The following is a 141,572-nucleotide window of genomic DNA, read 5'->3' on the forward strand; positions in this document are numbered from 1 at the left end:
GGGGATGGAGCCGCGTGGCCAATGGAGGACGGAGCCACGCAGGCCGTGTCTGGGAGCCGACTCTACGCTCCCGGCTGGGCTGGCCCACTTTTCGGGGGGCGGGGGGGGGGGGCAGAACAGGACCCGGCAGCACGTCCACGTCCGCGGGGACCGGTCAGCGCATGCTCGTGGGGGTCCTGCTGCCCCACCGAGACCACGGGCCTGGCACCACAGGTGGCTGGGCGGACGCAGACGTGGCGGGCGGGACCTCTGACCTTTCGCGTTCTGGGAGCCGGCCCGCCCTGAGCGCACTGCCGCCCCCTGCCGCGTGCAGCCCAGCCCCACGCCTCCCTGATGGTGGGCGCCGCCCTCCCGCCCCCCCCCACCGGCCTCTGAGTAGACCCTCTCCCTGTCCCTCCCGACGCTCCACCAAAGCGGTGGCCCGGCCCTGGCCGGTGTGGCTCGGTGGAGAGAGCGCCGGCCTGTGGACTGAAGGGTCCTGGGTTCAACTCCGGCCTAGGGCACGTACCTCGGTGGCAGGCTCCTCCCCGGCGGGGCGCAGGCGGGAGGCAACGATCAATGTGTCTACGTCACATGGGTGTTTCTCTCTCCGCCTCTCCCCCTCCCTCCCGCTCTCTCAAAGTCAGCTAACCCTCGGCTGAGGGTTAACGGAACAGTGTGAAGCGGTGGCGTGACCCCGGAGCTCGGTCTCTGTGGGGATAAATGAGCGGGACCGACCAGCAAGTATTCTAAACGGTTTTATTTCTCTTTACATGTAAGTACGTAAACATGGCTTCTCTCTGCATTCATGAGGGACTGTCACGGGGAGAACGGGATCTGTGGCACTTGGTCGGGCCACGGGAGCGGTGGACGTTCCGTGGGCCCGGCGTCCGCTCCGCTGCCCCACAACCGTCTTTGGGACTCGGGGGGCAAACAGGTCCCTCCAGGTTCCCCACTGCGAGGCAGTGCCTCGCCGCATTCGGGGGTCGGTTAAGGTGTTCACCTCGGAGCGGTTTAGGCCAACACTGTGTGTGTGTGTGTGTGTGTGTGGGGGGGGGGGGGCGGGGAGGGGTGGTTTTAGGATAAAAATGAGTCTACAAAACATAAAAAAAAGAAACTAAATCCAGTGAATACGTTCGTTCGAGTCAGGATCAGAGAGTCTGGGATCCAAAATAAATACGTATTCTCTAATTTCAGAATCTGTCGTTGTACGCTTTGCACAAGGTCGAGGACGGGAGAGAAGGCCCCGGGGCTGCCGGCGGGCACGCGTGTGCGGCTGGTGGGCACGCGTGTGCGGCTGGCGGGCCCGGAGTCCCGGCTCCCCGTGGGGCCTTCGCGGCCGGGCTCCCCGAGAGCAGCCCCCCGCCAGCCCCTGCGGTGGCCCCGACGCCGGCCCTGCGGGTGCTCCCGCTGTGACTCCCACGGGGCACAGACAAGGCCTCGGGACGGCACACGCTCGTGTAGGTGTTTATTTAGGTAGAAAAACGCTCTGAACACTCTGGGGAAACAGGGCTCATGATAGAAGAATATTCCAGGGAAATATTATTATTATTTTTTTGCATTTTCAAGGATATACATTCGTACTGATTTTTGCTTCCAAATATATTTTAAGGCTGTTTGGTAAACTATATACCGGATATGAGGTTCAATTTACAGGGTGCTGTTCTTACAGGGAGTTCTTAACGACTCAGCTTTAAAAAAGTAAAACGGAAGCGAGACAGACATGCGTGAGTGTCCACTGCGCTCCGAGGCGCCCATGCTCGGTGCGGTGGGGGGGGGGGGGGCCTGCAGGCTGCGGGGGGGGGGGGCACCCCTCACTGCGCCCGGGCAGGCGCCAGGGGCAGAGAGCTGGGCGCGGCCTAAAGTGCGAGTCACAGGGCGGGACAAAGTGCTACGTGGGGACGAGGCTCTGCGAGGGGCGCCCTGCCCGGAGCGGCGGGCGGAAGACGGGTGTGGGGCGCGGACACCTGTCCTCGGGGAGCGCCTGCCTTCCCCTGGGGGCGGGGAGCCGATGGGGTGGGGGGTTCCATTTCTCCTCTGCACAGCGGCCCGCCCGTCCTTCTGGCATGACGGTCGCCGTGGCGACGTTGACGCAAAGCGGAGTCCTTCCTGCTGCTCGGAGCGCCCGTCGGAGCCGCGGAGCCCTCAGCGTCCCGGCTGAGGTGGCCACGCGGGACCTTCCTCAGCGCGACGACGGCAGGCGGCCCGGGCCGGGTCTGCATCTCTCCTCATCGCGCACGTGAGCCGGGCCCCTTCCTAGTCCTTAACCTTTCCCCTCACCACGGTCCTTCACTCTCTGTTGGTTTGTTTTCCTTGGGGCGCCCTGCGGGGTCCCCCGACAGCTGGGGCCACACACATATCTATGTCTGAACCCCACGCTGCGTGAGGGGGAAGCTGACCGACAGGCCGTGTCTGGACGGCGTCTGCTCCCCGCCCGCCCGCCCGCCACGGGAGCGCCCGCCGCCGGGACACCCATCTTGACCGATGCCTCACACCGCACCCCCCCCCGCCCCGCCCGCCCCCATGGAGGGAACTCCTCACGTGTCGATGGTGCTGGGCCTTCCCGGGTCAGACCGGGCCTCCGGGTCGTGGAGACACATGTGGGGAGGGTGGTGGCTGTGGGGTGCCTTCTCGCTCGTCACCACACACTTGGCACACGGAACATGGGGCTGGTGGGCGGGGGCAGGAGCAGCGCCCGGGGGGGGGGGGGCTCCCTGCACGCCGGGGGGAGTGCCTGCAGGGGGGGGGGCAGTGCCTCCAGGGAGTGGGGAGATGCACCCGTTTGAACGTGTTTGTTGTTCTTGCCTCTGATTATCTCACGATTTATAAAAATAGAAATAACAAAATGTGAGCCGGTCCCTCTCCGGAGGCGTGTCCTGCTCTCCCGAGAGGCCCCCGCGCCTGCCCGTCACGGCCACCTGGGAGCCAGGCCGTCCCGTCCGTCCGGGAGATAGAAAAGCCGCGTCTGTGGGCGGGGCCCTGTGCGGTCCGCGGCGGGAGCCCGGCGGAGACGGTGGCCTGTCGCCGTCCTAGAGCCGCGTCTGGGCCTCGGGGATGTAGATCTCGATGCTGTCGGCGCGCTCGCCGGCCGAGTTCTGGCGGAAGGACGCCGCCCGCTTGGCGGCCAGCAGGCGCCTCCGGGCCTCTTGCCGCTGTCTGTCCGGCAGGTCCAGGGACTTCTCCCTCGTGATGGGGAGCTTCCCTTTGGGGGGCTTCTTTGGTATCGGAGGGGGGACCTTCCGCTCTTCCTGAAAAGCATCACACAGTCGAGGGCGTCAGGGATCCCCTGGCCGCACGCGACAGCACCGCCCCGCCCCGCCCCGCCTCCCCGCGGCCGGCCCCGTGCACGCCGTGCCCCCCTCACATGCTTCGGGCCGGCACGGGGGGGGGGGGGGTGCTGGCAGAGGGCTTGCAGATAAAGAATCCAATTCTGCACACCGGCAGCCGGCGTCTCCTTGGTCCTCGTCTATTTCATTCCTGCCTAAGCTCGGGCCGTGGCCGCCACCCCCTCTTCTTCTGCGGTTGCCTCTGGGACACGGGACCGCGGGAACACACGGGCCGGTCCTGTGAGGGTGTCCCTCGCACGGGGTCTCCTGGGCCTCGGGGCAGAGACTGCCCCTTTCTGGGTGCTGTGTCCTCAGGCGGGGCCCGCTCCAGGCGGGGCGGGGTTCCCTCCCGTCAGGTCAGTCCCCGAGGACGGAAAGCCGGGCGGGGCTCCGCTGCCTTCAGACCCGCCGAGCAGGCCCCGCACTCAGCGCTTCATTTTAACCCCTTCCTCAGCCTTCACACGACCGGCACGGCGGGACCAGCCCCAGGCGCTGGACGCCGAGGTCCACTGTGGCTTCTGTCCAACCTGTGCGTCTGCACCCCGTCCCCTGGGAGAGGAGCTGTGGTCTCTGGGGGGGCCTGTGTCCAGCCCGGAGGCCACGAGGCAGCAGGGCCCCTGGGGCAGCGGGCGGCGATGACTGTGCCTTTCACTCTAATTACCTGGCTGTGCACCCCAGCTCTGCCCCCCAGCTCTGTACCCCAGCTCTGCACCCCAGCTCTACACCCCCCAGCTGTGCACCCCAGCTCTGCACCCCAGCTCTGCACCCAGCTGTGCACCCCAGCTCTGCACCCAGCTGTGTACCCCAGCTCTACACCCCCCAGCTCTGCCCCCAGCTCTGCACCCAGCTCTGTACCCCAGCTCTACACCCCCCAGCTGTGCACCCCAGCTCTGCACCCAGCTCTGTACCCCAGCTCTACACCCCCCAGCTGTGCACCCCAGCTCTACACCCCCCAGCTGTACACCCCAGCTCTGCACCCAGCTGTGTACCCCAGCTGTGCACCCCAGCTCTGCCCCCAGCTCTGCCCCCAGCTCTGCACCCCAGCTCTGCCCCCAGCTCTGCCCCCAGCTCTGCCCCCAGCTCTGCACCCCAGCTCTGCCCCCAGCTCTCTACCCCAGCTCTGCCCCCAGCTCTGCCCCCAGCTGTGCACCCCAGCTCTGCACCCAGCTCTGCCCCCCAGCTCTGCCCCCAGCTCTGCCCCCAGCTCTGCCCCCCAGCTCTGCCCCCAGCTCTGCACCCAGCTCTGCCCCCAGCTGTGCCCCCCAGCTCTGCCCCCAGCTCTGCACCCAGCTCTGCACCCCAGCTCTGCCCCCCAGCTCTGCACCCAGCTCTGCCCCCAGCTCTGCACCTCAGCTCTGCACCCCAGCTCTGTACCCCAGCTCTGCACCCCAGCTCTGCACCCAGCTCTGCACCCCAGCTCTGCCCCCAGCTCTGCCCCCAGCTCTGCCCCCAGCTCTGCCCCCCAGCTCTGCACCCAGCACTGCACCCCAGCTCTGCCCCCCAGCTCTGCCCCCAGCTCTGCCCCCAGCTCTGCACCTCAGCTCTGCACCCCAGCTCTGTACCCCAGCTCTGCACCCCAGCTCTATACCCCAGCTCTGCCCCCATCTCTGCCCCCCAGCTCTGCCCCCCAGCTCTGCCCCCCAGCTCTGTACCCCAGCTCTGCATTCCAGCTCTGCCCCCAGCTCTGCCCCCCAGCTCTGCCCCCAGCTCTGCCCCCAGCTCTGCACCCCAGCTCTGCCCCCCAGCTCTGCACCCCAGCTCTGCCCCCAGCTCTGCCCCCCAGCTCTGCATTAATCACACTGCCCCGGGTCTGCTGCACTGACTGGCCCTGTCATCGCATTTGAATCATGTTGGTCTAGAAAATCCGGTTCTGATTACTCAGAACTTCTCTGGAATGTGCTGGGGACCCTGCGCTTGTTGCTAAGTCACGCCCACTCGGGAGCCCTAGGACAGACGGCTCTCAGGGAAGAAATCACTGCCAGGCTCAGGTGTACCGGGAACGCCGGCCTCTCCCGGCCACGCTGCCGGCTGCCAGGACGTTCCCATCGCCCAGCTGTCAGTCAGGTTCACAGGCCTTGTCTGGAAGTGCAGCCGTGCCACCAGGAGGCTCATCTGGGAGGAGACGGCCTGGCAGCCCGTGGGGGCCTCTCAGCGTGGCCCCCAGGGAGGGGGATGAAAAGAACTCCGAGGACAGACCGTGTAGGGAGCGGGCGAGACGGACATGGGAGCTTTGGTTAGCGACTTCTCTGAACTGTTCCTGACCGAGAGATTCCTGCCACTACACACGGGCAGTGATTTGAATTGCATCCCAGCGTATATGTGCACATGCACATGTGAACACGCGTGCACCTACGCACACATGTATACACACACGTGCACACACTTGATCATGCATGACCAACCAAACACCCGGTGCAATGCCGTGTGTGGGCAGCCGCTTCTGCGCGGGCTCAGGGGGCCTGCGGGGCGGCGTGGGCCCCGCTCACTCACCTTCCTCTCCGGAGACGCCGTCAGCTTCCAGTCGCCGAGCTTCAGCTGCTGCAGCTCATCGAACTTCATGCTCACGTCCTCCACCGAGAGCTGCAGCATGTCCCAGTAGCCCGCCAGGTCCTGCGAGGTGGGCCTGGGCATGGCGCCGGGGTCCTGGAACACACAGCGGGGTTAGAGCCAGGACGGCGGGAGCCGGCAGAGGGCTGGGGCCTTCCCGGGGGCGGATTAGGGAGCAGCCAAGTCCCAATTCGGATGCAAACATTCACCAGGGCCCGGTTTGCACACCGTTTAAAACAGGAAAAGGCTCTCGAAGGGGGCACCCGGATTCGAACCGGGGACCTCTTGATCTGCAGTCAAATGCTCTACCCCTGAGCTATACCCCCTCCTGCTGACCATGGCATGTGGCTAATAAAGCCCTTAACGCGTCCACTCACACGCGGGCTGTCGGTTCTGACTCAGCAGAGCCGCTCGGCCTGCTCAGCTGCACTTGCAACTCTGACACCGTGACCGCTCTCCCTTCCCCAAACGGCAGCGCGCCCGGTCGCACCGGCTCGGCAGGCCCTGCCGGTCCCACCTGCGCACGGAGGCCGCACATGGGGCGGGGAGGAAGGCGAGGGCCGGCCGGCGCTTCGGAGCGGGACCAGCCCGGCCTCTCCGCTCTGCCTCCCAGGGCAGCGACCTGACAATGTGCCATTCGCTCCTCTGCAGGGAGGGCCAGCGGCTAGATCCCCGAGAACAAGCCGGCGCTGGCTGGGCGCTCGCTCAGGAGGGCCGGTGGGGTGGGCCCGGTGCCGCTTCCTCTCCCAGGCCTGCTGGACGGGCAGGCGGGCGGGCGGGCGGGGAGCTGTGCTCTGCATTAACGCTGGCCCTTCCCTCCCCAGAGGGCTGGCCGCCGGGCCACTCCGCCCGCACAGGCCTGGCCCCTAGCCCGCAGCTTCCTCCCGCACTCGGCCTGCCGGAGGCGCCTGAGTCTGCAGCCCCAGGCGAAGGGTTCGGGGCGATTCGCACACGGTTCCGATTCGGCGAGGGCCCCTCTCGTTACACAGCAGGACTTTCTGTGGGTCAACATGCGTCTGAGCTGGCTTAAACCATGCGGTCTTCGGCCTCCTCTCCATCGCCGCCGGAAGCACGAAGGACCTTCGGTCTGGTTTGGTTTGAGCTGCCTCTAACCAGCTCTGGGTCCGTGTGGGCGGCTGGGACAGAAGCAGCAGGGCCAGGCCCACGGGCCACAGACCACGGGCCACAGACCACGGGCCACAGACGGATTCTCCCTGGAGGCCGAGCCCGAGGGCAAGGTGCCGGCGGCATCCCGTCCGCGAGCTCTCTCTTCCCGTTCACACACGGCGCTCCCCCTTCCTGCCGGCCTCACGTGGGGGAGGGGAGGGAGCTCGGGGGTCCATTTAATGAAGACACTGACCCCGTCCCTGGGCTCCCCCCTCACGACCTGATGACCCCCAAAGCCCCGCCTCATGACCCCATCCCATTGGGGTCGGGATTCCCACGGTGAGTTTGGGGACATTCGGTCTATATCCATGTCAAAGTGATCAACAAAAACTTTGTTGTTGTTTGTTTTTAGAGAGAGAAAGGGAGAGAGGGAGAAGCATCAATGACGAGAGAATCACTGATCAGCTGCCTCCTGCACGCCCCCTACAAGGGATCAAGCTCACAATCCAGGCATGTGCCCTGACCGGGAATTGAACCCTGACCTCCTGGTTCATAGGTCGGTGCCCAACCACTCAGCCACACTAGCCAGGCAAAAAAAGATCACTTTTTAAAAAATATATATATTTTTATTGATTTCAGAGAGGAAGGGAGAGGGAGAGAGAGATAGAAACATCAAAGAGAGCGAATCATTGATCAGCTGCCTCCTGCACGCCCCTCACTGCGGACCAAACCCGCAACCCGGGCCTGTGCTCTGACCGGAATCGAACCTGGGACCCTTCAGTCCGCAGGCCGGCGCTCTATCCACTGAACCACACCAGCCAGGGCTGCTCAACTTTTTTTGTTGTTAATCCTCACCAGAGGACATTTTTCTATTGCTTTTCAGGGAGAGTAGGAGGAAGGGAGGGAGGGAGGGAGGGAGAGAAACACTGATGTGAGAGACATCGATTGGTTGCCTCTTGCATGTGCCCCGACTGAGGGTGGGGAGTGATCCCACAACTCAAGTACGTGCCCGTGACTGGGAATCGAACCCGTGACTCTTTGGTGCGTGGGCTGACGCTTTAACTACCGAGCAACACTGGCCACGGTCAAAATGATCACGTGTGACCCCAGCCCCTTTCGGTGGGAAGCAGCCAGGTGGCAGCTGCCGAGGGACCTGCCCACCGCCCTCCCCCTCTCTTGCCAGGCCGGTTGTGTCTTGTTTTCCGCGTGAGGCGGTTCTTGTCCTGCGCCACCAGGGGGCGCCCGCGCCCTTCGAAGCCCTGACCACAGGCTGCAGCAGCAGCAGCTGGCACCGGGCCCTCACTCCGGTGTGTCCGCTCAGCCTCCGCTCACGGACGGACACAGCAGCCCTGGCCGTCTCCGCGGTGGCCGTGTGGCCACCTGGTCCCAGGGAGGCTCAGGCCTCGGACACGCTCGGGCCTCATCGGAGTCCCCGGGGGCTTGCTGCGTCCCCCTCTGACTTCGGGGCGCGGGCGGTCCTCTTCTGAAGGTCTGGCAAGTCCCGGCATCCACGGCTGTGCTCCGGTCCCGGTGCCCGCGGTCCAGGTGCCCATCCCCCGAGGGCAGACACCGTCCTCATCGTCGCTGCTCTGGGCCCCGGGAGCAGAGGCGGGGCTGTGTGGTCACCGGCACAGCCAGGCCCAGGCCCCGGGGGGGGGGGGGGGGCGGTGCACATTCGGGTCCCCGTGTGCTTACGGATTTTTATAAACGTCACGGGGCCAGGCCAGGCCCTGCCCCGGCAAAGCCCACCCCGCCGAGCATCCCCGTGGCACTGCAGCCACGCAGGACCCCACGCTGCCTCGCTCCGACGGTGGAGGTCCCTGCGATGGGGACGCCGCTGCCTGGCTCCCTCATCTCTCTGTGCCGGCGTGCGGAGAGGGGCTGGCCGCCGGGGCACACACAGGCCTGCGGCAGCTCCGGACGCAGCGTCAGATCCTTGGGGCTGAGGCACTTCCCGTCTCTTCCAAGCGAGCCGGGCCCGACGCCGCGGGTCCGAGCACACGGTGGCCCGCGGGTCGCCCGCAGGGTGAGCCTCCCTGGGTGAGCCGCACTGGCGGGCGCAAGCACGACCGTTCTCTAAGCGAGAGCAGTTTACCCTGAGACGGGAGGGACCCAGGCGTGCCCGCGGGGGCAGGGCCACAGGCCCCCGGCTCTCTCACCGACGCCACTCCTTTACGAAGGGTCACTGAGGAGCTCTGGCAGGGAGGCGAGAACACGCCTGTAAACATGGTGAGTACACGCTCCCACCGCTTCACGCGTCTTCCCATCGCCACCTCGTGTCACAGCAAGGCGGTGGCGTTTCACGGTGAACTCTCACGGGGTTAATTGGAAAATATTAGAGAAAACATACTTTCAACGATCCCAATTAGAAGGGCTGGATCCCCGACGCGGCGCTCTGCTCGCTGAGATGCCTCAGAACGCCCTGTACAATCACCGTCTCCGTGCAAATGACAGCGAAACCCATCACACCGCCCCGCCCCCGCGGCAGGAGGCCTCCGAGAGCGATTTGCATGTTAATGGGAATGTCTGGTCTGAGACATCAATGTCTGGATCCTGAGATGGCCACACGCTAACGTGAAGCCCGTCAGCTCTTCCTCCAGCTGCGCTCAGCGAGCTGCACTCAGCGAGCACATCTTCGGTCGGATAGGAAACGTGCGCAGGTGCCCAGACGCACTCGCATGCACTCATACATGGATGTGTAAACATTTATGTGTGTATGTGTAACACGCTTAGACATAGAAATATTTACATGAAAGTAAGCATATGTAAATACTAGAGGCCCGGTGCACAAAATTTGTGCACGGCGGGAGAGGGGGGGGGTGTCCCTCAGCCCAGCCTGCTCCCTCGCCAATCTGGGACCCCTACCGGGATCGGGCCTAAATGGGCAGTCGGACATCCCTCTCAAAATCCAGGACTGCTGGCTCCCAACGGCTCGCCTGCCTGCCTTACTGATTGCCCCTAACCACTTCTGCCTGCCAGCCTGATCACCCCCTAACCACTCTCCTACCAGCCTGATTGATGCCTAACTGCTCCCCTGCCACCTGTTTGCCCCTAACTGCCCTCCCCTGCAGGCCTGGTCACCCCTAACTGCCCTCCCCTGCTGGCCTGGTCCCCCCCAACTGCCCTCCCCTGCAGGCCTGGGTCCCCCCCAACTGCCCTTCCCTGCAGGCCCAGTCGCCCCCAACTTCTCTCCTCTGCCAGCCTGGTCACCCCTAACTGCCCTCCCCTGCAGGCTTGATTGCCCTCAACTACCCTCCCTTGCAGGCCTGGTCCCTCCCAACTGCCCTTCCCTGCTGGCCGGATAGCCCACAACTGCCCTCCCTTGCAGGCCTGGTCCCTCCCAACTGCCCTCCCCTGCTGGCCATCTTGTGGCAGCCATCTTGTGTCCACATGGGGGCAGCATGTTAGAGTGATGGTCAATTTGCATATTACTCTTTTATTAGATAGGATATAAATAACTAAGTATACATAAACATATCCTATATAATAAAAGCGTAATAGGCAAATCGACCGAAGGGCAGACCGACTAGTCGCTATGATGCGCACTGACCACCAGGGGGCAGACACTCAGCACAGGAGCTGCCCCCTGGTGGTCCGTGGGCTCCCACAGGGGGAGCGCCGCTCAGCCAGACGGCTGGCTAGCCCAGCGACGGTGGTGGGACCCTCTCCTGTCTCCGCTGCAGGCGGGCAGTAAGGAGCGAGGGGTCCCGGACTGCGAGAGGGATGTCTGCCTGCCAGCTTAGGGGGCTTAGGGATCGGGCCCAAGCTGGCAGGCAGACATCCCCTGAGGGGTCCTGGACTGTGAGAAGGTGCAGGCCGGGCTGAGCCCCCCCCCCCCCCCCCAGTGCACGAATCTCGTGCACCGGGCCTCTAGGATATTAATATGCATATACAGGGTGTCCCAAAAAATGTATACACACTTTAACAGCTGATAGCTGCATTTTGAAAATGAAATGTGTATTATTTTATTTTTTAAAAATCCATTATTATTGATTTCAGAGAGGAAGGGAGAGGGAGAGAAAGATAGAAACATCAACGATGAGAGAGAATCATTGATCAGCTGCCTCCTGCACGCCCCCTACTGGGGATCAAGCCCAAAACCTGGGCATGTGCCCTGACTGGGAATCAAACTGTGACCTCCTGGCTCATAGGTTAATACCCAACCACTGTGCCACACTGGTCACGTATTTTAATGAACATTCCCTACAATTATTCATAGTGTGTGTATACGGTTTGGGGGACACTATACATAAATATATGGCTTTTCTTTCCTTCTGATTTTCAGGAAGATCAGAACCAAGTTTAGTGCCAACCATATTAATTATCAAGTTCAATGCTATATTCATTTCACTCCTGACTATCTATAATAATAAAAGCATAATATGCTAATTAGACCGGGCGTCCTTCCGGACAACCTTCGGGACGAAGCCGGGGCTGCGAGGGAAGCCCGGGTCGAGGGTGCCAGAGGGAAGCCGGTGCCGGCAGCCGGGGGAAGGAAGGCCTACTCTTGCATGAATTTCGTGCATCGGGCCTCTAGTAAAATATAAAGCCCAAGTTATTTCTAAAACCTCTTCTTAGTCTCTTTAAAGGAGGTTGTGTGTTTTCTTTGAAGCCACCTTCTACCCTTGTCTGTGCCCGTGACAGTCTCCGTAGCAGCCGTCCAGGCCCCTCTCCTCCCCCAGGGCCCGGGGGACAGCCGGGGGCAAAGGCCCCACCTCACACCCTCCAGGCGCACCATCTCCTGCAGGCCCCGCCCCTCCCACCCACGCCCAGTCTCCCAGCCTCTGGGCCTGGGGTGCCCATCAGAACTCTCCAAAGCTGGGCAGTGCCCTCTCTTCGCTCAGTCTGCGAAGTGACGGCGTCTTTAACGAGCCAGACCCAGGGAGCGTGGGAAGGAGCCCGCAGCCGGTGCCCGCGGGGCGGGCGGCTACTCACCAGGTTCTGTTGGCAGAGCCAGTAAAACTGCTGGAACTTCTGGGACATCAGGAGCTGGGCGCTGCCGACGGCACTCCGGATCTTGCCGAGGACTGCGGGGCACAAACAGACAGCGCTGAGAAGCCGCGGCCGGGACACGAGGCGAGAGCGGCACCCGGGGAGCAGTGCCCCTCGGCCACGGGGTGGAAACGCCGCGTTTACCGCCCGGAGGCCGCCCGCCCGCCCGCTGGGTGCTTTTCATTCCCAATGCGCACGCGAGGGAGACTCACAGGCGACCACGTGTCAGCCGTCCCGATACCGTTCGTCGGCGTCGGGAGGAGCGCGGTTTACGAAGGTGGTGCAGCCTGGCTGGTGTGGCTCAGTGGATAGAGCGTTGGACCGGGGACTGAAGGGTCCCGGGTTCGATTCCCGGTCAGGGACAGGCCCGGGTTGCGGCTCCATCCCCAGTGCGGGGCGTGCAGGAGGCAGCCGATCCCTGATTCTCTCTCATCAGGGGTGTTTCTCTCTCCCTCTCCCTTCCTCTCTGGAATCAATAACGACATGATGTGACATCAACACGTGTGTAAAAGGGGAGGGTACGCAGGAAGCCTTCCTTCTCCCGGGCCCGGGGGCCGTGCTCGGAGCCGGGAGAGGCGGGTGTGCACACCGGACCGGAGCATGCTTCCCTCCCGGCCTCCGTGCCCGCCGCGAGCTCACGGTGAGGGTGCGAACCGGGGGAAGCCGCTCGTATATCTATCTCCACCCACGTGACTACGTCGCCTCCATGAGCCACGGGCAAGCGGTCAGAGCCAGGCTGTGAGGTCCAGCCCGTCGAGCTCCTCCGTGGAGACGGAGCCACGAGGAAGGTCACGTGGGGGGATCGTGACACGGAGGCCACGCCGGCTCTCGGCTTTTCCCACGGCGCAGTCCCCCCACAGCGAACACACTTTGGGGGCCCACGAGTCACCAGTGACCGCCACACGCTACCCTACAGGGCTCACCAATGCCCTCACCGGGAACGGGCACGACCTCCCGCCCCCTCCCTGCGCCATCTGCGGGACCGTGGGCGCCCGGGCAGCCGTGCATAGGGAAGGACGCAGGGCCCGGCACGGATGGGGTGAGGGAGGTGCTCGGTCGGTCGGTCAGGATGCAGGTGCAGGAGGGGGGGGGCTGCAGGGATCCCGGGAGGGGCTGCGTCCTGCCTCCCGGGCCTGTGCCTGACTGGGAATCGACCTCCTGGTTCACAGGTCGACGCACAACCACTGAGCCACGCCGGCCGGGCTGGGATCACACATTGACCCCCGACGGAACAGCCTGTGCGCTCCGGCCCCCCAACCCCCCCGGCGGCGCGGGGCCTCACTGTGGTGTAAGAAGACTGACCCCCCATCAGCCCCCCGCCTGCCCAGCTGTGAGAACACGGCGAGGAGAGCGGCCTGCTTCCATCCCGTGTCGCTGCGGGAACAGAGGAGCCGCCGTCAACGCGCCCCATCGAGTGCGGCTTCCTCAGCGGCAGCCAGAACGTCAGTCAGTGTTACCATTGGACGTCTCCATCCCTGACAGTCACAGTCACAGCCTCCTCAAAGGTAACTCCGCAGAGGGTTCCTGCGCAGAGGGGTTCCCGCATCATTGCCAGCTCCACACGGGCAGGTGGCCGGCGTGTTGGAGCTGTGTCGGGGGTGCAGTGGTCGTGGGGAGCAGCCGGCGTGTTGGAGCTGTGTCGGGGGGTGCAGTGGTCGTGGGGAGCAGCCGGCGTGTTGGAGCTGTGTCAGGGGGTGCAGTGGTCGTGGGGAGCAGCCGGCGGCGTTGAGCTGTGTCGGGGGGTGCAGTGGTCATGGGGAGCAGCCAGCGGCATTGAGCTGTGTCGGGGGGTGCAGTGGTCGTGGGGAGCAGCCGGCGGTGTTGAGCTGTGTCGGGGGGTGCAGTGGTTGTGGGGAGCAGCCAGCGGCATTGAGCTGTGTCGGGGGGTGCAGTGGTCGTGGGGAGCAGCCGGCGGTGTGGGAGCTGTGTCGGGGGGTGCAGTGGTCGTGGGGAGCAGCCGGCGGTGTGGGAGCTGTGTCGGGGGGTGCAGAAGTTGTGGGGAGCAGCCAGCGGCGTTGAGCTGTGTCGGGGGGTGCAGTGGTCGTGGGGAGCAGCCGGCGGCGTTGAGCTGTGTCGGGGGGTGCAGTGGTCGTGGGGAGCAGCCGGCGGCGTTGAGCTGTGTCGGGGGGTGCAGTGGTCGTGGGGAGCAGCCGGCGTGTTGGAGCTGCGTCAGGGGGTGCAGTGGTCGTGGGGAGCAGCCGGCGGTGTGGGAGCTGTGTCGGGGGTGCAGTGGTCGTGGGGAGCAGCCGAGGCTGCTGGGGACGTGGTGGCCTCCAGGAGGGTGGCCAGGCCGGGCAGCGCACGGCGGGAACGACGCTCTGAACCTATGTCCTGGCTCTGTAATCGCCGAGAACTTGCAGCGAGAATCCTATTGATTCTTCCCACGATGCTCCCCATGTTGTCGGCAAAGCGGAGACGTTCCGTTTGGAGCCCGGACGAGCCCGGACACTCGTTAGATGCGAACGTGCGGACCCGGTCCAGCCTGGCCTGGGGCGTGTCGGAAGTGCTGGCTCCTTCAGGTGACTTCTCACGCGGCTCACCCCCCCCCACTTCTGTCTAAATGCGCCCTGACACCATAGCCGGCGTGGCGCAGTGGGTAGAGCGCCGGCCTGCGGACTCAAGGGTCCCGGGTTCGATTCCGGCCAAGGGCACGAACCTCAGTTGCAGGCTCCTCCCTGGCCCGGGCCCTGGTCGGGCGTGTGCAGGAGGCAGCCCATCGGTGTGTTTCTCTCACGTCGATGCTTCTCTCTGTCTTCCCTCTCCCTCCTCTCTCCCTGAAAACCAGGGTACAAACAGCCTCCGGTGAGGAGGAAAGAATGAAAGTAAATAAATAAACGCGCCTGAGGTTCAGGACAACGTTCACATGCCTTTCCCTCCGATTTGGAGTGGGTTTTGCAGACTCTGCAGTTGGTGTGACGGGAGCGTTTGAATGTTTATGGCCCGTCTGCTCGGGGATCTGGGTGCGGACATCACAGAGCAGGTGTGGGGCCCTGCCTCCCCGAATCTCCTCCGAGGCTCGAGCTGACGCGCACCCTGGTGCTCATGCTCGGCCTCCCCATGGCGCTGGGAAGCGGTGCGTCCCCGTCAGGAGCTGGAGCCGGTGGCTGAGCCCCGGCTGCAGTGGCCACTGTGCACACGGCCCTGACCAGCTCCATCCGCCGTCACTGTTACCTTCGCTGCTGCTCTGGGACGTCGGGCCAACTTCCTGTCCATGTGCCAACCTACGGTCCCCGACGGGGCCAGCCCTGCTCGCACCCACACTTAGCACACGGCCCACGCATTCAGCTGCGTGTCCTCCGCTCTCCCGATGGCCAAGGCACAGCCTGAGAGCGGGCCCTGCCCCCCACAGAGCTGTCCACGCCCCCATTCAGAGCTGGCCCCACACCCATGCAGAGATGCCCTGCCCCCCACAAAGATGGCCCTGCCCACAAAGAGCTGTCCACGCCCCATACAGAGATGGCCATGCCCCCACACAGAGCTGCCCCGCCTCCACAGAGCTGGCCCCACACTCATGCAGTGCTGCCCTGCCCCCTACAAAGATGGCCCTGCCCACAAAGATGGCCCTGCCCACACAGAGCTGGCCACGCCCCCATTCAGAGCTGGCCATGCCCCACACAGAGCTGGCCATGCCCCCACACAGAGCTGGCTACGCCCCCACACAGAGATGGCCCCGCCCTCACGCAGAGGTCATGCTACTCCACAAGGGGGTAGAGACCCCAGCCCCTGTGAGTGTGACCAGGGAGCCCCGTGGCGACAACATCACTGCAGCCCTCAGCTCTGGAGTCCGAGGTCACTGAGGTCATTGACTCCTTGGGGCAAGAGAACTTCCAACGCCTTTGGTGAGATCCCGCCGTAGAGCTCCTTGGGGGAGCTCTCTCTTCATGGACCTCAAATAAGATCTGTGGCTCTGCCCTGGACGGCGTGGCTCAGGGGTTACAGCGTCGGCCCGAGCACCCAAGGGTCATGGGTTCGATTCCTGGTCAAGGGCACATACCTGGGTTGTGGGTTTGCTCCCCGCCTTTGGTCAGGGTGAGTGCGGGAGGCAACCAGTCTTGCTCGCTTCGATGCCTCTCTCTCTCTCTCTCTCTCTCTCTCTCTCTCTCTCTCTCTCTCTCTCTCTCTCTCTCCCCCCCTCCCCCTCCCTGAAAAGCAATGGGGAAAAAATATCCTCAAATGGGGATTAACAACAAAAAGATCACTGTCGCTTTGGAACAAATTCTTTTATCCCAGGAAACATCCTATTTGGGGGGCGGTCACTATGTCCTTCACCCACTGGGTTTACCATAATTAACACGAAGGGCCCCACACACTGTGCAGTGACGTTTGCTCGGTAGTGTGCCCGCCTTTGCACGCACACGGGAGCCTGCGGCGCCACACCACCCCCAGCACCAGCATTCGTCCGGGCACCGCCGTCCGTTAACCACCGAGGACGAGTGGGTCTAAACGCACTCATCAGTCCAGGGAGCCCTGATTATAAAACTTCGTTTGGGAAAACTGTCCCATGGAATGCAGATTTCAATAGCCAGGCCTGGAGTTCGGTTTCACAAGGCATTTCGTTTCATCTCCACTTTCTAAATGTTCCATGACCAATAATCGTGTATCCGGTCTTAAAATTAAGAGGAGAATCCAAGGTTATCTCACCTCTTAAAGATCACTCGGGAAATATCTGAGCTGGACGACTAAGCATGCGGAAGAGGTGCCTAATACGAGGAGATCCAGAGAGCGGGGCAACTTCAGAAATTCAGGAAACCCTGCCCGGCGGGCGTGGCTCAGGGGCTGAGCATCGACCTATGAACCAGGAGGTCACGGCTGGATTCCCTGTCAGGGCACATGCGTGGGTGCAGGCTCGATCCCCAGTGTGGGGCGTGCAGGAGGCAGCCGGTCAAGGATTCTCTCTCATCATGGATGTTTCTATATATCTCTCTCCCTTCCTTTCTGAAATGAGTAAAAACATATTTTTAAAAATCATTCTTAAAAAAAATAAGAAATTATGGAAATCCCCAAAGCTGGCAAAGCTGGCAAGCAGTCTCTCCTCTGTCCCGTGTGTCCAGGGTAAGAGCCACACCCCCCACGTAGTTACTGACCAGCGGTGGGGAGACCCATCAACATGGAAATTGTCCAGCAGGTGTCTGCGTTCCAGGACACAGGCCACGTCAGCCCCAGCGGAGGGCAGGAGGGCGCGGGGGCGCAGGGGCGACGCCTCAGGAGGCGTGAGTAGCCGGGGATGCCCTCCCCCCTCACTGCTCGTAGGATCCCCCACTCGCTGTGAACAACTGTGCCCTGGCCGACACCATCCAGGTTACTGCGGCCACTTCCTGTCCACGTGCCGACCTATGATCCCCCCCCCCCCCGTCACTGTCTCGTGCCACGCACTCCGCGCGTCTCTGTGGGAGGTTTACGTTAACACCAGGGTCCGGAAGATCCCGGAGGCTCAGGGATGGCGTTACACGTCTCGTCCAGGGGCTACAGCCGCGGGGCCGCGGGAACTCACTTCCCGCCTCTTCCCGAAGGAGAACAAGTCCTCCCACGCCCGTACCCAGGCCGTGCAGCTCCCTCCCTCACTGATCTTGTCAGTCCTCACCCAGGGCATTCCCGGGGGTTTTTAGGGAGAGGGGAAAAGACAGAGAGAAACATCCATGTGAGAGAGACACATCGACTGGTTGCTTCCCGCGTGCGCCCAGACTGGGGCGGGGATCCAGCCTGCAGCCGAGGTGCGTGCCCTTGACCAGAATCGAACCCGCGCTGCGACACTTTGGGGCCTGGGCGGATGCAGTGGCCGATAAACTCATTAGTCCACAGAGCCAAATATCAACAGACAACGATTGAAATTCCTTTGGAGAGCCAAATTTTTTAAACTTAGACCTCTTCTAACGCCACTTCTTCAAAATAGACTCGCCCAGGCCGTGGTATTTTGTGGAAGAGCCACACTCAAGGGGCCAAAGAGACGCATGTGGCTCGCGAGCTGCAGTTTGCCGACCATTACTCTAACCCAGTGATGGCGAACCTATGACACGCGTGTCAGCACTGACACGCGTAGCCATTTCTGATGACACGCGGCCGCTGAGGCGGCCGCATGCCGAGGATGAAACATTTGCTGCTCCTGAGGATAAAACATTTGCGAAATAATGTTTTTTCCTCAAAGTGACACACTACCCGAGTTATGCTCAGTTTTTTGGCGAAGTTTGACACACCAAGCTCAAAAGGTTGCCTATCACTGCTCTAACCCCTGAGCCAACCCGGCCAGGCTCAGCTCTGACTTCGCCTGACATGAAGCCAAAGATATTTCTCATCAACCCAGGACAGCAACGAACCAGAGAACCGTGGTGAGGCCCCTGCTGCCCGGACTCGGGGGCAGGCCCGTGGCTGTGGGACCGAGGACGCACCACTGGCCGTGGCACCTGACCACGCAGGACTCGGGCCTTCGACGTTTCAGCCACATTTCCCTGTCCACTGACCAGCCGCGTCCCGGGGACCGGTTCCCCCTGGTTACACACATCAGGGCACGCCCCTCCCGTCTGGCCCGGCTCCCCGAGGAGCCCGCCCGCAGGGGCCCGCCCGCCGCCCGAGCGCTTACTTTCCTCGGCCAGGTCGTTGTCCTCGGCCTCCCGCTCCATCTCCTTGCACCAGCCCTCCATCCGCTGCGTCTCCGTGTGCAGCAGCTTCAGGAACCAGGAGCCGTCCCGGCGGCAGGGCGACACGCGCCCGCTCTCGGCCGAGTCCAGGGCCGGCTCCAGCCAGGGCTCGGGCGGGGGCAGGGGCGCGGTGTCCGCGGGCGCCCGGTAGTCCTCCCGGTAGCTGAAGAGGCCCTGCGTGCGCACGGTCCGCAGGGCGCCGTACTGCGTGGGCGTGCTGGGCTCCGAGTGCCGCTGGAACGAGTTGCCGAACTGCAGGCCCTTGTCCTCCGTGGCCACCTGCCCCGGGAAGCCCTCCAGCTCCAGGTCCGCCTGCACGGCCGCCGTCACGCTGTTGGACCGCTTGAAGCGCCCGTGCCTGCGTGGGAGGGGGGAGGGGAGAGGAGGGGGGAGAGAGGGGAGGCCTCTGAGACGGGCCCGAGCACACCCTGGCCCTTGGCGCCGGGGCCTCAGGGGACCCTGTGTTCCCTGGTGTCTGCTCCTCCATCCAGGACCCTGGACTCTGCTGACTGTCCTCCGACACCTCCCTGCGTCCCAGTGTCCGCTCCACAGGGGGGGACGCCCGGCCCGCGGGCTGTGGAAGACCCACAGATCCTTCGGTCTGGCCCAGCCGTGAGCTGGTTCAATGTTCGCCCGGACGGAGCAGGCCCGTCTTTAAGTGGATAATTGTGTGTGACCTGCGAGTGACGTTATATAAACATCCACGCGGCCCTCGCAGAACAAAGGTTCCCGCCCCCCCAGGCAATGCCCCAGGAATGTGAGTCCCTCCGGCACCAGGAGGGCCCTGCACGGGGAGCCGCCCTCTGGGCCCGGTGTGCACCAGCCCGCACAACCCGCAGCGGCGTATCTCGTGTGGGGAAACCCGTGGCCACGCCCGGTCTCGCCCTGTCACGCGTCAGGGCACAGGCGTCTTCTCCCGCCCGACAGCCAAGCGCCCTGCCCTCCGAGTCCATCACACACAGTCCCGCAGGCGGGCTCGGGCCTCAGCTGGGGCGTCACCATCTCCACATCTCGGGTTGTGGGCTCCATCCCCAGTTGGGGGGGCGTGCAGGAGGCAGCCGATCCATGATTCTCTCTCATCATGGATGTTTCTACCTCCCTCCCTTTCTCTCTCTCTCTCTGTTTCTCTTCCTCTCTCTCTGAAATCAATGAAAACAGACTTTTAAAAATTGGTTTAAAAGGTAGTAACAGCCGCGTGAGAGACGCTCTGTCCTCTGCTGTGGAGGCAGCCCCTCGGAGAGGACGCGTCCCGCGTGTCGGCCCGTCTGCGCGCACAGCTGCCGATGGCTCCGGAGAGCCATTCCCTGCCTCCTGCACAAACAAGACCCGGGCGGACGCCGGCGCACGCTCGGACGGCGGGAACGGACAGGTACGGATGGGTGACCCGGTTTCCACCAACGGCATGAAGTACTGGCGGTCGGCCTGACCGAGAAGCTGGCCACCAGGCTCCTGACCCGCAGCCCGGGCTCGGCCACGCCGCGGTTCGCGAGGGGCTGTTACCTCTTCTCGTCCTCCACCTGCACGCCGACCGAGTGGTACTCCCGCAGGCCGCGGCTCTCTGTGTCCGAGTCCGTGGCGGTTTCCACCTAATTCAACACAGAACGTGGCGCTTCAGAACAGGGACGCGGGGCCTGGGCCGGGACTGTCCCTGTGCGTGCTCACGGGCTGCGATTAACTCGCGTTTGTTCAGTGAACGCAGAGCTGCACGCGGCCGGGAGAACCACAGAGAGGGCCACGCGCTCATTGGCGACTGTGCTGCCGCCGAGTGTCACCGGATGCCACACCCCCGCTCACACCTGGGCTCTGCTGGGCTGCGCCACCACCACCAGCACCGCCACCATCACCAGCACCGGGCCTCGCGGCGGCTGCACCGCCACCACCAGCACCAGCACCACCGCCGGGCCTCGCGGCTCGCCCACAGCCTCCGGGAGGAAGCAGCACAGCGCGGACCAGAGAGCCAACGACAGAAAGCGGCTCCCTGGAGCCGGACGGGCGTCGCATCCACACCGCACACACGGAGGGGTCGGGCCGGTGCAGGGGGCGGGCAGGCGCCGTCTCCGACACGCAGCCGCCACGGGCGCCAGGAGGGCCGCGCCCGCAGGGTGACGCCAGCACAGGGCAGAGACCTGACCCACGCGGGCTCCTCCTGGCGGCCGCCTTGGCGGGAAGTCTCCCCCGACCCACACAGCGCCGTCAGCAGGGGACACCGCACGGGGACTCCCGTGAAAACAAACAGCCGCCGCACGCGGCCGGAGCGGGCTGCGGAGCCAAAGGCTCGTTTATCTGAGCATCAGCCCCTTCGCACAAGGAATGGGACCAGGCGGACCGAGGCACTTTGACCTCCACCCAACATGGGAGCACGAAGCTGTAAACTCGTCTTTTCCTAAACACACCGCAATGCTGCCCTGCGCACAGAGCGGCGACGCGCTCCCACGCTCCTGTGAGCCACGAGGGCAACCAGCCTGAGCGTGACCTGTGGCTGTTCGCAGGGGGGCCGTGGCCTCGGCCGGGTCGGGGGCTGCTCAACGGGCGGCTCACAGAGGTGACAGCACTAGCAGCGGGCACTGACTTCACGCTCGCTCAGACGGCCGGGGGCAATGACGTGGGCTGAGCGCGTATCGAACACGCGGTCCACACGGCACCTGCCTTCGTGTCTCGCCGCACTGACGGCTGGGGCATCAGGGACGGTGAGTACCCTGCCCAGCGGTGCCCAGCTCGCGGGGGCGGCGGGAGGGCTCACACCGGACCTCTCCGATCGCAATGCCGCTCTGCACGCACCTGCTCCTGCCAGACTCAACCCCGGGCACCCGCCGGCGCCTGGGCATCCCCTGGGGGACGGCCGGGCACGCCCCGTGTTTGTTGGTGTGATTCTGAAGAGGCCTGGGAGTCACGCCTGGCCAGCGGCGTGCCCCGAGGGCTGGGAGAGGAAGCGGCTGGGAGGAGGGGGGTCCCGGGGGAACCCCACCTGCTGTTGGTACCCTTGCTCCCCCGTGTCAGGCGGGCCGTGGCTTTGAGGCTTTCTGTCCTCACTCTGCTGGCTGTGGAGATTGTGTCTGATGTGGCTCAACACGAGGGGATCGCGGGGAAAGCCGGGGCACGTGGGATGCGGCCCCGGCCCCGTGGGAACATCCCGTGGGAACGTGGCTGCGTGGGACGGCGTTTCGTGACCAGAGCCCATTGGCTCACTCCTCTTCGCGCAGGGATGACGGTGACCTCTGGTTACACCGATGCCGCTGTGAGCACGCGCCTCCGCGTGGCGGGCACGCAACTCCCGTGAGTACAGTCCTGGCCTGCGGGGCCGGTCAGAGGCCTAACACGGCGCAATGTGGGTGGCTGTCGTCCAGCTGGGTCGCAGCAAGGGGACTCAGGCCACGGGGGTGCACGCGGAGGTTTCTGTACGGGGGGACACGGGGGGCAGGGGGGCGCTCTGACTGCCCTCCGACCAGTAAGTGCCGGCAGCGCGCCTCCCTTGTCCACGTGCAGGGCTCTGTCTAATGGCATGCGTCCTGCATGTGGGAGGCCGTCACCGCGGCACATTTACACGGGCAGGCCGGGGACGACCGGGGGCAGCAGGGGGCACGCGGGGTGACATGTGGGACGTGACGGTGACTCATGGCGCAGCATGTGCCTCCGAAGTGGCCGTGGCCACAGCTGGACCACCCGTGGTGCTCAGGACACGACGTGGATGGACACTGAGCCACAGACACACACTCAGAGGCTCACACACGCTGTAAACGCAGCCACACACACCACAGGCTTTTCTTCTCGTCCGGTCGGCACGGCTCTCCCTGCGGGTTCCATCGTTTTTACAGAGAAAAGGGTCGCTCTCGGGGCCGTCGGGTCCTGGACGGTCGGGGGACCCAGGCTCGGGTTCAGTGCCGTCGGGCCGTTCCTCTGATCTCAGACACGAGGGCCTGGACCGGCTCGTGGAGTGGCGTGAGGCCCTGCCCGCGGAGCCAGCCCGCGTGTCCACAGAGACGGTCCCCTGGCCTCTGGCCTCGGGGACTCCGACGGCCGGCGGCCGGCGGCAACGCCGTGGGCGTTGGGTCAGGGAGGACAGCTCGGAAGAGGAAGGAAGGGGTGTGAGGGGGTGTGATGACCCCGCACGGGCCCGGGGAGCTCACTGTCTCCCCATTTCAGAGCCCCGGAGCCGCAGCTTCCCGCAGACGGAAACACGGGCGTCGGGGAGAGGAGCTTCCTTCACGCGGGAAGGAAACCGGGATCTTTTCCGGGAGGAAACGCCGGGGGCGATGCTCACGCATTTCAGTTTCAAGAAACACACGCGTGTCTTCCCTTCTACTGGACCCACGTGTCCGGGACCCAGAGGGGGAAGGGGAGTCAGTGAACCCCCACGTGCTGAGCGAGCGCCACGTGGCTGAGCGCGCGGCTCCCTGATGCGTGGGGGCCGTCCCCCAGGGGAGCGGCGGGCGCCTTCGCAGAGGCTGTGCAGGCCCCTCGGACCCCGAGCATCACCCCCCGCCCCGCCCGGCCATGGTCAGAGCGGCTCTTGAGTGAGTGCCGGTTGCAGGTGGGAGGGAGGACATCCCCGAACCTGACCTGTTTAAGAAACAGGAGTTTGGGGGGCCCCGAGTGTGTGCATGTGCATGTGTGTACATGTGCATGCATGCAAGTGTGTGCACGCATATACACAAGTGCATATGTGTGGGCATGGTTGTGCATGTATGTGTGCACGAATGTGCACTCATGTGTATGTGTGTGCATGTTAGGGCAGGCCCGTGTGCCTGGGCCCCGTCTCGTGTGTAGCCTGGATCTGCAGGACGTCAGGGCTGGTGAGCTGTCCTCTGAGCCCCCAGTCTCCGAGGTGCTGGGGGGCGGGCCCAGCAGCTCCCCGAGCTCGGCCGCCGCTCCGTGCTCTCAGCCCTGCTCAGTCTCACTCCGCGTCCCCAGCCTGCACGCAGACAGGCAGGCGTGGCTCTGACACAGTTCCCGTCCGTTCCTCAGGGACCCATCCCACGTCCCCGTGGCCACGAGGTGCTCCCCACTCCGCACTGCACTGCGGGGGGCTCAGCTCTGGTTGACGGGCCAACTGGGACCCTGGGGGAACCAGGTCTTGGGGGGTCTCCAACGTGGAGTGTGCACAGGCTTCCCGGGGCTCCCACCTGCGGAGAGCACAGGGAGTCGGTCCCACCTTAGAGATGGGCCCGAGGCAGGTGCCTGGAGGTCCCTGAATTTAGCCCCATTTTGGGACCTGAGCACCGTCAACCCTTGTCTCTCTCTCTCTCTCTCTCTCTCACACACACACACACACACACACGGAAAGTAAAGCCTCTGCAACAACAAAGTTGCACATAAAAACAAACACAAAGAAAATAGTTGATGTCCCGACTGTCACGAGGAGAGTGAGGGGGGCGGGCAGGGGCTCAGGACGCCGGCAGACACTGACCCGGCTGCACCTGGGAAAGGGCCCGGCAGCCACGGCCCATCTTCCACGGCCCGGCAGCCACACGCCAGCTGCCACAGCCCATCCGCCACGGTCCGGCAGTCATGGCCCGGCAGCCACACGCCAGCTGCTATGGCCCGGCAGCCACGGCCCAGACGCCACGGCTCGGCAGTCATGGCCCGGCAGCCACACACCAGCCTCTCTGGCCCTGCAGCCACGGCCCAGACGCCACGCCCAGCCCTGCAGACGGAGCAGGAGGGCCCGCGATGAATGGCACGGAGGCTGCCAGAGCCACCCGCAGCCTCGCTCGGGGCCTGGGCTCCTGCAGGGTGTGGCCCTGCTCAGGGGAGGCACACTGACCGCCCCCTGAGCCTCCGCTGTGTGTGTGCGTGGGGACCCCGCTCCCCGAGCTCCTGGCCACCTGCTCAGGGGTGAGGCTGTGGTCGGGGGCACCGCCCACCCAGTGAGGCCAAGCGCCCCGCATGCCCGCCGTCTACCAGCTGCGGGATAGAGCGCCCCCTCCCGGAGCGCGGCCCCGGGGACACGGCCATCGCCTCCTCCCGGGGACGCAGAGGGCCCATGGGTGACGAGACCCGACCCTCCTGGCTTCAGCGAGGCCTGGACACCGCTGGCCACGAGCCCTGAGGCGAGTCACTCACCCGAGCCCCGGTTTCCCCACGATAGCCCCTGCGCACGGGGTTATGGGAGGGGGCCTGTGGTGGGCGGGCACGTGGAGCGGCGGCCCGGTCATTGCTGTGCCTCGGCCTGAGGACAGGACGCCGCGGCCGTGCCAGCGCCTCCGAAGCCCCACGGAGCCCGTCACGGAGGCCGCCCGTGTTCTCTGCTCCCCGATGGCCCCCCCCCATCCATCTCATCTCGGGAACGCCCAGGGCTGTGGCAATGCGTTTCCGGGCTGGGAATGCCCCGCAGCCTGCCTGTCGCTGCTCCGCCAGCTCACACGGACCGCGCACTTTCCTTAGAGTCCCTGACACACGTGCATCCTGTGTTCACACTCATCGTCACCGGCCACGCCCCCGCCACTCACCGACACTGACCGGGCACGCGCTACGTGCCACGCACTGTGCTAGGCGCCGGGTGGCCAAGAGGCGGGAGGGACCAGCCGGCCATCATGGCACACACAGTCGGGGGGACGGCGTCAGAAAGGCGTCAGGGGAGCGGGCCATGTGCCTGCGTGTTCGCGGGCGGGGCCGGCGGCGGTGGGATGGGCGAGAGGAGGCGCCAGAGGCTCCTGGGGAGATACGGGGGCGGGGGGTGGGGGCCGGATAATCTGATGTTACGGGGACCTCACAAGTCTTCTCTTGGGACGTGACCCACAACCCCAAGGGCCCCGTGGGCTGTGCTGTGGCCGCAGGAAGTTACCGGATCACACACGGGGCGGGGGTGGGGGTGGGGTGGGGAGGGGTCCCCGCAGGGCTGGGCCCTCAGCGTCAGGACCGGGTGACGGAGCAGGCGGTGCGTCTGGGAAGGAGGCGAGTGAGGTCATGCGGACGGGGCTGTGAGCGCTGGTACTTACATCCGACCTTGGGTATGGCTGACGCTCTGGGAACTCAGAGTCCTAAACAAAACAACGAACCACAGTGTGGGACCCGGCCGCGGGCTCCCCGCCGCTCCCGTCCCGGACGCCCGCGCCCCTCGCTCTCTGGGCCACGGCCCCGTGCCCTCGGCCCGCAGGGGAGCCCCGACCTTTAAACCGTCTGCTGGGCTCAGGCCGAGCAGGGGGAGGCGAGGTCCGCGAGCCTGTCTGCGCCGGAGCAGCTCCTCCCACGTCCGGTGAGCGAGGGGCGGTCACGGGGACAAACCAGGGGAGGCTCCTGGGCAGCCACGACCCGCAGCCCCCGGGCTGGGACCCGGGCTTAGGAGTGTGCCCCGCGCCCGCCCCTCCCACGCCCGGGAAGGGCCGCCCCGGACAGAGTCGGGCAGGTGGGCCGCCTGCTCCGAGGGCTGCGTCCTGGGCGGGCGCCGGGCCCTCTGTGGTCTGACACCACGGGACGTGGCACCTGTCGTGGCCACACAAAAGCCAGGAGCGTCCTGTCTGGCACAGGAGCCTGGGCGGCCCACGTGGGAGTGGCCGTGGGCGCCAGCCTGGGTCAGCCAAGGCCTCCTCTCTCTGTCTGGGGCTCCCAACGCGCCCCCCCCACCCCGCCCCACGCGCTGGCTGCAAGGCTAGCAAGCTTAGCAAAAACAGGACAAGAAATTCCTCTTCAGCAAGAAGTAACCCAATTCCTCGCTCTCTCAGCAGCTGGTGGCCCCGACCATGCCCTGGGTAGGGAAGGGGAGGGACAGGGAGGGACGGGGAGGGGAGGTGGGATGGGGAGAGGTGGGAAGGGGAGGGGAGGGGACCTTTGGGCAGCAGGGTGGGCTGGGTCAGGGATGGAGCCTGGGGGTGGGGGAGGGGGGCATATCCATGCATCTGGGGCTGCCAATGGGGACGAGACCCGCCAGGCGTCCCAGCCCTGAGGCCGCGGCCCCACCAGTCTGGCCCAGCTGTGTCCGCCTCTACGCGACCCGCGTTCCCGTGGCGGCGGCGCGCGGCTACCTGGACCCCGATGGAGGAGAGCCGGCCCCGGAGGAACTCCTCGGCCTTGGACGCCAGCATGGCCTTGTCGGCGCGGCCCGGGCCGTCGGCGGCGTGGCGCTGGGCGGCCGTCTCCAGGGCCAGGCTCAGGGCCTTGGTGCTGTCCAGGCTGTCGGTGGAGGTGTAGAGGCCGCGGCCGTCCTGGGCCCACGGGGAGCCCCGCTGGGCGCGGCCGTCCTGGTAGGCGTCCTGCGTGGACTCGGTGCTGCTCTGGGCCGTCACCGAGATGAGGGGCTTGGAGGTGGTGCGGGGCGGCACGGGCGGCGGCGTCTTCTTGTAGTTGGCGTAGGAGATGGCGGCTGCAAGACACGAGAGGCCACGTCAGCAGAGGCGCGCCCCGCCTCCCCCGCGGAGGTCAGCCCACGGCGGCCGCGTGTTCCCTGCCCGCGACCCGGCGAGCGAGTCCCTCCCAGCGCCCGGCCCGCGAACTTGACGTCATTGCAGGAAACGCCCCTCAGAGACGGTACGCGAGTGCTTTCCACAGCGAGTTACACGCACGCCGAGGACCCACCACGGCCCACGCTCAGTGGCGCGGGCAGCGGGACAAAGGCCGTCACGCTCCCATTTTCACGCAGGTCACAGCGTCACGGGGAAATGCTCACTTTCTGAGGCCCCTGGAAAGCAGGAAAATTCTGCCCGAGCCGGTGTGGCTCAGTGGGTAGAGCGTTGGACCGTGGACCGAAGGGTCGCAGGTTCGATTCCGGTCAAGGGCACATGCCTTGGTTACAGGCTCCTCCCCAGCCCGGGCCCTGGTCAGGGCTCATGCAGGAGGCAACCCATCGATGTGTTTCTCTCACATCGATGTTTCTGTCTTCCCCTCTCTCTTCCACTCTCTCCCTAAAAGTCAATGGGAAACATATCTATATACATACTTTTAGAGAAAAGCAGGAAACACTACGTTACATAGAGACCAAGACAGAATAGATTTGTGAGAAAGGCGAGTTATCTGCACCCGCCAGGCTGGTCCAGGGTGACTGTTTTCCAGTTCCCGTGTCGCCTGGAAATGCTTACGGTGGGTGAGCATTTTAATAATGGAGAGCCCGGCCGGTGCGGCTCAGTGGTTGAGCATCGACCTATGAACCAGGAGGTCAGGGTTCAATTCCCGGTCAGGGCCCGGGCCCGGGTGCAGGCTCAGTCCCCAGTAGGGGGTGTGTGTGCAGGAGGCAGCTGATCCATGATTCTCTCTCCTCATTGATGTTTCTCTCTCTCTCTCTCTCCTTCTCCCTTCTTCTCTGAATGAAAAAATATGTATTAAAACAACAACAACACTTTCCCCCTGACGTGGATCCGCCGCCACAGGAGAACGGCTGGACACGGGCCGCAGTCAAGGCTTTACTCTCAGGGTTCGAGAAGCAAGGGCTGTTTTTGTGCCGTGGCCGCCGCGTCACTGCCCTCCTCGGCTCTCTGGCCGCCTGTGGGCAGAGAGGGGAGGCGGAGAGGGCCACTCAGCTGTGACCGCGGTGCCCGGCTGGGAGGGGCCGGGCCCGGAGCCAGGGGTCGGGCTCCCCGTGCTGGACGGTGAGGGGGAAATTCTCGATGGACCTGAAAAGTGTTTCTATTTACCCCAGGGCGCCTCAGGGACCGCCAGCGCTGAGGAGCCTCTAAGCGCCCATCGCTGCGTTCCAGCTCCCACAGTCCCGCGCGAGGGACCAGGGAGGAGGCGGTTTGTCTGTCCCGTGACAGTGACCAGCGGCCCGGCCCAAGTGCGCACGACGGGTGTGGTTCCGCTGGGGCCTGTGGCCTGTGAGGAAACCGAGTCGCTGCGTCTCGTTGCAGGAACTGGGTGCCTGGAGGGACGGGCCTGTTAAATCCCTACACACGTGTCCCCCCGTCCCTGTGACTCTGTGAGGGCCCACGGATACACCGACACACGGATTTAGTAGAAATAAATAACCGATCCCTAATGCTTGAGAAGAAGCTTGATACAAATTAAAGGAAGAAACGGATTTAGAAACACACGTGACGTCCGGGCGCCAGCCCCCAGCCCCCCTCTTCCCTGTGAGGCGGAAGCCGAGAGGGGTTTGTGTGTGAAGGCGTCAGATGGGCATGTCACACGCACCCTGCATGTTCCCATGTCACCCACAGGGGCCCGTGCGCATGTGACACGGTCCCTCCCGTGCCCTGGAACGGGCCTGTTGACAGCACAGCCATAAATCGCTTTTCCATTCCGGGTTAACGGACTGTTTTTGAATTTTCTTAATTTAAAGACGAAGTTGCAGGTGTCAGTCCCGAGTAAATAATCGCAGTACGCAAACTATTTCAGGGACAGGAAACCACCGGGGACGGGATCGTTAAAAGCGAACAGGAACCCGTGGCTTCCTACGTTCACTCACTACTCAGCCATCCCCTCTTCTGACAAACGCGTGGGGGGCCTCGACCCCGGGGGACCGCTCTTCCTAAAAGGCTCATTAGGGAGAGGACTGGGGGCGGGGAAGACGGTAGAGAAAGGATAAAAAATGATCGTCTGATCCCGTTAATTTGCCGCCGTGGACTCAAATGAACAATTTAAAAAATCATTTCCCACATTCAAGAAAAACATTCAATTATTCAGTTGAGCAGTTTGGGCAAAAGTAATTGTCTCCGTTCTGTGCTTGTGAGCACAGAGCGAGAATACATCATCAAAGCCAGCAGCATCCGTCACCGCTGGGCCACCACCATTTTCTCCACGTACGCCAGGCAGACATTAGACACAACGGAGATTCAAATTAATTCAGCAGCAGAACTCTACTGGGGTTCGAGCGTCTTCAGGGAGCAGACGAATCAACAGAGACAGGGATTCCTAAACATCACATCAGGTTAATTTAACTATGAGTGATCAAATGATTTTGAAGTAAAAGTTTAAATGATTACTTAAGATCTTAAAGTAGCTGAAGACCTGACTACTCCATTTTTTTTAACATTTTACTTTTTTAAATATATTTATATACATATACTAGAGGCCCAGTGCACAGAATTCGTGCGGGGGGGGGGGGGGGTCCCTCAGCCAAGCCTGCACCCTCTCCAATCCAGGACCCCTTGGGGGATGTTCAACTGCCGGTTATGGGATCAGACCTAAACCGGCAGTCGGACATCCCTCTCACAACCTGGGACCACTGGCTCCTAACCACTCGCCTGCCTGCCAACCTGATAGCCCCTAACCGCCTCTGCCTGCTGGCCTGATCACCCCCCTAACTGCCCTCCCCTGCCGGCCTGATTGCCCCTAACTGCCTCTGCCTGCCAGCCTGATCACCCTTAACTGCCCTCCCCTGCCAACTTGATCACCCCTAACTGCTCCCCCCTGCCAGCCTGATCACCCCTAACCTCCTCTGCCTTGGCCCTTGCCACGGGAATATGTCCTGTCTAATTAGCATATTACCCTTTTATTAGTATAGATTTTATTGATTTCAGAGAAGAAGGGAGAGGGAGAGGTAGAAACATTAATGATGAGAGAGAATTATTGAGGGGCTGCCTCCTGCAAGTCCCACACTGGGGATCGAGCCTGCAACCCAGGCATGTGCCCTGACTGGGCATGGAACCCTGACCTCCTGGGTTATAGGTCAACGCCCAACCACTGAGCACACCAGCTGGGTTTTTGTTGTTGCTGTTAATCCCACTGGAGGATATGTTTTCCATTGATTTTTAGAGAGAGTAGAAGGGAGGGGGGAGAGGGGGAGAGAGAGAAACATCGAGGTGGGAGAGACACATCGATGGGTTGCCTCCCACAAGCATGGGTTTGAACCTGCAACCCAGGTATGTGCCCTTGATGGGGAATCGAACCCTCAACCCTGAGGTCCGCAGGCAGATGCTCTAACCACTGAGAAAACTGGCCAGGGCTCCCGGCATAAACGAACGTCCTCCTGGCTTGAATGCCTGTCCTGACTTCCTCGCCGCGTGGACGATGCCATGCACCCCCCTGGGGGTTTTCCCAGCGGCTGCCGCCTTGGGGGGCGGAGGGAGAGCGCACGGCTGCCAACCCCACGTCCGGGCCAGCCTGGACTTGGCTTACATCTCGGAGACCAGGCCCGTTGGAGAGAGTCGCCCTGGAGTGAGGGGTGCGGGGGCGCAGCTCATTCGGGGCCTCCTCTGAGCAATCGGCCGGTGAGCCTGTCCCCCAGGAAAGGTCAGCTCCCTGCTCACCACGAAGGAGCGTGACGCCCCCCTCAGGCCGTTTCCGGGAAGCGGGTGAAGGGAAGGGGAGATGCGGAAGGGACACGGTGCTCAGCGGCTAGTCCTGCCGTCAGCAGACGGAGGCCTGGACCAGGCACAGTGCCCCTCCCGGCGTCTGTGGGGTGAAGGGGTGCCAGGGGACCCCTCTGAGGGACTCTCCAAGCCCCGCCCAGGGCACTGCCAGGTGGGAAGGCTGAGGCTGCAGCTGCAACACTGTCGGGGGACGGTGTCGGGGGGACGCTGTCAGGGGGACGCTGTCGGGGGACGCTGTGGGGGACACTGTCGGGGGACGGTGTCGGGGGATGCTGTGGGGGGGTGCTATGGGGGACACTGTCGGGGGGATGGTGTCAGGGGGACGCTGTCGGGGGGACGGTGTCCGGGGGACGGTGTCGGGGGGACACTGTCGGGGGACGGTGTCGGGGGGATGGTGTCGGGGGACGGTGTCGGGGGGACGCTGTCGGGGGACGCTGTCGGGGACACTGTCAGGGGGACACTGTCGGGGGGACGCTGTGGGGGGACGCTGTGGGGGACGCTGTGGGGGGATGCTGTGGGGGGACACTGTCAGGGGGACGCTGTCGGAGGGATGCTGCGCCCAAACTCGCAGATTTATCTCCATCGCGTGCACAAGGCCGCATCCTGCGCTGCCCCAACAGCACAGCCACAGCCACACCCCAACCAGCCCGGCGTCTAAGTGACGGTTGCAGCCCAGTCTTCCAGACGCTCAGGGGGACTCGAGCTGCAAAGCGGATGCCAGCACCTCCTCCCGTCCGTCCCACCCAGACCTGGAGCCAGTGACCTGGGCCCTCAGGGTGTCCCTCTAGGGCTGCGAGGGGCTGGCCTGGCCCGGCTCCTGCAGGAGAACTTGGGGCCCGTGGAGACCAGCTAACTGTCCAGACGCAGCTGAGGCTGCCGGCCCGCATTCCCCGCGACTGGGCGACCTCGTGGTGAACACATCGTCACGCCAACCACACGCCTCATTACCGCCCGCACCTGGGAGGCGGAAAGCGCCGGCTCAGTCCTCGGCAGTCATTAGCACGCCAAGAAGGAAACCCAGAGATTAGCCTCGGACGCAGGAGGCCAGATCCGCAATCAAGACAAAGCGCCGTTGGAACGGCAGGCGTGGAGCCCCGTGTGAGTGCCGCGCCCGCGCCCCCGCTGCGCTCCCCACTAGGACCTGGAAGCCAGCGGCGTGAGCGGATTACAGCCACCAGCCCCCCGCCTGGCCAGAGCCTGCGGCCGGGACCCCACGACGAGGACACAGCTCCCCAGGAGGATGGCTGTGCTGACTCGTTAATGAGTGTCGGCTCCACAGAGTGAGAAGGGACGGGACATAGAACCCTGCCCACGGGCCGCGCCGCCCTTTCCCGGAAGATACGGGAATCACGCGGGCCGCCCGGCGGGGAGCACTCGGACGTGGTGCAAATGTGTGAACGAGCCCCCGGCTGTTCACGCCCCACAGACGGAGCACAGCGACCTCAGCTGGTCACGGCGCAGGACACTTCCTGTCTTCACCTCCAACATTAAAGAGATCACGTGACACGACGAGCACTTAGACTTTCCCAGGCCCGTCCTGAGGACCCGAGTGAATCCACGCTGAGAGCCGCGCAGCCGTGAGGCCGCCTCGGTGCAGGGCGTCCAGGCCAGGCAGGAGCGGGGACAGCAGCGGAGGCGCGCCGGCCGCCACGCCCGCTCTGGAGGGCCCGATGGCGACAGGAATGCGGGGTGTGGCTCCCCCCCCCCGCCCGCCGGGCAGTAACTTCTCAGTGGGACACACGTGGACTGTCCAGTCTCCGGGAACGGGACGCTCTAAACTTAGCTGAGCCCGGCCCGCGTGGCTCAGTGGCTGAGCGTCGACCTATGAACCAGGAGGTCACGGCTCCACGCCCGGTCTGGGCAGTGGGGGTCCTGCAGGAGGCAGCCAATCAGTGATTCCCTCTCATCATTGATGTTTCTATCTCTCTCTCCCATCGCCCTCTGCTCTCTCTAAAATCAATAAAAACGTAAAAAAAACCCCAATATTCAGGGTTACTACTGTCTCTTTATTCCAGGAAAAGAAAGCGACCTTCCGTTGCAACAACCAGTGAAATAGCAAAGCAAGGCTGAGACAGGTCCCAGGCCGGAGGGAGGGACGCTGAGGCAGGAAAGAAAGTGAAGCGAGGCCGTCCAGTGTGGGCAGTGAGCAGCCAGCCTGGAGCCCACAGCCCAGCACAGGGCACAGGGTTAAAGCCTCCTGAGGAGGGAATGCGGGGGGGGAGGGGGGGGGTGGAGGGGAGAGAAAAAGGGCCGGTTCCTCCCTTAACAGGAAAGCCAGAAGGCTCGGGCTTGGTAAGATAAGGCTGCAGGTGCTTCTCAGGAATTCTGGGAAGGCCGCCACCAAGTCAACAGGGACCCGGGAATTAATCTGCAGCAAAACAGCAATCAGGGGATTCTGGACCCTGTAGACAGGAGGGTGTGTAACACGCAGACCCCCACCAACTCGCTCTTCAGATTAGCTGAGCCCCCAACACTAACCCTAACCCTAACCCTAACCCTACCCTAACCCTAACCCTATCCTAACCCTAACCCTACCCTAAACCTAACCCTAACCCTAATCCTAATCCTACCCTAACCCTAATCCTACCCTAACCCTACCCTAACCCTTCCCTAACCCTAACCCTACCCTAACCCTAACCCTTCCCTAACCCTATCCTAACCCTAACTCTAACCCTAACCCTAACCCTAACCCTTCCCTAACCCTAACCGCCACCACTCCCGTGCCCTCTGCAGCTCGGGGAGTCACATCCTGAGGCACGGGCACCAGAGGCCAGGCGGGGAGTCCAGCGCTCATCCCGCAGCACGGCCTGAGCTGAGAACACGGAGAGAAGGCAGCGCAGGCCAGAGGCGTGACCTTGGCGTGTGCCTACTACTGAGAGAGGGCAGAGGAGAACCCCCACCTTGTCCCAGGGGCCCCGACCCGGCCACAGACGGGGGCCCCGACCCAGCCACAAGCAGGGGGCCCGACCCGGCCACAAACGGGGGGCCCCGATGCAGCCACAGGCAGGGGCCCCGACCCGGCCACAGGCGGGGGGCTCCCCATGAAACTCTCGCCTGGCAGCCGCACCTGCATTGGTGTCACGTCATGAACGTGAATTCGTGACGAGGCTTAGCTTCCAGGGCCTCGGAGCAGTGGGTCTGGCCCAGGCTCTGTCTGTCTGAGTGCATCCGTGCTTGCACTGGGCGGGTCCCAGAGACCCCATCCCCTCATCCCTCCGTTTGCTGTGCCCTTAAACGGCAGCATTTACTGTAATCCCATTAGAATGCAATGCCCCGCCCCCAAGTTCATGTCCAATCCCTGTCCCCGGGACTCTCACCCACGAGGCAAAGGCCTCTGAAGGTGATGAACATTCAGGACTCTAGGGGTGGGGGATGCTCTGAATCCCATGCATGGCCCCATGCACCCCCAGACCCTGCACGTGGCAGGTGGAGGGTCGGCGGGGGGTCCGGGGGAGGGGTCCGGGGAGAGGCCTGCACCCGGAGCTGAGGAGGACGGCCTCCCGGGGCCCAGGGTACCCCGGAGACTGGGGTTGTCCTGTCCCTGGAGAGACAGGCTGCTCCCGACACAGGAACAGCACTGGGAGGAGCTCTGGCTGTTTGCTCGCCGCCCGTGTGCAGGTTCCCTTTGTGTCAATGACTTCGCGGTCCGCGGTGACAGATGCTGAGACAGTGTCTGACCCGGAGCAAAGCCATTATAACCCAGCTCCCTGGCATTTCCCCCCCGCATCAGCACCGCTCCCCCTTGAACAATCGGGTGAGGTGCCCATTTCAACAAGTCCGTCTGCCCGGTAAATCCCCGTGGGTGAGGGAGCCGCCACGTGTGGAATGAGGGTTAGGTGTGTTCAGAACCCCTCCGTCTAAGGAAGGACACGCGTCAATGCGTAGGGGTGTCCATGGTGCAAGGAGAGGGGGGCGTGCTGCTGAGCAGCGGGTTCTGGACCCGGCGGGCTGCAGATTAGATTAAAAAACAGGCCGAGCCCTGACCGGTGTGGCTCAGTGGATAGAGCATCGGCCTGCGGACTGAGGGTCCCAGGTTCGATTCCGGTCAAGGGCATGTACCTTGGTTGCGGGCACATCCCCAGTAGGAGGTGTGCAGGAGGCAGCTGATCGATGTTTCTCTCTCATCAATGTTACTAACTCTCTATCCCTCTCCCTTCCTCTCTGTAAAAAATTAATAAAAATATAAAAAAAACAAACAGGCCGGTTCGGCCGAGTCTCCAGGGGCCCCGAGGGCTGAGTGACCCCAGGCCAGCGAACGTCCACCTGCAGCCGCTGCCTGTGGGCGCTCCCGATACAGGGGTCCCCCCAAAGTGTACACACTCGAGCAGCTGAGAGCTCAACTGTGAAAATGAAATGTATTTTTCTTATTTTTAAAATCTATTTTATTGATTTCAGAGAGGAAGGGGGAGACAGAAACATCCATGATGAGGGAGAATCATGGATCAGCTGCCTCCTGCTCGCCCCACACTGGGGATGGAGCCCACAACCCGGGCATGTGCCCTGACGGGGAATCGGACCCGCGTTCATAGGTCCACGCTCAACCACTGAGCCACACAGGCCGGGCAGAAAAGAAAATGTATTTCAGTAAATGCTGCCTTTATAATTATTCAAATTATATTCAAATGTGTACACATTTTTGGGGGGACATCCTGGAGATGTTTATCACATATTCCTGAATCCTTAACTAAAAATCTCCCATGCATATATTTTACCATTTAACTAGTAACACCCACTTATTTTTCAGGCATGCATGAGGAATCATTTCAATAAATCCTATTTTTCAAAGTCACCCTTGTGAATGTTTCTGAAAACAACTCTGGTTAGGGAGTTATTTTCAAGAGATAGTTTTAGAGCCATAAGGAACATCAATTTGTCAGGATAACCTTCCTCTCTCCACACACGCACACCGACAGAGAGCGGCCCTGACCTGTCAGGCTAGAATCCCGTCTCCCAGGGATGTTAACAAAACCCCAGACGCCCCGCCTCGCCCGAGACAGGGCGCTGAATCCCATCGGGAGCGGGATGCCGTCCCTGTACCGTCTTTCTGCCTTTTTCAGATAGCGACCTGTCATTTCTTTGGTATTTTCCAGACTCTTATTAAACAGACTACGGTTGCACGCCGTCTCGATTCCACTTAGGAAAGCGGTGTTGTAAATATTTAACAGCCCGGCCAGCGAGACTCAGCGGCTGAGCATCCACCTAGGACCCGGGAGGTCACGGTTCCATCCCCGGTCAGGGCACAGGCCCGGGTTGTGGGCTCCATCCCCAGTGTGGGGCGTGCAGGAGGCAGCGGATCCGTGATTCTCTCTCAACATTCATGTTTCTTTCTCTCTCTCCCTTCCTCTCTGAAATCAATAAAAATATATTCTAAAATGTTTAACAGACGGCGCTCAGAGTGAAACAGGGGCAGGGAGGGTCATGGTTCGCCTGCTCTTACGTTTCCCCCAACTGGCGGCTTGTCCGCCAGCGCCGCCGACGCCCCATTTCTTCTCGTGTTCGACGCTCAGACCCTCCCCGACCTCGGGAACCCCCGACTCAGTAAGGAGCCCAGGACCCCGTGGAAGCTTCGAAGAGAAGCGTCCTTTTTAATTTATTCGGGCGCACGCGTTGGGGGTGCAAACAGGCGCGTGGTGAATACATCAGAGTTCCGGTCTCGGTGCCGCACGGCTGTGGTGCCGCCTCGCGGACCCGCTTCCTCTTTCTGCTCCGGTGACAGCGGCTCTCATGCCCCCGCCCTGCTCCGCCAGGCAGACTCAGGACTCAGCTGTCCCTCGCTCATGAGAGACGCTCAGCAGTACGGGTGCCTGTACCAGTGACGACCTCCTAACGGGCTCTTCTTCTCAAACCCGATGGCTGGAAAGCGCGTCCCTCCCCTGCGTCCCTAACCTGCTCATCCTCCGCGTTCCTTTTCCGCGGGGGCAGAGGCGGCCCGTGCCTTCGCCAGGAGCCGGGAAACAGGCCGGGTCAGAGGACTCAGCGGCCCGGCCGCCAGCACCCCCACGACAGCATCTGCAGCCCTGCAGACACCCCCCCCCCGCCCCACCCCACCCCGACAGTCCCAGCCCTGCCCTCTGCGCCCCACCAGCCACACTTCCGGCAGAGACGCTGCCTTCCAGGCCCAGGCCGGGCCGTCACATCACAGAACCTCCCCTCGGTGCCAGCAGGGGCAGGAAGAGATCCCCGGGGCCCGGCCGGCGCGGCTCCGTGGCTGAGCATCGACCTCTGACCCAGGAGGTCACGGTTTGATTCCCGGTCAGGGCACACGCCCGGGTTTCGGGCTTGATCCCCAGTGTGGGGTGTGCAGGAGGCAGCCCATCCATGATGATCCTCCCTAATCATTGATGCTTCTCTCTCTCTGCCTCTCCCTCCCCTCTCCCTAAAAATCAATAAAAACATTTTAAAAAGGGGGCCAGTTAGTGCAGGCTTCCCAGTGGCACACGTTCTGCAATTTTAATTCCACGTGACCTCCCACGTCTTGCTGAAGCCTTTTCCGTGCAAACAAGAGGCTCTGTTTCTGGGCCGTTGACACCCCTTCCTGGGCCCCGCCCTGTCCCCCGGCCCGCTCTGCCCTTGTCCCCGCCCTGCCCCTGTCCCTGTCCCTGTCCCTGTCCCTGTCCCTGTCCCCGCCCTGTCCCTGTCCCCGCCCTGTCCCTGTCCCCGCCCTGTCCCTGTCCCCGCCCTGTCCCTGTCCCCGCTCTGCCCCTGTCCCCGCCCTGTCCCTGCCCCTGTCCCCGCCCTGTCCCTGCCCCTGTCCCCGCTCTGTCCTTCCCTGTCCCTGTCCCCGCCCTGTCCCTGTCCCCGCCCTGCCCCTGTCCCTGTCCCTGTCCCTGCCCTTGTCCCCGCCCTGCCCCTATCCCCGCCCTGTCCCTGTCCCTGTCCCTGCCCTGTCCCTGTCCCCGCCCTTGTCCCTGCCCCTGGCCCTGCTCTGTCCCTGTCCCTGTCCCTGTCCCTGTCCCCGCTCTGCCCCTGTCCCCGCTCTGGCTCCCAGCGCTGAGATCTCGAGCGCCTGGCGTCCCAGGCTTCTGAGAACGCCCTTGGTCTGTCTGACCGGTCGCCGTGTCCCAAGCCTCATGTATTCCAGTCACCTCGCTCCTCAGCGCGGCAGCTCCTGAGCGGGCGGCCCGTGGGATTTTATCGCCTGCTCCGGGCATGGCTATTCATCTGCTACAGAAATATGACGGCGCGGGGAAATATTAGCCGCGCGGTGCGGCTCAGGCGGTAAATTTCCCGGGGGTGGACGTGGCTGCCACAGAACGGAAGGAACCGGTGACATTGGCTCCGCGGAGCCCGACGGCGGCCGGAGGATTTACGCCGAGGCCCGGTCTGCTGGCAGCAATGAATCACGTTTATGGGCGCCTTACTGAGCGCCGGGACGCGGGCTGGCCGCCGCCGCCCCCCGGTCGCCCCCATCCCTGTGCCTCCGCGGGCGTGGCTGCCGTCAAGCGAACGCTGACATTTAAAGAGCAATCACCTTCTAATTAGCAGTGCTTACACCTTTTCCTTTTTTAAAATACGTTTTTATGGATTTCAGAGAGGGGACGGGAGAGGGAGAGAGAGAGAAACAGCAATGGTGAGAGAGAACCATGGACCGGCTGCCTCCTGCACGCCCCCCACTGGGGATCGAGCCCGCACCCCGGGCCTGTGCCCTGACCGGGAATCGAACCGTGACCTCCCGTGTGCGCAAACATGTATTCCAACGGAGCCCCACGGGCCGGGCAGACTTGATTATTTTTTAAAAACCTTGAAACTGTGGATTTCATTCTCAGAAGAAAGAAGTTACCTATGAAAGAAACGTTTCAACACGCCATCGCAGTCAGGACAACGTCACGCGTGCGGGCGAGCAGTTCCCGGCCTGAGTCAGCCGGCCCTGCCGCGAGGCGCCCCTTTCCGGGGAGAAGACGCCCCCGAGCGGCCCACCCGGGCGCCGAGCGCGTCCTTACCTGCGGTGGAGCGGACGGTGGAGGAGACGTGGGCGGGCGTCAGCGCGGGGAGGCACTCGTCGTCCTGGGCGTAGCCGGCCTGGATGGCGCGCAGGTAGCTGTGGCTGCGCGTCCGGAAGCAGCCGGGCAGGTCCAGGGCGTCCATGGCCTGCGACTCCACCTCGCCGAAGACGGACTCGCACACCGACTCGAACTGCCCGTTGACCTCCGCCTCGCTCATCTGCAACGGGCAAGGGCGCGGTCGGTGGCGAGGCCGCCACGCACACCCGGACCCGCGGACACGAAACCCACCGGCTTCAGGAGCGTCTCCCATGCCCAGCACGGTGAGTGTGACGTCAGCACGGTGAGTGTGACGTCAGCACGGTGAGTGCGACGTCAGCACGGTGAGTGCGACATCAGCACGGTGAGTGTGACATCAGCACAGTGAGTGTGACATCAGCACCGGATCGCTCAGCTCAGGAGAGAGCTTGTTGGGTTATCTCAGTGGTCGGCAAACCGCGGCTCGCGAGCCACATGCGGCTCTTTGGCCCCTTGAGTGTGGCTCTTCCACAAAATACCACGGCCTGGGCGAGTCTATTTTGAAGAAGTGGCGTTAGAAGAAGTTTAAGTTTAAAAAATGTGGCTCTCAAAAGAAATTTCAATCGTTGTCCTGTTGATGTTTGGCTCTGTTGACGGATGAGTTTGCCGACCACTGGGCTCTCTCTTTATTGCTGTTGTCAGTCCTCACCTGAGGGTATTTCTCCACTGACTTTTAGAGAGAGCGGAAGGGAGGGGGGACACAGAGCAACATCGAGGTGGGAGAGACATGCTGATTGGCTGCTTCCCACACAAGGCCCGACCAGGGCCAGGAGTGAGGCCTGCAACCCGGGCATGTGCCCTTGACCAGAATCAAACCCGGAGTCCTTCAGTCCACAGGCCGGCGTTCTAGCCCCTGAGCCCAACCCGCGAGGGTAGGTTACTTCTTACTAAACCCAAAGGCAAACGGCCATTCCGAGCTGGCCGCGGCGTCCTGGGACCCCCAGCCAAGGCTTCAGGGGTGGCCGGCAGGTCTGCCTGCGCTCGAGAGAGGCTGCGTGGAAGAGCGAGCACAGTACCTGGTGCAAAGGACGTGTCCCACCTACAAGCTTCTCCCCCTGCCTCTCCTCGTCGTCATGGAGACCAAGCCCACGTTCGTCAGGAAGCTGGTCCTGTCTTCGGCAGCAGCAGAAACCCGACGGCTGGGCGGGTCGCCGTCTGCCCTCCACCAGGGCCACCACCTCATTCTGCCTCCCCCACCCTTTCTTCCTCGGCCTGTGGCATGAGCACCCTCACTTCTTTGGAGTTTAGCAGGTGATGATTTTTAAGTCTGTGATTTACCGTCCTGGCGTGGAGTCCCCTGGGACTCTAAAAGTCCCAACTGCATTTTATTATTTTAAATATATTCTTATTGACTTCAGAGAGGAAGGGGGAGGGAGAGAGAGATGGGAACATCCATGATGAGAGAGAATCTTTGATCGGCTGCCTCCTGCACGCCCCCCACCGGGGTTCAAGCCCGCAGCCCGGGCCTGTGCCCTGATAGGGAATCGAACTGTGACCTCCTGGTTCAGAGGTTGACGCTCAGCCACTGAGGCAGCCTGGCTGAGCCCAGTTGCATTTTAAGAAATGATCGGGGCTGGGACAGTGGGGGGTCCTGGGGCAGAGACAGGCTGGGCCGGGGACCTCGTGGAGGGTCGTGACCCTGGGCAGGTGACACGGTCCCAGGTCTCTAGGGGGTGACACGCTCATATTCCCCATGAGTCCCATCGGGAGGCTTTCCCTGGAAATCTAACCGAGGGAACCGCGGGGCCGAGACCCGGTGGACGAGGCGGGGGTGGGAGGAAGGCCGGAACTTAGGAGTGAAGCGTGGGAACCCCCGCCCGCCCAGCGGGTCCGGCGCTCTCCTTTGCGAGGGGGTTAGACGTGCACCTGCGTCCTACAAGCAAAGGGCGCGGTTCAGGAGAGGGCCGTCTGGCGGGTGTTCCGGCCACAGCGTCTCAGCGAGCTTCTCGCGTGAACGTGACTTCCCCGGGCAAACGAGAGGTGGGGAGAAGGGTCTCGAATTGGCCGGGAAAGCATAGAAGTGGCCTGCCCTCTGCGAGCCGACTGTCCCCGAGCTCGAGGGAGCGTCGGAACGTGGAAAGGGCTCCCCTCGGGCAGTCAGACCGCGGCTCGGTCCCGGGGGCGTCCCTGGAGGGCGTCAGGCCTGGGAGAGGTCAGTGTGGTCTGCAGTGTCCCACACCTCCTCTGTGACCCGCCAGCTCGGGAACGCAACTCCAAGTGCTGCTGGGGAAGGAGCCGAGGCCAGGAGCACGGGGAGATGGGAGGGTGCAGGTGAGGAAGGGGAGGGCCTGTTTGTGGAGCCAACGGTGGGCTCCCCGGAGGTCACCACACGTGACCTTTACAGAGAGGTGTGCTGTGGGGAGGGTGTGGCACCATCAGGAGCACCCCCGGCCCATTTTACTGGGAAAAGGAAGACAGTCTGAGCTAACTCAGCAGCAAGGGGCTGAGATGGCCCGCTGGTCCGTCCTTCCTTCCTCGGAAGAGATCAATGTAAGCATCACAGTCATAAATGTCGGGACAACTGCACCTCAGGAAGGCCCCAGATTGGTAATCTGTGGAAGGTCTTCTCCTGGCCTCCCCCTAGACCTGGGGCTGGGGGGGGGGGAGGGCTGTCACCCTGGCAGGAAGACCCCTGGGGACAACACAGCTTTAGAGATGGGGCCTGGGGGACGAGGGGTGGCAAGGGGTCCCCACCTGGCTCACACAGCTGGCCTGGCTCAGCATGCTGACCGCCCTCATGTAGCTCTGGTTCCTGGAGCGAAACTTCGGGGAGTTGTAGTTGGCAGAGGGGTCCAGGCTGTGGCCGGCCGGCCCGTCGCTGGCGGCTTGCAGGTAGCTCTGGCTACAAGGGAAGGAGCGAGAGAAAAGGGATTGCGTGAACAGCAGGGGAGGGGCAGGGGGCGCGATGGAACCAGGGCCGAGCACAACCCACACCGCCATGTTGACGGATGCCTCTGCCGCATGCAAACCCTCGCACGGTTCACATTTGCAAATACGAATTGCACCCAGCGTGAGAGCGAGGCTATTTGCAAAACGGCTCTGCCTCCTGACACTTTATGGCCGGGCAGAAATGAGCACCACCCCACGTGTTTAAGGACGTGCTGCAGGAAAAGGAGCTGAGCCGGAGCCAAACACCCGGGAAAGCTCATAAACACCGCGCTGGCTCTCGGCGTCGTTACCGACCGGAGGACGAAAGGACGAGAAAAGGCTTGCCTTCGGTCTTCACTTACGCAAAGTTGCCCAGACTCTGCGACACGGGCGGAGAGAAGGAGCAGGCCGAGAAATTAAGTCCACTCCATCGTCATTATGACCCGTGTCTCTCCCGGACTCCCCGGGAAACCGATTCTCCCCGCCTCCCTTTCTGCTCTTTGCTAAACGTCGGAAGCGTACGGCAAGGGGAGGGCGCCTGAGCGTCAGCTGAGCTTAACCTGCCAGCACGCGGAACGCCCTTCAGGCTCTGCTGACGCTCTCTCCACCACGGGAGCGCTAAGGAGGGCCCCAGCACAGCCGCTGTAGGGAACGTGGCTGGTTCTGGCTCCGCCGTCGGCCGGTTAGCAGGTGCCTTGCTGTTCAAGGCGAACTCTTTTTGTTGTTGCTGACCCTCCCCCGAGAACAGATTTCCACGGACTTTTGAAGAGAGTGGAAGGGAGCGGGAGAGACAGAGAGTGCCGTGGACGTGACAGACACACCCACTGGCTGCCTCCTGCTCACGCCCAACCAGGGCTGGGATCGAGCCTGCAACCAAGGTGCATGCCCTCGACCGGAATCGAGCCTGCCACCCCTCAGTCCGAGGGCGGACGCTCTAACCACTGGGCAGCACTGGGCTGAGGGCAGGAAGACGCCCCCCACACGCGGCCAGCTGGCTGTCCCCACACGGAACCGGCCAGAGCCCGGGGAAGCAGCAAAATGCCCTCCGCTCCCCGGGACACGGCCACGTGTGGGGGCTCCTGTGGACCGTGTGGGTCACAGCCCGCCTCGTGTGTGCGAGTGTGTGTCTCTGTGTGTGTGCATGTGTCTGTGTGCGTGCATGTTTGTGTGCATGTGTGTGTCTCTCTGTGTGTGCATATGTCTGTGTCTGCGTGCATGTGTGTGTCTCTCTGTGTGTGCATGTGTCTGTGCGTGTGTCTGTGCGTGCGTGCATGTTTGTGTGCATGCGTCTCTCTCTGTGTGTGCATGTGTATGTGTGTGTGTGTGTGTGTGCGTGTGTCGGTGCAGGGGCTCAGGGGGCTGTGCTGGCGCGTAGGCTCTTGGCTCACTTCTGCTTTCAGAAGACGCAAACTTCCCTGCCTCTCGCATCGCCGCCTGCGTGTCCTTGAAGTCGCTGCTCCCAGACCTTGCGTTTCTACGGGTTAGCACCGAGCCCTTATTTCCTTCCACTGGAATAGCGCGCACGTCTGGTAATGGCACCACCCATCATGTTAACAGCCTCGGTGACGGGTGCTTCCCAGCCCGAGAGCCCCCGGCGCGCCTCCTGGGTGGGGCCGCGGCGTGCAGCCCGAGCCGGGCGCCGTGGCTGGGGGACGGCACTCACGTGCGACTCAGCAGGATTGGGGGCCTATGTTTAGGGTATCTGCTCTCACCCCAATGACTCCCTTTATCCCCAAATGGGGCAATGCCACCTCCAGGAAATAGCCGCTGCAGAGAGCGAGTCACTTTTCCTCTTACACGCAGACGGCAGCTGCGCTCGGCACACGCCGTGCCCTGGCCGCCTGGTGGGCATTTCACACGGTCCTGACCGTTCTGTCTCCACAGGAACCCCGTCGGGGAGGGCTGTTCATATTTTATTTATTTATTTACCATACTTTCCGGCGTATAAGACGACTGGGCGTATAGAAGATTTTCCTGGGTTAAAAAGTCGTCTTATATGCCGGAAAATACGGTATTTATTTAAAATATATTTTTATTGATTTTAGAGAGGAAGGGAGAGAGAGAAACATCCATGATGAGAGAGAATCATGGGTCAGCTGCCTCGTGCACGCCCCACATTGGGGATCGAGTCCACAACCTGGGCCTGTGCCCTGACTGGGAACTGAACCGTGACCTCCTGGGTCATAGGTTGTTGCCCAACCATTGAGCCACGTTGGTCGGGCAGGCTAGGGCCATTCATACCTATCACGGTGCCAACGGGGACACTGAGGCACGGCGGCCGTGAGCGCCCGCCCTGGCGCACCCAGAGCCAAGGCAGAGCTGGATGCGGCGTCCGCTCCGGACTCACGCCTTCGACCCCGAGATCAAAGTGCTGGCGGCAGAGCCCAGGGGCCTGGCCCTCGAGCCTCAGGCTCACTACGTTTAATCCATTATTTGATCACAGCGATTTAGGGCTTTCTCCTACAGCGACCAAGGCCGGGCATCCTGAAACCATCGCAGACCGGAGGCCGGAAGTCCGACACCACGCCTGGCCCGGTCAGGGCCGCCCTCCGCAGTGCAGCACCGGCGGGCCCCGGGCCTCCCTCCAGGGCCCGCCTCGCCGCTCCCTGGAGTTCCGCCTGTCGGAGCCCCACATTGTTTCTAAACTCCCTTTAAGCCCCTCAAGTTACGCCCCCAAATGGCCATTCCTGCTGGAGCAGCCCAGCTGCCAGGGATGAAACGTTAGTGCACGTGTGGTCCTGGTGGGAGCTCAGAAAACGTCCTAAGGAGCCATGGAAAGATTTCTAGAATCACACAGAAACATCTTTTCTGCAACTACCCCCCCCCCCATGACACCCATCTTAGAGTCGCTGCGTGGAGAGGCCCTGTCCCGGGAGCCACAGGAGAGACGTGGCCGTGGGAGAGCCACGCTCCCCGGAGGGCTCCACCCACTTCCTGCCTGCGCCGGCCCAGCCCGCTGCCGAGCGGCTCAGCCTCCTGGTGACTCAGCTCCTGGAAAAACAACCTTATGTAACAGCACGTGCCGGCCTCTGCCACAGCTGCTCCCCACGGCCATGGGGGCCCCAGGCAAACCGCCCTCCCTGCCCCCGCCCTTGGAAGGGGGTGGAGTTTATGGGGTCGGACGAAGGAGAGACATACGGCACCTGCTTTTACACTGAACATGTGACCCCAAACAAGGCATCCCTCTATTTGAAAGATTTCTTTTTTCTTGATTTTTTTAGAGAGAGAGAGGAAGGGAGAGGGAGAGGGGGATAGAAACGTCAATGATGAGAGAGAATCATGGATCGGCTGCCTCCTGCACGCCCCACACTGGGGATGGAGCCTGCAACCCAGGCATGTGCCCTGACCAGGAATGGAACTGTGACCTCCTGGTTCATAGGTCGATGCTCAACCACTGAGACACACTGGCCGGGCCTGGGCCCTGCCCGGGAATGAAACCGGGACAGTGCCCAGACCACCACACCACACCGTAAGAGGCTGTTTGGAGGTTAGGAGAGCTGAGCGGCTGGCACAGGACCCCACGAGCACTCTGTGGGTGGAAGCACCATCCCCTGCCCGCCAGGCGCTCCTGGTGGCAGCGGAGGCTGCAGCGCGGATTCCCAGCCCACGGGTCCTCTCGGGCACCCCGGCTCCGGCACAGCTGCCTGCGGTCCCCCTGACGGCAAGCACTGCCGCCCGAGACCTGGAAGCACGCGTCACAGCACTGGCCTTCCTGCCGCCGCCGCCCCGGGAACCGGCGAGTGTGGCCGGAGAGAAGGCCCCGGTTTAAAGCTCTGACTCAGCACTTCCGAGGTTCATTTCTGCCATCAGTTTGCGAACATCTTCCCTCGGGACGTGTTTCCCAGAAGAAGCACCGGCCAGGGCCCGGGCTGAGTGAGCGGTTTTCAGAGGGATCGGGGGTGGGGGTGGGGGTAAGGGGGGGGGGAGCCCAGCGTCGCCGGGGCCGCAGCCCCCGTGTCCCCTGGAAACGCTGGCCCAGGGGAAGGGGGCTCTGTTGGCCAAGGTGCCCTGCGCACCCCCGGGTGGCGGGTTCGAGCCCCGGTCCAGACCGTGTGGGAACCACCGACCGATGTTCTGGCTCTCTGTCTCTCTCAACACGTTTTGGGGGGAGGATTAAAAAACAAAACCAAAACCCTGTTTGTGCGTCAGATGCTCCTGCACACACGTTCATCCAGCAACGCGAGTCGCCATCTCGCAGATGCTGCGGTGGCGCCAGGGCCCGAGCCGGCCGCGTCCTCGCCCAGCGCTGCGCCGTGCGGAGGGGGAGGGGGCCACGGGCTTGGTTTTCTGAAGGAGCGACTAAGGACCCACGTTCCTGAACCCCCGTTCCTGCCCTCAAGCTGCTTCAGGCTCAGCTTCTGACACGCAGTCGAGGGAGAGGCAGCCCGAGGGAGAGGCAGTGGGTCAGACTCCGCTACAGGGAGAGCGGCTGCGAAGCCAGAGGGAGGGGGTGCGAGGGACCGCGCCCGGTTCACCTTTGTGGGAGGAACGTCGACACGCAGTGTCAGATGGACACGCAGACACCCAGATGAACATGCAGACACCCAGACGGACACGAAGGCACCCAGACGGACATGAAGGCACCCAGACGGACACGCAGACACCCAGACAGACATGCAGGCACCCAGACGGACATGCAGACACCCAGACGGACATGCAGACACCCAGATGAACATGCAGACACCAGACGGACACGAAGGCATCCAGACGGACACGAAGGCATCCAGACGGACATGCAGACACCCAGACGGACATGCAGACACCCAGACGGACATGCAGACACCCAGACGGACATGCAGACACCCAGACGGACATGCAGACACCCAGACGGACACGCAGACACCCAGATGAACATGCAGACACCCAGACGGACACGAAGGCACCCAGACGGACACGAAGGCACCCAGACGGACATGCAGACACCCAGACGGACATGCAGACACCCAGACGGACATGCAGACACCCAGACGGACACGAAGGCACCCAGACGGACATGCAGACACCCAGACGGACACGCAGACACCCAGATGAACATGCAGACACCCAGACGGACACGAAGGCACCCAGACGGACATGCAGACACCCAGACGGACATGCAGACACCCAGACGGACATGCAGACACCCAGACGGACATGCAGACACCCAGACGGACACGAAGGCACCCAGACGGACATGCAGACACCCAGACGGACATGCAGACACCCAGACGGACATGCAGACACCCAGACGGACACGAAGGCACCCAGACGGACATGCAGACACCCAGACGGACATGCAGACACCCAGACGGACATGCAGACACCCAGACGGACACGAAGGCACCCAGACGGACATGCAGACACCCAGATGAACATGCAGACACCCAGACGGACATGCAGGCACCCAGAGGGACATGCAGACACCCAGACGGACACGAAGGCACCCAGACGGACATGCAGACACCCAGACGGACACGCAGGCACCCAGACGGACATGCAGGCACCCAGACAGACATGAAGGCACCCAGACGGACATGCAGACACCCAGACAGACATGCAGGCACCCAGACGGACATGCAGACACCCAGACGGACATGAAGGCACCCAGACGGACACGCAGACACCCAGACGGACACGAAGGCACCCAGACGGACATGCAGACACCCAGACGGACATGCAGACACCCAGACGGACATGCAGACACCCAGACGGACACGAAGGCACCCAGACGGACATGCAGACACCCAGACGGACACGCAGGCACCCAGACGGACACGAAGGCACCCAGACGGACATGCAGACACCCAGACGGACATGAAGGCACCCAGACGGACACGCAGGCACCCAGACGGACACGAAGGCACCCAGACGGACACGCAGACACCCAGACGGACACGCAGGCACCCAGACGGACACGAAGGCACCCAGACGGACATGCAGACACCCAGACGGACACGAAGGCACCCAGACGGACACGCAGGCACCCAGACGGACATGAAGGCACCCAGACGGACACGCAGACACCCAGACGGACACGAAGGCACCCAGACGGACACGCAGACACCCAGACAGACATGAAGGCACCCAGACGGACATGCAGACACCCAGACAGACATGCAGGCACCCAGACGGACATGCAGACACCCAGACGGACATGAAGGCACCCAGACGGACACGCAGACACCCAGACGGACATGCAGACACCCAGACGGACATGAAGGCACCCAGACGGACACGCAGACACCCAGACGGACATGAAGGCACCCAGACGGACATGCAGATGCCCAGACAGACATGAAGGCACCCAGACGGACATGCAGACGCCCAGACGGACACGCAGACACCCAGACGGACACGAAGGCACCCAGACGGACATGCAGACACCCAGACGGACACGCTGGGACACCCAGACGGGGGAACGAAATTATGCACCTTTAGGCCAATGGGGACCAAGGCAGTGAATAGAAACGCGGGAAATGAAACCCAGGCGTAGGCTGCCTGGAAATGCACATTAATGTGTATTTATGGGACAGTGTAGAATGGGACGCGTGGGAAATTTATATATGTAACAGTGGGGGGTCCAGCCTCTTTCACCACAGGCCGGGGCTCCTCTGGGGAGCTTAGAGGTAGCACCATCAACGGCCCGCCACGTCCTCCCGGGGTACAGGTGAGAGACGTGGAAATGGCCCCCACACACGCTTGCACATGCGTGTTCACTGCAGAATCATTCACAACAGCCCTAAAGAAGAAACCACACAATGTCCGTGTGACGGAGGAATAAATAAACGGCGGTGTGTCTGTACCCCCCACGGATGAACCTCAAACACGTGGAGCTGAGGAAGAAGGCAGACACGAAGGTCACACGGGGACTGCGTGTGTGTGACAGTGCAGAACGGGCAGACAGCGGGACAGACGCAGAGTGGCAGCTGCCAGGGCTGCGGGAGGTGGGGGGGCAGGCGGGGGAGTCGGGGATGTGGGGGGAGGCGGGGGAGCTGGGGGGGCTGCGGGAGGTGGGAGGAGCTGGGGGGGAGCCGGGGGTCTGGGGGGGCTGCGGGAGGTGGGAGGAGCTGGGGGGGAGCCGGGGGTCTGGGGGGAGGCGAGGGAGCTGGGGGGGCAGGCGGGGGAGCTGGGGGGATTGCCAGTGTGTCTGGGTTCTTTCTGGTGTGAAGAGAAGGTTGTAAAACTGGTCACAATGAAGGTTGCAGGGCTCTGTGAAGATGCTAAAAGCCACTGACTCGTGTGCCAAATGGGTGAGTGGCACGGTGTACACATTATATCTCACTGAAGCCTTAGAAATTATATCTCACTGAAGCCTTCAGAAATCAGATACTTGCCCGGCCAGCGAGGCTCAGTGGTTGAGCGTCAACCTATGAACTAGGTCACAGTTTGATTCCCGGTCAGGGCACAGGCCCAGGTTGCAGGCTCGATCCCCAGTGTGGGCCGTGCAGGAGGCAGCCGATCAATGACTCTCATCATTGATGTTTCTCTCTCTCTCTCTCTCTCTCTCTCTCTCTCTCTCTCTCTCTCTCTCACTTCCTCTCTGAAACCAATAAAGATATATTAAAAATAGATGAAGTATATTTTAAAAAAGGAAGTTGGAATGTTGGTCAAAATATTACACACACACACGCACACACACACACACAAATAACACACAACATTGCCCGGCCGGCATGGCTCAGTGGTTGAGCATCAAACCAGGAACCAGGAGGTCACCGGCTTGATTCCAGGTCGGGGCACAGGCCCGGGCTGTGGACTCAATGCCCAGTGTGGGGCGTGCAGGAGGCAGCCGATCCATCATTCTCTCATAATTGATCTCTCTCTCTCTCTCTCTCTCTCTCTCTCTCTTCCTCTCTGAGATCAATAAAAAAATAAAAAAATAAAAACATTTAAAAAAATAAAGACAAACGTCTTTAAACACAGAGAGTCGGGAAGCGCGCCGTGCCTGCCAGCACCGTCCCCTTCTGCCGTGACGGCTGCTGGAGACAGGGTGGCGGCCACACACCTGGTCTCCATCACAAGACCGAGCAGGTAAGCCAACAGCAGAGGACACACGTGTGCCACTAGACGTACAAAAACACGCTCAGCGTCACTGGCCATCCGAGAGATGCAAATGCCAGCCACAGCGAGGCGCCACCGCACGCCGTCAGAACGGCTGCCGCCAACAAATCAACGAACAAGTGTTGGCGAGGATGCGGAGCGAAGGGGCCCTCGTGCACTGCTGGCGGGACTGCAGACGGGGGCAGCCACTGTGGAGAACAGGATGGCGTTTCCTCGAAAAGCTGAACACGGAACGGCCTCGCCCTAGCCGGTGTGGCTCAGTGGATAGAGCGCCGGCCTGTGGACTGACGGGTCCCGGGTCCGATTCCAGTCAAGGGCACATGCTCGGGTTGCAGGCTCCATGCCAGTGAGGGGCGTGCAGGAGGCAGCCAGTCCCTGATTCTCTCTCATCATGGGTGTTTCTCTCTCTCTCCCTCTCCTTTCCTTTCTGAAAGCAATAAAAAAAAAATTCCTGAAAATGGACCTGCCTTATGACCCAGCGCTCCCACTTCTGGGAATGTACCTGAAGGAGCCCAGCACAGTGATCTGAAAGAACGTGTGCACCCCTATGTTCACAGCGTGCTCCTCACCACAGCCAAGGTCTGGGAACGGCCGAGGCGCCATCAGCAGGTGAGTGGGAAACAAGGCTGTGGACGTGTACACCATGGAATGCCGCCGGCCGTGACCATGAAGTAGGCCTACCTTCTCTGACAGCACGGGTGGACCCACAGGGTGTGACGGTCAGTGAAGTCAGTCAGCCAGAGACAGACGGATAACCCAGGATTTCACGGACATGCAGAATGAAGCCCCAGCACAAACTAAGCGAACAAACACGATGAGAACAAACTCGCAGACAGAGAACAGACGGACGGTGCGGGAGGGGAGGGGGGCGGCTGGGTGGCAAAGGTGAAGGGATTAATCAGGAAGGACAAGTTGGCGGTCACAGCACAGCCAGGGCACAGAAAGTACAGCTTAGGGCAGGGGTCCTCAAACGTTTTAAACAGGGGGCCAGTTCACTGTCCCTCAGACCATTGGAGGGCCGGACTATAGTTTAAAAAAAACTATGAACAAATTCCTATGCACACTGCACATATCTTATTTTGAAGTAAAAAAACAAAATGGCAAAAACACCCGCACGTGGCCCGCGGGCCGTAGTTTGAGGACACCTGGCTTAGGGGACACAGGCAGGAATACTGTGGTCACGTGTACGGTGCCACGTGCGCGCTGGGACACTGAGGGGAACGCTGTGGGAATATACGCGTGTCTAACACCGTGCCGAACACCGGAAACCAATACAGAATCATTTTAAATATAAATGGTAATTAAAAAATAAAAGCACGGAGCATAAAAGATATTTAAACACTGCTTTGAAAAGCGATCATTTCGATCAGTTAAGACCAGATCTGTGGATAACGGGAATAGAAGCCCACAAAGAGCAGCAGGTCAGAGAGGAGTGGGAACAGGGCCTCCGGCCAGGGCGCGGGATGCAGGACGCGGCGGGCGCACACCCGGACGGGCCAGCGTCTCCCACTCGCACCCCTGCGCCGTGGCTGACGGAGGGAGACATGGCAACATGGAGCTAAGGAAACCGAGGGGAGAAGCCTGTGGTCAGCACGGCCACGGCCTAGGAGACGGGAAACAGCAGGAACCGGAGAAGGAAGGCGGGCTGACCCCGCACCCGGCCCTCAGGACGCCGTGGGCTGTAGCCCGCCACCCTTCGGAGACAACCCCAGGCGGCAGCCGCGTGGCCTGCGCTGCTCCCCCCCCCCCCCCCCCCGCCCCGACAGCAGTCCAAGGACGTCCTCGGAACCGCCTCCCGACCGTGGCCGGTTTCCGGAGACAGAGGGATTGGCAACGATTCCTGCCGAGGGCCCGGGGTCGGGGTGAGGCCACGCGGCCGGCGTGTCGCTACAAGGTTTGCACGCTGTCCTCGGAGGGGCCTGCTCTGTGGGAAAATGTTTGTATTGATTGCAGAGAGGAAGGGGGAGGGAGAGGGAGAAACATCAGTGAGGAGAGAGAATCATGGACCGGCTGCCTCCTGCACGCCCCCCACTGGGGATGGAGCCCGTAACCCGGGCCTGTGCCCTGACCGGGAGTCGAACCCTGACCTCCTGTCCATAGGTCGACACCCACTGAGCACGGTGGCTGGGCAGAGGCGATCTCTCTAAGACAGGGTCCTGTCTGTCACGGGTCGGGGAGAGGAGCCGCAGGACGGTCTCGGCGGAATGCTCACAGCGCGCAGTGGGGCAGCACCAGGGGCCCCGGGCAGAGGGGGGGGAGGGACCCTCTGATGAGAGACACTTGCAGCTCCTGGAACCCAGGAGGTTGGACTCATCGGAGCCGCAAACACGCTCTGGGCGCCGGCAACGCCTTCGCCGGAACCACACGGAACAGCGGCCCGGCCCAGCCGCGGGGAAGGCGGCCGCGGGAGCGGAGACGGCTCCCCCTCCGGAGCCCGGGCGCCCGTGGTGCACACGCCGCCGCAGGGGAGCGCTCGGGCTGGCAGCTGGTCCCTCCTGTGGCTGAGGTGCCGGAGCGTCTGCCCTCCGGGCGGAGAGAGGAGCCTGGGGACACGGAGCTGCCTGCGCTCCCCGCCCGCACACGGACGGCCTCGTGTCGGACGCTTCACAAGGAGGCCTCCCGTGTCCTTCGCCGTCACCCGTCCTCTCAGCTGATGACGACTGTCCCTGACCCGCGGTGCCCAGGAAGCCATGTCCCCCACCGCCCCGGTGTGCGCGGCCGAGGACACCACACAAGAGGACACGGGGCGGCAACAAACCAGGGTCTCGGCCTCTGAGAGGACAGGCCCCGGGGCATGCGCGGCCAGGGGAGCCCAGCGTCTAGGACTCGCCCAGGAGGTGGCTGGGCTGGGCATGGGGGCCGAGCTGAGCGGGGCTGGGGGTGGGGACAACATCCCACTGTGGGTGGGGTGTGGGGTGTGGGGTGTGGCCGTGGTATGGGGTGTGGGGTATGAGGTGTGGGGACAATGTCTGGCTGGGCGTGGGGTGTGGGCGGTGGGGGCCTGGGGGGTGGGAGGTGGAGGTGGGGGGGTGGGGGCACAGTGCCCACCGGTGTCTGAGACCCACAAATAGAAGGGGGGAGGCTGTGTCTGGTCCTGCCTGACTGCAGGGCATCTGGGTCCCCCACACCCCACAGCCCCCCTGCCACTGCTCCCAGTGGTTTCCTTGCTCACACCCCCTCATGTCCCCAAGTGTGTGAGCGCCCCCTGACCGCCTCCTCTGGGCAGCACACGCCCCACCCCCCCGGGCAGCGCAGCACGGCAGCCGGGCACGTGACTGAGTCTGCGATAGGCACAGTTCATGTTCCTCACGTTAACCCTCTGGTCCGGCTGCAGTCCGAGATCTGGCTTTTCCCTCGGAGCTGGCGGAGAGGACGCCGGGAGACGTCACCGCGTGTGGGGCGCCGAGGGGACACCCCAGCCGCGTGCCGCCGCCAGCTCCCGTGCCGCGTCCCCGAAGCACCAGGCGGCTGACCTGCCGCTGGACAGCGGGGGCTCACACCGGACCGCAGTCCCACACGCGCACCCCGAGCCCAGCGCCGCGGCCAGGCCAGGGGGCGCCGCCAGGAGTCAGGTTCCCGCAGCCACCGGAGCGCCACTCACCAAACCGCCGTCTCTCTCTACATGCTGAAGTGAAACGTCTCCGTGACGTGTCTTTGGACAAACATAAAGCTTATGCCATTATATCCGTGAAATCAGTCCATTTCCTCCCCTCACCCGGCAAAAACGTGTTGCCTAAGCGTGCACTTATGAAATCATAGTAAAAACATGTCATATTGTGATTCTCACATACTCTCACACACACACCTCTCTCTCACACACACACAATCACACACTCTCTCATGCACACTCATACAACTCTCACACATCTCACATGCTCACACACTCACACACACACATACTCTCACACATGCAGTCATTACACACTCATACACATGCACACTCACACACCTACCCACACATATTCACACAACTCTCATACATGTCACATGCTCACACACACACTCACACTCACACAACTCTCATACACAGTCATGGCACACTCATACACTCATGCACACTCACGCACACTCACATACCATCCGCGCATACTCTCACACACTCATACAACTCGCACACACCTCTCACACGCTCACGCACACTCACGCACACTCACACACACCTCTCACACGCTCACGCACACTCACGCACACTCACACACACCTCTCACACGCTCACGCACGCTCACGCACACTCACACACATGCTTCTGATGACAATAGCTGAGTGATCGGAGACGACATCGATGGACACGCCGCTGTGACCCGGCTTTAAGTGAACACCGGACTGAGAAGCCGCCGGGCTGGTCCCTTAATCACTATGCCCTCCGGAAGCCTCCTCTCTCTCGAGGACGTGCCAGCTGATGGCCACCAGTCTGAGGTTTTCACCCCGGAAATGATTTTGGGGGGGCCGCGGGGAGCGGGGAGCGGGCTGAGACGCGAGGGCGGCGCGGGGAGGCGCGCGGGGGGGGGTGTCTTACGTTGGCAGCGCTCCCAGCGGCCGCGGTCCCAGGGACTTGAGCAAGGGCTCCGGCCGCATGGCCGCCGTGGGCGACGTTTTGGGGCTGGAGTCGGACTCGCCGCTGTCCTCGTCGCCCATGGCCTTGATGTAGCTGCCGCTCCGCATCCTCCGGCAGGGGATCTCCTCGTCCTTGCCGCCCGGCGGGTACCCGGCCCACTCGTCCTGAGGCACCTGGGGGAGAGCAGACGGCGTCCGTGTCACACCGAGCGAGGCGCGGAGACACGGCGCGCCTCCTTATTTTCATTATGTTTACTGATCTCAGAGAGAAGAGGGAGAGACAGGGACACCGATGAGAGCCACGGACCGGCTGCCTCCTGCACGCCCCTCCTGGGGACTGAGCCCGCCACCCGGGCCTGTGCCCTGACCGGGCATTGAACCCTGACCTCCTGGGTCATGGGTCGGCACTCAACCTCTGAGCCTCCCCGGCCGGGCAGAAGGCTCTTTAGGGTCATTCGTGGCTGAACGTGAGGCACACAGACCGGGCGGTGCCCTGGGGGCTGCCCCTGAACCCCAAAAGGGCATCAACAGGAAGTTACTGCTTCCCCGTTACAAAGCGCCAGAGGAACAGGCGGGAGTGAGGACATGTTAGAACAGCAGCTGAGAACCCCCCGTGACCTGGAAGAACCGCAGGAAGGTCAGAGCGTGTCCTCCGGGCCGGGGCCGGCGGCCTGAGCGCTGGCGGAGGAGTCACCGCGCGGGGGAGGAGGACGAAGCAGAAACAGAGAGGAGGGGGTGTCGCGTGGCAGCTGGTGGTCCCCACGCGGGGTCCCCCTTCCTGTCCCAGAAGCCCCTGCAGCGGGCGCCGGGAGCTCAGCTGCCACTCGCCCACCCACTCGGGTGACGTTCGCTGACGGCGACCTCTGACGCTTCGCCGCTGACGGGGAAACGGAAAACAAGAGCCTTTTCGGAGGGCAAAGGGATCCCATTTCCTCCGGACTGCCCGTCGTCTGCTCAGACCTCAGGCGGGACAGTCTTCCTCCGGGGTCAGCGACCTCTGCACCCGGGACCCCAAAAAGCACCTCTGTCTGCTGCGTGGCGGGCCTGGAGAGCGTCACGCGGAGCGGAGCAGGCCGGTCGGACAAAGACAAGCATCGCATGACCGCGCTCCTGTGTGGATCTCATCAACAACGTAACCCGATGACCAAAAGCAGATCCAGAGCCCTGGCCGGTCTGGCTCAGTGGATAGAGCACCGGCCTGCAGACTGAGGGTCCCGGGTTTGATTCCGGCCAAGGGCACCTGCCCAGGTTGTGAGCTCGATCCCCAGTGTGGGGCGTGCAGGAGGCAGCCGATCAATGGTTCTCTCTCATCATTTATGTTTCTATCTCTCTCTCCCTCTCCCTTCCTCTCTGAAATCAATAAAAACATACATAAAAAAGAAAAAGAAAAAATAGATCCAGAAACATAGAAGCATCGAACAGACAAACCTCAGAGGGAGGCCCGGGAGGGTGGGCGGGGCGGGAAGGGGGTGGGGGGTAAGAGATCAGCCGAAGAACTTGAATGAATATAAGCATCACCATGGACAGACCATAGAGGGGTGGAGGCCTGGGCTGGGGGCGGAAGTGGGCTGGGAGAGGTCAATGGGGGAAAAGGGGACGTATGTAATACTTCCCTCCATCAATAAAGAATTAAAAAATAAATAAAAATACAAAACGACGCGTTGCTCAGCTCAGGTCTTGCTAGTTTGGGGGAAGGCACGGGCTGCGTGAGCATCTGCTGCTCCCTCCCGCTCGGTGACACCCCCCGCCGGCCGCGCAGAGTCCTCGGCGCCCGCCTCCTGGCAGCGGGACGGGTCGGCGTGCGAGCACCCGGCTTCACGGCCCACGGGCGTCTCGGGCAGGCCGCCTGCGGGGCCGTCTGTGCCGTGCCTCTCGGCAGTGCTGGGCTCAGCTCCCGTGAGTCCCCAACAGGACAGGCCGCTGGGAGACACACGTGTGACGGGGAGCCTCACGGTCAGGAGCCCCCCCACCTCCTCCCCGCACACCGCACGCCAGTGGGGACCCTGGAGGACAGAGGGGAGGAGGAGGCCACCCAGCTGTGTCCCAGGACGAGGCAGCTTCAAGCAGACACAGAGCACGCATCCCGGCAGGTCACAGGGCTCAGGAGAGCCAGGCCCTCCCCCCAGGGCCCCCGCAGCGCCCCCTGACCCCGCAGCGCCCCCTGACCCCGCAGCGCCCCCTGACCCCGCAACACCCCCTGACCCCGCAGCGCCCCCTGACCCCGCAACACCCCCTGACCCCGCAGCGCTCGCTGACCCTGCAGCGCCCCCTGACCCCACAGCGCTCGCTGACCCCGCAGCGACCCCTGACCCCGCAGCGCCTGCTGACTCCGCAGCGCCTTCCGATCTGCAGTGACGTTGCAAGAGGAAGAGCCCTCACCCCGGCTCCGAGCAGACAAGCACAGAGCACTGGCTGGCCTGTCTGGCGGCACCTGGGTGGGGAGGGGGCGGGGGGAGGTCCTGGCCGCGCCCTGCTTGGCTCTGATGCTGCGTGGTGCGTGCACGGGGCTGATACGTGACACCCGGCCCTTTTATAGGACCCGGGCTGGCCACAAGGGAAGCGTGAGGAGGGGCTGGTGAGGGCAGGGGAGGGGGTGCTCAGGAAGGAGGGGGCACAGACGAGCTTCAGCGGGAGGGAGCCTGGGGGGTCTGAGGCGGGGCAGCACCCCCTCAGGTGTCGGGGACACGGCCTGGGAGACCCCCATGGCGGACAGAACGGGAGCTCCCCTCTCTGACGATGACCGTGAAGAGGCTGACGAACCGCGAGCATCGACGCCTGCCTGTCACCAGGGTTCGCCAACACACGCAGAACGCACGTGTCCCACGTCGCTAACCAGGGATGTGCTAGCCACCGCCCCCCTCCCGGGATACCCCGTCCTGAAACGTCCCGGGGTCGGCCTCTCCTTCGAAACAGCCACCGGGTGTGGGCCGTGGACCGGGACGGCGGGCGGAGCTGCTGGAACGCCCGCGGCTCCTGACTCCCGAGGCGGCTCAGCGATGCTCTGCCCCACGCCTGACCCCGGACTCAGGGCCCTGGCGCTGGGCCTCCCGGTTCTGGGCGGGTCCTTCTCACCCGACGCACAGCCTGCAGCCCCTGTGGTCTGGCGGCGTGCACACGTGTGTGCGTGTGCATGCATGTGTGCGTGCGTGTGTGCATGTGTGTGCGTGCGTGTGAGTGTGTGCACACATGTATGTGTGTGCATACGTGCGTGTGAGTGTGCGTGCGTGCGTGTGTGTGCATGTGTGTGCGTGCGTGTGAGTGTGTGCATGCATGTATGTGCGTGCGTGTGAGTGTGTGCGTGCGCGTGTGTGCGTGCGTGTGCACGTGCACATGATAGTGAACAGACACACCCGCATTAAAGGACATCACCAGACCCCAGTTCTGCGAGGGGCACTGCTCACCTGGCATGCTGGCAGCCTCCCCGGGCGGACCCCCAGCCTGCGCCCGGGCCGGTTGGCTGCGGAGCCCCCTTACCTGGAGGTAGTGGCAGGGCCGCAGGGCCGGCCTGCCCTCGGGGTGCGCCCGCGGCTTGTCCAGGCTCAGCGAGCTCTTGCGGCAGGCCTCCTGGGCCTGGCTCACGGTCAGCGTGGACCAGGAGCTGCGCTTCCGGTACTTGGCGTCGGGCGTCAGGGCCACGCCCTCGCAGGCCGAGCACTTGACGTCGTTGTTGCTTTTGGAGGTCTTGAGGGAGAGGTCGCCGAAGGGGCCGGGCAGCGGCTCGGGGTAGCCGCGGGCCCCGTGGTCGGCCAGGTGCCGGGGGGCCGCGCCGGGGCCGCGGTAGGTGCTGTCGCTGTCCAGGTTGTCGTCCGAGCTCCACCAGCTGCTCAGGCCGGAGCGGGGCTTGCCCTCGGGCCTGCGCTCCCTGCTCTTGCTCCGCTTGCCGTGCTTGGCGTGGTGGCCGTGGGCGTGGTCCTCCGCCCGGCCGTCCGCCTTGGCCCCGTTGGCGGCGCCCTTGGACGAGCCCTCCAGCGAGTGGGACTTGGTGAAGAGCTTCTGCACCGAGTGGACCAGGTGCCGGATGCGGCCCGGGCTCTCGCCGCGCGGCTCGGCGCTGGCGGCCGACGCCCGCTGGTACTGCAGCGTGTGGAAGCCGTCCCGGTGCAGCGGCAGCTGCTTCTCGAACTGGTCCAGGAGGTTGGCGGGGATGCGGTGGGCCTTGGCGCCGGCGTGGGGCCCGGCGCAGTCCTCCCGGGCGTCGTAGTGCGAGCTGTAGTGCATGCGGGGGAAGGTGCTGCTGGACACGTGGTCGCCCAGCACCACGGGCACCATCACGCACTCGGAGTGCACGGAGCTGCGCGGCGAGCAGCGGCGGGGGTCCAGCGGGCAGCCGGCCGGGGGGCTGAGCAGGTAGGGCTGGCGCGGGTCCGCCCCCAGGCGCAGGTGCTCGCAGTCCTCGGGGGGCGCCAGGCCGCAGGTGTGGGCGGAGCACAGCGCTGGCGGGGCCCGGCCCCCCGACAGCCCCTTCATGGTCCGGGGGGCGGGGGAGTACCTCTCCTCATCGAAGGGCAGCGCGGGGGACCACGGGTACGCCGGGTCTGTGGAGAGAACACAGGGACGCCGTGAGACGCGGGCACAGCGGCGACGGACATCCGTGGATACGCGTGGGAAACGCGGACCATCGGACACCCCTCACGGAGCCACTTGGGCGTGGCCCGGGGTCCCTGGCGATCGGGCGTCAACTGCTCCAAAGTACGAGGACCTCAAGAGCAGACTGCCATTCCCGAACGGGGTGCCCCAGTGACAGACAGCCGGGGTCCCCCAGGTGCCCCTGGGCCCTGGGAAGCGAGACCGTGTGTATTAAGCAAGTCAACAGTCTGAGGGGGACACGGGTAACAGCCACTGATCTGAGCATCATGCGCACATGCAGCAGCTGGCATGCACGTAGCACACGACATAGGAAGTGATACGCTATCTTACATCCATACCATGCACACGTAGCGTGTCTATACGATGCACATGCCCGTATGTAACACGCCCCTGCAGCCTGTGTCCATGTCTGTGTGCCTCTGTAACGTGCACACGTTACATAACATGCACACGACGGGACGCCTGCAGGGGACACAGGCTTGAGACGCCGACTCCGACAGGAAAAGGGGTGGAAAGACCCGCGCACGGGTGCCCAGGAGCGATCCCCGGACGGAGCTGTCTCCTCGGGGACGTGGAGGCCAGCGGGCGCCCCTGACCAGGGCCCGGCTCCCTGCGCAGCCCACACGCCATCCCCCATGGGACACAGGCCGGAGGCTGCGCCCTCCTCTCCTGTCCCCACCGCCCGAGCCCAGCCGTCAGCCCAGGGTCAGGCGTGCTCGGAACTGCGGGCTCCGAGGCTGCGGTCACGACCAGCAGAGCCTGGCCCCTCGCACCGGACACGGGTGGCCAGTGCCCGCTTCTCCTGCCTGCCCCTGGAAAGGCCGCCCGGCCCAGCCCCACGGGAGGAGGAGGGACCCAGTCACAGGGGAGGAGGGACCCAGTCACAGGGGAGGAGGGACCCAGTCACAGGGGAGGAGGGACCCAGTCACAGGGGAGGAGGGACCCAGTCACAGGGGAGGAGGGACCCAGTCACAGGGGAGGAGGGGCCCAGTCCCAAGGGGGGAGGAGGGACCCAGTCACAGGGGAGGAGGGGACAGTCACAGGGAGGAGGGCGGTTGGCTCTCTCCCTCTCTGCTCCTCCTCTGCGCCCCGCCCCCCCCCCTCGGTGTGTTGTACATGTTTCTGGTGTTCACTGTGTGACGCTGTCAGAGTGCTGGCCGTCAGCTCGCCCTCGCTCCCTGCACCCACCTCCTCACTCCAAGGCCCTGCCTGGCTGACGCCCTCGGTCCCTGCCGGCAGGGCCACGGCAGCCGGACCACCCTCCTCTGGGCCTCTGTCCTCATCCCCCCGGACGCCGTGGCCGCGGGCTGCCCTAGACACCTCCCCACGTCCCCACAGTCCCAGGCCAGGCCCCCCCCCCAGGCCGCTCCAGGGAGCAGTTTCCCAGGGAGTGAGGCCCCGTTCGGCTGACCCGCGGCCAGGCCGTGTGCGGGTCCTCGGTCCCACAGCCACACGGCGGGGTCACCCGTCGTCTTCGGCTTTCTTCCCCACTAACCGTCCCGTCACACATCGGTCTCCCTCCACGCTACCACGGGAGCCGTTCCGTTCCGCTCACGGCTGCCTGGCCTGCCCCAGGGGGCCCCGGCGCTGGGACAGGAAGGTGGCCGCAGAAAAGCATGGCGTGGAAGGTGACGTTTTAAGGGAAATGGGTGGAATCTGATGATGCGACAGAGGAAGGGGCTACACTGCCGGGCAGCGAGAAGCAGTTCCTCACGGAGACGCGCCGTCCGGTGGGCCCCGTGGAGACACTGGCCCGGGGGAGGCAGCCACGGAGGAGCACGGTTCCTGGTCCCGTTTCCGGGAGGGTCTGAACGGCAACCCCCGCAGGGGATCGCTGGCCTCCGGGCTGGCGGGGGAGGGCCCGCTCCGAGCCGGGGATAGACGTCCTGAAGCGGACCGTGGGGACGGGGCGGCCGCTCGCCGGTGGGCACGCCGATGGCCGCGGGCTGCACGCTCGAAGGGGACTGCGGTGCGGGTCCGATCCCACACCTCTGACCGGGGAGGGCTGCACCGCGGGGGAGAGGCCGGAACAAGGCGCCGGGGAACGCTGTCCCGTGTGTCTCAGGGCCGGGCAGTAAGGACGCCGCGTTCCCCGCTGCGGTTCCCGTCTCCACGCGTGACACGCGTGGCGGGGCGCCTGGGCTTCGCTCCGACAGCCGAGGCTCAGAGGCAGACCTGGCCCCGTGACCGCACAGGGGGCTCCGGGGCCCCTGGTCTTTCATGCCGGCTCACGCGTCCTGGACCGGGTTCGGATCCACAGGTTCGTCACGGGTGTGTTCCACACTTTTCTGTCACTCACCGTGTCACGTTGTTACAAAATGAGACGGCGCATAAATTAGCAAATGGATTCGTTTTCATCATCCAGGTTCTGCAGGGAAGGGTTGGGACGGCTGATGTCCTGCGCGGAAGGCGCTGAGGAGAGCGACAGGCGACAGTGTGCGCCCGGCCCAGGGCGGGAGGGACCCCGCAGCACGCATCAGCGTCACCGACATTCCAAGCTGGCCCGTGACGGCTCCCGATACCCCGCGCTTCCTGGTCTGTGACGGCTCCCGATACCCCGCGCTTCCTGGCCCGTGACGGCTCCTGATACCCTGCGTTTCCTTATCTGCCCGGGGTCTGCCCCACTCCCGGGGCACACGCAGACGCAGCCGGAAGCATTCCCGGCCAGCCCTGGCGTCTCCCAGCAGCGAGCCCGGCCCGGCCCTGTGGACGCCAGGGGCTGCCCTCGGGCCACGTTCTGCGAGCGGCCCCTGCGACTCCACAGGTGGCACGTGTCCCCGATGCGCTCTCTGACCTCTGCGGTCACTCTCGGCTCCCAGCCGACTCCTGGACCTGCTTCCCACGTCAGCACACATGGGTTCGGCTCGCTAACGTACGAAGACAGTCAGCCCTGGCTGGTGTGGCTCAGCGGATAGAGCGCTGGCCTGCAAACTGAAGGGTCCTGGGTTTGATCCCAGTAAAGGGCACATGCCCAGGTTGTGGGCTCAATCCCCAACAGGGGGCGTGCAGGAGGCAGCTGATGCACCATTCTCCATCACTGATGTTTCTCTCTCTCTCTCCCTCTCCCTTCCTCTCTGAAAAAAAACACACAATTAAAAACAAACAAACAAACAAACAAACATTCGAACCTGTAAAGCATTTTTGTGAGTTTATTTGAGCCAAATTGTCGCCAATTGCCGGGAAGCAGAATCTCAACATATCGGGATAGTGCTCTGGAGAATGGCGGGTTGTCACCCATTTTTATAAATCACCATCAAAGGAAGAGAGAGACCTAGGTGGGTTACAGGAACTCCATTGGTGATGGGTTGGGGAGGCGGGAGAAAGCAGGGGGAAACCTCTGGGATTGGATAAAAGTGAGATGACGGATACATGCCTCTCTCCCTAGGTGGTGCAGGACTGTAGCAGTCAGCACTCAATGACAGTGAGGGGGTTTGTGGTCATTGGCTGTGCCCTGAGGGGTCGGGAAAAGGGAAGTTACAGTGACCCCACATCCCACAGGTGCGTTACCTCAGATGCAGAAAGACAACAGCTCCGTACGGATGGAAGCTGACCTTGTCAGGGCAGATGCTGGCTAGGACGTGACCCCCGTATAAACTGCTTTTTTTAAAAAAATATATATTTTACTGATTTTCCACAGAAAGGAAGGGAGAGAGATAGATAGAGACATCGATGAGAGAGAAACATCAGTCAGCTGCCTCCTGCACACCTCCTACTGGGGATGTGCCCGCAACCAAGGTGCATGCCCCTGACCGGAATCGAACCTGGGACCCTTGAGTCCGCAGGCCGACGCTCTGTCCACTGAACCACACCGGTTTTGGCTAAAAACTGCTTTGAGTTAAGGCTTCATTGCAGACCGTCCTGTGGTCACTGGGGTCTCTGAGTTTGCACGGCCGCCACGCAGCCTCCCTGGGCTGGTCGGTGAGCACTCAGCACTAGGCCAGGGCCGGGCTGGCGGGGGCGGGGGAGGGCCCGGCTGCGAGACCCAGGGTCACCCACACCCGTACCCCCCACCAGGCGCTGAGGCGGGAGCTGCTGCGACAAGAGCAGGAAGGCTGGAGCTCTGGCCTTTGAAGCGCAGGTTCTGTGCGCACTCCTCGCCGCTTCCCGTCGCGAGGCAGTCGGGCTCACAGGGCCCGCTGCGCTTCAGTCTCCTCCGCGTTTCCCTCCAAAGCCCGGCCGCCTCACAGCCCTGGCCATGGCGCCCCACAGTCCGCGGGCTTCCCCGGTGTCAGAGGCCACGGAGGCGCTCACCGCCCTGACCCCCCTCCCCGGGGAGCCTGCAGGGGCCGGGGCTCCTGCCCACTGGGCACTGCCCGCCCTGCACCGGGGACACCGCCACAGCTGCTCTTGGACGTCAGGGCGCGGCCCGAGGGACTCTGTGGGTGAGGGGGGCAGGCGCCCTTTCTCCCCCTCAGGGTCACGGACTCACAGCCCCTGGCAAGGGGGGGGGCATCCAAACAGTGAGGGCCGTGCCTGCCCTGCCCTCCTCCCTGCAGGCCCCTCGCTCTGCCCTCTGTCCTCCTCCCTGCAGGCCCCTCGCTCTGCCCTCTGTCCCCCTCCCTGCAGGCCCCTCGCTCTGCCCTCTGTCCCCCCCTGCAGGCCCCTCGCTCTGCCCTCTGTCCCCCCCTGCAGGCCCCTCACTCTGCCCTCTGTCCCCCCCCCCTGCAGGCCCCTCGCTCTGCCCTCTGTCCCCCCCTGCAGGCCCCTCGCTCTGTCCCCCCCTGCAGGCCCCTCGCTCTGTCCCCCCCTGCAGGCCCCTCACTCTGCCCTCTGTCCCCTCCCTGCAGGCCCCTCGCTCTGCCCTCTGTCCCCCTCCCTGCAGGCCCCTCGCTCTGTCCCCCCCTGCAGGCCCCTCACTCTGCCCTCTGTCCCCCCCCCTGCAAGCCCCTCGCTCTGTCCCCCCCTGCAGGCCCCTCGCTCTGTCCCCCCCTGCAGGCCCCTCACTCTGCCCTCTGTCCCCTCCCTGCAGGCCCCTCGCTCTGCCCTCTGTCCCCCCCCTGCAGGCCCCTCGCTCTGTCCCCCCCTGCAGGCTCCTCGCTCTGTCCCCCCCTGCAGGCCCCTCACTCTGCCCTCTGTCCCCCTCCCTGCAGGCCCCTCGCTCTGCCCTCTGTCCCCCTCCCTGCAGGCCCCTCACTCTGCCCTCTGTCCCCCCTGCAGGCCCCTCACTCTGCCCTCTGTCCCCTCCCTGCAGGCCCCTCGCTCTGCCCTCTGTCCCCCCTGCAGGCCCCTCACTCTGCCCTCTGTTCCCCCTGCAGGCCCCTCGCTCTGCCCTCTGTCCCCCCTGCAGGCCCCTCACTCTGCCCTCTGTCCCCCCTGTAGGCCCCTCGCTCTGCCCTCTGTCCCCCCCCCCTGCAGGCCCCTCGCTCTGCCCTCTGTCCCCCCCTGCAGGCCCCTCGCTCTGTCCCTCCCTGCAGGCCCCTTGCTCTGCCCTCTGTCCCCCCTGCAGGCCCCTCGCTCTGCCCTCTGTCCTCCCTGCAGGCCCCTCACTCTGTCCCTCCCTGCAGGCCCCTCGCTCTGCCCTCTGTCCCCCCTGCAGGCCCCTCGCTCTGCCCTCTGTCCTCCCTGCAGGCCCCTCGCTCTGCCCTCTGTCCCCCCCCTGCAGGCCCCTCGCTCTGCCCTCTGTCCCCCCCCTGCAGGCCCCCTCGCTCTGCCCTCTGTCCCCCTCCTGCAGGCCCCCTCGCTCGCACTACTTGGTAGCAGCTCTTTTGCTTCTTGCCACGGACCCCACACGCATGCCCGCTCCGATGGAAAGCTGAGCCGCAGAGCTGAGGAGACGGACGTGAGCAGGAGGAGCCGGGCCAGCCCAGTGCTCAGCTCCTCAGCATCTCATTCCACTTCCCAGGGGCATGTGCGGGAGCACATTTGCAACTTAGTCACCAAATGGCTTCTTACGTATGGGCTAAATAAAGAGTGTTCAAGAGCAACGGCTTCACGGCACCAGGAAGATGCCGTGGGTCCTCACCCGACCCCAGGCCCCAAGAGGCCAAGGAGCACCCCAACGTTTCCTGCAAGGAACATCGGCCGCTCCGGACGCGACCACAGCGTCTTCCCCTCGCCCCGTCCTGATGCCGCGGACGCACCCGAGAGGCTCCGCAGCGTACACACACACACCACACACACACACACACACACACACCACACACACACACACACACACACACACCACACACACACACACACACACACACACACTTCACCTTTCCCGGGACTGCTCTCTGATGTGTGTGCTGCCAGAGCAAGCACCACAACCTTATTGTTTGTCATTTTAAATATACTTTTATTGATGTCAGAGAGGAAGGCAGAGGGAGAGAGACACATCAGTGATGAGAGAGAATCTTGACTGGCTGCCTCCTGCACGCCCCACACTGGGGATCGAGCCTGCGACCTGGGCATGTGCCCTGACCGGGAATCAAACCCGGGACCCTTCAGTCCACAGGCCCACACTCCATCCGCTGAGTCAAACCAGCTAGGGCAGTTTTTTAAAGGTTTTTTTTTCATTGATTTTTAGAGAGAGAGGAAGGGAAAGGGAGAGGGAGGGAGGAGGGGGTGGGGGGGGGGAGAGAGAGAGAGAGAGAGAGAGAGAGAGAGAGAGAGAGCGCGATTGGCTGCCTCCTGCACATCCCCTACCTGGGATCAAGCCTCACACCTGGGCATGTGCCCTGACCGGGGAATGGAACCGGCAACCTTTCGGCGCACGGAACGGGGCCCAGCCGGCGGAGCCACACCGGCCAGGACCCTTTACATCGTTCCTGACGGTCACCGTATGTGTTCGCTGTGACAGAGCGTGTAATCCGTCAGAAACGTCTGCTGCTGGCTCCGGTGCAGCCATCACCGTCCAGGCGCCACGGGTACTGTTCGCCGCTCTCCCTCCAAGCAGCACGTCCCTCCCCCCAGCACAGACCCCTCACCTCCACGGGACCCCATCACACTGGCCACAGGGGAGCTGTGGGCAGGGGCAGCCGGCCGGCCCCCCGGAACCTGCCCCCAGGACCGCTTTGCTCTGCCTTCCCCGGGAGCCGGGGCAGCCGGCCGACCCCCCGGAACCTGCCCCCAGGACCCCTTTGCTCTGCCTTCCCGGGAGCCGGGGCAGCCGGCCGGCCCCCCCGGAACCTGCCCCCAGGACCGCTTTGCTCTGCCTTCCCGGGAGCCGGGGCAGCCGGCCGGCCCCCCGGAACCTGCCCCCAGGACCGCTTTGCTCTGCCTTCCCCGGGAGCCGGGGCAGCCGGCCAGCCCCCCGGAACCTGCCCCCAGGACCCCTTTGCTCTGCCTTCCCGGGAGCCGGGGCAGCCGGCCGGCCCCCCGGAACCTGCCCCCAGGACCCCTTTGCTCTGCCTTCCCGGGAGCCGGGGCAGCCGGCCGGCCCCCCGGAACCTGCCCCCAGGACCCCTTTGCTCTGCCTTCCCGGGAGCCGGGGCAGCCGGCCGGCCCCCCGGAACCTGCCCCCAGGACCCCTTTGCTCTGCCTTCCCGGGAGCCGGGGCAGCCGGCCGGCCCCCCGGAACCTGCCCCCAGGACCCCTTTGCTCTGCCTTCCCCGGGAGCCGGGGCAGCCGGCCGGCCCCCCGGAACCTGCCCCAGGACCCCTTTGCTCTGCCTTCCCCGGGAGCCGGGGCAGCCGGCCGGCCCCCCCGGAACCTGCCCCCAGGACCGCTTTGCTCGGCCTTCCCCGGGAGCCGGGGCAGCCGGCCGGCCCCCCCGGAACCTGCCCCCAGGACCGCTTTGCTCGGCCTTCCCCGGGAGCCGGGGCAGCCGGCCGGCCCCCCCGGAACCTGCCCCCAGGACCGCTTTGCTCGGCCTTCCCCGGGAGCCGGGGCAGCCGGCCGGCCCCCCCGGAACCTGCCCCCAGGACCGCTTTGCTCTGCCTTCCCCGGGAGCCGGGGCAGCCGGCCGGCCCCCCGTGGCGTCCTCGAGGCCCTGCCGTGCTCCCTCCGCTAAGTGTATGCCTGCTGCGGTCAGGACGTTCTTGGTTGCTTTTCTGTTAAAAAAGAGAATGCTTGTTTTAACACTTGGAACTTTGGGGTTTATTTCACAAGCAAACCTCACTCTGCAACAGGAATTCACCGTGACGTCTGAGGTCGTGTGGCGCCGTTCTCATTCCGTAAACCGGAACGCTAACAGCAACGAAGCAGCGTTCCCCGGTGGCCCAGGCCAGACACAGCCGCGCCGGGAAGGGGAACTGCGGGCCAGACGGCTCTCTGTGAACACCCGTCCCCGGAACGCGAGCCGATGGAGCCCGGGGACGTGGTGCGGATCGCGGGGGCGCGGGCCGATTCCACAGCGAAAACAGCAACGCCATCCCCGCGGCGACGGGCCGGGAGGAGTCCCAGGAGCAGACGCAGAGACAGCACCTGGCAAGACCGGCTCAGGACGGAAGCTCCGAGCAGACGCTGGTGCGGCTCAGTAGGTGAGCGTCGACCTATGAACCAGGAGGTCAGGGTGATTCCCGGTCAGGGCTGTGCGCTCCGTCCCCAGCAGGGGGCGTGCAGGGGGCAGCCGATCCATGATTCTCTCTCATCATGGATGTTTCTCTCTCTCTCTCTCTACCTCTTCCTTCTTCTCTGAAATCAGTAAAAACATATTTAAACACACACACACACACACAACAACAACAACAACAACTCTGAGCAGGAAGGAACAGGAGGACCCTCCGCAGCAGGGACCACACACCTACGGCTGTGAGGATCGATGCTCCCGCTGAGCTTGCAAATGAGGCGAGGACGTCCCCGCGCCCTGCCCCGCCCCCCCCCCCCCCCCCGCCCCCCAAAGACCCGCTGGGAGTGCTCGCTAACATCCACACGAGAAGGAAGCTAACAGATTGGGAGCGAAAACAAAACTCTCGGTGTTCACAGGTGGCAGGATTTTCCATGTAGAACCCCCCCCCCCCCCCCCGCAAATCGATCAAATACTTCCTGGAAACCAGGCACACGAGACGGGGGTACAAACGCTAACTTGCCTTCTCATCCACCAGCGGCGGGCGGCCGGCCTCTGCACCGAGAACCACGAAACCTCCTCCGTGGGCACCAAGCAAGGTGAGCTCGTCAGGCGTGCATCCGACCCACCGTGTCGGCGACCCACGTGAGAGCTATAAGAGCCTCACGCAAAGCAGGGGTGGGAAACACACAAAGAGCCTCCACGGCCAGGGCAGGACGCCTCGCCATCGCCCGTGCCGGATCTGCCCAACCCCACGGGCAGGTCTAATGCAATTCTAACCCGAACCACAGCCGGTGACGCTGGGGGACGGACAGAGCCTGCCGCTCACGTGCAGAGGAAAGGACCGGGGGGCCAGCTCCACACTGAAGGGCGCAGTGTTGGGGGCCGACCCTCCCGACCTCAAGCCTCCGGGACAGCGGCGGCGTGGACACAGCGTGGTGCTGGAGAAGCACAGACAGCGGGTCCACGCGTCGGAGCCGCGCCCACGAGGGGACCCACACACACAGCCCACCGACCTCCCGCGGAGACGGGCGGGCGGCTCCATCGAGAAAGGACGCGTTTCTCGTTCTGTTTGTCTGTTTTTGGTCAGTGGTGCCGGAATAACCGGACACCACAGTAAAACACACACACACACACAAACCCCCAAACCACAAAAACCTGGGCACAGACTTGCACCTTCCATTAAACATTACCCAAATGGAAAGTGGAAAACTACTGTGGACGAAAAGGGGCCTCGTGCTGACCTGACCCGCTCAGGGAGGCGGCGTGGCGGCCGTGCAAACTCAGAGACCCCAGTGACCACGCAGGACGGTCTGCAATGAACCCCTTCGATCCAGAAGCAGTTTATGGGGGGGTCAGTCCGAGGAGCCTGTTCCTTCTGATCTCAGATAACGCGCCTGGGGGTGTGGGGTCACGGTGACTGCCCTTCCTGGACGCCTCAGGGTGCAGGCGTGTGCCTGGGCGCCCGGAAGGAGACCGTGCGTTCCTCCATCGTTGTCACGTGAACTGCCGACTGTTCAGGTCCTGCACCCCCCTAAGCATGTGTCCGTCCTTTTACTTTCTATCCAATCCCAGGGGCTCCCCCGTTTGCTTCCTCCCGCCTCCCTACCCTGTCACCAGTGGAGCTCCTGTCACCCACCTACGTCCCCTCCTCTGACTGAAATGTGTGAAACAAGGTGAAAAACCGCCCTTCTCCGGAGCATCGTCCCAATCTGTTGAGACTCTGCTTCCCGGCAATTGTCCACAGTTTGGCTCAAATACACTCACAAAAATGCTTTACAGGTTTAAATGGTGTGTTTTTTTTTTTTTTTTTTACGTTAACGCTACACAGTTCTCAGGAGGAAACATGGGCGATGTCCACGTATCCTTGTATCTGACAGTGCGTCTTTAGATCAATACAAAAGCATGCTCCGTGAAGTAAAATCGGAAAGGCGCGCTTACTGGAATTAAAAACTTATTCATAATCGCCCCGAACGTGGAGGCAGCGAGACGTCCTGCAGAGGCGGTGGGTAATGGAGTATTGTTCCGCTCAAAGGAAATGAGCCGGGGGCCATGGGAGACGAAGGCGTGTGCCCGGGGACAGCGGCCAGGCTGAGGGCCACGCAGGGACCACCCCCGTCTTTCTATCATCTTCCGTGTCCGGTCCTTCCTCCCCCGCGCTTTGCCCGGATCCCGTCGCCTCCTAGACCTCGTTGGAGTTTTCCGTCGCCGTCCCTACGTGACTGGGGACCCGTGTCCCCTGGCGGTGGTCGGTCCCCACTCTTCTCGTCCATCACCCGGCTCCTTCGTGTCGGATGGTCCCCAGCTGCGTCCCCAGCGCCCTGGTCTCTGTCCGCGGCACTCGGACCTCGAGGAGGACCAGCTAAATGCCAGCTAAACACCAGATCCCCGTTCCGTGGCCACTGGCCCCAGCCCCAGAGTTGGCGCCTCACCTTCCCCGCTTTAACACGGGAGGACAGAAGGCGTGACTTTGGGCGGTGAAGACACGATGTGACATACAGGTGACGTTTCATAGGATGGTGCCCTCGACACCTCCACGATTTTGTTAACCTGCCCGTCCAGGGCAGACGGACTGGCGCGCTCGCCCCGCCGGGCCCACACCCTAACGCAACGCACCGAGAGCGTGTCCTGGGACACTCTCCTCCTCGGCGTGAGCCACGCTCACACCGCTCCCTCCACACAGTGCAGCCACGAACGGGTACAAAACGTCACCGAGGCTTTACCATCCTGGAGCAGGTTCTGTGCTGTAAGGGGCCGCGGGAGGCACGTCTGTGACACCGGAGAGTGCCGGGCGCTGAGACTCAGCCTCCCGGAGTCGGACTCGGTGCCGGGCGCTGAGACTCAGCCTCCCGGAGTCGGACTCGGTGCCGGGCGCTGAGACTCAGCCTCCCGGAGTCGGACTCGGTGCCGGGCGCTGAGACTCAGCCTCCCGGAGTCGGACTCGGTGCCGGGCGCTGAGACTCAGCCTCCCGGAGTCGGACTCGGTGCCCTCTGGGAAGATGGGCGTCCGAGGAGGAAAGGCCGTGGAGCCAGGCCGGAGAGGGCCTTTGCCCGTGGGAAGCCCATCTCTGACCCACTGCAGACCCTGGTCACCTGCAGACCCACCACCTCCCTCCGCGCTGCCCGGCCGGACCGCCTCCCGCTCCTCCACGCACAGCGCCCTCTGCAGGCAGTGCCGCCGCGCGTCTTTGTCAGCGCGAGTCTGAGTGACCGCGTGGCCTAAAGAACCACGGGTTTGAGAGAAAGTGCAGAGTCACCTGCATCCTCAGTGCAATGCCAGGCAGTGTTTCACACGGAGCCCTGGAGGGAGGGACAGGAGGACGGGTGAGGGAGGAGGCACACTCCCACCACCGACAGCAGCCAAGGCCCAATAAACAAGGAACGAGAGGCTCGTGGGAACCAGGCGAACTGCCGTTCCCAAGTGGGGACACCTGCAGAGCCGGCCTGGGTCCGCCGCACACGCCGCCTCGTCCTGGCAGGAGCCCTGAGCTCGCGCCCGCCCCCGCCCCGTCCCCCCCGCCCCTCTTCCCCCTCCCCCCACCCCCGCTCTCTGCAACGCACGGCTGCCTGCGTGCGGCTCCAAAGGCTGCCGGTACACAAAGTGCACTTACACGGGGACCGGACACACGCACACGGGGACCGCACACGCGCACACGGGAACCGGACACGCGCACACGCACTCCCTCCCGTGGTGCTGCGCCCTGATGTTGTCATTCTCTACGTTCTACACGTTCTTGCCCTTCCTTTCTTTTTTCATTTAAACCATTGCCAGGCGTGACTCAGTACCTCGGATTCACGGCCCACGGAGCTGCCACCGCAGTTTAAAAATCAGAACCGTGTCAGCATAAACGGTTCGACAGCGAAGCGAAATAGAGTCACTTCACAGGAGCAGGTGGATGACGTGGACCGCGTCGTCTATCGCCAACCACGTCTGTGCCCATCCCTGTCCCCCCCGAGGCCACGTGAGTGTAAAACCGTCACCTGCTCATTTCAGGAGCCACCAGCCTCCCTCACTGTTGCAGGAAAAGTGTCACTTCACGAGAACAGCTTAGGAAGGAGACACGAAGACCTCCCGTGCTGTTTTTCAGTCTGCGTGTGTGTGCATGTGTCTGTGTGTGCATGTGTGTCTGTGTGTGCACATGCGAGTGCATGCGTCTCTCTCTGTGTGTGTCTCTGTGTGTACACGTGTCTGTGTGTGCGCCTGTGTGTGCACACGTGTCTCTCTGTGTGCATGCGTGTCTCTGTGTGTGTCTCTGTGTGTGTGTGTGTGTGTGTGTGTGTGTGTAATAGACCTGGAAATACCAGCTTCCTCATCCCAGAGGCCACAAGGCCCCTCGCCCTCCGCCCCGTGAGGACGGCGAGAAGCCGCCTCCAGGGACCCGGGAAGGGCCTCCGCAGAACTTGACCTTGGAGCGCCCAGCCTCCAGACCGTCACAATAAATCGCTCCTGTGTACTCGCCGCCCATCCTGTCGCTGCAGCCCGAGTAGACGAGGACAGGCGTGTGCGTGCGGGGAGGCACGGAGGAGGCGGTACCGCGTCACTACTCGGGGAGGGGGCCACCCAGGCAGCTCGGCCATCGTGCACGGGAAACCAATATCCCGAGGAAAAGGGAGGGGACGCACCCCAGAAACATACATGGAAAACCCCAAGACCCCAACTGAGCGACTTGGACACCCATTTTAATGTGTTCGTGTAGACACCAAGTTTTAACCTGACACCGAAATGAAGTACAGCCCTGGCCGGTGTGGCTCAGTGGATGGAGCATCGGCTTATGGACCGAAGGGTCTCAGGTTCGATTATTCCAGTCAATGGCAGGGAGCTCAGCTGCAGGCTCGATCCCCAGCCCCGGTTGGGGCGCATGGGGGAGGCAACTGATTGATGTCTCTCTCTCACGTCCTTGTCTCGCTCTCTCTCTGTCTCTCCCCCTCCCTTCCACTCTCTCTAAAAATCAGTGGGAAAAACATCCCTGGGTGAGGATTAACGAAAAGAAGTAAAATGTATCTTCTGGATGTTCCCTCGAGTAACTGGCACGTGACTCCCCAGAGGCCGCCCCCTTCTGCGCAGCAGCGGCCGCCTTCGCTGGATGTCACCGGCTGGGAGGGGCGTGCCCCACCCACGGTGTCTGCATGTGCACGGGCCGTGGGGACCCGGCAGGTCCTGGGGTGAGGGAGGACCGGGTGGGGGGGGGGGGCGCTGGAGAGAGGGAGGGAGAGGAGGGCGGCGGGCGGCTCCTGCTGGGGGTGTAGGAGACCATGACTGTCTAAAACAGCTTAGCTCCAGACCCACTATTTCTGGAAACTTCAAGTTACACAGTTACGAGTCTACAGGATGGCCAGGGGTGCTTACAAAAGGAGAGAACTAAGTGAAATTCTAAGAGGGCGGTCTGCCCAGCTGGTGTGGCTCAGTGGATAGAGCGTCGGCCTGCGGACTGAAGGGTCCCGGGTTTGATTCCGGGCAAGGGCACATGCTCAGGTTGCAGGCTCGATCCACAGTGGGGGGCGTGCAGGAGGCAGCCGATCAATGATTCTCTCTCATCATGGATGTTTCTCTCTCTCTCTCCCTCTCCCTTCCTCTCTGAAATCAATAAAAATATTTAAATAAATAAATAATAAAAGAGCTATTTCCTTTCCCTTAAAAATAAAATAAAATAAAATAAAATAAAAGGGAGCTCTTTTACAATAAGTTGGTGTTGTAGTCGCTACGAGACGCGCACGCAGCCGGGTGTGGGCAGCCCTGACACGATGCCGGGACGTCCTGCCGCCGAGGCCCTCTCCCCGCCGCCGCGCCCGCCCCTCCCCCCCCCCCCCCCCCCCCCCACTACGGAGGCTCCCAGGGCCAGCGGGCGGCACGGCGACAGGAACGTGTTCCTCACGGCACACACCGCCCCGCCCCTCCCCTCCTGCCGCGGGTCGGAGAGCAGGTGCCGCACAGCCGCTGAGTGATCATTTAATTTGCCTTTTTTCATCTCAATGTGCAATTGGCTCCCCGCTGCACATCTGGGCCGGGTACCGGTCCTCACGGATGCTTGGAGAAGGCCAGCTCGTCATGGCCGATTTAAATGTAGCAGCCAGAGCACGAAGCGTCTTTCTCAGAAATAACAGCGGTAATGGGCCAGTGCCACCCCAACATTACCGGCAGAGCCATTTAATTCCAGGGCGTCTCAATGCTCCGCGTAACATTTCCTCTTCAAAAGCCAGGCCCCCCTCTCCCATCGCCGTCTTTTCAACGGCGGCGTTAATCCGCGCTTCTCACGGACGGTGGGTTAATTGAACAGAAACCCCCTTTATCTTCCTAGACCCCACGGCCGTCGCCTCATAAAATTACTTTCCGACGTTTCATTATCTGAGCCTCGGAGAATGCACAGGCCCTTAAATGGAGCGGGTGCAGTGTGGGCATGGCTGGGATACGCTTATTTTTCTTTGAAAGATTAATCCGTTCTTAATATATTTTTATTGATGTCAGAGAGGGAGGAAGGGAGAGGAGAAACATCAATGATGAGAGAGAATCATGGATCGGCTGCCTCCTGCACGCCCCACACTGGGGATCAAGCCCACAACCCGGGCCTGTGCCCTGACCGGGAATCCAACCGTGACCTCCTGGGTCCTAGGTGGACGCTCAGCCACGGAGCCACGCGGGCCGGGCGGGCGGCTGGGACCCTCTTGTTTCCCTAAGGAAGCCTCTTTAGACCGGCTCCCGGGGGAGGTCTGGCAGGGACGCAGCCTCGCAGAGCGGACCCGTGGGCGGCTCGCTCCAACGCCACAGCGCCGGGACTTGCTAATGGAAGCAGTGAGCCGACCGGCCTGTCTCCCAGCGTGGAGCTCGCTGAGCCGGCTCGGGAGGCAGGACTCCTCCCCCGCCGCATGGCTGACAAGCGCTCCTGTGTCCTCATCGAAAAAGAAAAGCAAACCCTTTTGGCTTCTGATTCTCTTTCAGAGAAACCACCGCTTTACACAAGCGGACTCCTTCCATGTTCAATATTATCCTTTAAGCCACTCAATGGGCAACGGAATCGGGGCTGCCAAACTGAATAAGTTAAGAAAATTCAAATTTCCCTACAAACTGACGTGGGAGGCACGGTGCAGGGTGAGGTGCCATCGGGGGCCGGGCAGGGGCGCTGGACCCTCTCAGGTGAGCAAGCCACCAACCGGGGGTCTCATCCCACTTTCCCCTGGAGGCCAAGGTTATCCAACACTTCACTTGTCTGAAGAGCGGCCCCCTGCCCGGCTCGAGCGACACGGTGGTTGAGCATCGACCTAGGAACCAGGAGGTCACGGTTTGATTCCTGGTCAGGGCACAGGCCCGGGTTGCGGGCTCCATCCCCAGTAGGGGGCGTGCAGGAGGCGGCCGGTCCATGATTCTCTCTCACCATGGATGTTTCTGTCTCCCTCTCTGAAATCAATAAAAATATATCTTTTAGAAAAAGAGCTGTCCCTTTTCACGTACACACGCGTCCGTGTCGGTGACGACGGCCTAGCACGCCCGGCCCTCCTGGTCAGGGCGGCACAGAACTAGGGGGCCCGCGTGGCTGCCACCAGCCCCGGGAGACCCCACAGGCCGGGACCAGGGCTCCGGGAGGGCCTGCCCGCTCACCTCCACGCACAGGGGCGCGGGGCAGCGAGAGGAGTCGGCACGGAGGTCAAGTGGAGGGGCCTCTTGGAAAAACGCCGACGAGAGGACTTTGGCTTTGATTTCCCGAGGGGAGGGTGAGTCTCGGAGGAGACGGGAGAGCGGCGTCGCCGCAGGCATGCCTCAGTGTGCTGATAATCGGCCTCAGGAGCTAATCATTGTCATCATCTGCCTTAATGATTAGCCGCTGCGAGCCGGGGGAGCTGTGAGGGGTGGGGAGGAGGGGGACCGTGAGCCGGGGAACATGGTCCCACCTAACGTTGCCGTAATGTCGAGAAACGACTGTCCTTTCATTCACATTCACTATTCCTCATTAGGACGCTCCAAAGTCACACACATGCGGGAACGTGTTAGTGGGAAGGTTCGTGGGGCCGGCGTGCGGACGGTCCCAGCGGGGGCGTGGTGACCGCAGGCGTGGCCGGGCCGGCCGGCACCCTACCTAGATCGTCCTCGTCCGGCCCCGGGAAGCTGATGCCCGGCTGGACCAGGTCCCCGGCCTCCTCCTCTGCAAAGAGAGAAACACAGTCAGGGGGAGCGTGCGTCCCTGCGGCCTGAGTCCCACACAGCACCCTGCCAGCACCCCGCACGCCGCCCAGACCCGCCGCCCCGCACGCCGCCCAGACCCGCCGCCCCGCACGCCGCCCAGACCCGCCGCCCCGCACCATGCCCAGACCCGCCACCCAGACCCGCCACCCCGCACACCGCCCAGACCCGCCGCCCCACATGCCGCCCAGACCCGCCGCCCCACACGCCGCCCAGACCCACCGCCCTGCACGCTGCCCAGACCCGCCGCCCCGCACCATGCCCAGACCCGCCACCCAGACCCGCCACCCCGCACACCGCCCAGACCCGCCACCCAGACCCGCCACCCAGACCCGCCACCCAGACCCGCCACCCCGCACCATGCCCAGACCCGCCACCCAGACCCGCCACCCAGACCCGCCACCCAGACCCGCCACCCCGCACCATGCCCAGACCCGCCACCCAGACCCGCCACCCCGCACCATGCCCAGACCCGCCACCCAGACCCGCCACCCCGCACCACGCCCAGACCCGCCACCCAGACCCGCCACCCAGACCCGCCACCCAGACCCGCCACCCAGACCCGCCACCCCGCACCATGCCCAGACCCGCCACCCAGACCCGCCACCCAGACCCGCCACCCCGCACCACGCCCAGACCCGCCACCCAGACCCGCCACCCAGACCCGCCACCCAGACCCGCCACCCAGACCCGCCACCCCGCACCATGCCCAGACCCGCCACCCAGACCCGCCACCCCGCACCATGCCCAGACCCGCCACCCAGACCCGCCACCCCGCACCACGCCCAGACCCGCCACCCAGACCCGCCACCCAGACCCGCCACCCAGACCCGCCACCCAGACCTGCCACCCAGACCCGCCACCCCGCACCATGCCCAGACCCGCCACCCAGACCTGCCACCCAGACCCGCCACCCCGCACCATGCCCAGACCCGCCACCCAGACCTGCCACCCAGACCCGCCACCCCGCACCACGCCCAGACCCGCCACCCAGACCCGCCACCCAGACCCGCCACCCAGACCCGCCACCCAGACCTGCCACCCAGACCCGCCACCCCGCACCACGCCCAGACCCGCCACCCAGACCCGCCACCCAGACCCGCCACCCAGACCCGCCACCCAGACCCGCCACCCCGCACCATGCCCAGACCCGCCACCCAGACCTGCCACCCAGACCCGCCACCCCGCACCACGCCCAGACCCGCCACCCAGACCCGCCACCCAGACCCGCCACCCAGACCCGCCACCCAGACCCGCCACCCAGACCCGCCACCCCCGCACCATGCCCAGACCCGCCACCCAGACCTGCCACCCAGACCCGCCACCCCGCACCACGCCCAGACCCGCCACCCAGACCCGCCACCCAGACCCGCCACCCCCGCACCACGCCCAGACCCGCCACCCAGACCCGCCACCCCACACGCCGCCCAGACCCGCCACCCAGACCCACCGCCCCGCACCACGCCCAGACCAGGAGGCGCAAGTGTGTTTGTTCTCGCGTCGTGGCTGGGAGCGGCCTTCCCGTTCCCGGGAGCAGCCCGTGTTCGCCCCCCGCCTCCCTCCCCCCACCCCCCCTCCCACTCCCCGCCCCCCCCCCGCCTCCCGCTCCCCGCCCACCCCCTCCCACTCCCCGCCCCCCCCCCGCCTCCCGCTCCCCGCCCGCCCCCTCCCGCTCCCCGCCCACCACCTCCTGCTCCCCGCCCCCCCCCCCCCCCCCCGCCTCCCGCTCCCCGCCCGCCCCCTCCCGCTCCCCGCCCGCCACCTCCTGCTCCCAGGCCACCATCTCCTGCTTCCTGCCACCGGTGGGGTCCCGGGAGCCTGCAGACCACGGCCCGGACCCCTGTGCTGTTTGGGAAACTCATACCATCGGGGCCTCATCCCCAACATTCAAAGCTGCCGCCCTGGTTTAAGGCTTCATCGTCGCTCATGTCAGGGCAGTTTGGTCCAAAACACAGACCCTCCTGCTGGGAGAACCCAGGTCTCCGGCGACCTCTGCCCTGACTCCGGGCCCCACGTGGGCGGGCACCGCCACCCCAGGATCCCACGTGAGACAAGCAGGCCTGGGTCTCTACATGGAGATGGGGTTTCATCATATGTGTAGCACATGTGTCATGTTTTTGGCACATGTTCCATAAATAGGTTTCCATGTTCCAGCTGTACGCGTGTATTCACGCAGACTGCCCACCTTCGGGAGCGGGTTGAGCTGACATTCTACACGAACATCTGCTGGAGACATCAAATGCCGCGAGAATGCTGGAGCCGCCGACGGGCCGTCCCCGCACGTGGCACCAGACCTGCCCGCACCCCCTCCACCGTTTCGGTGAGGTGACAGACAGGCGCCGCGGCCTGACGGCAGAGCACTCAGAGGGGGCCCTGGTCACGCCCCATGCGGACTGTGGTCAAACCCCCTGCCCGGGCCTCCTGTCACTCACGGCTTTAAAAATACACACACCTTCTTTTTTTCCCTTTTGAATCCTCACCAGAGGATGTTTTTCCTATTACTTTTTAGAGAGTGGGAGGGAGGGAGGACGGATGGGGAGGGGAGAGAAAGAGAGAAACATTGGCATGAGAGACACACATCGATTGGTTGCCTCCTGCACACGCCCTGACTGTGGCCAGGGATCGAACCTGCAACCCAGGTACATGCTCTTGACCGGGAATTGAACCCATGACCCTTCGGTGTGCTGGTCGATGCTCAGCCAGTGAGCCACACTGTCCAGGGCCAAAACAATGTATGTATTCTCTGTATTTTAATATCTACCCACTCTGCATTGTATACACAGAACAAGTGTCTGAACAGGGTCAAGTTCTTTACAGAAAGGCCTGTTCAAGCCGCTGTGCCTGGCCGGCAGCACCATGCCCACCGCCTTGTGTGAGCCCTGGGCCGGGGGCCAGCCAGGTTCCAGCGTGGAACCCGGGTGGCGGTGCTGCTGTTTGTTGGAAACAAGGAAAAGTGACAGGCAGGTCTAATGAATGCGGTTGCCATGGAGACTGCAGGCACGTGGTTGGCATCTCACCTTGACAGCCGTCTATGGCGGGCGGTTGGGTTGGAATGGAATTAGGAGAATAAACCACAGTCCTCACTCCCGGCCTCAACTTGTCCTCCTTGCCGTCACCACACACGGACACGCAGGACAGAGCACACGTGGGGGAGGGGCGCGTGGGTGAGGGGCGCACACGGGCCACGGGTGGACGTGGATGATGCACGTGCACGACACTGAACACAAGCATGAGTGCAGCCGGGCCAGGACCGCAGATGGGGGGGGGGAGGGGGCGCTCTCACCATGGCCACACAGGGGTGCGTCTGCGCAGGTCAGCCTGTCTCGGGGCAAGAATGCCCCCTGCAGGTCTCTCAGGGCAGGTGAGGACGGGGGGCAGGTGGGCACCACAGGTGGACTCCCTTCCGAGGGGAAACCCCAGGGTCACGGCCGTGGGGGGCAGGTGCACGTTCCCCAGCCTCGTGCTGCAGGGACAGCTGAGGGGGACGTGGGGGATGGGGGTCTCCCCTGGAACGGTCTTGGGGTGCAGACACGTGGCCGTCCAGTTGGGCTGCCCCCAGGGCCCGGGTCCCACGGGAGCTCAGAGACCGCAGGGGCGCCCGCACTGTCTGGTCCCCCATCAACACGCTGTCCTTCCGCCCCGGGGCCTGTGCTCCGGGCGGCAGCCTGCTCAGCGACCGGGAGGTGCGGCCCCGTGCCGGGCCGGAGCCGCGTGTCCTCCGCCGCGTGTCCTCCGCCGAGTGCCTCGACGCCCAGGCCCGGGCCTTGGCCGCGTTCGGACCACCACGTCTGTCATCATGTCCATCCCTATGAGGGGTCACCGATAATTTTCAGGAACTTTCGCCCTGGCTGGGGTGTTCAGTGGTTAGAGCGCCAGCCCACTGACCGCTGGGTCTCGGGTTTGATTCCGGTCAACAGCACGTACCTGGGTGGGAGGCTCGATCCCCAGCCCAGGTCAGGGCACGTGTAGGAAGCAACCAATCGGTGTGTCTCTCTCATCGATGCCTCTCTCTCCCCCTCCTCCTTTCCGTCAGTCTCTCTAAAATTCAATGGAAAAATACCCTCGGATGAGGATTTTTAAAAAAAGGCATTGTGATGTCCAGTGGCCACTACAAGCTGCCGAGAGCCTGAGGCGGGCACCCCGTTCCCAGCTGTTTGTACACACGTGTCCGGAGTTACAGTCGGTAAAGGACGGAAATAAATAAGTACAACATGGGCTGCACCACCAGCTCACACGGCGATGCCTGCCCCCTCCGGGGAGTTTCCAGCCGCCCCGGAAGGGCCGTGGTGACTGCCTTCGTGTAACAGGCAGCGAGGGGCTAGCAAAGGCCCAGGGCGGAGGGAGGGACGCTGAGGCAGGAAAGAAAGTGAAGCAGGGCCGTCCAGTGTGGGCAGTGAGCAGCCAGCCTGAGGCCCACAGCCCAGCACAGGGCACAGGGTTAAAGCCTCTGAGGAGGGAATGCGGCGGGGGGGGGGGGGGGGGGGGGGGCGGGGAAGGGCCGTTTCCTCCCTGAGCGAAGAAGCCAGCGGGCTCGGGCTTGGCAAGATAAGGCTGCAGGTGCCTCTCAGGAATTCTGGGAAGGCCGCCACCAAGTCAACAGGGACCCGGGAATTAATCGGCACCAAAAAGTCATCAGGGGATTCTGGACCCGATGGACAGGAGGGTGTGTAACACACGGACCCCCACCAACTGGCTCTTCAGATTAGCTGAGCCCCCAACCTTAACACTAACCCTACCCCTAACCCTAGCCCTACCCCTAACCCTGACCCTGACCCTGACCCTGACCCTGACCCTAACCCTAACCCTAACCCTAACCCTACCCTGACCCTGACCCTGACCCTAACCCTAACCCTAACCCTAACCCCTAACCCTGACCCTGACCCTGACCCTAACCCTAACCCTAACCCTAACCCTACCCTGACCCTGACCCTAACCCTAACCCTAACCCTAACCCTAACCCTAACCCCTAACCCTAACCCTAACCCTAACCCTACCCTAACCCTAACCCTAACCCCTAACCCTAACCCTAACCCTAACCCTACCCTAACCCTAACCCTAACCCTAACCCTAACCCTAACCCTAACCTAACACTAACCCTAACCCTAACCCTAAACCTAACCCTAACCTTTCCCTAACCCTAACCTAACCCTAACCCTAACCCTATCCTAACCCTAACCCTAACCCTAACCCTAACCCTATCCCTAACCCTAACCTTTCCCTAACCCTAACCTAACCCTAACCCTAACCCTATCCTAACCCTAGTCTGGGCTTCATAAGCCAGACGTGTAGATTTATTTGCCTTCCTTCTTGAATAAAGGTGCCTGTGTGAATGGCTTTAATAAACCGGCTTTCACAACACAGGCAAGCTCTGTCGTATAAACGCATCTATGAGACGACGAGGATCGAGGCTGGGACAGCCTCCCCTCTGACCGGGGCGTCCTGTCCGCAGCACCTCGCGGGGGTCGGTGGGGGTGCCTCTCACAGGGTCATGGGTCATTTTCAACGACCAGCTGGCCCCTGTGGCTCAAGGTGATGGAGCGTTTGCACACACGGGACCGAGGCCACCCAGAGGAAACGGCAGGGCTGGTCGGACCCGTCGGCCACCCACACAGGCGCTGACCTCCTCCTGCTCCGTCCCTCCTGCGGGAGGCGGAGGTGCGTTCCCGGCTGGGCCGGCAGCACTGCCGAAACCCGCAGGACCAGCTGGCGGGGAAGCTGCCTCCCTCGCCGACCTCGGAACACCGGGGCTGGCTGCAAGGCCACCTGCCCGGCCCACTTCCCGCGTGCTCCAGGCGGCGCTGGTCTGGAGAAGCACGGGAAACGTGGCACGCATGCCAATCTGGGTCACCTCTGCCACCGTCCACCCCTCCACGCCTCACCTATGGCCCCAACCCTCCGCGGCTCCGGCAGGAGGGGGCCACCGGGAGCAGGATGGAGGCAGCGGGGAGACCCCGGAGGGTTGGTGACGTCCCCGAGGCCGCTGAGGGCCCGCCGCTGACTCTGAAGGTCGGCTCCCTCCTCTCCACATCTGTGTGGAGGCGTCAGCAACGAGGGACCGCCCTTCCCCGGGGACCTGACCCCCCCGGACACTCCTGCGAGGCTCAGCGAAGCCGCAGAGGAAACGCACACGGTCCAGCTTTGGGGTTTAAACCCTCTGGCGCCCAAGCGCCAAGCACCCGTCCTGGGATTGTGCCGACAGGAAGCAGCGAAGAGAAAGAGCTGGGCTTCGAGAAGTAGGCACAACGTTTCCACAGGAGCAGGAGCGGCTCAGAAGTGTGGATTCCCGGGTAAAAGATACAATGTTGCCAGGAGCTCCGGGTAAAGGATACAATGTTGCCGGGAGCTCCGGGTAAAGGATACAATGTTGTCAGGAGTTCCAAGTTAAAGATACAATGTTGCCGGGAGCTCCGAGTAAAAGATACAATGTTGTCAGGAGCTCCGAGTTAAAGATACAATGTTGCCAGGAGCTCCGGGTAAAGGATACAATGTTGCCAAGAGCTCCGGGTAAAGGATACAATGTTGCCAGCTCATAAACAGCAGGAAAAGCAAGGCAGGCTCTCCTGCCCGTGAGACCGCAGCCTTCCTGCTCAGCAGGCGTCCTTACTAATGTGGTTAATGGGGTTTCCCCCTGACAGAGAGGGCGAGGGCCCACGGCGGCTAAGCGACCCAGAACCCTCTTTCCACGCTGTGTTTTCAGTGGCACCATCCCTTTTCTCCAAGTGAAATCTACACAGAACTGCAAGCTACTAAAAAGCGGGCTGCGGGCACCGCCCTGCAAGCATTGGGGTGGGGGGCTGTGCGTGAGGTGGGGTCCCCTCCACCCCCCAGGCCCCCGGAGCTTCTTTGCAGAACCCGGAGCTCGAGGGGCGCTGACCGTGGGGACCGCGGAAGGATGGACCGGAGGCTCCCCCTCGGAGTCTGAGCAGAACGCCCTCCCGTCTGCTGCTGGAACGACAGGCTTTCATCTCACGGGGGCGGAGTCTGAAGCTCCTGCTGCTGAGTCCAGGGTTCGAGCTCCGGATGACACCGGAGACCAGTCCTCACCGGAGGCTGTGCCCGCTGCGCCCTGGGCGCCCCGGGGCCTGTCCCACAGCCGCGTCCCATTCCTTCCCCCTCAGGCCCAGGATCCGCCCCGGCGCCCAGGGTGGGTCTCAGCCACCTGGGCATCTGCACTTCGCCTCGTCCCCCGGGCCCTGCTGCACCCCACCACCTGCCACCTGGCATCCGCGCCCACCTCCGCTCGGCCCAGACCTGCCTCCCCTGCCCTCCCTGGTATGGCCTCCTGTCGGGGCAACAACTTCCGTCTGTCTCAGCTTCCCGTGAGAAGGATGGAGGTGGCGGGAAGGCGAGCACATACCCACCGCGCGGCTGCAGCAGCAGAGGGCTCCTCGGGGCAGAAGGGGCCCGGCCGGGGGCTCAGGGAGCCACTGCTGCCGCGGGTGCGGGTGCGGGCGGCGTGGGGGCGCCGGGCGTGTGGCAGGCGGCAGCACCTCAGGGCACAGGGACGCCCAGCGAGTCGGCCTCTGAGACTCACGCCCAGTGGGCCCAGCTTCTAGATCCTTCCACTCTTTCCAAGTTTACTTCCTTGGAAAGCGCGCGAGTCCACGCTCCAGCCGCTCGCTAATGCCAGCGCGGGAGGCTCAATTACGGGCTCATTTCTGCTCGGAGGAGACAAAGGCTCTGATTGCTCGCCGCTCGCTCCCGCCTCCGTGTCCCGCAGCTGCGCCCCCGCCCTGGCGCCGGCGGGAATGCTTCCTCACGGCTTTCTTCGGGCGCAGAGACGCGCCTCGTCTTATTTTGGACCGGGACTGAGTCTCCCAGATGCCCCCCTCCAGCTGCAGAGCGCTCAGGAATAAGTGTCACTTCAACCCCTGCGGCGGGGGGAGCTCAAAGTCATGGACAGCGCCCCTCGGCGAGGGGGGACGTGGTCTGAGCCACGGCGGCTGGGCTCCCGCTGGCATCCAGGCCCCCGAGACCCGGTGGCCCCGCTCCTCGGGGTTCCAAGCTTTGAGGGCCCTGTCACGCCGGCCACCACCTGCATTCCGGTAAATCACAAAACCGCCCCGGGGCCTCAGCCCCGGGCAACACCGGACCGGGCACCTCTCGGGCGCAGGAGGAGCCGGGTGCCCGGGAGGCGCGGCTGTCTCTGCTGGAAGCTCGGGGAGCGGCGGGATGAAGCTGTGCCCGCTGCGGGGTCTCCGTGTTCCCGTCAGAAGGGCCGCCGGCGACATTTCCATACAATGTTCCCATCTAATTCCGAAGGAGGGCACGCTCCCTCCGCCCGGCGCCCGCCCGCCCGCGCCCTCTGTATCCGAAAGGGTTTATGCCAACCTCCTCGCCGCTGCTGGCTTCGGGGCGGAGGGAAAGGCATTTGCACGTCTTGGGAAACGCGCCCTTCGTGCCCCACGCGGTCATGGCTCACGCTGCGTGAGGGTCTCAGGGGTTGGGGGGGACCTGGCGGGGCACCGAGCGCACTCTTGCCTGATGGTGGTCAGGGGTCCTCCCCTGGGCATCTGGGATCCTGGGAGGCTGCCCGGTCACACACGGGACTCACTTGAACCTGGGTCTCAGGTACACACAGGTGACTGGGTCTCAGGCACACACAGGTGACTGGGTCTCAGGTACACATGGGTGACTGGGTCTCAGGTACACACAGGAGTCTGGGTCTCAGGTACACACAGGAGACTGGGTCTCAGGTACACACGGGTGACTGGGTCTCAGGTACACACAGTTGACTGGGTCTCAGGTACACACGGGTGACTGGGTCTCAGGTACACACAGGTGACTGGGTCTCAGGTACACACAGGAGACTGGGTCTCAGGGACACACAGGAGACTGGGTCTCAGGGACACACAGGTCACTGGGTCTCAGGTACACACAGGTCACTGGGTCTCAGGGACACACAGGTGACTGGGTCTCAGGTACACACAGGAGACTGGGTCTCAGGTACACACAGGAGACTGGGTCTCAGGTACACACAGGTGACTGATGGTGTGTCCCCCGCCAGGCCCACGTTTACCTAAGATTCAAGGACAGCAGTGGCCCCCGCACGGGAACCCTGGCTCTGTGGGCTGGGGTGCGGCTGGGGTGCGGTCGGGGTCTCCGTGGGGAACCTGCGGTCTCCAGAGTTAGGTCCCCCCCATGGAACGAGCAGAAGTCACTCATTACTAAAGCCCCGCCCCCTCTCCTCCTCCAACTATAAACCAGAGGCCTGACCCCCACCCGCCAGGGCCCGGGCACGTGCCGTGAGCGGCAGGGAGCGATGGCTGCCGTTGTGGGCCAGGATGGGCCCCCCGCCCCCCATCTCCTCTGACACACCTCTCCGGGCAGGAGTCCCAGGCATTTTCACACGAACGCACCGGCACACACACGTGCTGCTAACTGCACACCCCAACTCCTGTATCCGCACAGCGTCTCCCCCTCCCGCGCTTGCGGGCTCCCTCAGACCCGGCTCTTTCCAGACAGCCCTGGCCGTCCCACTGGCCGCAAACGGCATGGGATCTGTATCCCCGCCTCCCCGCTACTCCTGTTTCCACCTTGGAGATCAGCAAAAGCGAGTGGCGTTTGTCAGGACAGACGGACGGCTGCATTATTCACCGACAGGCCCCGCGGAGCGTCTCTCTGTGAGTGTCTCAGGCTCCGGCAGGGAACAGCCCGCCGGTTCCGCGGCAGCGCCGGCCCGGGGCTCCCAGACGGACTTCCCGGAACAACGGGCGCCGCCCTGGACCTGAACCCGAACCCAGAAGTGGCTGCACCACGCTGGGCTGGCGCCGTCGCCCCAATATTGTTTCAATCCATCCCAACGGCCGGTCTGGGTCACCCCGAGACATCGGGGAGAGACCAGCACCGAGCTGGGCCGGTCCGGCTCTCCCGCCGCGAGTGGGTCCTTAGTGAGCAGCGCACGGACGCGGTGGAGGCCACGCCTGTGGGACACGGGAGCTCCCGCAGGGCCACGGGCGGTGCGGCTCCCGCTCCCTCGCTTCCTCGGAAGGAAACCCGCCACTTCGTCCCCCAGGCGCTTAGACCTCGCCCATGAAGCCGCAGTGCCCAGGCCCCCAGGCCCCACCGCGTCTGGGACGGTGCCGAGCCCACGGCCTCCGTAAGGTCAGCACGCGGTCCTCTGAGCACCCGACCCGAGGCAGCAGCCTGGCCGCCTGCCTCCACACGCCTGCCGTTTCGCGTGAGCGCAGGGACCCCACAGCCTCCCGCCGCCACCCTGGGCCTCCCATCAGCCTCCTGGGCCTCCCATCAGCCTCCTGGGCCTCCCATCAGCCACGAGGCCTGGCAGCGGCGGTGGTGTGAGCCGTGGAAGAGGAGGCGTAACCATGGCCTAACACAGCAGGCGTCCCGTTAACCCTAACCACCACCTCTCTATAAATCCTTTGCAAATAGTGCAGTGACTTTCAACAAACACTAAACTCTACGGCAAGTGCAAAAAAATGAAGGGAGCGTGAATCACAGAGGGCGGAGAACGGCCAAGACTGTGGGCCAAACAGACGAGAACACCCCACGTTCTGTCCTGCCCGGGGCCAGAGGTCAGCCAGTGGCTTCTCCTGTTTTATTTATTTACTAGAGGCCGATGCACGAAGATTCATGCAAGAACCGGCCCTCCTTCCCCTGGCTGCCGGCACCGCCTTCGCTCTGGGAGCCGCCTTCCGCCGCTCGCCTTGTCTCGTCAATTTGCATATTCCCTCCTTATTGGCCGTGGGCACTACCATCTTTGTCATGGAGTTACGGTCAATTTGCATATTCCGTCTTTATTAGATAGGATTTATTTATTTATTTATTTTTAAATATATTTTTATTGATTTCAGAGGTGAAGGGAGAGGAAAACAGATAGAAACATTAATGACGAGAGAATCATTGATTGGCTGCCTCCTGCACGCCGCCTACTGGGGATTGAGCCCACAACCCAGGCATGTGCCCTTGACCAGAATCGAACCCGGGACCCTTCAGTCTGCATCCAACACTCTGTCCACTCAGCCACACCAGCTAGGGCTCTCCCATTTATTTTAAAAGGAAAACAACAACTTGGGAAAGCAATAGTTCTGAATGTGTTATTATTATTATTTTTTAAGTCCTCACCGGAGGATATATTTTTCTTGATCTGAGAGAGGGGAACTTCGACGTGATATAGAAACATGGATCGGTTGCCTCCCATACGCACCCTGACTGGCGATGGAACCCAGCACCTGTTCATGTACAGGATGACGCTCTAACCAGCTGAGCCCCCCGGCCGGGCCACCTGTGCTGAGGTTAAAACTGTCTGAGACCCGCATGTTCTCAAGCATGAAAGGTGCGACGTGACCATGTGGTCCCCGTCACTGTCGGTGAGCATGGTGCCCGGGGTGACGCGTGTCACCAATGCTGGGCGTCTCCCGTCCCTGTGAGCGGTGACTTCCTGCCCTGCCAGCACCCCGCTCCCAGCTGTCTCCCCGGGAAGATGGACGGGACCCAGTGGAGGTGCCCAGGCGGGAGGGGTTCGGGGCCCAGTCCTGGAACGGGCTCCCGGCGGGTCACCCATCCTCAGCCGGCGGTGACACGGCCTGAGCCTGTGCCCAGGGCCAGATCCCCGGGAAGGTTAGAGCCCAGCTCCAGATTCCGCTCGGCGCACGGGGGTCCCCGAGATGAGGCCACCGAGGAGTTGGGGTTTTTAAATTCATTTCCAAGAGTTTTGTGTCTTAGAAAATGAACTCCAACAAGGCATCACCCTACTTTGACTTTTCTTCCTGAGATTTTTCGGGGGGATTTATGCCCCTGGAAAGAAGAGGGTGTTTCCTGTTGCCCCCTCGGCCCGGCCCGCGGACCGTGGCCCCCCCACTGATCCCACCCCTCCGTGTACCGCCGTCACCGCACACACAGAGTGCAACGAAAGAACGTCAGAAAGAACGGGCTCTGCAGAGCATCGGAAAGGAGAGGGTTCTGTTATTCTTGATGTCCTTCCATTTTACGTTGTTGACACAGACTCTCGTTGGCGAATCACTCGTAAACGGGCTGAGCCAGCCAAGCACGAGCTGTCCTGAGTGCCCGCTCACATCACGTCCTCTTTCTTGTTTACGTTGCTTTAAAGCATATGTGTGTGTACGTGCATGAGCACACACACACACACACACACACACACACGCACGCACGCACGCACAGCTGCCATCCTTGTTCACACGCAGTCGCTGTTTAAGGACGACTGACCCTGAACATAAGGAGGAAAGACTGAATCGGCCTGAAGCGCCCTCCGTCCCCCGCTCTTGTTGTCTTTAAGAAAACACGGTGGACAGAGCGTCGGCCTGCGGACTGAAGGATCCCGGGTTTGATTCCGGTCAAGGGCACATGCCCTGTTGTGGGCTCAATCCCCAGTAGGGGGCATGCAGGAGGCAGCCGATCAAGACTCTCATCATTAATGTCTCTCTCTCTCTCTTCCTTTCTCTCTGAAATCAATAAAAATAGTTTTAACCCGGCAGTGTGGCTCGGTGGTTGAGCATCGACCTATTAACCAGGAGGTCACGGTTCGGTTCCCTGTCAGGGCACAGGCCCGGGTTGAGGGCTCCATCCCCAGTGGGAAGGGGGAGAGCGTGCAGGAGGCAGCCGATCAGTGATTCTCTCTCATCACTGATGTTTCTCTCTCTCTCTCTCTCTCTCTCTCTCTCTCTCTCTCTCTCTGAAATAAATAAAAAATATTAAAAAGTATATATGTTTAAAAGGGGATGCGCATTTACCTCCTGCGGCTCAGTGGGTGCCGCACAGTGTGATGGGATGGCTCTTCGATCCCCGTGGCGCCGAGGTGGCCACAGGGCCTCAGGCAGCTGGGACAGGGAAGAGGCCACATGCGAGTCCCCGTCCTGAGACCTGCGTGCGACCCTGGAGGTCGCGTCACTTTATCAGTGAAGCCGCATCGTCCTGATCCTCAAGGGGCGGTGGTGTGTGGACCTGGGAAAGCAGACACCTACCAGACACCTGGTCTCAAATCGGAACAAAATAAGCCAGAGCCTAGCGGCCATGTCTGCACGGCCCCCCACGCAGGCTGCACGTCCCGGGGCCTGCGCTGACCTGCCGCCTGCCAGCCCTGAGGAAGGAGATCCTGGGTCCCATTTCAGCCAATAGGACCGAGGCTTTCCCTGTCCAATCAGAGCACCACAGCTCTATCCCCGCCCCTCCCCCATCAACATCTTCACTGACACATCAGAGAGGTTCCATTCTGATCAATCAGGACCAACCGAGCCGCCAGGATTGGAGTCCTCGTTTGCATGAGGATGAACCAATCAGGGACCAGGGGCGGGGACTTCGTCTGTCTATAAGTCAGCTCCCCTCCGTGCCTTCCTCACCGCACCCTAAACCGGGGGTTCCCGTTGGTGCCGCATAAACGCCAATGGCCACCCGCTGACGTGGAGTAAGGTGAAGACGTCCTAGCACACGTCTGGATGCGTATCTGTTCAAACAAGGTGTTTTAATGGCGACACTTAAAACCCCATTAACGTTTGTTTAAAGGGTCAAAGCGAAGGGTTTGGTTTGTTCACAGAGAAATAACACGGTGAGCGACAGGACCGAGGTCAGCAGCAGCCGCTCGGCGGGAGGTGAGTGTCTGGTGGAATCATTTTAAACATCAAATAACTTAAAGTGACCCTCGGTTCTTAAGCCCCCGTAGCTGCATGTTTCAGAGGGGACAGCCCCCCCGGGCTCAGGCGTGTCCTAGGCGCTGTGCTCTAATTGCTCACGCGGGGGCCGCTGTCTAGTTTCCATCGGACGTGGCCCGTCCGCGCTGGAGACAGAGTGCTCGTCAGCGTCAGCCCGGGCCGGGCCCGCGGAGAGAACAGCGGGATGGAGACCGCCATGCGAGCCGCTCGGCGGGAGTGACAGGCGCTCGTGTGTCACGTGTCCCCACAATTAACCCGCTTCACAAACGGCCGTGCCCGGTGCCGCGCTAATTGGAGGAAGCAGCGAGGCCGAGCTCATCTGACGTTCCCTGACAGCGACGAACTCGCGTGCCGAGCGCAGCGTCCCTCCAGGACCCCCCGCCGCGATGTCAATTACGCATAATGAACACCCGACTTCCTCAGGAACAGACACGTGTGACCAGCGACAGCCCCTCTCCACGGGCTTAACATGTCAGACGCTGGGAGCACGCCGCGCGCACTCCCGGGTGCTGGGACACTCCGGCCCTTGTCTCCGCACATCCCCTGGAGCCACAGGAAACTGACCTTTCTGAGGGTCAGAAACAGTGACACAGCAGCCATCGCGTCCGATTCCACGTCACGGAAAGATACGTGTCCCGTGTCAAGAGTCACGTGGAAAAGTCATAAACGTCGAGTACAAGATTTTATCCGACGGTGGGGAAACGCTCGGTTAGTCGGAACACCAACCAACCAACCTGGCCTGGATAACCAGGCGACTGAACACTCCCACACGCGTGTTTCCAGACTCACAGCAGAGAACACGAGGGCGCGTGGGGCAAGGGAACAGGCTCGGTCACGCAGCCCGCCGCGAGCGCGCCCCGCCCCGCAGCTTGAGCAGTTCTGTGAGCGGTCGCCCCCCTGAACAGATCCCGTCGGCTGAGCCCGCTGCCGAGTGAGGCAGTGGAGGCTCCGGGCGCAGACAGACCCGGGGCAGGAAGCTGGCCTCCGGCCTCGGAGCGGAACCAGCATGGGGCTCCCGGTGGCCGGGGCCTGGGCGCTGGACGCATCCGTCACCTGCTGTGTCACCGGCTTCTTGGGCCGGACCCGGAACTCGGGGCTCAGCAGCCCTCACGGAGACCCCTGGAGAAGGACGCCCTGGGGCGCAGGCCACGTTCCACGAAGAGACACTCAGCCTCCGGCGGCGTTAAACACCAGGCTTTCCAGACCCGTGTCAACAACCTTCTCACTTTACTCTTTAAGGAACAGGTTTGTGTTTCTTTGATGGTACTTTTAAAATATATATATTTTTAATTGATTTCCGCGAGGGGGAGGGGGAGAGAGAGAGAGAGAGAGAGAGAGAGAGAGAGAGAGAGAGGCATCAATGATGAGAGAGAATCATTGATTGACTGCCTCCTGCACGCCCCCTACTGGGGATCGAGCCGCAACCTGGGCATGTGCCCTGACCGGGAATTGAACCCTGACCTCCTGGTTCATAGGTCAATGCTCAACCCCTGTGCCACAGCAGCCAGCTGACAGTACTTTAAAAAAAATTTAAAAGCTTAGTCTACGGCAAAAAGGGGACGCTTCTGGCGGGTACTTTTTAAGTTTAATAAATCTTTATTGTCCAGTTTGTGACAGTTGTTCCTCTCTGGTTGTGACTATCACACCGGCTTCTCCCAGCAACAACAGACACGAGGGCGGCTGAACAGCGAGGCGGCCGCCGGGAGAAGGCTGGCGGCCAGGCCCCGCGGTCCTCACCGGACGGCCAGCACTCGCCCATTCGAGGAAAGCGAGCAGCGGCGGCCGGCACTGGGAGACGCCGCCCCCCCGTCCGCGATTAGAGGGCACCTCCTCCGCGCTCAGTGGGCGCCTCGCACAGGCGTTCCTACCGGAGACGGGAGCCGCCTGTGTGCGGTGCAGCCACATCGCCGCCTCCTCGGGGAGAGGCCCTCCAGAGCCCCGCCGTCCCGGATGTGGCCGCGGCACGCTCTCCATCGAGGACGCGGGAGCCGCACGCCGACAGCAGCTCCTCCGAGAGAAGCCGCGAGTGGCTGCGGGCGAGGCCTGCGGGTCACCTCCCAGCGGCCTGCGGAGGAGGACGCGGCCTGGGAGGGAGCCGCCGTCCCGGCCTCCGGGCCGAGGGGCCTGCTCCGCCGGCAGGAGGGGGGCCCACACACTCGCAGGAGGAGGAGGTGTCCCCACAGTCTGAGCCCCTCATGCCACAGGAAGCAGCACCCCGCTCGGCCCACCTGCCGCAGACAACGCTGTGGGAGGTGAGCCGCCGGCCGCAACGTCCCTTCTCGGGCAGGGTGCTGTTGCCGGAACCCGGACACATGTGCTGATGGGCACACCTTTGTTCACACAGCCACACACAGCCACCCACACACACAGCCACCCACAGTCACACACAGCCACCCACACACACAGCCACACACACAGCCACCCACAGTCACACACAGCCACACACACACACAGCCACACACAGCCACACACAGCCACCCACCAATACAGCCACCCACACAGCCACCCACAGCCACACACAGCCACCCACAGCCACACACAGCCACCCACAGCCACATATAGCCACCCACAGCCACACACACAGCCACACACAGCCACCCACAGTCACACACAGCCACACACAGCCACCCACAGTCACACACAGCCACCCACAGCCACACACACACACAGCCATCCACCTACACAGCCACCCACAGCCACCCACACAGCCACCCAGACACACAGCCACCCACACACAGCCACACACAGCCACACAGCCACCCACACAGCCACCCACACACACAGCCACCCACCCACACAGCCACCCACACACACAGCCACACACAGCCACCCACAGCCACCCACAGCCACACAGCCACCCACACAGCCACCCACAGCCACTCACAGCCACACCCACAGCCACCCACAGCCACCCACAGCCACCCACAGCCACACACAGCCACACACAGCCACACACACAGCCACACAGCCACACACACAGCCACACACAGCCACACACAGCCACACACAGCCACACACAGCCACACACAGCCACACACACAGCCACACACAGCCACACACAGCCACACACAGCCACACACACAGCCACACACAGCCACACACAGCCACACACAGCCACACACACAGTCACCCACAGCCACCCACAGCCACACACAGCCACACACACAGCCACACACAAACACACCTAGCCCCACACAAACACACACAAACACACCCAGCCACACACAAATACAGCCACACAGAGCCACACACAAACACACACACTCACAAATACACCCAGCCACACACACTCACACACACAAACACACACAGCCATACACACACTCACACACAAACACACCTAGCCACACACAAACACACATCCACACACAAACACCCACCCACACACACAGCCACACACAAACACAAACACTCACAAACACACCCAGCCACACACAAAGCCACACACAGTTACACACACGCTCTCACACTCGCACACATACTCGCACACACACACACACACTCACACACACACTCCCCTCGCCACCCCGCCCCGGCCCAGGAAGTGTGAGGCGTCTATTTCTATGACGCCTCCATGGCTTTGCCATCCTCAGTTTCCACTTCGGGAGCCGCTGGCCCACAGCGGCCTCGGAGTGCGGACGTGGGTGACCTGCCCTAGTCGCAGGCTCCTCCCCAGCCACGGCCACGGCCACGGACTGCTCCTGGGCTCACTTGCTGTCTGCACACGTGTCCACATTCCAAGTCATGCCAAAGCTCCAAAGACAAAAATATCTTAATGCATCCGAATACCCCGTTTCCATGGAGACCGGAACCAGAGGGGAGTGTCTAATGAGAGAGCTGTTTTGTGTAATAATCCAGCCGACGCCGTGCCGCTTGGGGTGCACGAGCTCCCGGGAGCGTCTTTATTCCGAGTGTGTCCTGTTGACACCAGGCGTGGCTGACGGCCGTTTCCACGCGCCCTCCTGACCCCACATGCCCCGCAGCCCCCAGACACGCTCCCGCCCCTCCCGGGCCGGACGCAGGGTGACCGCTGACGGGCCGCGGCGCAGGCAGTCACTCTTCCTCGCGGAGACCCCGGGCGTTCTGTAAGACGCCACCAGGTCCAGGTTCACGGCGAACGACTGTTTTCCAGAACCATCCACTAGTGTCCGGGTCTCGCCTCAGAGCCAACCCTCCCGCCACACACACACACACACACACACACACACACACACATGCACGCACACACACGCACATGCACACACATGCATGCATGCACACACACGCGCACACATGCACACACATACACGCGCACACGCACATACACGCGCGCACACACATGCACAAACACGCGCACACACACACACGGGCACCTGCCCAGTCCGGCCACCACGCAGCGGAGCAGTAACACTGCCCGGCCGCCCGGCGAGGAAAGCCGGTCCTGAGGGTCCACCGGGACCGAGAAGACGTCTTCCCTCCCCCAGGCTCGGAGGAGGGGGCGCTGCCCTGCGCTGCAGCCCGCCAGCGGGTCACCCTGCATCCGGCCTGGGAGGGGCGGGAGCGTGGCTCAGGGCCGCGGGGCGGCCTCTCCTCTCCCTCTGCCTGGCCCAGCTCCGGCCCCAGCGACAGACGACCCTCAGGTCCCTGAGGTCAGCAGACTCCCCGCCTCCACGCCCCGTTCAAACCTGCAGCCACGGTGAGAATGAACAAGAACAGACAAAACACTGGCCCCGACTTCCTGGAAAAAGAGAAAAGTTCCATCAAGTCAACGCCCTTGTCCCCTCCGCAGCTCCCCACAGGCAGCCATCTGCCGGCGATTTCAAGAGAAAGTGACCCGTGACTCCTCAGGGGACAATCACACGCGAACGCCGAGACCCCCCCCCCCCCCCCCCCCCCCGGTTCCCTGATCCGCTCGCCTGGACGCTCCCTCCTGCCCATCACGGCGCTGCGTCCTCGCCCCGCTCCTGCCTGGAGGCAGCTGCTTCTGTGGAGAGCAAAGCCGGTCGATGGAGAACGCCAGGGAGCTGGGAGCTGCTCTCGGCGGCGGCCCTGGCAGACGTCCACGCCGTGGACTACGCGGGAACGAGGCAGAAAGGGAAACACCTGCTCCATAACGCGGGGAGGGGGACAGCACCCCACGGGGAGAATGGGGGTGTCGCGGCCGCGGTGACCGTCGAGGAGCCGGGCCGCTGTCCCTCTGTCTCGGGCGTCATGATGCATCAGAGTCAGGAAGGGTGTGCGTTTCAGAGATGAGAACGCCAGGAAGAGAGGTCCAGCGAGCTGCCCTGCACCCGACCCCGAGAGCAAGCCGGGAGTCAGCTCACCAGGGCCCCCAGGCCACAGACGGGTCTACACCCCGCGTTCTCAGCCCCACGCCTGCCCGCACGGCGTGACCGGGGTCCCTGTGCTCTGAGCTCGGGGCTGCCCGGTGAGCACACGGGGCTGAGGGCAGCCACGTGCGGACACTCGCCGAATCGACGGATAAATGCACAGAACTCCTGCTGCGCTAATTGCTGACAAGTTAACGTCAGTGATTGCAGCCTTTGAAAAACCCGAGAGAATGGAAAGGGCTTACACACAGCGATTCTAATCTCGGGTCAGACGACACGAGAGGTAATGTTTGTGATCGGTCAGGAACACGTCCAAGCACGTTGTGTTTTAGCGGTCTGCACTGAATGGCAGGCGTTCGCCCGGCCCTGTGCCCCGGGGGCCGCGGCCAGCGCGATGCCAGGCCCTGACTCGGAGGAGCTACTTCTGTGAGTTCAGCACGGCGCCCGCGGCCCCTGAGATCCGCTGCGTCAGCTCTGCCGGCGGGTCAGACCGCTCGGGGCTGGCACTCGGGCCGGTGGGGCCAGGGCTTGGACACGGTAAGGTGTGGGGGCGGAGGAGCTGGTGGGGGACGCGCAAGTGGTCCCTCTCGGGTGCGCGTGGCCTCCAGCCCCAGTGAGTGCAGGGGACATAGATTCACCCCCAAGTCAGCTCCTCTGGGGTGGTCCCCAGGTGCCCCCAGGCACCCAGGTGCTCTGCAGGTACCCCCCAGGTACTCCCCAGGTACCCCCCAGGTACTCCCCAGGTACCCCCCAGGTACTCCCCAGGTACCCCCCAAGTACCCCCCAGGTACCCCCCAAGTACTCCCCAGGTACTCCCCATGTGCCCCCCAGGTGCCCCCCCGCTTCCACACCCACATAAGCCCCCCGCACCGCTCCCATCAGGAGACCTGCCTCCTGAGACGCGGGAAGGGAGGGACAGACCAGGGCCCACAGGAGCTGACAAGCTGCACGCGCCTGGTCCCACGGAAGCGTTAGCTCCGCGGAGCAGAGGTGAAAGCACACATTACACCCTCACCTGCCACCCCTTCGGCTGCTGAGAGGCGTTTCCCCTTCATCACTTCATGACGGGTTCCCCGAAGGCCACACCGCGGGGTCCATGTGCTGGGCAGTCTGAACGGTGCGCCTGCGTCTGACGTCCAGGCCGCTGCCCGAGCATCGCTGGCGTGTGTGTGTGTGTGGGGGGGGGGGGGCGGCCATGCAGCTAACACAGGGCGTGTGCGGCGGCCTCCCAGCCGGTCCCGGTGCGCTGGAGCGGGGAGGGCGGACCGGCTCAGGGCCTGGCCCCCGGTCCCCCGGCCGCAGGGCTGCCTGGGCCCACGATGGCAGAGCGGCCGTGGCGGACCTCGGTGCCCGCGAGACGCTCCGCTGGGACTCTAAGAAGCCTTGTGGTCGGCGTGACTAACCCGCCAGCGGCGATGTGACGTCAGGGAACCCCCAAACGCCATCAGCCCCGCACCCATAGGCTCAGCTTCGCCGCCTGCAAACTGGGCAGCGTCCCGGGCAGCGTCCCGGGCACCACTGGGTGCTCTGAGGATTAAACGGAATAATGAACCCCCGACCCTCGAGGCCCGGCGAGGGTCCGATGTGGTGTGATCAGCAGCCATGACGGTGCCTAATGCTTACACATGCTGCTCGTTACATACACTAACATACATGCTTGGTTATTTTTAAAAATATAAATATTTTTATTGATTTCAGAGAGGAAGGGAGAGGGAGAAACATCAATGATGAGAGAGAATCATCATCGATCGGCTGCCCCTGCACGCCCCCTATGGGGGATGGAGCCCGCAACCCGGGCATGTGCCCTGAGTGGGAATCGAACCGTGACCTGCTGGTTCATGGGTCGGTGCTCAACCACGGAGCCACACTGGCCAGGCATGTGCTTGATTGCCGATCATCAGTAATGTCTGTTGTGGATTTTTGCAGCCCTTTTATTGAAGCCTGGAAGATTGTAAACATTCTGTTTCATTTAGCATCACACCCTCTAGGTCCGTCATGTTGTTGCAAATGATCGGATCTCATTCTTTCTTATGGCCCAGGGCTGCCCGCTGCCACGCAGCCTGGCGATCCGGGCCTCTGGGGGGAGCCTCAGGGAGCGCGCCAGCCATGCCCAGGGCAGCGCCGGGGCGGGACTTGGTCTACCAGGGAGCAGAGTCAGACTCCCTGCCAGTGAAGGCCCTGCCGGGCGGGCACCGGGGTCTGCTCCCGGCCGAGGCTGCCGCTGAGGGAGGCCAGGGCGTCAGCCAGCCCCGGGGTCAGGCCCCTCCTTCCTTCCTCCGGTGGGAGTCGGGGTGCAGCTGCTTTGTAAGGGTCTTGTTTCAGGGCCGCCCAGCGCTTCCAATTCCGAACTCCCGGAGCCGGGAAGACGGGCGGCGCTGAATTCCCCACACGGTGCTGCATCCGTGTGCATCCGTGTCGGCGTCTCCCAAGTCATCCCGGCCCCTCGGCGGGACATCTGTTTGGACCTGCGGCCTCCCGCACAGACCCCGCGCAGCCAGGCTGACTCCGCTGGTGAGACCCTGAGCCCTCGGCGCACAAGGACAAAGGACGCGGCGTCAAGGGAAACGGTTGGCTGGCTGTGCGATCTGGGCTCCAGTTTCCTGCTCCGCCCAAAGGCAGCGATGGCGAGAGGCCGTCCTGCACTTGGCGCTTGGAGCGTGCTGGTTTGGTGCTGGGTGCTGATGATGGGTGCTGGGTGCTGGTGCTGGGTGCTGTTACTGGGTGCTGGGTGTGGTGCTGGTGCTGGGTGCTGGTGCTGGGTGCTGGGTGCTGTTACTGGGTGCTGGTGCTGGGTGCTGCATGCTGGGTGCTGGGTGCTGTTACTGGGTGCTGGTGCTGGGTGCTGGTGCTGGGTGCTGGGTGCTGTTACTGGGTGCTGGTGCTGGGTGCTGCATGCTGGGTGCTGGTGCTGGGTGCTGGGTGCTGTTACTGGGTGCTGGTGCTGGGTGCTGCATGCTGGGTGCTGGTGCTGGGTGCTGGGTGCTGTTACTGGGTGCTGGGTGCTGGGTGCTGGGTGCTGGTGCTGGGTGCTGGCTGCAGGCCCAGCTCCCGGCTCCTCCTCTTTTCTCTGCAGAGCACGCTCTCCTGCTGCACAAGCGGCTGATCACCCCCCGCCAGGCGCTCAGGTCCCGCAGCCCTGGAGCCGTGCCACGTCGTCGACTTCCCAGCCACCCGAACCCACTGCCGGGACGAAAGCCCATTCTTCACCCGCCCACGGGCGCCCGAACAGGCCTCCCTGGGATCAGGCTTCTGTCCTCACCCGGACAGATGCCCGAGGAGGGATGCGCGAGACGAGCTGGTGCCGAGAGTCCCGGACAGCTCGCCGCCCGGCAGGCCCGAGCTCACTTCCTTCCGCCCGTGCACTCCTGTCGGGGCTCCCAGTCCCGCCTCGGCCATGACCTTCACGACCTTGGGGGGTCTCTCAGTGTTGTTGCTTTTCGTGTCCGTGGGGCTTCATGGCAGGGCCCTATAGTCACACACGTGTGGCTTGTCCCACTTTTCCGTGTCTGTCCTCGTGTGAGGGATGGGACGGTGGCTCCGCAGCTGGAGGGGCAGCCGAGGACAGGGTCTGGCCGCAGCGGAGGGGGGGGGGGCTGTAGGTTTCGGGAGCACAGGCTGAAAGCAGGTAACACAATGTGGCCGCACACAGGCCACACATGGCAGTGACACACAGGGACACGTGACACGGTAGAGAAGTGTGTCTGCTGAGTAAAAATTACTTTTGTAAGTAAGTCCCCTGTCTGTGCTTGGCACACAGTATCTCCGTATACTAGTAATTTAGATAGATAGGTGATCGGTAGATGATGGATCGATGGCATAGATAGTTGATTGATGGATGAATAGATAGTTGATAGGTGATAGACGATAGATGATAAGTAGTTGTTACATAGATAGATGATGGATAGATGAGAGATGATATGTAGATGATTGATGGATAGATAGGTGATAGATGATAGAGATGATAGATAGATAGATAGATAGATAGATAGATAGATAGATAGATGATTGATGAATGGATAGATGTTAGGTGACAGGTGATAGATGATACATGATTGGTAGGTAGTCTGCTGACAGATGGATGCACACACACACGGTAGAGACAGACAGACATGGAGATACAGACACATTCATGCCGCTCTCCACGGCTCCTGGGATCCGGGCAGGAAGGAGAGAAGCGGGAGGGGTAGGGGTGGGGGTGGGGGGGTAGAAGAAGATTGCACGAAATGTCAAACTTAATCGAGAGCTTTTCCTACTTAGCGGCTTTTATTTATTCATGATCTGTTCTGAACAAACATCAGTAAAAATGCCACCTGCCTGAAATACTCAGACCAACAGCAAACGGGCCCCACGAGAGGGCAGGCGCGAGGGGTCGCGGGCACGGCCCGCTGGACACGCCATCCGTGGAGTCCAGCTTCCTCGTGGCGCCAACGTGCCGTCTGTGTGTGAGACACGCCTCCCTCTCCCTGCGCCCGTGCCATGTCAGAGCGAGTGAACGCTGAGGAGAGCGTCCGGCTCCGCCCCCAGCCCTGTGCTGCCCGGGCTCCGTGTCCCGTGGAGAGCGGTGGCCACGGGCGGCCCATCTCACAGGGTTCACGTGACGGTAACATGGTCTAAAACAAAGCACCGAGAATGTAACAAACACAGACCCTCCCGTCTCCTCCCACACCGGCCGGACACGTACGCGGACACGCCAGCCACAGCTCTGTTCTCCCCGCCGGGCCCCGAGGCGCCTGCGAGCCATGCCTTCCTCTCCTCGAACCCCAGCACCACTTTCACTCCCATCACATTTAAGAAAACACAAAGATCGTTAACTCCCCCTTTTCCACTCGAGCCACCGAAGGCGCGAGAATGAGAGTTCAGCCGAAGGGACTTTCAACGACGAAGCCACCACCACGGTGAGTGCGAGTCCCGCGTGGCCCGGCCCGGACATTCCCGGCGCCGCCGCGGCTCTTGTCCAAGTCCAGGAACCGCAGGACACGGTGAGGCTGACGCGCGACCACACTGAGACGCAAACTGGGCAGCCGGGCCCCACCAGCACGCAGGGCCACGCCTGGGAGCCGACAGTGACCACAACACCGGCCACGGCACAGGCCTAGCGCCCACGAGGGTGTCACGTGACGGCGCCCGGCGGGAGGTGGCCGGCAGGTCCAGGGCAGATAGCCAAGAAGGCATTTCTCTCCCGCCAGAGCTCCCACGCATGGCAGGGAGACGAGAGGTGTGAATGAGCTGGCCCGTGTGGCTCCATGGTGGAGTGTCGGTCTATGAACCAGGAGGTCGCTGGTTCGATTCCCGGTCAGGACACGTGCCCAGGTTGCGTGAGCAGTCCCCAGTGGGGGGCGTGCAGGAGGCAGCCGATGCATGATTCTCTCTGATCATTGATGTTTCTCTCTCTCTCTCTCCCTCTCCCTTCCTCTCTGAAATCAATAAATATATGTGTTGTTGTTTCTTAAAAGAAAACAAGACGAGGAGACCCACTCCAGATCGAAAGACACACAGAGACTGAAAATGAAGAGGGGAAAAGATACTTCATGGAAACGGCGATGAACGAAGAAGCTGGGGTAGCAATACTTGTATCAGACAGAGCAGACCCTAAAACAAAGGCTATAACAAGAGACAAAGAAGGACATTTCGGTATCATCGCCACGTACGGAAGCAGCCCCCGTCCACCCACAGACGAGGGAGGAAGAGGATGTGGAAAATGTACACCAGGGAGTGTTCGTCGGCCGTAAAGAGTGAAACCTCACCGTGTCCACAGCAGCATGGATGGACCCAGAGGGGGTTACACTCAGTGAGACGAGTGAGTCAGGGACAGACAGACACCACGTGATCTCACCGACATGTGGACTCTAGAGATCAACATCAACAAACAGGCAAAACAGAAACAGACTCGTAGACACAGGAAACCGGCCGATGGCTGCCGGAGGGGAGGGGCTGAGGGGCTCGGTGACCGAGGTGAGGGGTTCGAAGCAGGATGGCAGCCACAGAACAGTCACGGGTGTGCAGTACAGCACAGGGAACAGAGTCAACAATCCTATAGAATAAAGAGCTAATATGCTAATTAGACCCCACGGCAGAACGGCCAGTGGGCGGGGCTGCAGGGCCGTGGGGCTGCGGGGCTGTGGGGCCGGGAGGCAGCCGGGGCTATGAGGGCCGAGCCCCTTGCACGGATTTCGTGCACCGGGCCTCTAGTATTGTAATAAGTACGGATGGTGCCAGGTGGGCGTTGGAGAGAGTGGGGGGAACTTTGTAAAGTACGTGATTGTCTAGCCCAGTGGTCGGCAAACTAATCAGTCAACAGAGCCAAATATCAACAGGACAACGACTGAAATTTCTTTGGAGAGCCACATTTTTTAAACTTAAACTTCTTCTAACGCCACTTCTTCAACATAGACTCGCCCAGGCTGTGTTTTTTTGTGGAAGAGCCACACTCAAGGGGCCAAAGAGCCGCATGTGGCTCGCGAGCCGCGGTTTGCCGACCACGGGTCTAACCTCCATGCTGAACCCCTGAAACCAAAACCAACTACTATGGACTGAAAACTGTGGTTGAAAAGCATCTCGTTCCCTGGGGCACGCATGAGATCCAGACCCGACAGCGTCGTGCCCACGCTCAGCCACCAACACTGCCTTCCAAGGCGGTTCTTTCTGTCGCCATCCTCGCCGGAGGATATGTTTACAGATTTGAGAGCGGGAGGAAGGGAGGGAGGGCGAGAGAAACATCGATGTGAGAGAGAAACAGAGATGGGTCGCCTCCGCACTTGCCCCGCCCCCCGGGGGGTGAAGCCTGCAGCCTAGGGATGTGCCCCGACCAGAATCGAACCCGCAGCCTTCCTGGCGTACCGGACGCTGCTCCACCCAGCGGAGCCACCGCCAGGCCCGCGGTGGTCTGAGGTCTGATCAGCTGTGAGCTCCGCCCTCCTGACTGAGAGGAGCCAGGGCGCCCTGGGTGGGGGGCCCGAGACGATGCCCCAGTCCCAGGCGCCAGCCCTCAGGACTCGGTCTCTCAGGCGGGGCTCCGGGCTCAGGACCCAGCCGTGTGCGCTCATGTTTGCGTGCTGGTTGCTGGTTCACCTGGGCGTTCTTCTGGGGACCCTCCCACGCAGGCCCGAGGCGCAGAGCGGGCTGGGGCCAAAGAGGAGCCCTCGGATTCCCGTCCCTGCAGGGGGTGATCGGGTTGACGTCCACTTGTGAGTCTCACAGGCGGTAAGCACGGGGCGGGGAAATGCTCACATGTTGGAAGCAGTTTCTAGTGCATCGGCCGCCAGCTCCCACGGCTCCGTGTGGGGCTGTGTGGGGCTCCGGGCAAACATTCATCCTGGGCTCTGACCACAGCTCCACGCCGGACAGACAGGGCTGACCTCCCAGACGTGGGTGAGACCAGATGGGACGGAGCGCGTGGCCTTCGTGTGTCTCCCCACCCACGTGGCTCCCTCCGCTCCCTCCACCCCCGCTCCGCCCCCTGGAGAGCACGTGACTGTTTCAAAGCCTCCTGCGAGCTCTGCCCCCGGGACTGTCCTTCTCGGAGGGCAGGGCGGGGGCTGTCCCTCGGACGTGGCATTGGGGAAGACGGGGCCCACGCTCGGGTTCTGTGGGAGGCGAATGTCGGGGACACCTGGTCCAAGACCACCCCGTCCTGACGAGAGAGGAGACTTCGCTGGGCGAGGCCAGGCGGCAGGCACCAACCATGGCCCCACCCCCTGTCCCGGCAGAGCTGGTCGGTGCCCCCCCCAAACCCCTCACGGCTGCTGGGGGAGGCTTAGGTACGGATCCCGCAGGGAACTCTGACAGCGGGCACAGCGGGCGCTAACGGATTCTGATTCTGCTTACACTGCACAGAGTCCAGAACGTCAAAACAAACCACTAGCGCCTAATCCCACTGACCTAACGCAGTGGTCGGCAAACTGCGGCTCGCGAGCCACACACGGCTCTTTGGCCCCTTGAGTGTGGCTCTTCCACAAAATACCACGGCCTGGGCGAGTCTATTTTGAAGAAGTGGCATTAGAAGAAGTTTAAGTTTAAAAAATGTTGCTCTCAAAAGAAATTTCAGTCGTTGTCCTGTTGATATTTGGCTCTGTTGACTAATGAGTTTGCCGACCACGGCCCTAACGCAATGCTGGCGGAAACAGGAGAAGACCCCCCCACCCCGCAACCCCCGCGGCACACCACGCACACTATGCTCTCGGCCAGGCGGCCAGGCGGCCCTGAGGCGGGAGCGCGGGAAGGACGCGGGCGATGACATGGCTCAGGCCACAGCAGTCCGCCTCCTGTCTCACGTCCGTAAGCGCCCGAGAAAGGGGAGCCGTGTCCGCCGGCGTCTGCGGTGGAAACTACGAGTCAAGGTCGTCCCAGCCGCAGCCCGGGGGAGTCTGATGCGTGACGGGCTGAAAGAACGGGGCCGCACGGTCCTTCAGAAGTCACCGTGCCCGGGGCGGTCACCGGCGGCGGCAGCAGCGGCAGCGGCAGGAACACGGCCATAAATCTTGCTCATGAGGCCCCGGGGAGGCACCTGCCACGGTCACGTGACCTTTCCGTCCTGTGGACAGCGTTCCCCGGGCGCCTGCCCTGAGTGCGGCGGCCACGGGGCCGACAGGGAAAGGGCCAGGAGAGCTGGCTTCCATCCTCTGGGGGTTCCAGCTTAGGGACATTTAGACACAGGGGCATTTAGACACAGGGACATTTAGACACAGGGGCATTTAGACACAGGGACATTTAGACACAGGGGCATTTAGACACAGGGGCATTTAGACACAGGGGCATTTAGACACAGGGGCATTTAGACACAGGGACATTTAGACACAGGGGCATTTAGACACAGGGGCATTTAGACACAGGGGCATTTAGACACAGGGACATTTAGACACAGGGGCATTTAGACACAGGGGCATTTAGACACAGGGGCATTTAGACACAGGGGCATTTAGACACAGGGGCATTTAGACACAGGGGCATTTAGACACAGGGACATTTAGACACAGGGACATTTAGACACAGGGGCATTTAGACACAGGGGCATTTAGACACAGGGACATTTAGACACAGGGGCATTTAGACACAGGGGCATTTAGACACAGGGACATTTAGACACAGGGGCATTTAGACACAGGGGCATTTAGACACAGGGGCATTTAGACACAGGGGCATTTAGACACAGGGACATTTAGACACAGGGGCATTTAGACACAGGGGCATTTAGACACAGGGGCATTTAGACACAGGGGCATTTAGACACAGGGACATTTAGACACAGGGGCATTTAGACACAGGGACATTTAGACACAGGGGCATTTAGACACAGGGGCATTTAGACACAGGGACATTTAGACACAGGGGCATTTAGACAAAGGGGCATTTAGACACAGGGGCATTTAGACACAGGGACATTTAGACACAGGGGCATTTAGACAAAGGGGCATTTAGACACAGGGGCATTTAGACACAGGGACATTTAGACACAGGGGCATTTAGACACAGGGACATTTAGACACAGGGGCATTTAGACACAGGGACATTTAAATACAGGGACATTTAAGATGGATGCCAGAGAGGATGGGAGAGGGAGATAGGAACGTCCATGATGAGAAAGAACCATGGACCGCCTGCCTCCTGCACGCCCCCCACTGGGGATCGAGCCTGCAACCTGGTCCTGTGCTCCGACCGGGAATCGAACCCTGACCTCCTGGCTCACAGGTCAACGCTCAGGCACAGAGCCACGCGGCCGGCGACTTGCAGGTCTTTTCTGCCTTTGCTGCCGGTGGCCACTCGCCCTCTGACGGAGACTGTGAGCAGGAGACGAAGATGGAGACACCACGCTCCGGGCGTCCGGCCACAGCCCCGCGGAGGAGCTTCCAGCACACGGGAGGGACCTGAAGGGGGGCTGGAGGGGGAGGGGGCGGGAGGGCGAGGACGGGCGCTCACAACGCCCTCTACACACCAGGGCGGCACCTGGGAGCCCCAGGTGAGGACGTGGGGGGCAGGGCTGCCGGGCGGCCGGGCTGGGGGACCAGTGCAGAGACCACCCTGGGGTGCAGCCTGACACCGCCCCCCGCACCCCCCCCCCCCGAGTCGGGTTTCAGCCACCAGCTGACTTGACGTGGAGAGAAAGGACCTGCTGACGAAGGAGCCTGTTCCTCCCTTTATACTGGAGGTAAAGGTGCATTTGTCTCGGTTGCTGGGGAGAAATACGACGTCTGTACACAGAGCACACGCGTGCGCCTTCGCCCGGCGGCATAAGCAAATGGGCTTTGGTGACTATTGAACAAACGTGTGCAGGATATCCCGTTTAGCCGGCCTGCGGAGCGCCTGGCAGGGCCACGGGGACTCCGAGGTGCCTGCCCCCGGGCCCTCCCAGGCGCCTGGCTCCGTGCGAGCCGCTCCTCCCTCTGGGGCCTGGACGGCAGGCGGCGGCTCGGGCGTCAGGCGGCCGCTCTCGGCACCTGCTTTCCATCCCTCCACCATCTTAACATTAAAGCTTCGTGTCTAACGTGACGGCCCGGCCCGCTGCGCGCACAGTGCACATGCTGTGTCCGCGGGCTGACGGCGGGGAGGGGCCGCCTCTGGGCTCCCTCCGGGGGTGCGTCCCGGGCGGACCCGCAGGGAAAGGGCCCAACACCCACTCCGGCCACGCGGTCCCCATCGGTTCCACCGGAGATGGACCCGCTGGCACTCCACGCTGAGTGACACCGCTCATCCGGGCCACAGACCACACTTCCCACTAAAACACAGGTCCGCCCCCCGGGGTGAGCCGGGCCCACACCGCACACGGAGGACAGAGACGGGGAGGCAGCCCCGTGGCACCGAGTCCAGCCGGTGCTCCAGCCACATGGAGGGCACGGCCCGCCCCCCACGCCCCCGTCGCCACGACCGCAGGGCCGACGGCTCAGGCTGGGCCCCTCCCACACATGGACACCAGGGGGGCTGGCTGGACGCCGTGCCCTGCGGCAGATGTGCCCTTGTAGGCCCCGATGCGCCCTTGTAGGCCCCGACCCCGCTCCTTCCTGCCTGCCTGAGCCCTTGGGCCGCTCCAAGGAGCGTCCTTCCCGGTGAGCTACTGTGACCAGGAGCCCGAGGCAGGCGCGCTCTCCCGTGTTTTTTAGGTCTTCATTGTAGAACGTGTGCCCCGGGTCTCCTTTCCCTCCCAGCATGCTCCTGTGCTTCCCAGCCCCAGGGAGCCTCCCTCAGGCGTCCCTCACCCCGGGAATCGTCTGCGTTTGAAGTGTCTGTGATTCAAAGTCCTGCAGACCCCACACGGGGGGCTCTCTGTGAGATGGGGACCCCCGCCCCAAACCCCAGGGCTCCTGTGTGCTGATTGAGTGAATCACCCCAAGACCAGAAGACCGCCGAGTTAAGGAGATGCCCGTGTGACATTTCATCTCCAATCCCACCGCTAAGGGAAACCAGGCATTGCTCACCCAGTCGCTGTGCAGTGTGGGACCTGAGTATTTGCCCACTGGAACCCAGACGCTTGTCACTGTACACGGTGTAAAACAGGGGAGCTTGTGGAAAGGGGGAGCAACGTCAGGAACGCTTTGACCAGAAAGGGAGACGCTTTTGTCTGGGATCCGGGACGACATCGTGTTCATGTTTGGGAACGGGCTCTCGGGACACGCCGAGATGGGTCACCATCGCATCGCAGGCTCCAACCTGTGCTCCCAGGTCCAGACGGCGGTCCGTCCCGACGTGGAGAAGGTCCCACGATGCCCAAACAGCAGGGCTCGGTGCCCACGGAAACAGACGCAGAGGTGCGAGCGGGGCTCTGACGCTCCACGGACACCCGACCTGGCGGCGGCCCAGGGCCAAGGCCAGACACCCGGTCGCTCCTCTCAGCTCTGATGACCGATGGACGGCAAACAATATCGAACGCATCCCACGTCAAGGCACAGCAAGTTCTTTCTTCGCTCTACCGACCCCGCCCACCCGTTAACCCTACGGAGAGACCGGGAGGCTGTCTGGGAAGAGGCTGGGCATGATAATCTATATATATAACAGCCTAAGCGACTGGCTGACCCGTTGACCTCTATATATATAACAGCCTAAGCGACTGGCTGACCCGTTGACCTCTATATATATAACAGCCTAAGCGACTGGCTGACCCGTTGACCTCTATATATATAACAGCCTAAGCGACTGGCTGACCCGTTGACCTCTATATATATAACAGCCTAAGCGACTGGCTGACCCGTTGACCTCTATATATATAACAGCCTAAGCGACTGGCTGACCGGTTGACCAGCCAACCGGCCGAGTGGCCAACCAGCCGACCGTCCAGTAGCTATGGTGCACACTGACCACCAGGGGCAGACGCTCAACGCAGGAGTGGAAACCACAGGCATGGAAACATGGAACAGACTGATGAATCTCAGAGGGAAGGGGGAGGGGGGAGGGCGAGAAGAGATTAACCAAAGATCTTATAAGCATACTAGAGGCCTGGTGCACGGACTTGTGCACCGGGGGTTTCCTCGGCCTGGCCTGCGCCCTCTCGCAATCCAGGACCCCTCGGGGGATGTCGGGGAGCCGGTTTCGGCCCGATCCCCGCAGTAAAGGAATAACTGAGGAGCGTGATCGGGAGGAGCGCAGGGTCGCCTGGTGGGGGGACGAACACCCACCTGTTTGCCACAAGCCGCCCTCGGCCTCCCAGGCAGGGACCGGGCTGTCCCGTGGAGGCAGCGCTGCGTTCCCGGGCGCGTCGATGGACGGACGAGGTCTCAGTTGCGGCCTCTGAATGAGCGGTGACCCCAGGTCAATGCGAGTACCGGCCTCGCTATCTCACCCTCAGAGTGAAGCGTGAGTCCCGGCCGTGTAAAGTGTATACAAGGCTGCTGGCCAGCGTGGCTCAGTGGCTGAGCGTTGACCTATGACCCAGGAAGTCACGGTTCGATTCCTGGTCAGGGCACAGGCCCAGGTTGTGGGCTCCATCCTCAGGGTGGGGCATGCAGGAGGCAGCCGATCAGTGATTCTCTCTCATCATGGATGTTTCTCTCTCCCTCCCCCTTCCTCTCTGAAACAAATTTTTAAAAAAGTTTAAAAAGGTGTTTCATTTAATTAACACAATGAATATTTATCAACCACCTTCTTTCTGGCATCAAGAAGACATTATTATTATTATTTTAAAAAAGCCCTGACTTTAAGATTTAAGTCTAGAAACTGAGGCCGACACATAAATACTAATCACACAGGGTGATCGGCGAAACCACCCAGAAACCTTGACTGGACGAACGTTAGCGGAGGGGTGAGCACTCAGCTCATCAGAGGAGACCCTGACGGACGGGATGACCCCCGACCTGTGTGGTAAGAGGAGGTGTTTCCAGGCAGAAAGTGTGGGGGACCAGTCCCGACGGAGGGTGGGGGCAGGGGCAGCTGAGCGCGTGCGGTGGGCACTTCGCTGCTTCCCGTGGCCTCACTGGGCTCGTCGAGGTGGGGGCGAGCATTTGAGGTTTGGGATTTCAGGGTTTTCCATCAGGCCTGTCTCCTCATGCAGTGACGGCTCAGAAAGCATGACGCACCCCAACGCCGACGGAGCGGGCACAGCTGAGTGTTTAGTGGCACCTCGCTGCCTGCAGCCCGGTGTCTGCTGACCGGGCGGGTGGGGGGACTGACTCACCCAGGAACCGGGGGAGGGGGGGGCGGAGCGGGTGCAGATTCCCACTCAGAGTCAGAAGCTGGCGCGGCCTCACCACGGAGGCTGCACCAGGAGGCACGACCTCACCACGGAGGCTGCACCAGTAGGCATGGCCTCACCACGGAGGCTACACCAGGAGGCACGGCCTCACCATGGAGGCTGCACCAGGAGGCACAGGTTAGAGGCTTGCATCGGGCGCGTCCGTTGGCTTAGTGACTCTGGACGCTAAAGAGTGAGTCCAAGAAGACGGATTCCACAAAGTAAACATGAGGCACTCCCGTGCACCCAGAGCCCAGATCACCACCAAACACCAGTGGCCGCTCCTTCTGTCCTCCCGGAACTCTACAGTCAGAGTCGCTGAGCCTCAGGTTTGCAGACAGGGAAGCGGAGTCCCAGAGAAACCCCGTCGGCGTACGGCGACTTCGGAGACATTCCGAGGGAGCCTGCGAGTCCCTCTAATGCGAGAGGCGGATGTGCGGACAGGAGACCTCTGCTGACTCGCGAGGCCGGGCGGGTGGCTTCAGCCCACGTGGGAAAGTCACTCAGGACAGGACATGGGAGCCGGAAGCCCCTCCCCATAGAAGACCACAGAGCCCCCCGGATCCCTACAGAGCCCCCCGGATCCCCGCAGAGCCCCCCAGATCCCTTCAGAGCCCCCGGATCCCTACAGAGCCCCCCGGATCCCCGCAGAGCCCCCCAGATCCCTTCAGAGCCCCCCGGATCCCTACAGAGCCCCCTGGATGCCCGCAGAGCCCCCCGGATCCCTACAGAGCCCTCCTGGTCCCAGCAGAGCCGGGGTTCACGGAGCCCGCCCTCTGCTCCAGCAGAGCCTGGCGGCCCTCCAGCCCTCCGCGCCCTGCAGCCCTGCAGCCCTCCACGCCCTCCGCCCCTCCGCGCCCTCCGGCCCTCCAGCCCTCCAGCCCTCCGCGCCCTCCGGCCCTCCAGCCCTCCAGCCCTCCGCGCCCTGCAGCCCTGCAGCCCTGCAGCCCTCCACGCCCTCCGCCCCTCCGCGCCCTCCAGCCCTCCGCGCCCTCCGGCCCTCCAGCCCTCCAGCCCTCCGCGCCCTCCAGCCCTCCAGCCCTCCGGCCCTCCAGCCCTCCAGCCCCTCTCTGCTCCAACCAGGACGGGAGCTTCCTGTGTGACTCGAGCCCTCAGGGACACACAACCTAAACCCCCAAGAAACCGCCGAGGAGGTCCCTGATCGATCCCATCTGACAGGGAAGGAACATCAGAGCTCAGCTCTGACCTCCTAAAGCGATGGGGCCCCTGAGCCCGACAGGTGGTCAGAGGGCATCTTCCATTGCGCAGTCTAGAGGCGGCGGCGGCGGAGAAGGTCCTGGGGACGTTTGCAGCCCGGAGAGGACTATTCCAGGGAACACAGGAAGACGGCCCAGTGCACGCCAGTCTCCGCACGCACGCCCCCCCCCAGGTGCCAAGTGAGGGCCGTTCCTATTAGGTTAACCTGATGAGGGGCCGTTCCTATTGGTTAACCTGACAGGGGGCCGTTCCTATTGGTTAACCTGACGAGGGCCGTTTCTATTGGGTTAACCTGACGAGGGGCCGTTCCTATTAGGTTAACCTGACGAGGGGCCGTTCTATTAGGTTAACCTGACGAGGGGCCGTTCTATTAGGTTAACCTGACGAGGGGCCGTTCCTATTAGGTTAACCTGACGAGGGGCCGTTCTATTAGGTTAACCTGACGAGGGGCCGTTCTATTAGGTTAACCTGACGAGGGGCCATTCCTATTGGTTAACCTGACGAGGGGCCGTTTCTATCAAGTTAACCTGACGAGGGGCCGTTTCTATTAGGTTAACCTGACGGGGGGCCGTTCCTATTGGTTAACCTGACGAAGGGCCGTTCCTATTAGGTTAACCTGACGGGGCCGTTCCTATTGGTTAACCTGACGAGGGGCCATTCCTATTGGTTAACCTGACGGGGGGCCATTCCTATTGGTTAACCTGACGAGGACCGTTCCTATTAGGTTAACCTGACGAGGGCGGTCTCACAGGAAAGAACCCGCTCAGAGGCAGGGGGTGCTCTCGGTTACGCACACCAGCAGGAGGCACTGCCGACCCAGCGATCAGCACTTGGGGGTGGGGGGAGGCCAGAAACCTCTCGAGGGGGAAAACAGCCTGGAACAAAATGCAGTTTATAAGGGGATCTCGCTCAGCTGAGCCAGAGCTAAACTCCCCCTCAGCGGCCACCCCCCTTCCGTGGTTTCCTGTTAGCTACTTTGTAACGGTCCTTAATCACCTCGGCAACATTGTAACCACCCGGCCCGATGCTGGGAGAGGGCGCTGGGGCCAGGTGATGAGCGTCTGACCGAGGCGGGCATGTTTTGGTCGCCCCGACGGGGAAATGGCACCGTAGCAGCCGCCCGGAGACGTGTCTGTGCCGGTGCGTGTCTCGCGCTGAGCCGTGGGGCGTGGGTTTTGAGGAAAATCGCCTTTCCCCACGCCTGGGTTCCGGCGTTTCCCATGGAAGGCCGCCGCCCGCGGACGGCTCCCGGCTGCTCCCCGGGGCGGGGCGGTCGCTGTCTGTGCCACAAATGCCTTCCCTCGCCCGACGGCTCCCACGGAAGCAAAGCTACCCGCCCGGCCTCCGTTTAATTGAACCAAACGATCAGGAAAATCGTGCCGTGGTCCAAGCCAGGAAGGAAGTCTTCCCGTTAAAACAGTGGCACTGATGGCCGATGTGCGGAGCTCAAAGTCGCTGTCCGGAGCGATTTGTGGAAGTGCTTGTGAGAGTTGCTAGAAGCCGTGGTGCTGCGGTATCACCAACGGGGTGTGTGTGTGTGTGTGTGTGGGGGGGGGGGGCTTTGCCGAGGGAAGCGTGCTCTCTGCTCCCCGAGTCCGGAGGCCAGGCTCAGAGCGGGCCTGGGGAGCGCCTTCCAGGGCGGACGCACGCTGTGAGGCGGGGGAGCCGGCTGGCCGGTGGGGGACGCTCCCACAGCGTCCTTGCCATCTTAATTGCCCTTTTCTCCACTCAGCGTTTGCGTGTCTGCGGCCGCGGTGAGCGTCTGGCTGCTTCCCGGGGCCGACCGCGTGTCTGACGGCTCCCGCGGGTGCTTTTGTGTCTCTGGGTGGACAGGCCCTCGGAGCTACGCACTCCCCCTTTCTCTGTCACTCCTGCACCTCTTTTTCTAAATATGCGTTTTGATAGATTTCAGAGAGGAAGGGAGAAAAAGAGAGAGAGAAACATCCATGATGAGAGAGAACCACCGTGGGTCGGCCGCCTCCTGCACGCCCCACACTGGGGATGGAGCCCGCCACCCGGGCCTGTGCCCCGACCTGGGATCGAACCGTGACCTCCTGGGTCCTAGGTCGATGCTCAGCCACGGAGCCGCCACGGCCCAGCGCTCTCCTGTGCATCTCACGTTTCCCTTCAGAGAAGCTGGACCCGCCAGGGGAGGGGCGCGGGGCCGGCACCTCGGGGGCACTAGCAGATGTTTGGATCGCTGCCAGTGGATGAGAAAACCTCCAGCACTCCACAGAAGTGTTTCTTTCATCGCTGACACGGCTGCGCATCTGTGCATGCGCTTAGCCATCGTTACTGCTACGTGTACAGCGAACCCTGCACCGTCAGCAAGCCCGCCGAACGCAGGGACTGCAGAGCGATCAAGGTGCCCGCTGCCTCCCGACGCAAGACGCGTCCCTCCCGGCTCTAACTGACCCGGGGCTGCCTGCAGGAGGGCACGTGCGGGGGACACGCGGGGGAGGGGGACACACGGGGAGGAGGGGACACGCGGGGGGAGGAGGGGACACGCGGGGGGAGGAGGGGACTCGTGGGGGGAGGAGAGACCACACGGGGGAGAAGGGGACACTGGGGGGGGACACGTGGGGGGAGGAGGGGACTCACAGAGAGAGGAGGGGACTCACGGGGGGAGGAGGGGACACTGGGGGGGACACACGGGGTGACATGCGGGGAAAGAGGGGACATGGGGGGGAGGAGACTCACAGGGGGAGGAGGGGACACTGGGGGGACATGCAGGGAGAGGATGGGACTCGTGGGGGGAGGAGGGGACTCACAGCATGGTGGGGGGGGGACCACAGAGCAGAAGTCCAGCGGACAGCAGGCGGATTCACCAGGGCCGGCCTAGCGTGGGGGGCGGGGCCCGGCGGTTTGCGTGTGCGGTGGACTCGCTGCTCCCCCCTTCCCGCTTGTCCCCTCGCCCTGACCGACGCCTTCGGGAATGTTAGAAGAGGCAGTGGAGCCTCGCTGCTCGGGCTCCGGGAGGCTGTTCGAGAAGCGATTTGTTCAAAACCCGAACCTTTCCCATCAGAAACCCCGTAAAGGGAACTAACCCGTTCCAGGCCCCGTGGCCCCGCTGCTCCCCTCCCCCCGCAGCCCGTCTCTGCACTAACCCATCACACACACGTCTTTCCGCCACTGCACCGCACCCGCCCGCGAGCCTTGAACCCGTGCGTCCTGGCTCGCTGCCGCGGAAACGCCCGGCTCCCTGCGCCCCTTCGCGGCTCCCAGCGGCTCCCCTGCCCGCCGCCGGCGTGGCTGCGCTGTGAGCGCTTCACACGGAGCGGCGTCAGCCTGGACGCCTCTGGACCAAGCGGGCCCGCATTCCACACGCACACGCACTTGTTGCCGGGGAAACGCTTTTGTCACCCGGAGGCATCGGCACGAGCGGGTTGTCAGTCGAACACAGGTTTCCGTCGACATCGGAGACGTCACTTCTGGGAACCGCGTGGCCGAGTGCCGACTGTGTGACAGGCGGGGCAGCCACCCTCAGCGGGCTCGAGTCACGGCGAGGAGAGCCAGGCTCCGAGGCTGCCCCGTCCCCGTCCCCGAGACGGCAGGCCCCACACAGCTCCGACTGTCGTGTCCCGGGACGTCCAGGCTCCGACGATCCGGGCCCCTGGCTTCCCGAGCCGCTGGCCGGTGCTCACACGCGGCTCCTCGTGGCGAAGGCGCAGGCGGGGTGGTCAGCCGGTGGCCGCAATCATGTTTACAACGTGCAACACCGACCACAGAGTCGGGGCACGGACCCCTTCCCCTTAGACAGTCCCACCAAACACAGCGACAGCCGTCGGGCGTGAAGGACTCGGAACCACCCCTCACTTTCTTGTCAGACGGGCAGGAATCGTGCTTGGGGTGCCGCGCGTGTCGGGGATCGTCTGTGCGCCGGGAGCTGAGAACGCTGCTCCGAGTGTGGAGCCTGCTGGGAGCTGCAGCGACCCCGGCACAAGCAGCCTCACGCGAAGCGGCCGGACGTCCCGGTCTCATGCCTGTCCCCAGAGAAGCGGCCGCCGGGCTCCTCACAGCGAACAAACCCCGGGACGGCCTGGGGGCAGGAAAGAGACTCCATCCGGGGGTGCGCGGGCCTGCGCTTGCACACCAGGGCACTGACTTCAAACTGAAAACAGGAGCGGTCTGAGAAACAGAAACAGCGTTGCGTACTGCTTCGTCGGAATCTGTGAACACGGAAGAGAGAGAACACGCTTTCTGCGGGGAGGGAGGAGGGAACGCCTGGCCGGGGGCCGCATGAGGCCCGTGAAATCATGTGGTCTGGCCCGCCAAGGCCTAGGGGTGAGTGAGTTACAGGGCTGACCACACAGGGCAGGCCAGTGTTTAAGGCGATAATTCTGTGTGGCCCGCAAATGACGTTATAAATGTACAATGGCCCTGGCAGGAAAAGGTCCCCACCCTGCTTGAAAGGAGCACAAATACCATTACACACGCATACACACGCACACACACACGCACACACACGCACACATGCACGCACACACACACGTGCACACACATGCACACACGCACAGAAAGCCACCTGTGGTGACAATGGCGCCTGCTGCCAGCGACGATGGTTGTGTCGCATACCAAACACTGCACGGCACTCCTTTATGCAAATTTCGTAAGGCCGCCCATTTTCTGAAGGGGAAACTGAGGCCCGGACCCCCTGACCTTGTCAAGGGCAGGGCCCGAGTCCTCACCAGAACTTCGGAAGGCGGTAACATGTTCTGAAGAGAGTGGCACACGAGGTAACAGGTCACGCCTCATAAAGACTGGCCTGCAGGTCAGAGGCCAGGAGCAGACTTTGCTTACGGAAGACGAGAGGCCCGGTGCACGGAATTCGTGCAGGAGTGGGCCTTCCTGCCCCCGGCTGCCGGCACCGGCTTCCCTCGCAGCCCCAGCTTCGTCCGGAAGGTCGTCTGGAAGGATGTCCGGTCTAATTAGCATGTTACGCTTTTGTTATCATAGATGGCGCCTGATCTCCGACTCGGTTGGCTGCGTGCTGACAGGGGCTGGCGGTGCTGCCGTCGGGGCCAGGCGCAGCAGACACGGCCCCCGGCGCCCAGCATTCGCCGAGGCCAGAGGAGGTGACGTCCTGTGACAAGTGGGTGTGCGTGAGCCGTGTCCTAGCAAAGGCCGTGGGCGCAGAGGACGCCGCGTGGCCACGGGGCTCCCACCTTCGCTCTCACTACCTCCCGGGCCGGTGTGGCCCAGGTGGCCGGGCCGCACCGCTGGGGGAGGGGGAGGGCTTCGGAGCCGGGCTCGCACGCCTGCAGGACAGTGTCTGTCATAAGCCTGCTGTCCTCACGTCTCCTAAAGCCCGGGGCTGACGCACAGCCGCTGCCTCTGTCCGTCCGTCCGTCCGGTCCTCTCTGAACCACGGCGGAGCTCGCTGAGAACAACGAAGCCTAGACGGTTAGAAAGGAAATGCTGGCATTCCGAGAAGCCGTTCCCATAGCCGAGACCCAGGTGTTCCCGTAAAAAACAGCTTTCCCACCGCGTCCATTCCTAGTCCCCGCGGGGACTCCGACAAGGAGGTCGTGACCTCTCCAGGGACATGCAGGAGAGGCGGCGAGCAGCTCCCTGAGCCGGGGATTCGGGTGGCGATTCGGCCAGGAAAGGAGACGGACAGAGACGTGGAAGGTCAAGGCCACAGAGGGCGGGGAGGAGCTTTTGGACGAACGGAAGAACAGAGAGACACGGACAGACGGACGGACGGACGGTGAGGTACGATGCTGGGTGTGGACCGGCTGTCCCTGTCTTGGAGAACCCGGTTCCTCCGCGTTAACGTTGGGGCCGCAGACGCGGACGGGCCTGCCTTCCCCCACGTCCGGGCCCGGGACCCCGAGAGGGTCACTTCAGCGGGCCTTTGACGCCCTTTACAAAGTCGGACCGCGGACGGACAGCGAACGTGGCCGCAGCACCGGGAACCCGCGCCCTGGGAACGGCCGCTCGGCCACGGGAATGAACGGGCCCGTGACCCCGAGCGCAGTCCCGGCGCCTTCCTGCTGGTGCGAGGACCGACAGCGATTTTTAAACACGTTTTCCCCGTTACCAAACAGTCAGAATGTGCCGTGGAGAACGGAGAACGTGTGAGAATGAAGGGGAAGGAGACATGAGAATGTAGACACAATCGCTTCTCACGGCATCGCCCGGAACTCCTCGAGGCCACGTGGGAGCGAGCCCGGGCCAGCGCGCCCTCGCCCACGACGCCGGGCGCCTCGCCTCCTCGCCGGGAGACGCTCAGCGCGCAGCCCCTGCCGCCCCACGGGAGGGGCTCCCGATTATCGGCTTTTATAAACGACATCGCAGTACACGGGGCGTCGCAGGTTTTCTGGGTGTTTGCTCATTCCCAGGGGAGACTCCCAGGACTGCGGCCACGAGGCCACGCGCGGACGTTTGGAAGATGCTCGTTGGGTGGCAAAGAGAATTTCCACTAAAATGAAAGTCAGAGAGTCAACTAAGGCCTCGTCAGCACATCACCGTCCCTGTCGGGAGTTAAATGCCAAATGGAAAACTAGAAACGAGGGCCAAGCGGGAGGAGCGTCCGGCTGACCGACTGCCCTGCGCGGCCGCGGAGGTCAGGGCAGCTTCGCGCCGCAGGGAAGTCACGGTTTTTTTATTTTATTTTATTTATTTTATTTTATTTTATCTTAACCTTTTGCACTCGGATGTCGAGTGTGACTCGACAGGGTTAGCATCGAGATTAAAATTACTCTGAATGTATCAATAATTTGAAATATAAAAAAACCCAAATAAATAAGTTTGTATGAAAAGAAACTCCAGTTTTTTATTCTACTGCCGTGCTTTGTAAAATCTGGGGTATTTAAAAAATTAAATTCTGAGTAGAATAAAGGAATCGAGAAAAAAGCAAGCGAGTGCAAAGGCTTAAAACACCTCGCATTCAGTACATCAGCACCCAAGCATCAGGCTTTTCCTTGTAAACAGAGGAAACAGGGACGGAGACAAGCCCGGGGTGGCCGGCTGATCCCGGCGGCACCTGCCCAGCAGCCACAGCCTCCAGACACCGGCTTCTCCCGAGAATCAAAGAAACGCGTGTGGCCGACACGCAGTCCCCCTGTGACTCGCTGTGACTCGCCGGGGAGGGTGCTCGATGGCCCCACCAGCGCCCCTCGGATCCCGCCTGTCTGGCTGCTGCTCTTCATGACAGCCCGGGGCTGCGGCTGGTGCGGGCTGCCGGTCACGCTCCCAGAGGAAGACGAAGCCGCCGGCCCGCCGGCCTCCCCGGGGCTGCTGTTCCGTGACCCAGCTCAGCCGTGGCCTCGGGGCCGTGTGTGCAGCCGGCGCCCAGGGGGCAGGGCAGGAGGCACCGTCCCCGGGGACACACACTGAGTCGCAGCGGTTCGCGCTGCCTGGAGGACGGGGAGCCGGCCAAGGTCACGGTGCAGGGAGCCGGCCTGCAGGCGGCTCCGCAGGGACCGGCCGAGGCCCTCGGCTCAGACGCAGACTGAGCACTTGGCAGGAGGCCTCGGGGCGCCGAGTCAGCACGGCCGCGTTTGCAGGACGCGGACCCATTTAAAGCCCACGAGGCCGGTGTATTTTAGGCGAATTGTTCCACGCGCCAGACGCCACGGTAAGAACTTTCCACGCGTAGCCGCATTCGGACTGACGTGTTCCCATCCCCCCCATCCCCCCGGGAGGTGGGAGGCCGGTCCCACCGAGGGCACAGCCGCCTCTGAGATCCCAGCCGCGTCCTGCCGGCTCCAGACCCAAGTCCCCGACGGCTGCAGCCAGCAAAGCGGGGGACCTGCACCCCGGAAACACACGCGGTTTTGGGTGTCGTTTCGGGGAGACGTGAACACCCCCTCAGCCCTGGGGGTGCCCTCGCGGGGCCCACGTACGGGTCTCCGTAGGCAGGTGACATCTGCCCACAAGAAGGTGGCCCGGTAAGCCGGCCGAGCCCCTCGGCAGCCGGGCCCCACGCGCCCACGTCCCGCTGAAGTCACGCCAGCGCCGTGCCCCGTGCCCCCCTGCCCGCCACGCTGACTACCTCGCCTGTCCCGTGCCCTCTCTGCCAGACAGCCCGCTCCTCCCCGCACACCCCCCTCCCCGGCGTTATTTCCGTTCCTGCCGCGATGCGCCAGCGCTGATGCGGAGGCCATAGCCGTCACCGTCAGGGAGGGGGTGAGTGAAGAGGGGCGGGTCTCACGCCGCCCCCGGTGGGTGTGCCGGGTCGGCGAAGCCGCAGCACTCGGGCGGGAAGGGCGGAGGGTCAGCGGGTCCCAGCCCAGCTCGCAGCCGTTCCAACCTCAGCCAGGTGCCCAGCCCGGAGACGGCCGCTCCGGTCCCACGGCCCGTGTTCTGCCTTAGATCAGGGCTTCCCCGTGCTCCTTCCTCACCAGGTGCTCACGGTCTTGTTGTGCTTCACAAACCCAGGTAATGATTTCAGAATTCGAGACAACGGGGACGTCACATCATTCCCTTCCTCACAACCCGGTGAGCAGGTGGGCGGGGCCCTCCCGGCTCCGACGTCCCCACAGCACACAACACCGCTCCTGGGCGTCCCGTCCTTCGCGGCCGTGGCCGGTTTTCAGAGACGGATTTTAGAGCCACCCCCGCCTCGCTGTAGCCTATTGGTCCGTGGACGTGGCCCAGGCTCTACGGTCAGGGAAACGGGGACAAGCCCACCGTCCAGCGCAGCGGTCGCCACCCTCTCGGACCTCACGGGACACCAGTTGTCCGCGACCACCGCTCGGCGACCGCTGGTCTATCGTGTGTTTGCAGAAAAGCACAGGCTGTGAGGTGTTTGAAATGCCCGGCCCGCGTGGCTCAGGGGTTGAGCATCGACCTATGAGCCAGGAGGTCACAGTTCCATTCCAGGTCAGGGCACAGGCCCGGGTTGTGGGCTCCATCCCCAGTGTGGGGCCTGCAGGAGGCAGCCGATCCGTGATTCTCTCTCATCATTCATGTTTCTCTCTCTCTCTCTCCCTCTCCCATCCCCTCTCTAAAAATCAATAATAATAAAAAGACACACCATTTCTTCCACACACATTACCTCACATGAGCCTGGTCCCACAAAGAGAAAACGGTCAGTCCAATTTTGTTTTTTAAATCCTCACCGGAGGGTATTTTTCCATTGCTTTTTAGAGAGAGTGGAACAGAGGGAAAGACAGAGAGAAACAGCGATGTGGGAGAGACGCACCGATGGGTTGCCTCCTGCATGTGCCCTGACCATCGAACCCGGGACCCTTTGGTCTGTGGGCCGACACTCTAACGACGGAGCCAGACCGGCAGGGCTCTAGCAAGTTATTTCAGCGAATGAGACTGTTCTTAGTAAACTGTAAACTCCTCCTCTGCTGGCGCCGGGCCCTCGCCCCTGAGACGGTACCGCCAGCCCGCGGCCTCGGGGCGAGGACCCGAGGAAGCCACTTCCCGCGCTCTCTCTCAGAACTCGCAGCCCAACTGTCTGAATAGGGAGAAAGACGGGACACACGGGACAACATGTTCTACTAAGACCGTGGTCGGCAAACTGCGGCTCGCGAGCCACATGCGGCTCTTTGGCCCTTGAGTGTGGCTCTTCCACAAAATACCATGGCCTGGGCGAGTCTATTTTGAAGAAGTTTAAGCTTAAAAAATTTGGCTCTCAAAAGAAATGTCAGTCGCTGTACTGTTGATATTTGGCTCTGTGGACTAATGAGTTTGCCGACCACTGGGCTAAGACATGCCCCACAGCCGTCCGTCCAACCAGCAGCAGCCTCACCGCGGACCCGGCAGGCGGCTGCGCACTGACATGTGACCCACGTTTTACACACAACGGAAACCTGAGTTCGCGGCCGAGTGGCCACACTGTGGTCGGGACGCACAAGGGCGGGCTCGGGGTGGCCAGCATCCCGTACACGCTGCTCCGGTCTCCCCGCCTGACAGAGGATCATCCGAGAAGGCGAGGCATTAATGACCCCATCCGCGGCCGTCCACAGAACCGCTCTCCCCAGAACTAATCCCCAAGTGCAGTCGGCGTCCCCCATCCCCTGGTCCCCACGGAGAGGCTGGGGAGCCGGCCCTGACCTGGGCGGTGGGAGGCCCCGCCCAGGCTGGCTGGCGGCACGCCGCCCCCCCCCCACCCGGCTCTGAGCCCTCCCCGCGACCTGTCACGAGTTAACGGAGAGAAGCTGCTGAAGAAAACGGAACAAAGCGGCTGATTTCCGATTCCACTCACTGCGCCCAGCCGGCTCTCACTGAGGCTAATTACTTAAATGATTGAGAGCCGCATGAATATTCATGCCTCGCGCTTTTCAAACACTAACGCACAGCTGAGACCATGCCATCCCGTCCCTCCCCCCTCCCTCCCCCCTCCCTCCGACGTGGGGCCAGGCCACCTGCATATCTGAGCCCAAAAGGCTTCAGAGAATCGCAGCGGAGACGGGGGAGGGGTCCGTCCAGACCCGCCTCCAAGGCCCCTGGGTCACGCCCGGCCAGCGAGGGCCCGGCCGCGGGGACGGCGTCGGGGGGCCTGGTTCTAAGAATTTACCTGGATCGCCTGGGCCGGTCACCGTGCTACCGGTGCATCCGCCCAGGACGACACGGACACGCTCCCCTCCCTCTGGGCGCGGTACCCTGTGGTGCAGGCGGGCAGTGTGGGTGTGGCCGGCGGTCACAGCGAGCGGGAGGCGGGGAGCGGCCTGAGACGGCCCAGGAGGCAGCGCAGCGGCGTCTGCAGGGCGTGGGCCCCCGGCTCAGGCCAGGCCCGGGACGCTCGGGCGGGAGGACCAGGCCGCAGGCTGCGTGGCCGCCGAGGTCAGCCGGGCCCCTCCAGGCCGACCCACGACAGTGACGCCCCCGAAACCCTCAGCACCCCTGGCTGAGCAAGGGCTTCCAGGGAACTACCAGCCCGTCCCTCCCGCCACCGCCCAGCGAGCTGTGCCGACGTGTGGGACACGCCCGCTCTTCGCCACAAGCAGCCGCGGGACCCACACTCGGCACACGCCACACGGAGCAGAAGCCGACGACACCACAGCGCGGTGAGGACGCCACTGCGCCAGCGTCCACGGCCGGGGGGCACAGCACAAGCCGTGTGTGTGTGTGTGTGAGTGTGTGAGCGTGTGTGTGTGAGTGTGTGTGTGTGTGAGTGTGTGTGTGAGTGTGTGTGAGTGTGCATCTGAGTGTGTGTGAGTGTGTGTGTGAGTGTGTGTGTGCATGTGCATGAGTATGTGTGCGTGAGTGTGCGTGTAGTGTGTATGTGTGAATGTGAGTGCAAGTGTGAGTGACTGTATGTATGAGTGTGTGTGTGAGTGTGTATGTGTGTGTGAGTGTGTGTATGTGTATGTATGAGTGAGTGTGGTATTAGTGTGTATATGTGTGAGTGTGTATGTATGTGTATGAGTGTATGTATTACTGTGTATGTGTGTATGTATGAGTGTGTGTTAGTGTGTATATATGTGTGTGTACACGTATGAGTGTGTTAGTGTGTATATATGTGTGTGCACGTATGAGTGTGTGTTAGTGTGTATATGTGAGTGTGTGTATGTATGACTGAGTGTATTAATGTGTATATTTGTGAGTGTGTATGTGCACATATGAGTGAGTGTGTGTTAGTGTGTATATGTGTGAGTATGTGTGTGTGATGTGAGTGTGTATGTGTATGTATGAGTGACTGTGGTATTAGTGTGTATATGTGTGTAAGTGCGTGTGTATGTATGTGTATGTATGAGTGAGTGTGTGTTGGTGTGTATATGTGTGTAAGTGTGTGTGTGTATGTATGTCTGAGTGAGTGTGTTGGTGTGTATATGTGTGAGTGTGTGTTAGTGTGTATATGTATGAGTGTGTGTTAGTGTGTATATGTGTGAGTGTATGTGTATGTATGAGTGAGTGTGTGTTAGTGTGTATATGTGTGAGTGTGTGTGTGTGTGATGTGAGTGTGTGTATGTGTATGTATGTATGAGTGAGTGTGTGTTGGTGTGTATATGTGTGTAAGTGTGTGTGTGTATGTATGTATGAGTGAGTGTGTTGGTGTGTATATGTGTGAGTGTGTGTTAGTGTGTATATGTATGAGTGTGTGTTAGTGTGTATATGTGTGAGTATATGTGTATGTATGAGTGAGTGTGTGTTAGTGTGTATATGTGTGAGTGTGTGTGTGTGATGTGAGTGTGTGTATGTGTATGTATGTATGAGTGAGTGTGTGTTGGTGTGTATATGTGTGAGTGTGTGTATGTGTATGTATGTATGAGTGAGTGTGTTGGTGTGTATATGTGTGAGTGTGTGTATGTGTGATGTGAGTGTGCGGGGTGGTCACAGCATTAAACAGAAGGCGGAGCAGGACGTGGGTCCGTGTGGGAAGGTCGGTGGCCATGGAGCCACATGATAGAAATCTCAGCGCCCCAGGGCCTGAGGGCATGGCCATCGGCCCTGAATCGTCCCCAGACCCCTCCCTGGCCTCCCAGGCAGCGGCGCCCACGGACCCCCCTGCAGGGCCGCCGGGCAGGCACCGGGCCCAGAGAGCACGTGCTGTGACCGGACGCCAGGGGCCCGGAGCGTCGCGGATACGCCGCAGTGACGCTACCGCTTTAACGTGAGAGTTAACGGCATCATCGCGGCCGGTCTGAGCATCTCGTTCTGGAAACAACCTCGGAAGGAACCTGCAGACTCTCACATCCCAGCCAACCCGGCCACGGGGACCCACGTCTGACGGAGCTTCCAACTATCCGCGCGCTCGGCGGGCACTGGGTGCCGTCGCACGTCCCCACGCGGGCGGAGGCCTGGCCTCTCCCGTGGCCCCTGAGGCTGGCCCGGCGCTCAGCTCAGCTCACCTTCTTTCTGCTGAGAGCTCACGGCAGGGAACCCTGGGCCCTGGGCCCCGTGGGGGGGGGGGTCCCCGCCTCCCCTCTGTTCTCTCATCCATCACCGCCGACAGGACGGGGTCGGGCGGAGTTAGCGCCAGCGCACTCGCCTCCCCGCTGCGGGCGTCCTGACAGTGCCGCCGAGGCTGACACGCGAGTCAATTCCCTGTCGGGCTGACCCGCGGCCTCGGTCACGGACAGCAGGACTGGCCTGACCCCCTCCCCCGCCCGCCGCTGATGTATTCACAGCCAAGAAACGCGTCCGTCTCACACGGACACGTGTGATCTGAGAAAACCAGCCCAACTCCTAAGCGCAAAACAGACAGAAAGCCGCGAGCCGGCCGGCGTCAGCCACCTCCGGGCCACCTCGCGCCCGCTGGCCGCCCGCCCTGTCCCCCACCCACACGGCACACTCACCTTCCGGCTCCCCGCACAGGGTGCACTGCGACTCTGCGGGGAGAGAGAGAGAGAGAAGCGTTACTGCGGGCTCCGTCACCTCGCACGCTCGGCAGACGTGGGGCTCGGCCTCCCCGTGAGGAAGCGCCCTCCTGCCCCGCGTGGCTGCGTCACAAACCACCGCGAGCGGCTGCGGTACGTCTCACACGCTGAACCAGCGCTGTCGCATGCGGTGCACACGCTACAGACGCTGTCACGCCTGCATATGGCTGGATACACAGATCACGTTGCTGAAGTCAGACCAGTCTACTTTATCACTCAAACAAAGTTTTTATTTTATCACCAATAAAAAGTCTACTTTATCACTCAAAAAAAGTTTTTTAAATATATTTTTTTCTATTTCAGAGAGGAAGGGGGGGAGAGAGAGATAGAAACATCCGTGATGAGAGAGAATCATGGATCGGCTGCCTCCTGCACGCCCCGCACTGGGGATGGAGCTCACAACCTGGGCCTGTGCCCTGACCAGAATCGAACCCGGGACCTTCAGTCGCAGGCCAAGTCTCTACCCACTGAGCCACACCAGCCAGGGCCTCACTCAGATGGAACAGGGAAGCTCACTTCATACCTTCCTCAGCACACGACCACAAGCAAAGGGGAAGGTTATATTTCGGAGGAAATGCCGGGACACGCAGGGGTCGCCGGAGGCTCACGGAGCAGCGGGACCCGCGCCGGGCTCTGCAGGAATGACTGGGGTGTGCAGGGGTCACGGCACTGCCCTCCGGTCAGAAATACACACGCAACGAGAGTCACATGCACGCGAGAGTCACACGCACACGAGATTCACACGCATACAAGTCACATGCATGCGATTCATATGCACGCGAGACTCACATGCACACAAGATTCACGTGCTGACTGCTCCCGCACGCCTGCTCCTCCCGGGAAGGAACGCAGACTCGCGGGCAGGCAGACGAGGCCGCCCTCCACCTTCCTGAGGAAGTTTGGGCCAGTGACGCCCTCAGCTCTGCGGCTGGGACAGCGCCGTCGGCACGTGGGGGGCGGGGTGAGAGACGGGCCCCGAAGCAGCCAGCGCGGGCGGCCTTCCTGCCACGCCAGCCCGGGGCCGCGAGCTCACACCGTCCGGCGGGCTCCCAGTGGGCACCCCTGGGCCTCGGTGTCCCCCTCGTCCTCCTCCGCCAGGTGGAGCCAAGTGTGCTTGGCAGCAGGCGCCGGGTCTGCGCGGGCTCAGCCGCCTCGGGCCACCCTCGCCCTGGGTGTCTGGAGCGCCTCCGGCCTCCGCCCCGCTCCCCACCGGCACCGCGGCCCGAGGCAGGGCCTGGCGGATGCCCCCTTCCCCAAGTGGCACCACAGACAGCCCCTGGGGGGAGGGGATACAGCTCCACCGTGGAGGCAGCAACCTGACCGCAGCCTCCTCTAAAGGGAGAGGGCCGCAGGCATGGATGGAATGGCCCCGGGGAGAGAAACCGGCGGCATCCTGCACGCGTGTGACCTATTCCTCCCCAGGAGACCGCAGGGAGGGGCCCGCCTGCTCGCTGCACCCTGTTCCCCAAGGGGGGCCTGCATCTCCGTGGGACTCCCCGTCACCAGCCACTGAACGTGTGCGCATGTGTTTAGAGGTGGCTCTCACCCCCATGACATAGGTGCATGCACACACACACACACACACTCACACACACACACTCACACACAGTCACACACACACTCACACACACACACACGCACACACACTCACACACACTCACACACACACTCACACTCACACACACACACACACACTCACACACACACTCACACACACACGCGCACACACACACACACAAACTCACACACTCACTCTCACACACACACATGCACACACACTCACACACACACTCACACACACACAAACTCACACACACACACACACACACACACACGGCCCCTCTCCCTCTCCGGCTGGTGAGTGGTGGTACCCAGCGGCGTCTGGGACCCCCGGGGGTTGGGGTACAGCTGAAGGCAGAGCCCAGGGCGCTCCCCGGGGCCCCATGGGAGAGAGCGGCTGCCAGACTCGGGAGGCCAAGTTCAAGATCACTGAGCGCAGGACACGGCTTCCCGTGGCACCTTCCATTCCGGCCGTGAGGGGCCTGCAGAAGGGAGAGCCCGGCGGTGCTCACACCCCAACACCAGCCTCACAGACGCGCCCAGGGGACCCCAGGACCCCCCTCGTGGGCCCTGAGCTTCTTTACCGTCAGCTGGTACTGTCCCGCTCTCCCCGCCTCAGGACTGGGGCGTCCTGGGCCCTAATCCCACGCTGCAGCGTGGACAGCTGTGAGCCATTCCCCCCGCTGACTTCCACAGGCCTAACTGTAGTAGTGCATGTGGACATATTTACATACTAGAGGCCCCGTGCACGAAATTCATGCAGGGGGCGGGGTGTGCCTCAGCCCGGCCTGCACCCTCTCCAATCTGGGACCCCTCTCACAATCCAGGACCGCTGGCTCCTAACCGCTCCGCTGGCTCCTAACCGCTCCCCTGCTGGCCTGATTCACGCCTAACCGCTCCCCTGCCGGCCCGATCGCCCACAACTGCCCTCCCCTGCCGCAACCCACCTCCTCCTCCAGGACCAGCCTCCTCCATGCCGCATGGAGGCGTGGGACCCCCAGGCCTTGCCGTGTGGAGCAGCTGCCAGGCCCTGCCTCCGCTGTGCACGTGGCCATCTTGTGGCGGCCATCTTGTGACAACATCGTGCGTGAGGGCCACCTCGGCTTTTATTAGTATAGATAAATGCATAATATATGTGCAGTGGGACCTCGGTTCTCGAACTTCATTCCGAAAGGCTTTTCGAACAGCGAATCATTTTGTAAATTGAATCAACCCGTTCCAGACCCCCGAAGGGCTCCATGCTTTAGCCTTTCTCATGCACAGCACATGCCTCATGGACTGTTTCACCTACATATAAACGCATGAAAAACGAAAAGGACATGGGATGGAAATGAAAATGTCACAGAAGGGAAATGAAATGTACAGAGAAAAATGAAAATTTAATCCTATCTAATAAAAGAGTGATATGCAAATTGACTGTCACTCCAACACATAGATGGCTGCCCCCATGTGGTCAAAGATCCTGCCCCCTTGTGGACACTAGATGGCCGCCACAAGATGGCCAGCAGGGGAGGGCAGTTGGGAGGCACCCGGCCTGCAAGGGAGGGCGGTTGGGGGTGATCAAACCTGCAGGAGAGGGCAGTTAGGGGTGACCAGGCCAGCAGGGAAGGGAAGTTGGGGGGGGGACCCAGGCCTGCAGGGGAGAGCAGTTAGGGGCGATGTGGCTGGCAGGGGAGGGCAGTTAGGGGTGACCGGGTCAGCAGGGGAGGGCAGTTGGGGGGACCAGGTCGGCAGGGGAGGGCAGTTAGGGGTAATCAGGCTTGCAGGGGAGCAGTTAGGCATCAATCAGGCTAGCAGGCAGAAGCGGTTAGGGACAATCAGGAAGGCAGGCAGGCAGGCAGGCGAGCAGTTGGGAGCCAGCAGTCCTGGATTGTTAGAGGGATCCCAGATCGGAGAGGGTGCAGGCTGGGCTGAGGGACACCCCCCCCGTGCATGAATTTTGTGCACCAGGCCTCTAGTAATAATAATAAGCAGCATCAAGAACAGAAACACACAGACATGTTCACAGAACAATATCCTGAGATGTTAACCACATGAGGCTTCGCAGCCAGTGTCCTTCTCACGCAGAACGGCGCCCTCCAATGCTTATTAATGTCTTTAAAATAGGTATTCGGGCCCTGGCCGGTGTGGCTCAGTGGATAGAGTGCCAGCCTGTGCACTGAAGGGTCCCGGGTCTGATTCCGGTCAAGGGCTCGATCCCCAGTCAGGGGTGTGCAGGAGGCAGCTGATCGATGTTTCTCTCTCATCCATGTTTCTCACTCTCTACCCCTCTCCCTTCCTCTCTGTAAAAATCAATAAAATACATTACAAAAATAAAAAGGAAGCCAAAGCCTCCACTGGCTTCCGGTTGTAACAATAAAGAAAAACAGACATAAAAACATGAGGTATTCGGTCATATCCCACATCGGCGTCTGCTCATCGCCCCGGGAAATGAACGTGAGCCTCGGGGACTGACCTGGGTTACTGCGGTATGAACCCCCCGGGCACCCGTCTGCAGTGCCGTGACGCTGTGGGCGCCCCGGACAGGAGCCTTAGCGGAGCCCGCAGGGAGGGCGGGGGCACCTCAGTGTTCCCACCGACTCTCGTGTGTCCGAGGCCTCTCCCCGCCAGCCACACGCCCCAGTCTGTCCCGAAGGCGCCAGGAAAACAGCGCCTGCCCTTAAGCCCCTCTGCGCCCATGGTGCGGCGTGTATTGCTGCGATCTCGGGGCTGGTAAGACCGCATCTCAGCACCACGGACGGAGGCTGTTATTTCTGTGTCGACTCGTGACTCATCCCGCGCCCGGAGGAAACCCCTGGGCCCAGGTTAGAGTGACTTTAAAAACACATTGTGATTGGCTCCCGAGCGGGAGGGGGAGGGAGAGGGAGAGAAACATCAATGAGGAGAGAGTCACTGAGCAGCTGTCGCCGGCACGCTCCCCACTGGGGATCGAGCCCACCAGCCGGGCGTGTGCCCTTGACAGAAATCCAACCGTGACCTCCTGGTTCATGGGTCACGCTCGACCACGGAGCCACGCCAGCCGGCTCTTTCTTTATTTTTACACCAACCCTCCGAGGACCTCAGCTGCACGGGCTCCCCGCCCAGCCCCCGTCTCTCCCACGGGCGTTCTACCTCAATCTACCCCCCCCCCCCCCCGGCCTTTGGGGCACATGCTGAGTCCCCATGCCCAGCGCTGAGAGCGCTCTGAAACGCAACACGTATGCAACGCCAGCGGCCCCTGCCCAGGGTGCCAGCCGTGTGCCGGGAACCGGGGTGCAAAGTCGAGTTGCTACAGGAAGTCCAAACACCTGGGCGCAGGGGAAGCCCAGCACCCCTGGATGGAGTGCGGGGCCGGGCAGGGCCCAGAGCCAGGAGCAGGAGGCCACAGGGAGCTTCCCGGTCACCACCTGCCCCCAGTCCTCCCTCGTCCCAGGAATCAGCTGACACAGCGGCCACAGCCCCTCCCCCCCCCCCCCCCCCCGGCCACATTGCAGGCCCCGTGGCAGGTGCTGGGACCACCGCTCCACGGCAGACCAACTGCAGGCAAACAAAACCTGAGCATAAAGGGGTGAGAACAGGGACCCACACCCCACCTGCCTGCCGTCAGGAGCGGCTCCTCGAGGAAGGGAAACCGGTGACCTCTGAAGCCGGAGGACTTTCCTCCTCTCCTTCCTCCCCCGCCCCCCCCCCCCCCAGCCTTTCCTTCCTTCTCCTCCCTCCTTCCCCTCCTCTCCCTCCTTCCCCTCCTCTCCCTCCTTCCCCTCCTCTCCCTCCTTCCCCTCCTCTCCTTCCTTCCCCTCCTCTCCTTCCTTCTTCCTCCCGCCCTCCCTCCCTGCCTCCTTCCCTCCCTGCCTCTCTGCCTCCCTCCCTACCGCCTTGTCTCCCTCCCACCCTCCCTCCCTCCCTCCTTGCTGGCCGCTCTCTCACTCTCTCGTGGGGCTCACCCTCCAGTGAGAGAGGCGTCCGCTAACCCAGGAATCGCAGGCGTAAGGGCCACATGCCCCTGTGACTGTGCGGGGGGGGGGGGGGGGGGGGGGAGGCGGGTAGACGGGCCATGGAGGAGGCGGGAGACAAGCTACCTGGAAGGCAGGGAAGTTTCTCTGAGGAGAGCGGATGGGGAGGTGTCCCAGAGAGCCAGCGTTTTACCCGAAGCAGGTGAAGTCCGCGTCGCTCTCTCCCCACTCACGGGAGACTCGGAGAAATCGCACAGGCGACCAAGGTCCCTCCTGGCAGACAGGCCCCGGCCCTGCCCGGCCCCAGGCCTCCCTCGCGTGGCCGCTCCGGCTCCGGGTCCTCTCCAGGTCCCAGCGGGCAGAGGTGACCTTGTAGCTCCCCTGAAACCCCCCCTCCATCACCTCCACTGCCCGGAGTCCAGGCATAGCCCTCCCCGACCCTCAGCTCCACAAGCACCAGCCCCCTCAGCCCCCGCAGCCGCTCTGCCCGCAAACCGGATACACTAATTAGTGCTGCCTCGTTAATTAATTTTCTGTTGTTGGATAAGCTGGGATTTCTGTTCTGTGATGGCCCCTCTAGGTAGGCTTATCTACAAACAAATTAAATCCCATTACACCAATTACTCCGAATGCCAATCATCAGAGCAAGTCTTCGGCGCACGGCTTTCCCCGAGAGCCCTCAGCGATCCTCTCGCCGTAAGAAATATTCAAAACAGAGACGCTGCCCCGATAACGCGCACTGTCCCCCTGAAACCACGCACACGTACCGGGAGAGCCATCCGGGCCGCCTGGCCCCTGTCCTCTGTGGTGAAAACCGAGTCGCCTGGTTTGAGGATGAGCACCCCAAACTTCACACCCAAACCAGGCCCATCCGGGTGCCTGCAGACGGATTCCTTTCCCACCTTACACACTTTTTGCCAGTTTAAATCGAGACCACACTCTCATTCTGAAGGGAAACCAAACGAAGTTGTGCAAAGTCTTCTTTTTTCAAGACGAGTTTAACCGCGTCCCTCGAATTCCCACATGAATTTTAGGATCCGGATGTCAGCTTCTGAAAACAAAGCCCGTTGGGATCTTGGCAGGGACTCGGGGACTCCTCAAACCTGGGGATCCAGGTGGGGATCCCCCTTAACAACAGGATGGACGCCCCGTGGTCTGGTCCAGGGACAGGGGCTGTGGTCCCACTAATGTGATGTTCTTTGCTTTCCCTCAGCAACATTTCACAGTTTTCAGAGCGGAAGTTCTGTATTTCCTTTATTACTTTGTTATTATTACTAGAGGCCCAGTGTATGGAATTCGTGCACTGAGGGGGGCGGTCTCTCAGCCCGGCCTGTGCCCTCTCGCAGTCTGTGAGCCCTCAGGAGACGTCCCTGCGGGGAGCGGGCCTAAGCCGGCAGTCGGACATCCTTAGTGCTGCCTCAGAGCGGGGAGAGGCTCCTGCCACCGCCGCTGTGCTCGCCAGCCATGAGCCCGGCTTCTGGTTGAGCGGTGCTCCCCCTGGGAGCGCACTGACCACCAGGGGCAGCTCCTGTGTTGAGCATCTGCCCCCTGGTGGTCAGTGCACGTCATAGCGACCAGTCATTCTGCTGTTTGGTTCATTTGCATATTAGCCTTTTATTATAAAGGATTAATCATCCCCTGAGGATGTATTTCCCCATTGATATTTAGAGAGAGAGTGGGAGGGAGGGAGGGGGAAGAGGGAGAGAGAAACATCCATGTGAGAGACAAATGAACTGGTTGCCTCTCACACACACCCCTAACTGGGGGCGGGGATCAAACCTGCAACCCAGGTACATGCCCTTGACTGGGACTCGAACCAGTGACCCTCCAGGGCACAGGCCGATGCGCTAACCACTGAGCAAGGCTAGCCAGGGCTATTATTTTTTTTAACTTTTGAATTGTTCACTGGAAGTGTAGTTAGATGCACTTAATTTTTGTATATTGATTTTATAACCTGTGACCTTGCTGAACTCAGTCATTATTTCTAATAATTTTTAGTGGATTTCTTAGGACAGTTTCACATTGTCTGAAAACAGATACAGTATTGCCTCTTACTTTCCAATGCACACGCCTTCTATTTTATTATTATTATTATTATGGATTTCAGAGAGGAAGGGATAGGGAGAGAGAGTTAGAAACAACAATAATGAGAGAGAATCATGGATCGGCTGCCTCCCACACACCTCCTACTGGGGATTGAGCCTCCAACCCGGGGCATGTGCCCTGACCAGGAGTAGAACCATGACCTCCTGGTTCCTAGGTCGACGCTCAACCCCTGAGCCACACTGGCAGGGGGGACACCGTCTCTGCTCTTGCCCGCCCCGCCCCCCCGGCCAGAACCTCCAGGTGGGCGTGGAACAGGTGCTGAGAGCAGCGCTGGCTTTGCCCTGGGCTGGCCTGTCACAGGTGCCCTTCATCGGGGTGAAGATCCCCCACCTACTCCTAGTGTGCTGGGTGCTTTCATTATGAAGGCGTCTTGCATTTTGTCCAACACTTTTTGCTGCGTCTATTGAGCTGATCCCGTCATGTCTGTCCTTTATTCTATTAATGTAGTACATCACTTCAGCTGACCTTCAGCCGCCCAGCCCACCTTGCCTTCCGGGAGAGATCCGATTGAACCTGGCGTGATCTGTGACACGCGCTGGATGCGGTCCCTGGTCTCGTGGGGAGGGTCTCTGTGTCCGCATTCCTACGAGACATTGGTCTGTCATGCGTGTTCTTGTGCGATCATCGCATGCCATTGGCATCAGAGTAGCACTGGCCTCAGAATGAGCTAGAGTCTGCACCCCCCCGCCCCCCATCCCCCTTCTGATACGTGAAGGGTTCGTGTCTGTTCTTCTTTAGACGTTGGGTAGAATTTACTAGTGAAGCCATCGGGGTCAGAGCTTTCCTTGGAGGGTAGATGGTTTATCTGTTTTGTTTTTTTTGTTTTTTGTTTTTCATGAACGTAATCTCTTTCCTTCTTAGATATCTATTCAGATTTTCTATTTCTTAAGTCAGTTTTGGCAGTTTTTGTCTATCTAGGAATTTGTCCATTTCAGTTAAGTTGCCCGATGTCTTGGCTTACAATTGTCCAGAGTAGTCCCTTATAATGATCGTTTTAAAACTTTCTTTAAAATTGAGGTGAAATTCACACAGTATGAAGTTAACCACTTACTAGTAAAAGTGAGTAATCCCGTGTTGTGCCACCGTCACCCCCATCGAGTTCTGTGACCTCGTATCATGCCCAAAGGACACCCCTATTGTGGGGGTGCTGCTCCCACTTCCTTGCCCCTTTGTCACTGGGGACACTTTTGTCTTCATGGATTCACCAACTCTGGGAATTTCCGGTGAGTGACACCATGGCCAGGTGACCTTTGGTGCCCGCCTCTTTCCGTTAACATGATGCTCTGGGTCTCCGTGTAGCAGCAGGTGCCGGACCTCAGCCCGCTCTGCGCTGGATGGCAGTCCGCCGTGTGTGTGTGCCAGTGTGTTTACCCTCCGTCAGGCCACGGACATTCCTGTGGCCACTGCACACGGTGCCGCTGTGCGCACACACGCACGTGGGCGTGTTGGAATGCCTTTTTAATTCTTGTGGGTTTAAAACGCCCTCCTGGCTCAGAGCAAATGCCCCGTGAAGTTGGGCAGATGCCAAGGAGGAGGAAGATGTCTGAACTGCCCGCCGCTCCCCGGCCATCTCTCCCAGGCCCTGCGCTCACCGGGAGAAGCTCGCCTCCCGCCTCCCGGGCGTCGCAAACACACTGCGCGCCCCGGAAGCACCACCACCTCCCGGCCCAAGACAGAGCGGGCCGCGCCCTGACGGTGCCCCGCTGCTCACGCCGCCCCTCGTGCTGTACACGCGGCTCCGGGGAGCAGAGCGCAGCGCGGGGAAGAGAGGACAGAGCAGCTGTGAGCAGACGGGGGCGGGGGGCGGGGGCCGTGGGGCCTGTGAGGAGAGAGCTTGGACGGGGCGGCGGTGCGGAGCCATCAGGACGGGAGCCGGTGCTCAGCGTGTCTCTGCAGCCACAGGTCCCGCGTGAAGCCGAGACGGGGCCGCTGTGGTTCCTGCTCATCACGTGGGGAGACAGACTTCCCACATCGCACCGCACACCCCACGCCACGTGGCTGCGCACACGGCAGTCCCCACAGGCCGCCACGCACGGCACACACGCCTGTCTGCACAGGCCCCTCGGGGACGGGGAGAGCGGGAGGAGCGCCCTCACAGTGAGAGGGAGACGGGCCCGTGGAACCCAGTCCCTCCCCCACCACACACACGCATGCACGGCACACACGCACGGGCACACACGCACACACGGGCACACACGCATGGGCACACACACACACACGGGCACACATGCACGGGCACACACGCACGCACTCCTGCCAGCACTGCCACAAAAAGCACGTGTCCAAAGTGACACACATCAACCCATCCATGTGTGTACATCCAACTCCACGGTCCCGGGCACAGGGCAGTTAAAAGACACATCACTTTGCCCGGCTGGCAGGGCTCCGTGGTTGAGCATCAACCTATGAACCGGGAGGTCACGGTTAGATTCCCCGTCGGGGCACATGCTGGGCTGTGGGCTCCATCCCCAGGAGGGGGCGTGCAGGAGGCAGCCGGTTGATGGTTCTCTCTCACCATGGACGTTTCTCTCTCTCCCCCTCCCTTCCTCTCTGAGATCAATAAAAACATTAAAAAAGACGTCACTTCAATTTGAACGACCCTCCCAACCGCCAACTCACTGTCTTCATTCCCCCCTGGACGGTGTGACTCTCCTTCTCCTGAACCTGAGCCCGCTGGCACCTTCCCTGTCTCCCCTCCGCACAGTCCCCGAGGCGCCGGGTCCTCCCCGGAGGCTGGCGTTTCCCGTCCCCACGGGGGCGGGGTGGGTCCCCCTCCCTTCCGATTGTTGAGGCTCGGTGAGCCCGAGGACGTGTGGGGCAGCCGCGGAGCAGAGGCTGCGTTCCTCGGAGAACGCGGTGTGTGAGTCAAGGCCCTGAGGACGCCGTGACGCAGCCGGAGCCGCACGGGTTCATCCCTCCGCGAGGTCTGCGGGACGCCTGCCTCCCGCTCCTCTCGGGTGGTGACCAGGCCAGAGCTGGAGCGGAGACACTCGCGTCCTTGTCAGCCTGAGTTCGGGGCCGACCGCAGGTGCCGGCGTGAAAGCGGAGATCCGGCTACGGCACGAACGGGAGAAGCTTCTAGAATCGGAGTGCAGCTCAGACTCCTGCCTCAGGGTCCTCCTGTGCAGCCCCGAAACCTTCGTGGGGTCGCTGCATCGCCTACGTTAGACGAGAATAAAAAGACGAGACACGGCCCTGTCCCGTGTTGCTCAGTGGTTAGAGCACCAGCCCTTGGACTGAAGGGTCCCGGGTTCGATTCCGGTCAAGGGCACATACCTGGGTTGCAGGCTCAATCCCAGCCCCCGTTGGGGTGCGTGCAGGCAGCAACCAATCGATGAGTCTCTCTCACACGTATTTCTCTCTCCCCGCCCCCTCTACTCTCTCTAAAAATCAATGGAAAAATATCCGCCGGAGAGAATTTAAAAGAGAAGGGGGGTACTCTGGGTCATGGCTACTGTCAGAACAAGTTTAGGCCCAAACGGCATGTGCACAGCCATCGCCCTTGTCCCCTCATGTCCGAGGGGCCTCTCAGCCGTCCTGTGGACACAACGTCCGGCTCCCAGCACGGCCCCGCGGCCCCTCCAGGCGACCAGACGCCGACGCAGCCGAGGCCGCCCTGGCTGGTCAGCGAGGACGTCGTCTGAGCGCCCCTCAGCTGAGGGTCAGCCCGCTGCGATCACGGAGCACCTCACGCGCAGTGCCTGACACGGAGCCGCCACGGAGGCGGGCGGTGACCTCACAGCCAAGGCGGAGAGCGGCGATGTCTGCGCGGCAGCTGCGCGTCTCCGGGTCGCGCCACTCGGCACCCGGTCCTCGCTCTCCGTCTGGGCGCAGCGCCCCTGGGGCACCAGGCCAGCCCGGCCACCGCGCTCCGCTGTGAGCCACGGGCTCGGAGCCCAGCCAGGGCCGGCACGGGGGGAGGCGAGGGACAGACAGACGACACGGGCTCTCACAGGTGCCGTGAACCGAGGAGGAAAGGCACGAGTGGGGTTCGCTCTGGACCCCCGTGTGCTGCTCAGAGCCGATGGCTCATCGTCGTTCAAGGGCAAAGACACACGTGAGCAGAACATAAAGCCACGGCCACAGGCCTCCCCACGTGTCCCTCAGCTTCTGTCCCGCTAAGCCAGGAAACAGGTTACAGAAACAAAAGCGTTCTCCGTCCCCGTCATCCAGGCCCCGATATCACGTGTCTCCAGAGAGGACCCAACGTGCACGCTGCGGATGAGAGCCGTGGGAGCCAGCAGCCGCGGGGGGCGGGGGGCGCGGAGGGACATGGTGGCAGCCCCGCTGAGAGGGCCGCGGCTGGAGAACTCAGCAGCTGGACGAGGGAGCGGCGTCCTGCCCCAGCCAGCCGTCCAGGGAGCAGGGTCGGACAGAGACGGGGTGACGGACAGGCCGGTGCGAATGGAAACACCGTGGTCACCGTGAACGCGCTGGCCGCGTCCTTGAGGACACGCGGCGGCGTTGGGCAGCACCGGGAGGGAGGCCGCGGGGAGCCAGCGGCGAGGGCCGCGCTCATGGCAGGACACGCACAATCCGCACAGGGAACGCACGGACAGTCGCCGGGAGGGCCCCCTGGGCAGAGCTGGTGGCGCGGCTCACGGCTGTGCCGGCTCTGGGCGCCTCCGTCCCACGCCCAGGCCCAGACCACTCCGCCGTGGGCTCTGTGGCCGTGTCCCGCCGGGGCCGCCTGGCTCTGTTGTCCACCCGCAGGGTTTCTGTGACGTGATGCCAACGACCTCGGGCCGAGGGGACAGGAAGAGCGGGGCTCGGTCCACAGGGCCCCGCGTGAGGACGGGAGGCGGCGGCCGCCCACCGTCGGAATCACCTGTCTGAGCCCAGGACAGTCTACCTGTCGTGTGCCTGCACCTGGGGGCTCCCCGCCCCAGCTCTGAGCAGGAGAGGCAGCGGCCGACCCCGCCGACTCCGGCCGAGAGCGGTGCCTCTCCCGGCGAAGGGTGGAGTCGCTTCCCGGCACGGACCTGCTGGAGGCGAGCTGGGTCATTGCTGTCCTCCCCAAAGACCTCACTGCTTCTCGGAGGCCCACGTGCCACGTCTCACCTCAGGCAGGGGAGCAGCTGCCGAGCCAGACTTCCCCTCGGCTCTGCCGGGGTGTGCACATGTGTGTGCATGTGCTTGTGTGCATGTGTGTGTCATGCGTGTGAGTGCATGTGTTTTCTTTGCACGCGTGTGTATGTTTGCGTGTGTGTGTCTTCACTGCGCTCCGGGACTTTATCCTTTATCCAGTTGCGACCTGATGTCTGCTAACCGCCGTGCGTGCGGCCTTCGGGTCCTGCTCTCCTTCCCACCGAGGGGCGGACGGGTAACGGCAGCCACAGCAGACGGCGGACGTGCGCCGCTCAGACCCCCAGCACACGCGGCTTCACGGGAGCGCTCCTCCCGCCTTCCCTTTCCCACGGAGCCTGACGGCGTCGCGTTCCCGTCCGGGGAATTCCTCAGCCGCCCAGCGCTCCGAGCAGCTCAGGCTGTCCGTGTGTGCGCATCCTGAAACTGCTGTCACTATTTCCCATAAAATTCTTGCTACTTCAGACGACCTGGCGCCCTTCACACGGAACAACAGGAAACACAACGCCCCACCAGCCGCCCTGCCCCCAAACCCTGCCCCCGGGCCCTGGCTCCATCCCCAGGCTCCAGGCCCTGGTTTCAGACTGTGCCAGCACACGGGGTCTGGGGGACAGCCCTGTGCCGGGCACACGGGGTCTCAGGGGACAGCCTGTGCCGGGCACACGGGGTCTCAGGGGACAGCCTGTGCCGGGCACACGGGGTCTCAGGGGACAGCCTGTGCCGGGCACACGGGGTCTCAGGGGACAGCCTGTGCCGGGCACACGGGGTATCAAGGGACAGCCCTGTGCCGGGCACACGGGGTCTCAGGGGACAGCCTGTGCCGGGCACACGGGGTCTCAGGGGACAGCCTGTGCCAGGCACACGGGGTCTCAGGGGACAGCCTGTGCCGGGCACACGGGGTCTCAGGGGACAGCCTGTGCCGGGCACACGGGGTCTGGGGGACAGCCTGTGCCGGCACGGGGTCTCGGCCAGCTGCCGGGTCTGTGTGCTCCCTGACCTGATGATGCCAACGAGAATATCTCGTGCCGCCTGTATCTGTAGTTTGGGGGTTTCCGTTTAATATTTTGGGGTTTTTGTTTTTAATTCTCACCCAAGGATATTTTTTCCATTGATTTTTTTTAGAGAGATGGGGGAGGGGGGGAGAGAGAGAGAGAGAGAGAGAGAGAGAGAGAGAGAGGAACACCGATGTGAGAGAGGCACATCGATTGGCTCCTCCCACACAACCCCAGCTGGGGCCAGGGATCGAGCCTGCAACCCTGGTTTGTGCCCTTGACCGGGATCGAACCCAGGACCCTTCAGTCCAAGGGCAGACACCAAACCGGCCGGGCCCCCTTGCCTTATTCTCGCTGGCATTTACAAAGCACCTGCGGCCGTTGGTAAAACATCCCCCCCACCACGTGCTCCCCCAGCACCCTCCCCACCCCCACTCTGGCCGGGAGGCTCAGAGGACGGGGAAGTGAGCTGGAGTCAGGGTCACAGGTATCGGGGGGTCACGGTGTGAACTGCAGCCTCCTGTCGGGGCCTCCCCTCTGCGGGCGCAGCACAAAGAAGCCCCACTCGTCCCGCCGGGGGCTGCGTCCGACGCTGAGCCACCCGCCCCTCGGCTCTGGGGCAGGAGACCCCAGGGGAAGGCAGACACAGGGGCCTGTGGGAGGAAAGGGCCCCCTGGCCGGGCCGGGGTCACGGAGCAATGGGGAATGACGAGCCCTGAATACACCCCGGGTTCCTAGTGACACGCTCTGTTCCGGCCATAAAACCAGCCGAGTCCAGTCACAGGGCCGTAAACACAGCTGTCAGCCGAGCGCAGGGGACTCGCATTTATTTGCCCATAAACAGCCAGGGGACCGGGGGACGCGTGTCCGGTGTCTTCTCACACCTGCACCCCAACAGGGACGTGCCAGCCGCCCCTGCCGGGAACGCGCAGAGGTCACACGGGGCTCAGGACCCCACCACGGAGATCACTCATGTGAACACAGCGGCAATAATTCATCATTTGGCGTCTCGTGCAGAGAATATCAAACAGAAACTCCTTTGCACTGAAGACCGATCCCCGGCCGGAGCATCTGTTCGGAGCGGCTCTCGCCGCAGGCTGCCGGCCCCCGGGGCGGATGCCATTGCTTCCATGAAACGCTGCTCCTCTCCGCCGTCCGCCGTGGTTGTTTGGCGGCATTTATGGGCACGAACACGGGAACGTCTGCCACGCATCCCGGACAACCAGCAACCGAGGTGACCCTAGGTCTCCCGCGGGTGCTGGGGGGCCTCGGGTGGGCGACCGCCTCCGCCCGCTGGCCTCTCACACCCGCGGCCCCTCCCAGGCGGCCACGCTTCCTCTCCTCACCCCGTGGGTTCCCATGGCTTCCGGGCTTACGGGCTGGCGAGCACGATCACGTTTACCTTCATTTCTCTGCGGACCACAGAAGACGGCGTAACGCCTCCCACGCCGTACACGCAATAAGCACACGTTCTCGCGGTGGACGGATCTCTGGCGACAGAAACCAGGCGACTGTTTGCTCTGGTGGCCGAGGCGTCCCTGGAAGCGCCAGGGGGGAACGATCCGGGAGGTGGACAAGTTCTACACCCTGACGGCGTGTGCGGGCTACGTGGGCACACGTGGGCTCCAGGACCCGGGCGTGTCCCTGTGTGGAAGTTGTGCATCAGTGAGAAAGAACAGCTCTGGCTTTAGGAGAAAAAGGAGTTAGGATTCGTCTGCTCACGGGTTGGAAAAAGAAGGATGTTTATGCCGCTGGACAGGCCTCACTGCTCCGACTTGTTTATTTGACGTGACAGACTTCCCAGGGACACGCGGATACTCAGGCCTCTCCCTTTGCAAAGGGGTCCCCCGTTCAAGGAAAGCAAGCGGGACTGTGCTTCCCTGTCATTGGCTGGTGCCCAACACCAAGCACTCGGCTGACTGGCTCCGACAGGAACCCCACACTCTCCAGGGGGGCTCTGGTCCTCCTGGGCGGGGCACCTGCTTTCACGTGACCCCGTGCTCTGCAGCTGGTGGTGCAGGCTGAACATGCTCACACCATTCCTGCCAATCACTGGGTGCACGTTGAAGGGCATGATATGAACGCAGAAACCTTCCATACTGTGTAGTAAAAAAATGTACTCGCACAACTTCATAAAACACCTCCACCTGTGCAGGTGTGTCAGCATAGACACGGGTATTCTGGGATCACTGAACATGTTTTTTAAATAATGATCATAGCGCACAGAAAACCAGGTCTGTTTAACCGCCGGTGCAGGGGGAGTGAGTTGTGCAGGCCCATGATTATTTTATCTTCCCGAGTTAAAGCAAAAATTAATAAGCTTTTAGTGCCAATGCTACTAAATAATCACCTATATATATAAAAGCCTAAGCGACTGAACGCCCAGTTGACCGGTCGCCATGATGCGCACTGACCACGAGGGGGCAGATGCTCAATGCCAGAGCTGCCCCCTGGTGGTCAGTGCGCTCCCACAGCAGGAGCAATGCTCAGCTGACCCACGGGTGCCGGACGCAGGGCTCATGGCCGGCGAGCACCGCTGCGGTGGCACGAGCCTCTCCCGATTGGGACTGACGGGGCTCGAGCCTGCGGCAGGCGCAGCGGGGCCGGGATGAGCGGGAGCGGCAGGCGGCGTGGGACTGCCAGTTTCGGCCCAATCCTTGCCGGCCACGCGGAGGGACCCCGCCGGCGCACCATTCTGGTGTGAATGAAACAAGCATTTAGGTCTGAGTCCACCGGGCCCACTGCCGGGGAAGGAGCTGCGGGTTCATGCGTCTTCATGTGGATCCGCCGAAGGAGAGGACGCTGGGAGCTCACCTTGGTCTCGATTTCAGCAACGGCAGTCTCGTCTCTTCTGCTGAAACGATGACCCGCTGCCTCCTTGGGGGGCGTGGCCTCTGCGCTGGTGGCCATCCTGGGGCGGAGCCTGGGGTGAGCTCTTTGCAGAGCAATTCGCAGTCGCTCTGCATCTATTTCTCTGAAATACTAGGCGATCGTTTCCCCCAAAATGCAAATGGACACAGTACTGGTCGCCACCTACTTTCTTTGGGCGCTGAAAGGACCAGTACTGTGTCCATGTGCAGTTTGGGTGTAGAGGCTGTAGGTACAGGGGCTGTAGGTGCAGGGGCTGCAGGTGCAGGGGCTGCAGGTGTAGGGGCTGCAGGTGCAGGGGCTGCAGGTGCAGGGCTGCAGGTACAGGGGTGCAGGTACAGGGCTGCAGGTGCAGGTACAGAGGCTGCAGGTGCAGGGGCTGCAGGTACAGGGGTGCAGGTACAGGGGCTGCAGGTGCAGGTGCAGGGGCTGCAGGTACAGGGGTGCAGGTACAGGGGCTGCAGGTGCAGGTGCAGGGGCTGCAGGTGCAGGGGTGCAGGTACAGGGGTGCAGGTACAGGGGCTGCAGGTGCAGGTGCAGGGGCTGCAGGTGCAGGGGTGCAGGTACAGGGGTGCAGGTACAGGGGCTGCAGGTGCAGGGGCTGCAGGTGTAGGGGCTGCAGGTGCAGGGGCTGCAGGTACAGGGGTGCAGGTGTAGGGCTGCAGGTGCAGGGGCTGCAGGTGTAGAGGCTGCAGGTGCAGGGGCTGCAGGTGTAGAGGCTGCAGGTGCAGGGGCTGCAGGTGTAGAGGCTGCAGGTGCAGGGGCTGCAGGTGTAGGGGCTGCAGGTGTAGAGGCTGTAGGTACAGGGGCTGCAGGTGTAGGGGTGCAGGTGTAGGGGCTGCAGGTGTAGAGGCTGCAGGTGCAGGGGCTGCAGGTGTAGGGGCTGCAGGTGCAGGGGCTGCAGGTGCAGGGGCTGGGAGGGCTGACATCAGGACCGGCCACGGCTCCCAAGGAGGGGATGCGCCCAGCACAGGACAAACAGGACGTTCCCTGTCGTTCCTGCAGCCGGGAAACAGACGGTGCCGGGTCCCAGAGCGGCCAGACGCTCAGGGTGCAGGGTGACCCCGGGTCTGCCCCGAGCTAACCGAGCAGCGTCACAGCTGAGATGCGTGGCCAAAGTGGAAGAAACGCCCAGAGCAGAAGCTTCTAAACTTGCATATTTTGCCCCAAAATGGCCCCAGGTATGTTGGGAAGTTGCACTGATTCTTCTCTAAGTCAGGGTGAGACCGAGCAGTAACTGGGTTTACCTGGAACGTAGCCTGCCGTTCCCTAACTATCTGCATCCCTTTACGTCCCACCAGAGGCCAAATGCCGTGGCTCCAGGGTTCGTGGGTACCTCGGTGTCACCGTCTCACGAGGGGTTCACGCTCACAGCTCCGCGTGAACGGGGCGTGGGTCTCCAGTCAGTCCCCTGCACGCTCAGGACATCCCCCCCACACACACACCAGCACACCCTGGAAGCGTAGGTTTTGTCCTCACAAGAACAGAGCATGGCTGCCGGCAGACCCTGCCCGGCAGAGCCACCCAGCGCTGCCCCGTCATAAGCCCCCTCTGCGGGTGCCCGCCCCCCACCCCCCGCACACTCAGCAAACTCACCTGCTCCTACAAGTCACCTTTCCCCGCCTCCAGGCAGCCCCCCGGGTCCCCACCTTAATGACACACCTGGTCCCTTAGCTCAGGGCCCACCCACCGCGTCCCTGTCCCCAGGGGAGTAGGCGGCTGCCACGCCGGCCATAACCTGAGCCCCGCCCGCGGGGACTCGGAAGCTTCTTAGGGCTCCGCCTCCTCTCTGCGGCTGAAACGGGGTGGAGATTACAGGCAGGTCCACACACACAGGCGAGGAAGCCCGGCCCCCCCCCTTCACTAAAACCACATGCTCGGGGCACCCCGACGCCAGCGTGGAACACAGGTCTCCCCACGGGCCGCACCACATCCGCGCGGGCCGGCGGCGGGTCCCTCGCACCAACCTGGATGTGTTTCCGTGAGGAGTCAAGTGCCCGGTGCCCAGACCCGCCCCTCCCAGCGGCGTCCCCGCTCCGTGGCGGCCAGCGCCGTCCCACCGTCTCCGGGGAGGTCGGCCTTTTCCTCGCAGCGCTGGAACCTCTGAGCCCCAACAGCCCCGCAAACCCACGCTGCCTCCTGGGAGGGTTAAACCTCCCGCCCGCCCCCTGTCTCCACGCCCGGATGGCAGCCAGGCCTGGGCTAGGACGGCTCTTCACGGCTCGTCTCTGTGAATCCACGAAGAGCCCCCGGAGGTGCCCGCGCACATCGCCGCGATGCCAGCTGCCCGTCCGCGCGGGCCTGGTCTTATGTATTAGCGCCCTCATTCCTGAGAGCCACCATGAAGCCGGCCCACCCTCACGGGCATAACTCCACCCACCGGCACCCACAGGACAGGGCACCTCGCCTGGGGCCTCGTCCTGCTGTCCGTTTGGCTGTAACTCCGGCACAAAGAAGAAGGTTTAAGTGAGAAACCTGCACTGTCACCGGTCTTCACTGCTTACCTGGTTTAACAAAACACA

General features: G+C 62.6%; 1 protein-coding gene across 1 annotated transcript; it reads right to left on the bottom strand.

Moving 5' to 3' along the window:
* Nucleotides 1-2,567: 2,567 nt before the first annotated feature.
* On the bottom strand, nt 2,568-75,363 carry DLGAP2 (DLG associated protein 2). Its single transcript, XM_079779033.1, has 12 exons — nt 75,321-75,363; nt 57,714-58,774; nt 54,202-54,413; nt 41,472-41,619; nt 38,700-38,919; nt 26,542-26,879; nt 25,519-25,560; nt 20,084-20,169; nt 18,526-18,941; nt 11,895-11,986; nt 5,796-5,948; nt 2,568-3,227 (listed from the first exon to the last, which is right to left on the bottom strand). The coding sequence occupies exons 2-12, from the start codon at nt 58,704-58,706 to the stop codon at nt 3,009-3,011; spliced, it is 2,919 nt and encodes a 972-aa protein (XP_079635159.1). The 5' UTR covers nt 58,707-58,774; nt 75,321-75,363; the 3' UTR covers nt 2,568-3,008.
* Nucleotides 75,364-141,572: the final 66,209 nt, after the last annotated feature.

This window comes from Cnephaeus nilssonii (genome assembly GCF_951640355.1).
Source record: "Cnephaeus nilssonii genome assembly, chromosome: 8".
NCBI classification, from domain to species: Eukaryota; Metazoa; Chordata; class Mammalia; order Chiroptera; family Vespertilionidae; genus Cnephaeus; species Cnephaeus nilssonii.

Bases quoted from the DNA above. Each gene is read 5' to 3' on its own strand.
- DLGAP2 (XM_079779033.1), bottom strand. From the start codon at position 58,706: ATGAAGGGGCTGTCGGGGGGCCGGGCCCCGCCAGCGCTGTGCTCCGCC. The intron at 41,620-54,201 runs GTAAGACACCCC...CTTCCCTTGTAG, and splicing joins CCGCTGGGAGCGCTGCCAAC to CCAGAGCTACCTGCAAGCCG. The intron at 25,561-26,541 runs GTAGCCGCGCGC...TGTTTTGTTTAG, and splicing joins TCTCCTCCATCGGGGTCCAG to GACTCTGAGTTCCCAGAGCG.